General features: G+C 34.1%; 8 protein-coding genes, 5 non-coding genes and 1 pseudogene across 16 annotated transcripts in view; 7 read left to right on the forward strand and 7 right to left on the reverse strand.

Annotated features, from left to right (window-relative positions):
* Positions 1 to 397, forward strand: part of LOC133314677 (uncharacterized) — an 11,146-nt gene extending 10,749 nt beyond the window's left edge. The window contains exon 10 of the mRNA XM_061516187.1: positions 1 to 397. This exon is cut by the window's left edge and continues 306 nt beyond it. Within this exon, the coding sequence (XP_061372171.1) occupies positions 1 to 111 (111 nt within the window). The 3' untranslated portion in view covers positions 112 to 397.
* A 175-nt stretch (positions 398 to 572) lies between these two features.
* LOC133314703 (uncharacterized) lies at positions 573 to 3,073 on the reverse strand. Its single transcript, XM_061516224.1, has 4 exons — positions 2,360 to 3,073; positions 1,982 to 2,222; positions 1,128 to 1,207; positions 573 to 707 (listed from the first exon to the last, which is right to left on the reverse strand). Exons 1-4 carry the CDS (start codon positions 3,056 to 3,058, stop codon positions 636 to 638), a joined length of 1,092 nt encoding a protein of 363 aa, XP_061372208.1. The 5' UTR covers positions 3,059 to 3,073; the 3' UTR covers positions 573 to 635.
* An 11,493-nt stretch (positions 3,074 to 14,566) lies between these two features.
* LOC133314696 (cytochrome P450 711A1-like) lies at positions 14,567 to 22,047 on the forward strand. Its single transcript, XM_061516217.1, has 5 exons — positions 14,567 to 14,805; positions 20,008 to 20,160; positions 20,595 to 21,378; positions 21,489 to 21,584; positions 21,718 to 22,047. Exons 1-5 carry the CDS (start codon positions 14,567 to 14,569, stop codon positions 22,045 to 22,047), a joined length of 1,602 nt encoding a protein of 533 aa, XP_061372201.1.
* Positions 22,048 to 26,639: 4,592 nt separating this feature from the next.
* On the forward strand, positions 26,640 to 27,487 carry LOC133314688 (probable calcium-binding protein CML44). The gene has a single exon (XM_061516208.1). The coding sequence runs from the start codon at positions 26,743 to 26,745 to the stop codon at positions 27,238 to 27,240; it is 498 nt and encodes a 165-aa protein (XP_061372192.1). The 5' UTR covers positions 26,640 to 26,742; the 3' UTR covers positions 27,241 to 27,487.
* Positions 27,488 to 35,660: 8,173 nt separating this feature from the next.
* Positions 35,661 to 41,296, forward strand: LOC133314695 (alcohol dehydrogenase 1-like; annotated as a pseudogene).
* A 5,909-nt stretch (positions 41,297 to 47,205) lies between these two features.
* On the forward strand, positions 47,206 to 53,043 carry LOC133314682 (probable methyltransferase PMT10). 4 transcript variants are annotated; one of them, XR_009751989.1, is made up of 9 exons: positions 47,206 to 47,885; positions 48,291 to 48,440; positions 48,520 to 48,790; positions 49,743 to 49,853; positions 50,165 to 50,324; positions 51,401 to 51,658; positions 51,812 to 51,934; positions 52,226 to 52,353; positions 52,488 to 52,565. XR_009751989.1 is itself a non-coding variant. In XM_061516197.1 (9 exons), the coding sequence occupies exons 1-9, from the start codon at positions 47,238 to 47,240 to the stop codon at positions 52,844 to 52,846; spliced, it is 2,004 nt and encodes a 667-aa protein (XP_061372181.1). In that variant the 5' UTR covers positions 47,206 to 47,237; the 3' UTR covers positions 52,847 to 53,043. The 4 variants fall into 4 exon arrangements, 3 of the variants coding, with proteins under 3 accessions (XP_061372181.1, XP_061372182.1, XP_061372183.1); XM_061516197.1 differs by lacking the exon at positions 52,226 to 52,353 and adding an exon at positions 52,642 to 53,043; XM_061516198.1 differs by lacking the exon at positions 52,226 to 52,353 and adding an exon at positions 52,648 to 53,043.
* Positions 53,044 to 54,044: 1,001 nt separating this feature from the next.
* LOC133314709 (small nucleolar RNA snoR114) lies at positions 54,045 to 54,133 on the reverse strand. Its single transcript, XR_009751994.1, has one exon. It is a non-coding gene; the product is annotated as a small nucleolar RNA snoR114 (small nucleolar RNA).
* Positions 54,134 to 54,138: 5 nt separating this feature from the next.
* Positions 54,139 to 54,209, reverse strand: TRNAG-GCC (transfer RNA glycine (anticodon GCC)). The gene has a single exon. It is a non-coding gene; the product is annotated as a tRNA-Gly (tRNA).
* A 3,231-nt stretch (positions 54,210 to 57,440) lies between these two features.
* LOC133314708 (small nucleolar RNA snoR114) lies at positions 57,441 to 57,529 on the reverse strand. The gene has a single exon (XR_009751993.1). It is a non-coding gene; the product is annotated as a small nucleolar RNA snoR114 (small nucleolar RNA).
* A 5-nt stretch (positions 57,530 to 57,534) lies between these two features.
* Positions 57,535 to 57,605, reverse strand: TRNAG-GCC (transfer RNA glycine (anticodon GCC)). Its single transcript has one exon. It is a non-coding gene; the product is annotated as a tRNA-Gly (tRNA).
* Positions 57,606 to 60,170: 2,565 nt separating this feature from the next.
* On the reverse strand, positions 60,171 to 60,258 carry LOC133314706 (small nucleolar RNA snoR114). The gene has a single exon (XR_009751992.1). It is a non-coding gene; the product is annotated as a small nucleolar RNA snoR114 (small nucleolar RNA).
* A 2,655-nt stretch (positions 60,259 to 62,913) lies between these two features.
* Positions 62,914 to 73,259, forward strand: LOC133314678 (PHD finger protein EHD3). Its single transcript, XM_061516188.1, has 6 exons — positions 62,914 to 63,044; positions 63,407 to 64,008; positions 65,905 to 66,090; positions 66,180 to 66,512; positions 68,771 to 68,860; positions 72,033 to 73,259. Exons 2-6 carry the CDS (start codon positions 63,523 to 63,525, stop codon positions 72,948 to 72,950), a joined length of 2,013 nt encoding a protein of 670 aa, XP_061372172.1. The 5' UTR covers positions 62,914 to 63,044; positions 63,407 to 63,522; the 3' UTR covers positions 72,951 to 73,259.
* A 1,932-nt stretch (positions 73,260 to 75,191) lies between these two features.
* Positions 75,192 to 79,116, reverse strand: LOC133314690 (uncharacterized). Its single transcript, XM_061516210.1, has 5 exons — positions 78,863 to 79,116; positions 77,803 to 77,941; positions 77,001 to 77,032; positions 76,078 to 76,164; positions 75,192 to 75,659 (listed from the first exon to the last, which is right to left on the reverse strand). The coding sequence occupies exons 1-5, from the start codon at positions 79,076 to 79,078 to the stop codon at positions 75,525 to 75,527; spliced, it is 609 nt and encodes a 202-aa protein (XP_061372194.1). The 5' UTR covers positions 79,079 to 79,116; the 3' UTR covers positions 75,192 to 75,524.
* A 64,628-nt stretch (positions 79,117 to 143,744) lies between these two features.
* The window catches only part of LOC133314698 (gibberellin 20 oxidase 3-like), a 3,226-nt gene continuing 2,791 nt past the window's right edge, over positions 143,745 to 144,179 (forward strand). The window contains exon 1 of the mRNA XM_061516219.1: positions 143,745 to 144,179. This exon is cut by the window's right edge and continues 89 nt beyond it. Within this exon, the coding sequence (XP_061372203.1) occupies positions 143,745 to 144,179 (435 nt within the window).

Genomic DNA, 144,179 nt, shown 5'->3' on the forward strand with positions numbered 1-144,179 from the left:
CAAGCAACATTGTGTGACAATGATTCCTTGGATTCACAGTTGGATAATTGGGATGATCTTATTAAACCAGTTCTTATAATGAAAACAAAATTCACGCCGCAACAATCTTAGTCCACCAGCCTGCAAGCTTGGGCAAGTGACGAAGACTTTTTAGACAGTTATAAATTAGGTAAATTTAGGTGATGCAGTCTTTTTCTTTTCTTTTCTTTTTTCTTTTTTTTTTTCTCTTTTTCTACCTCATTGATTTTGAATGTTTATCGTCATTGTACACAAGTCATCTTCCCCCTCCCCTTTATTTTTATTTGTTCACCATTGTACAATAACATCTGATATATAGAGAAAAATTTACCTGCTCCCACAAGGGCAGTAGAGTTACTTAGAACCCAGCAATTTGGAATGCCGTCTTATCGTTGAGAGAAGTCAAAGTTCGGCCACGTAATTAACTTTCGAAAAAGAAGCGTAAGCCTCTTTTCCGTTTGCATTATCGTGCGTATGAGGGTATGCAAAGTAAGACTCGACATAATTATAAAATGAACTTCAATCTTGTCCATGAATTATCTGTACGCAAACTACATTGCCCATTCAAGTTTGTTATACTCTTGCTTCCAAATCTTAGATATAGCAAGATTCCAAATTTACATTTTTTGCAAAATCTCCAAACATGATTTGTCAAGCCAAGGCCGAAATATTCCATCGTGGGTCAAATTCTGCACAAATGGGAAGAGAAAGTACATCAAGAGCTGATAAGTTACTTTCAAAGGGAAATTTGTAGCAAAGGAAAGGAAGCAATGCTTCCGTATGCATCTGTGGAGCAAACATGATAAACAGGTATACTAAAAAAAATGGAAGAATTTGAGCAGCTGAATAATTCATTTTAAGAACTTCCTTTGCACACAGGATTAAAACAATTACAACCAGAAAGGACTCTAAAATTGAAACCATAAGAACCCATCACCTCCAGGTAAACATCACCAACTAAAGTAAGTTGGTTCACTCTCATCTCAATCACTCCAGTTGAAAAGCTAAATAATAGTTTATCGACGTACTGCTTCAAGAGGCAATAAATTGTTTGTACACAACAATGATCTAAAACAGGAAATTATTTGAACATGTATATATTGACTTACTTGCAACCAGAAAAGAAATCCACGCAAGAGAAACAAAACCCTATGTGGTTCCTTGAATTTGGCAATTGCTTTTCCTAAATCTGCACAGTTATGAAACAAATATTTGATAAAGAGAACTGGCATCAGATTAAGTATAGACAGGGTTATGCAAGAACAGGAATAGAAGCGCTTGAAAGTCCAAAAGTAGCAGAAGCAACCTAACAACTTGCACAAACAACAGATTTTCGGAAATACAATCAGCAAAATCTAACACCAAATATACCGACGATTACAAATCAGTACCAGTCAGTCACACGGTCAGTCACAGAATGAGTCCACTCTAAGGCTAAAAGGTATCATGGTATAATATAACTTGACCAACGACAAATTGAAGGTTCCTATACTGATATATAATGAACTCAATAATAATTAAATTCACTAGTTCATGAGAAAATAAAATTTATTCTTAAGTTCTAAATTACTCTCATCATTCATGTTGTTTTGGTAATTACACTTAACCTCCTCCAATATTAAAATTCCGGCTTTTAAAAGATACCCCTGTTTATATTTTCAGCAGACACAAACAACCATGTCTGTACAATGAAAATACACATATAACGGGGTAGCTGTAGATTTTAAGACAAGGGATGGAGAATATAACTTGCTCTTGAACTCACATAATTCAACTTAAGTTTTGGTTGGTCCATCCAGAATATCAAGTAAGAGTTGTTTAACACTACAGTCTACAGGTAATGAATGAATCACAACCACTGAATCTTGACTGCATAGTTAGGATTAAACTTCATGTTACCATTTTTATATATGAAAAAGGAATATGTGTAAAGTCAGAATGCTTGAGAAAATAGTGGACCTACCAGGGTACAACTGAAGATATGATTTGTTGACACCATCAGTGCAATATGATTTAACCACGCCCTGACGAGTTTCTACATGACGTTCTTTTTGCCTTTGTCGACGTACTTCATTCAGAATAACCACACATTCTTCTTGGTCATAAGGCCTTTCAAGATATTCCATTAGTCTTTTCCTAAACTGAGAATTATCATAAGCAGAGAATTTCCTGCTGTCTCTGGGGTTCATTTCACTTTCGAACCACTAAACACACCAAGATATATTATGAAGAAAAGTTAAAAAATAATTGTTTCAAAATTGCCTATTAATGTTCATTTGTGTGGACTTTATTGCACATTATGACTGATAAAGTTCCACTGGGTGAAGTTAAAAATACTTACCGATGAATCATATGTTTTTGAAGAAATGAATGGAGTGTTTTCACAAATTTGATCAGGTTCTAGAAGAATTAGATCTGGGTCAGAGGAATTACTACCACCTTCCATCTTGCATGTCGTTGTGATATTCCTGTCAGGCATATAAACCAAATCGCCATCAACAATCCTAGCAGAATTCAGGATTAGTTGGTAATCTTCATCAACGTCACACTCCAATTTGGGAGTATCAAATGCCTGATCAGAAACTTGTGAATTTTGCCTAACATTTGAACTCTTTCCTATTAATTCACTATCCATATAGACCAAACTATCATCATCTGTCCTACAAGAATTCAGGAATAATTGGTAGTCTTCATCCACATCATCAAACTGCACATCCCTGCGGCAATTGATATTGGGAACACTAGATACATCTTGATGTGGCCTTCTATTACAAGGTCCTCTTTCAGTCTCCAAACTTTGCTGAGATTCCATTGAGCCACCTGTCTGTTCTCTCATTGAATCACTCCTGGTATTTGCTAGATTTCGAGTCTTATCCTTCCGTGGCAAACCGTTTAACATCTTAGTGTCTACCTTGAGATCATTACACAATCTTTCTTCTTCTTCTTCTTCACCCTCATACCTTATATGAACAAGCTGGTTTTCCACAAAGCATGAGTAAACATAGGAATTCCCTTCTTCCCTCAAATTTTCCAAGAACATCTTATACTGAGGATCTGAATCATCATCAATGTCACTGTTGTTGCCAGTTTTGATGTCAACAGCAGGACCATCGACATTATTATCATTGGCAACATCAATATGAGAAAAATATGTATCCAAAAATATTTTGTAATCTTCATCTACTTCATCAATGGGCATATTTCCGCAACTCTTCAAAGCTGTCCTTGTAGTATTGGCACAGCGATTGTGCTTTAAACTGTCAATTAAAATGACCTCCCTTCTCTTCCATCGCCTTTCTGCTCTTCTTCTTTTAACCTCAGAATCAGGACCTTTCCAATTCTCTCTTATATGAGAATCACCAGGGTTAATCTTGATTGAAGCAAGCCTCATTTTCTCTTAGTGAGAACAATGTCCTTCTTCCTTTGAAACAGGAAGGCTCACTGTAAATACCAAAAAAACAAAAAAGAAAAAGAAAACAGTCCCTTTATTATGGCAGAAATTGACATAATGAGGAAAATGATTACTGTGGAAAATACTTATCTAGAAATTGTGGTTTGGGCTACTAATGGAAAACATTTTGTTTATTGCATTATTGGAAACAAAATGTAATCAAAACGACAGATACAGTAATAGCAACTTAATTAAATGCAACAATAGGCATTTAAGCTCACTTAAATACAATAACAATATGATGAACATTTTGGAAGCGGGGGTTTCTTAAATCAACAACCAGACTAACACAAATATAGTGTTCCAAAGCCAGAATAGATGAGATGCACAACTAAAAACATTCAGCAGTAACAATCATACCCATTCTGCACATTTTATCTTCAACATAAAGAACAAGGTAATAAGCTGCAAACAGTTGGATGAGTAGCATAACACATCAAACGAGGCAATCATGATAAAATGAACGAAAGAATCAACTAAATAGCACATCCCTGTGAGCCACCGTAATTGATGGCAAAATTGAGAATTTCTCCCCTAGACAAACTTGATATTCATTGAATATCAAAAAATCCCACTCAAGATAACCCAACCTGGAATGACCCAGATGGATGGTGTGTTCCAATTTACCCACATAAGAAGTCCCATTCCATCAGGCCAATTGAAAGTTCAATTTCCTATAAAAAAATCACCATATTCCAAAGACCCATCATCATAATTATAACACATGTGATTCCCATTACCCTGAAAAAAGACCCATTCCTTCATTCTTCAAAATCATGGTTTGTTTCCTATTCCTATCTTACCCACTGATAACTAGACCCAGTGCAGTGCTGCATGCACCCCTCCACTCTCACATTCCCCCTTCACATACGCTCCCACAAAAAATAAAGAAATTAATTAATAAACATTCGACCAATGAACGCAGATATTATAATAAAACATGACAACTATATATGAAATAATAACACTGTACAAGAATATTGTGAAGAAAATAAAATAAAAGCAAGAAGGGGTTACCTAGTGGAGAAAATTGGTAATGCGAATTCGAGAAAGAAAGAAAATGGAATAGGAGAGCGACCGTAACGGACAAGTTCAGAGTAGTGAACTGAAAGTGAAGACACAACAACACCACGGATAACTCTTTCTCTTTCTAACGGACATACGTTATGTTGCGCTGATATAATCTTTGATGGAATGCATCGTATTATTTAACATAACTACGGAGAGAAAATAAATATTGGAATAAATAATTATAAAATTATTATTATTGATTCAGTTAGGATTCTTTCACGTGAGATCGTCATGTTAAATAAATATATTCCCACTCTTTGAGATTTGTACGTGCATCAGAGTTAAATATTTATTAAATGTTGTTTTGATAATAAATATTTAACATTTTATCAAATATTACTGGTGATTTCTTATTTAATAAGAACCATTTAAAAATGTTAAAATATTAAAATAAGGTCACGATTATTTATGTAATTTATAATTTCAATTTTTTATCATTAATCTTATTATATTTAACAGTTTTAATTCTTAAATTATATGAGTCATTCAATATTAATGATAAAAAAATTAAAATAATATCTTATATTCTTTGATCGGAGGAATTCATGTTACCCTTACTTAATAACTAGTTATTTGCGAGCCATGTTCGTATACAAATCGAAAAGTGAGACTCACGGGTGCATGTTTTTTTTTGTGAATAGGGTAATTGCACAATATAAATTGCTTTTAGATTAATATTTCTCCGGCCTTCACTCCAAAGGGTTTCTAAGGCATTCAATTTTAAAATCTTCTTAATAAGTATATTAAAAAATTTAAATAACATTTAATATATTTTCTTAAATATTTATAATTACTTAAATATAAAATAAATAATTTAAAATTTATTACAATTTAGATTTTCTTGTGTTCTTTTCATCACGTTTCCTTTTATATTACAAATAAAAGACACAAAAACAATTTTAATTGATGTTACATAACTAGAGGTTTACTCTCAAATTTCATATAATATTCTTTTCTAAAGAGATTTCACACTCAAACTTCTTTTCAAACGATTCTCACAAGAGTCACTGAGCTAAGATAACTCTTCAAAACAGATTTACATTTCTTTATATAGGAGAGTGAAAAACTTGTCCTCTATCTAGAATATTCTCTATTACTAAGGTAGGTAGCATTTATGGAGATAGTTATTGAGACATTGAGTCATACACCAATAAATATGGTGTATGCTTAGCCATCAAACATTAATGGAGGAATACACCCAACAAGGAAGTGTTGTAAAACCCGGCCCGACTCGGCCGGGTCGACCCGAAACTTGGTGACTCGGCCATCAGACCGGTTCGAGTCAAGCATTGGACCGGTCATGCATTGGCCCGGTCAAAACCCGTACAAAATCGGTCAAACCCGGTGACCCGGTAACTCAGTGACCCAGTCGGGTCATCCATTTTTTTTTAAAAAAAAAACCAAAATTGTTTTTGTCAAAAAAAATGTAGAACTCATTTTAATTTTTTTTTTGTAATCTTATTTGCTATTATACTATTCTACAATAACATCAAATTTCAGCTTCCAATACTGAAGCAATTTGTGGAATAATAAATTAAGAGATTGTGACATATGTCATTTTTAATGTAGTTGAATTTGAAAAATATGAGTTCAATGTCATTGAGAGGTATGTTTAGGAGGATTTTGAGTTCCAATTTAAATTGACATAGTAATAACATGCTTTTTTATTTATTTATGCTTCATATTTTTTAGCTTATTTAATGAATCTTGTTTAATTCATTTTAGATATGAAGAATATAATTGAATTTATATGTTCATAATTATATATTTTTATAATCTATATATATCCTGGTCAACCGGTCCGACCGGTGACCCGATGACCCAGTACCCCGACCGGGTCGATGTCCGGGCCGGGTTTAATAACACTGCAACAAGGTATACTGATGTGACCCCTTTTTGTTTTTATATAAATTTTTATGTATTTTATTTTTAATGAAATGTTTTTAACATTAGGTCTCAATCATTATTTTCAAAATTTTGACCGAGCATTGAATTGGTCAACGTATTACTTCACGGTTTTTTGACCCAGTACCCCTAATTAAAATAAATATTATTATTATATCCTCATTTTTAAACTATTTAAAAAATCTGATATTTTTCTTAAACATAACACCCATATGTTTTTATTTGACCATTGACTAATTAATGTAATTGATTAACTTTTGTGGGAATGAAATAATTGATTACCAATTACTTGTAATCAATTAAAGGGGAGAACTCCTTGACCTCTATTTCACTTGCTGTCTCTTTTTTTTTCTCGCACACACTATTCTAATGAAACACACAATACAAATATATACATAGAAAACTACCGACTTTGATGGCCAGCATTTCTAAGAGGGAAGAAAACGCACATACGCCAAGATTTATCGCTTTTATGAACCAATAGAATGAGGGAAGAAAAAGAACTCTGACTTGGTCGTATAAACCCAGACGATAGCAACCTAGAGACTTGTTGCCCAATCTCAGCTTTCTGCAAATGTGCATAACGATAAGGACGAACATTAATTGGTTTTACTTCATTTACAAAATGAATAACGTGATCGATTCCACTAAAAGGAGGAAGACCTTGAGGCAGCCCAAAAATAGTTTGAAACTCACAAAGAATCTACCAAAGCTCTGGAGGAATATTCGATCTTATGGCTTCTAATTCAGATAGAAGTGCATCAGCTACAACATCTAAACCCTGCGAAGAAAGATGAAAAAAATTGCTCTCCCCATTAGACAGAGAGGTTTATGATGAGTGTCTATTACCTATTAGCGTAATTGATGAACCTTTCCAGATGAACTCCATAGTCAAAGCATTATAGTTGTGTGTCACATGACCTAACTCACCCAGCCACTGCATTTCTAGAATCACACCTTCAATCTTCAAGTTCAATACCCACAAATCGAAAACAAACACATGATCTTGGAGGTTGAGCGAAACACTAGGGTACTTATGCTCACAGATGAGGAACTCACCATTGCCCAAGAACACCCTCATGCGCTTGATACGAACTGGAGAAAGACCCAGCTTAGAAACAAGGTTAGAGTGCACGAAATTATGCGTGCTACCTGAGTCTACAAGGACTGGAACCACCTTAGAAGTCACCCGTGTAGTGAAACACAATGTTATTGGATTCATGTCTCCCAAAAGGGAGTGTAACGCCGCATCTTGCACCTCTTGAACCTTGGGATCGCATTCCATAATATTTCCTCAGTTGGATCCTCTTCATCAGACTCAGCTATTAGAACCAACATTTTCTCTTGCACCTATGACGAGATGCCCATTTCTCATTACAAGTATAATATAAACCCAACTTCATTTTCTATTGCACTTCCTCTGGGGACAATTTCTTGATTGGCAATGAGGAAGAAGCAATGGATACTTGTGAAGAAGGAGGATTTGTAACGCTACCGGATGAGAAGAGGGTGGCATGACCAACATTATTTGCCGCAGGGACTACCCCACTTGAAGAACCCTAGGAGAAGGAGAATCTTGTAGAGAACTTTCTAGTCGTTGATTAGAGTGAAACCTTCACTTTCGAATGGTGTTCTTCATAGGCATGAGCCAACTGCATCACGTATAACAAGGACATTGGGTAATGAAGTTGGTTGCACGACAGAGATCAGGTTGTAAATCCGAAATGAAAAAATTCATCAGCAACTCATCGCCCAATTCAGGAATCTGATTCATCAAGGTCTCAAATTACCTAACATAATCCCGCAAGGAACCAGTGACATTTGTATATGACGAAAATGAGAGCGCAAGGCATGTGCAAAATCTGTCCAAGAATGAATCTTACCACTTTTGTAGACCCACTGGTACCATTGAGTTACGTGAAGAGTGGGTAGCAGAGAACTCACAAAAATGGGCCTTCATGCAGTCACCAACTGTTTGACCTGGGACACCAACAAGGAAAGTTGTTGTTGAAGTTGTGAATAGGAATCATCCATGCGTTGCTGCAGCGCTGTTATCTATTGAATCTTCATAATGATGCAGTTTAGATAAAAGCATCAGTTATTAGGTGTTAACCTAATGATGAAGAAGAGGAGACAAAGAGAACAAAAAGCATGAAAGAGAAATGCAACTTTTGTATTATTTCATGCATAGTACTTTTTTTTTGTACAACTATTTACTCTTTTTTTTTTGTAATACACAACTATTTACTCTTTTATACAACATTACCCAATATCTCAATGACACATGACACATCCCACTATAGCTACTTACAACAGATTCAGCTCCCTTGTAGCAACTCATAACCACCCTAACGAAAATAATATTTCCTACCCTTCCTGTCATTGTTAATCATTCCTACAAAACATTAATTTATTTTTCAATATAATCCCTTAACCACATAAGCTTACGTTTGTCTCTAAACGGCATCTTCCTCTCCGTAACAGTGTTTGAGAACGGATAATCTACCTTTAATCGAACACTACTAAAAAAACATCAATTAGAGACGGAATAATTCCGTCACTAAGTGAATATTTTCGTCACTAAGTAGATTAGTGACGGAATTAGGGATGGACAAAAATCCATTACATTATGGCTCGTCACTAACAGGTGGAGACAGAATTATGAATCTGTCCCTAATAGAGACAAATTTTAGGACTAACAAATCCGTCTCTATCTGAGACGGAAAAAATTATGTCACTATTAGAGACAAAAATATTTCCCTCCCCGATAGTGATGGATAAATCTGTCCTATGATATTATTTTCTGTCACTAATTTATGCACGTGAACTATGTGTAATCCGTTCCTATTAGAGACGGAAGTTGTTAGGGACAGAAGTTGTTCGTCTCCATTAGTGATGAATTTTTCCCCTCTCTGTTAGTGACAAACAATTTTCTGTCTTTGTTAGTGATGGATAATTTTCATCTCTGTTAGTGACGAATATTTTTCCTTTCTATTTGCGATGGATATTTTTCCCTCTCTATTAGTGATGGATTGTTTCTGTCTCTGTTAGTGAGGGAAATTTTTTTTCTCTATTAGTAATATATTGTTTCTATCTCTATTAAGGACAATGTTTTCCATCCCAATTGGTGACATATATTTCTGTCTTTATTTTTCATCCCTAATAGTTGAATTATTTTTCAAAATCAATTACATTGAAAATTTAATTTTTACCGAAAACTAATATTAATTATAATCTAATATTCTTATAGGAAATCCAACTGACACAAAGTATAAAGTAGCCATACTAAATGAAAATAAAGATCAAATCAAATCCAACCATTGCAATACAATAAGTTTTTACGTGAATTCATAAAAAATAACAAAATGTATGAGATAACAAGCAATATTCACAAATGAAGATAAGAAAATGAAATATGCATACTATCAATTATCATCATGCAACTGAGCATCACTATAATCATCACTCTGTGCATCTAGTGCCGAAGCAGTAGTAGTGGAGGTGCGCACATCTCCTCCTAAACTAGCCATCAACATCGCCAGCTGCTCTTTCATAATTGCCATCTCTCGGTCTGTTTTTTCTTTCATAATTGCCATCTCTTTGTCTGTTTTCTTTTTCATAACAGTCTTTTGTTGTTGCGTGTTCTCATATTTATGCTTCAGCTACTCATTTTGGCTGGATAAGCTGGTGACCAAGTCTCTCATGTGATCATACTCATCTGTGGAGACTCCTGACAAGCTAGCAGAAATCTTTGTGGACTAATAATTCCACGCCTCTGCACCTAAACCATATATTCGACCTTTCTTGTTCATACCACCAACAGCCTGCAATAATAGCACTTCATCAGATTGACATGTGGATGCCTCTGCCCCAGCCTCCAATGCATTATCACGATCAGTCCTTCGTTTCAAAAAGTCCTCCTAAAATTACAAAAATTACATTAGTTATCACTTAAATTTGATTTAATGTCAAATAAATTTTTTTTCTCAAATATCACAAACTTACAGCATATCCCTTTGCCCTCTCATTAACCCATAAGCCATCTGATTTAACTAAGTGCATCTTCTTAAATACCTCCTAAGATAATACTCTGGATTTATAATAGGATCCATCCTCTACAATACAAAAGGTTATCCAAACATCCATAATGAAAATAAGAAACCATAGTTTTTAGTTGTACAATTTTTAATTCAAATTACTTACCAATCTCTTCTTAATTTCTGTTGCTGGGATAGAACCTCCAACATGTGCTGGTCCTTCGTATTTTGATCTATTTTGTTTGTTTTTCTGATACCTTCTTTGCCAACTTGCTAAGGCCCATTTCTCCTGCAGCTGTGGTAAAATATCTGATTTCATCCATGTCCCTCTCTCCGTACCTACCCGGACCTTGTGCAAATGATGTGACAATAAATATTATGCTTTGTGATGAAATGTCTTTTGCATAAGAACCTCATGCTGTGGAACACATTTATACATTTTCTGCATATACAGATCATATAACAATTAACAAGGTGATTGATTAATGAGTAGTGTATACTGATATAAAATAAATGTACATACAAAATTAAACAATTATCACATACCCTAAATTGTTTATACCAGTTGTCTCCCACTGCCTTGCGAACCTCTCCATATGACAACCAACTTGTATTAAAGTTACTTTTTACGATGTCAGTTATTTCTCGCACCACATATGAAGGGTCAAACTTGTGATCACAAACACAAACAATTAGAAACTTGTTTACAAAGAAGAACTTAATTAACTACACGAATACAAAAAGCATTCAACGCTTACGCCGTTCCCATGGGGCGTATCCATATCAACTCATCAGCAGGATCTTTGCTCCCCCACACGGGAAGCATCAATGCACCACTAGACGTTGTCGCAGTGAAAGAGTCAACACCAGGTGTAGGGATGGGTGGTGGGCTAGCTACCTATGTGTATCAATTCAAAAACAATTTATATGTCATTTATATAAGACAAATACTTAAAACATTTAAGTTCATGGAAAAACCTGATTTGCCTCATCTGTAGAGGCAGCAGCATGCTCTGGAGTCGGGGTAGAAAGCCTAAATGATGAAGGATTAGGCTGCGAGTGTGGAGTCGACTGCAGTGAAGGGGACTTAACTCTCATTCCCCCTCGAGCTATGCCCCTACGCCTATTAATACCTCTACTTGTATGTCTATTTTGCGACATCTACATACATGAAATAGTAAAAACCTGTGATTCTAATAATACAAAAAAGAATAGAGTTGAATACATACAATATTAATATATTATCTAACTAAATGCAATAGCAGTACAGTAAGACTTAAGAAATTCATAATGGAGATGGATAAATAGTCATCTCTATTAGAGATAGATTTAAAGACCAAAAAATTGTCATCTCTGTTAGAGACAGATCTAGAGACGAATTTGTGTCTGTTAGAGAAGGATTGAATTTCTGTCTCTAAATCTGTCAATAATGGAGACAGAAATATTTTCGTCCCTAATTCCCTTTCTATTTGCATAGGATTGTTATTTCATCACAAATTTCATTTCTATTCGAGATGGGTTTTTTTCCGTCTCTAAATTTTGTCTCTAATCCATGTTTTTTTAGTAGTGGAACGAGAGAAATAAATTGATCGAGATGCATGAAAACTATACCGATGGACCACAATCCCAAAAATAAATAAATAATACTTTTATCACAATATAACTTTCTAAATATAATCTAAATTACATGTCTCTCAAATAACTTATATACAACGATTACCAATATACTTGCTTTACGAACTATAATAATAGTAGTAGTAATAATAATGCAAAAACCGTTGACTTAAATAAATAACTCTTACTTACTCTGTTTGTTTTGCCACCCATATATTTATGGGGGTTGAAATTCTACTGTTGCAGGAAAATGCAACTCCTTCCAGCAGACAGCTATAGTGTAACATATTATGTTTTTTATTTTATTTTTTTAATTAAAATGGGCCCCACATCAAAAGTTTAACTATTGCAGGAGATTTGATTTTTCCTATCACACGATAACTATAATACTCTATATTTATATCAGGTAACCAAGTTCAACTTCAAATTAAAATTGTAACGTCAAATAATGGTAATCCGTTGACCATATAATGAGACAAAATAAGAAATTATGATAGGTGAGTTGTTCCGTCAAAATATTACCATTTATATATGTACTACAAACTATTATAAAAAAATAACGAAAAATCCATTGACTTAAAAAAAAAATTATGTTTGTACCCAAAAAAAAATTTATGATAGATTAGTTTTCCATTAAATAAATGATTCTTACTTACTCTATTTGTTTTTCCACTTATTTATGCCCGGTTAACGGAAGTCTGTTCAACATAAAATAATACGAAATAATAAATTAGGATTGGTACCACAAGCATATGCATGGATCAATTGAGTTTGAGTTTTGTAAATTGTTCCATCACGAGATTTTAGTAGGGTTTTTTTTAAGAGATTGGATGATATAATGTATAAAAACTCAATTTTTTGTATCCTATTTTAAATTTAGGGGATAAATCGCACACAATTAATTAAAGTCAAAGATTACTATTTCTCTTGAGAAATACTGAGATAATTTTATCTTCTGCACTAATATAAAAATGGATGATTAATCCACTTTTTTTTTCTATCCTCTCCCTCATAGGGTTCCACTCACATACATGTGTGATTGTGAGTGCAAGAGATAAATTTATTTTCATCTTGAAGGAGAAACATTAATTCGTTAAAGTTAAACAGTTTTTATTTTTCATTTCAGTATTTTTTTTAACAAACAATGTTTAATTTATGAACTACCTGAATCTGGGATCGAAGTTCACTCAGCCACATTAATTACTTGTATTTTACTTTACTTTTTATTATTCTAACAACAAATAGCCGTCATTTTTAAATATCCATAAAGGCTCAAATTTATATATAACGATTGTCTCTTGTTATAAAGATTGTCATTATAAGATTAATTAAATTACTCCACAAAGTCTTATAGCTTGTTTTATTTATTTTTAAATAGGTTTTTTATAATTTAAATGGATTCTTTTTATTTCTAAAAATTTAAAATTGGTTTCTATTGATGATGGCCATTAAATTTCGCTTGTAAAAAGTAAATGTTTACCATCATCTTCAAACCATTTTTCTTTTTTTTGGTAAATATCTTCAAACCATTTTAATTATGCTGTTACTAGTTTCAAAGACCAATATAACATTTTATAATTAGTATAAACCTAATTGAAATTTCAAATAAACTATAGAGATTTATTTTACATTTTATTATAAGTAAAGAGTTCTGAAAAAAAAGAAAAAAAATAAAGATTTATATGAAAATTTAATAAAATTTCATAGATCCACACTAAAGGTTGAAGTGAGGTGCCTTTCAACGATGAATTTGTGTGAATTATGATGTTTGACTCAGTTGTCATTATGATAAATGAAAAAAAAAAGTCTTTTCACTAATTAACAAGAGCTTGTTCCTCTTATTTAAAGAGAGTTGCCTTTATGATGGGTCTGATAATGACTAAACTAGACTAATCAAATAATTGTACTAAAAAAAAATATCACATGAAACTCACTAATTGTACTAAAAAAATAAATCATAACCTTATATTTTAATTGTTATGGATCTCTGACACGGCCAAGTAGCCAATCCTTACAAGCTTTTAAGCCTATGCCTTAATTACTCTCTTAGGTCAAGGCTAACACCCCCCACAATGACAACTCAACCTCCATTATAAATACAAGGTTTATGCCTCATGTAATAAATAAATAAAATCAACAAAGTCCGACACGATTGGTAGATAACTGACAGTAGTTCGATCTCTGGCCATGTGCATAAAAAAAACTTTATTGGAAGAGGCTGTATCCACAATCACGTGATCTCTCTACCGCAAGAGAATTAATCATTGACTTTCGACAAAGAATATACTTGGAATAATTTCCAAAAAAAAAGGACCGAAACAGGCTTATCTAATTTGCTGACGTGTTCAATCATATAACCCCGTAGCTCCTCCTCCTTCTCATCCTATCATTATAAAAGCCTCACTCCATGATGCATGGAACCAAACCTTCCATCTATACGTTTGCTATATATATTACAAGGAAAAATAAGATGGTTTTCATGGATTTGGAATGGTTGTTTCCAATTTTAAGTGTCCCTTTTGCTTCAGCAGTATTCACACTGGTGGCATTAATGGGAGGGTTATTGGGTTATTTGTATACGCCGTATTGGCGAGTAAGGAAGGTTCCAGGTCCACCATCTCTGCCCCTGCTAGGACACCTTCCTTTGCTGGCTAAGTATGGTCCTGATGTGTTCTCAATGCTCGCTAAGAAATATGGCCCAATCTACAGGTATCGTCCTGTCTTCTTCCATTTTACACAAATCTTTTTCAATTCAATCTATATAATTAATTAATATTCTTCTAAATACATGTAACGATTAGAAATTTTTATATGCGGCTGATATTAATTAATATTTTTGTATTTTTCAAAATAATTGGATTAATGAATATTTCAATTTAATCTATTATGATAAGTCTATTGTGATCATATTTAGTTGGATTTCTGATATTTGTTGTTATTGGGCTTAATTGGATGGTAGCGTAAGCTTTAATCTGATCCTAATTTTTCATGATGAGTGGATCCCATGGATACAAACTCTTTTCTAGGTAATTGGTTAAGTTCCCTTTCTAACTTATTTATATTGGGATTAAACCCCATGAGCCATCATGCTCTCATCGCTTTATAAGGCCACCAATTTTGGAAACTCTCATTGCTGAAGGCCGTCAATTTTGAAATAGGTCGTAGAGAGAAAAATCCTAATATGTAGTCCATTTTTCCTTCGGTTTTGTGATGATCAAAGATACACACTTCCTGACTTTGATTCCATATTAATTGAATATTTTATAATCATGTATATGATCCCGGTTTGATAAATCTTTCGTTACGTAGATCAATAAAAGCATCAAAATGATACCAATCTCTATTGGCACAATTATAGAACACAAGCAATCTCCTTAGGGACTAGCTGTGATGCACTCATATTTTTTTAACATTTTAGAGTCTTTTATCACATCTCTTATCTCTTAGGGAGGAAAATATATATTATCAACGGAGAATCGAACAATCGGCATATCATTTATTAAAGGAGAATATTATTCTCAAAGTGAAAGAATTTTTCTCTTATATACTAACGAATTAGAGAAGAGAGAATAGAGGAGAAAAAAATAAAGTGGACTCCACCTTTGATTTGCAAGTGCATGAGAGAAAAATTCTCTAGTGTAACATGAGAGTAATATTCTCCTTCATTAATTATGATAAAAAAATAATATATTTATACTACTCATATCTTTATAATTATTTTTACTCATATTTCAATTTTTTCCCTTTTAATAAGGGAATAAATATTTCCGTAACACTGAAAATATGCTACTTGATTAATTACGAGGATGACAAGCTAAAGCGCTAAAACCACTCCAATATTTCGTATCAACACCCATCTCCTTACTTGATTTAAGGATAAATTTTTCTTTGCTAATGTCATTTAATGCAACTATCAACTAATGAGTTGTTCCGCCAATTAATTTTTTCTTCTCATGAGATTTTATTTCATACTTTATAATTAAGAGATTAATCTTTATTTGAAGTATTAATATTATCCCTTCTACCAAGCTCTTTCATGAGGAATCGAACCTCGGATTGCAGTGGTCCCTTCTTTGATTCTGAACTAAAACTTTGTTTATCAGTTTGGGTTAATCATATTTTTATTGTTTGTATACTGACCCTAATTATCTCTTTCAGGCGAGTTGCCCTCCGAGTATCCCAACAAGTTTTACTTTTTGAGTCGACTACGAAACTAATTTCGAATCAGAACTTAATCGCAATTAAAGCTCTTCGCTCCTCCGAAAGTTATATTTTGTGGGAATCGAACTTGCTAATCATATTTTATTTATAGAAGCTATATAGCCAACTCAAACTTACTAATTAACTAATTTGCTAACTAAACTAACTACTACTTGTGACAATCATATTAGTAACCACAGTATTTTATTAATTTTCTTCTTTTCTTCCTCTTCGTTGATTGAGAAGAAAAAATATTATACTTTTGATGTGATTTAAAATTAGAATAAACGTTTATTTTAATCTTTTAACTATATTAATTATGTGCATCACATTAGTTTTTTTTTAAAGGTAACATCATATAATTCGTTCTTCGTTGACAATTATGTTATTAGTATTTCTTTTCATTAAAAACCAATTTGATAATATTGCTGACTAATGTGATATTTTACGTATAAAATAATGAAAATGTACGTTTAAATCTTGCATATAAAACATAAGAGAGGGTTATATTTACATCATATTTTCACTTACAACATCTTATAATCAAATTTTAATCGTTAATTCTCTATAATTTAACGGTTATAATTTATTAGGTAATATTTATTAATTAATTATTAATATTCAATAAATTATAACCGTCAAATTAACTGAAATTAATAGTTAAGATTTGATATAAATTGTTGTAAGCGAAAAGAGATTTTAAATATAAACCTTTCTCAAAATATAAATATTCAAAACCTTCAATCTCCTTTTTGGAAGATCTTCGGCCGAGTAATGAGGACAGCTAATCTTTGAACTGTGTGCTAGTTTTCAAACAAAAAGGGGATCAGCGCCAGCATCGCCATCCTTTCAGCCTTAGTTGAATATGATGAAATCCTCATTTTTTCAGTACACAAAATCCTCATTTTATTTAATATAAATACTAATTATACCTTCTATTCTAAGCTCTTAGTTAATTTTCTCTTATGAAAAAGAACGTAACACACTATATTTTCACACCCAAGTCTGTGCTCAGGAGTTGAGTACATGATATGGTTGTCACTTGTCATCACAAAGTGTGTTTCACGTATGTTTGAATCCATGCAAGTAAAGTTTGCTTAAATAAAATACATAGTGTGAAGTTAGTAGTCACGCTTTATAATTCTAGCTATTAACATAATTAATTAATGTTAAGACTAAAGATAGAAGTTAAAAAATAACTATCACAGATACACACTTATTGACACATGAATTAATTTTTTTAATATTATAAAAATGACACGGATACGATTAATATATACAAATAATATAAAAATTTAAATTAAAATAAGCATATTAATATTCCATAACTCACTAATTGTGAATATAATAAATATTATTCTTTATTTTTATTTTTTGGTGTGGTATTCTTTATCTAATTGTTATAGTTTTTTGTTTATAGATTGTATAAATATTTTAAAAAGAATTTAAAACTATAAGTAAAAGTTCCCAAAAATATATAATATAATAGATATCCGATATCCGATATCCAAACCATTTTAAAATATGAGTAATATATCTCTTATGTGATAGCAGATCAATGTTTTTTCCACAGACACAAAAAGCAATGGGCTCCACCTGTGTTTAATTTTCTCTTTCTATTATCTGTGCGCCATACTTGTGAAATATGTCTGTAGCAGAAGATTTATAAGTTTAGCAGAAGAATTATAAATCCCTTAAAATATTATCATAACCACCCAGCAATAGTACCCATCCCAAATCTTACAGTTCATTCACTTCTCATGTTTACAAAAGCAGTATATCCATATGTTTGATAACTTTTTTGGGGTTTGTGCTGCATATAAAAAATGTTAAATTAATTTATCGTCACTTATATATATATATATATATATATATATATATATATATATATATATATATTGCATAATAATCTATTATCTTTTTTAATAAAATAATAATCCAATAATGATAATTATTTCTTAATATGAAATTTTTTTTTAAGGTATTATTATTTCTCATATTGTAGGAAATAATTTATCTATAGTTTTATCTCCTACATAGCTCATTTTTTTTTCAATTTTTTTCACATGAAACCACATGAGCCCATACATTTTTATGTGTGTGTAGGCGATAAAATTATATTCTACAACATAAGAAATATTAATAATTTCTTTTAATTGTATATTAACGCATTAAATAAGTGCTCGTGAATTAAAATTAAATTCAAAGATAATTGCCTTTAATTCTCCTCTAGATTCATCTGGCATTCAAGTTTTCTTTAGGTACCAAGAAAAAACACCGTTGTAATCTATGAAACATCGACACTTCAAAGATACTCCGACACTCCAACACGTATTGCAGAGACTCAAAAAATGATTAAAATATTGTGTTGCGTTGCATTTTTAGTACCAACTATTAGACTCATTAGATTATCATTATCATTTTATTGCGTTTAATATACATAATTAGGATATCTTATGTTTTTTTTGTAAAATTGATTGGTATTATAAGTCTAGCTTCACTTTTTTGTTAAATTATTGAATATTAAATATAATATACACTACATAAATTAAAAATGTTATTTAATATCAAAACGTATCTTAACGTGTCAAAATTTAATATTTTTTAGAATTAACTTGTCAGAGTGTCGTGTCGTATCGTATCTCGTGTTCCGTGTCCGTGTCAGTGTCGGTGTAACATCGGTTGTAATTCCCATTTTTTTTCCCATGAACTTCATTAAAATAATGTTATACTATTGAAAAGAATTAGCCATGTCTGGACCACCCTAACTGGCCCTGTCCTAAGGCCCATTTAATGATTATTATTTTACTTCGGTGGGAATTTTAGACTCATATCTCTCACTTATTCATCTCAACACGTCAAAATGCACTTGGAAGTATTACTGTTGGAAAAAAAAACACCAAAATATCACGTTAACAGTAAATTTTGCTAAAATGTCACGTGGCATATTTCGCTACACTGTGTAGCGAAATATATGTGTAAATAATTCGCTACACGGTGTAGCGAAATATGCCACGTCAGAACCAAAAATGTCACGTGTCACACACGGAGAATTTTGCTACACAGTGTAGTGAAATTCTCCCTGTCTAACACGTGGTATTTTTGGTTCTGTGCATTCTGATGTTGCATATTTCGCTATACCGTGTAGCGAATTATTTGCACACATATTTCGCTACACAGTGTAACGAAATATGCCACGTAGTATTTTGACAAAATTTACTGTTAGTGTGACATTTTGGTTTTTTTTTGCCAACAGTGACAAAATGATCACTGTTCCCTTAGTACACACACAATAGTGAATTCACTAGGCAAAACAATCATAAATCTTTCTCTTAAATAGGAAATATTTTTTTACTTACAAATACTCTTTTTTAGTAATTGAAGAGACATTTTGCATTCTTTCCCCAAATTCTATATCACTATCCCCTTTCTCAACCTTCAATGAGATACTCATAGTGACTCTCCTCCATAAAATTTCCGTCTATTCCATTGTATCTAATTAAGAACACTTTTAGTAGTACTCCACCCTATCAACGAAATAGATCTAAGCTCTTCAAAAAAGTTCAAGCCATAATCTTTTTAAGAATATGATTAGATTTAATGGAGCAAGTCTTCATGCAAAAAGTTGTAAAAAAAAAAATCTTTATCGTGTAGCATTTTCATTTTCACTATCACTGTTTATTAATGGTATTCCTATCGTTTACTCAGCAGATTTCACATGGGAAGACAACCCCTAGTAATTGTAGCAGATGCTGAGCTTTGTAAAGAGGTTGGAATAAAAAAATTTAAACACTTTCGAAACAGAAGCATTCCATCACCTGTTTCTGCTTCCTCTATTCATCAAAAGGGTATTTTCAACAGCAGGTACGCAAATTGCAATATTTTGATTTTTTTCTTTTTTTTCTTTTGTAAAGCAAGATATAAAGAAAACTTAGCACACAAAGAACTGAACATATTGCAATATTTTTGTAAAGAATGAATTCAACTTAAAAAGGTTAAGCTCTTACGTGAAAGTTTCTTTAATGATTTATATTATTATGACTTCTTATAAGAGAGCTCATTGGGCTTGAAAGATGAATAATACATCAGGCTCAGCCTATCTGTGTTAAGAAATTCTACAAGAGAAAGTGGGGATGGAGAAGATCGAACTCGTGACCTTGCGGTCACTGAAGCTCTGATATATATATATATTAAGAATCAATTTAACCCAAAAGCTTAAGTTGTTAAGTGAAAGCCTCTTTAATGGTTTATATTATATTCTGACAATTTTGATTGTTTTTGCAACTTTTGGGATGCAGGGATTCACAATGGTCTACCATGCGGAACGCCATATTGTCAGTGTACCAACCATCACACTTATCCAGATTAGTCCCACAAATGCAGTCAATTATAGAATCTGCAACCCAAAATGTTGACTCTCATAATAAGGAAGACAACAATTTTTCTGATATATTCCTCAGACTTGCAACTGATGTGATAGGAGAGGCAGCTTTTGGTGTTAACTTTGGCCTCTCTAGGCCTCATTCATTCTGTGATTCAATGAAAAGTGTTAATAACAAAGATTTGGGGGATGTAGGTGGTGTTAGTGATGAATTATCAGATTTCATCAATCAACACATCTACTCTACAACACAACTTAAGATGGATTTATCTGGTTCCTTTTCCATGATACTTGGTCTAATTCTCCCAATACTTCAGAAACCATTCAGGCAGATTTTGAAGAGAATACCAGGCACCATGGACTGGAAAATGGAACACACTGATAAGAAATTGAGTGGCCTTCTTGATGGCATTGTGGGAAAGAGAATGAAAGATAGGAACCTAAGTACTTCAAAGGATTTCTTGTCACTCATACTAAATGCTAAAAATGTCTTCACACCTGATTACATTAGTGCTGTGACTTATGAACACTTACTTGCTGGGTCAGCAACCACAGCCTTTACATTGTCTTCCATTCTGTATCTGGTAGCCTCCCATCCCCAAGTTGAGACAAAATTGCTTCAAGAAATTGATGGGTTAGGTCCACGAAATCAGACACCCACTTCTCATGACCTTAATCACAAATTTCCTTATCTTGATCAGGTTAGTACCTTCTTGAACTTGAACTTGAACTTCTTGAAATTTTAGTTAGTCAAAATTTGAAGAATTTGCAAGCGCCAAAAGCAAATATATAATATAATCTATATATGCAGGTGATCAAGGAGGCAATGAGGCTTTACACTGTTTCCCCCTTAGTTGCAAGAGAAACATCAGATGAAGTAGAGATTGGAGGTTATCTTCTTCCAAAGGTAACTTACATAGATATACATCTGCATGAAACATGCACAATTGCATGATATACAGGGATTTCTTTTTTGGGTATATTAAATCTTCATAAAGGAGAGCTTTTGTTTTGTGTTGTTTTGTGTATTGTGTAAGCAGGGAACATGGGTATGGTTAGCACTTGGAGTCCTAGCAAAAGATCAAAGAAACTTTGCAGAGCCAGAAAAATTCAAACCAGAGAGGTTTGACCCCGAATGTGAAGAAATGAAACGAAGGCATCCTTATGCATTTATACCATTTGGAATTGGACCTCGGTCTTGCGTTGGTGATAAATTTGCCCTACAAGAGATGAAGCTCTCTCTTATTCATCTATACCAGAAATATGTGTTTCGGCATTCACCTAATATGGAAAAACCAGTGGAAATCGAATATGGGATAGTCCTCAACTTCAAGAACGATATCAAGCTCAGAGCAATAAAAAGGACATAGTGGAATTGCTAAGTAAACCGTTTAGGTTGAAGCCATAGTCTACTCTAGAAGATGAATAATAAATATATAGTTTATTAAAGTGTGCTAGATCCAAGAGTGAAATAGTGTCATAATACATATTAAAGTAAGTTTTTTTTTTTGTTTTTTTTAATGAATATAATAAGGGCATACGTTTTGCTGTTGTATTTGAAGGAATTTATTTCAGTATGTTCTGGCTCAAGATTTAAGTCCTCTGGCTCACTATTTCGAATCGCATCGTCACTCCACCTTTGCTAGTGGGTCTAGCTATCTTTGAGCTCTTGATGATAATTGTTATTGCGCTCCCACCCTATTTATGTTTCTTCTAGTTATAGTATTTTGGATTGGTATCTCTCTGTGTAGTACCTTATTTAATTTACCACTCAGATTGCAATAATATTGCTTTATGCTCTGTTATTTTGATTTGATGCTATTTAATTTGTATATCTGGTGGGGGGTTCTGATAGTTGTGGACTACACTCTATTCTTTTGTTTCTGTCCAAGACTAATTATGGCACCAAGGAAGGAAAATCCTTGAATTTGAATAACTTTAAGCTATAAGCCTATAATCAAAGAGGAAAGCTATAAACCACCTATAGTTAGCGCTCTCAGTGCTGCTGAATTCATTTTGTTTCAAGACAAGGATGCAAATATGAAGTTTAAAATTAGAGGGTAATATGGTCGCTATGTGCAGGTCCAAAAAAAAGGTTAGTGTGACTTTATAATTATTAAAAGAATAATATAAATAATATATCTTTACCTACTTTAAATTTTTTTTTAGTTGAATTGATTTTTTATCATGATATTTCAAAGTTGCTTTTACATAAAGCTAATCACATGAATTATCAGACCTATAACCTTCGAGTCACAAGTACGGGAGAACATACTATCAAGCACGTTGATCAACTGGTAACGGATTATTCCAGCTTAATTAATGGTCTTGATTCGAGTCCGTAGAAATGCAATTGTGTTAAAATTTGATAGGGAGAGATTTGCCTCCTATATAATTCTACCCAGCTCAAATTGGACTAATCAATCAATTGATGAACTCTCACATTGGTTAAAAATATGCTAAACGAGGACCATATAAGTGAAAGGGTTCATAAATTTAATGCCTTAAAAATTTTGGTTGAGACGTGATATCCTGATCCCTTATAATATAGAGTTTGTAGCTTGGCCATTTTGACGGGCACCCCTCGTGACCCAACAAAATGATGCTTTTCAAAAGCTAAGAATTATTTATAGGAAGAATAGTGAGTTTGGAATACTTTGCCATTTACAATACTTGTGATCACGAATCAATTTTCTTCTGTGTCGCAATTCGTAACTATGACGAGTTTATGTAATAGCCCTGAGTTAGAGCATTGGCAGCTGTGTTAGTTTGGAGCCTAATGCTTGGAATCTTAAAACTGTTGAATACCGAACCTTGTTCCGCTACTTTATTTAAGTTGTTCTGCTCAAGCAAGCCAGACAAAATGTTCGTAGTTTGTTGTCTATCTTCTTTGTATGTTATGCTACGAAGGAAAGAGATTGAACTTGGGCTACATTATTTTCAATAGGATGAAAAAACTGCTTAGGAAAGCCAAAGGTCATTTGCCATATGGTATGGTAATCACAAAGATTCTTCAAGCCATTGATATTGCAATTCCTTCTAACGTGGCAATTCAAGAATTACATCCTCGAAGCAATTATTGTAACGAATAGATGAAGTACATGAAGTTTAAAACTTAAAAAGCTTTATATTTTTGTTATGCATATATAATGCAATCTCTTCTATTCATTTTTGTGGTGCGTTATGTTCTTAATTTTGGACTGTATATTGCATTTAACCTTTTAATGCCGAAGGGGGAGAAAGGACATGTTTACAAGTCTCTTTTAAGGAAGCATAAGTTAAGGGGGAGCATTCCTTACTAATTTTATTTTTTTAAGATGTTGAATTACAGTATTATCTGCTGCCAACTCTGACAAACTATGTTATTGTCATGTTCATTTTTGTTTCTCGTGTCATCATCAAAATGGGAGAGAATGTTGGGTTATGATAGATTTGATTTTAAGTATGTGGTTTATTTTGTTGAGTTTAATAAGTGCTTTGATTCTTTTCCTTTATGCATATTCTTTCCGTTATACTTTGGTCATACTCTATTCTTTCTCTTTGCTATTACACTTCGACTTGCTATTCATCTATTCAGAGAGTCTTGAAATCATTGGACTTTATACATAAGAGCAACCAAAACCTTAGGTGTTTAGTATCTGTTCTAATTAATTAGAAGGAAAAGGGTATCGGTAGCATTCAAGGTATTTCTTACAACCTAGTGTACTCTATTTTGAGTTAAGATAGAGGGAGGTTTTGTGGTGTTCATTGGAAAAAAGAGTCACTAATTTGGGTTGAGATAGAGAAAGGTTCTTTGGGATCGATTGCTTGGGATTAAATGCAGGACAGTCACCATGACCCAAGGTAAATTCTTTATTCTCTCATTTCCTATTTTTCTACGAATTTGGATTTCAATTGCTCGTAGGTTCAATTTTATACTTTTTTTCTGGTTGAGCCCACGAAATAAATTCACTCCACGTCTCTGAAACACGGATACGCAATTTTTGGAGAAAAATGCGTGTGCGACACGTGTCCGACACGGACACACGTTCGGACACGTGTTCGACACGCGATCAACGTATGTGGACACGTTTTGACATTTTTTTATAAAAAAGAAATAAAATTACAATTAAAAAAAATAAAAAATATTTAATAAAAAGAAAAAATCTGTAACCCTATGTTATTAGAACCGGACCGATCATTGATCCGGTCTAGATACCGGGTCACTGGGTCAATGGTTCAACCGGTGGGTCACTGGTTGAACCGCATGAACCGGATATATATATATATATATAAATTTATATTTTATACTTAATTATATAATAAATATATTAAATGGTGCCATCTACACAATAACTTGATGTAGTTTAGTGGTATTGGCTATGTTGTTTATCCTTAATGCAAGGGGTTCGAACCCCATTACATAATAAATATATTAAATGATATAAATTATTCAACAAGTGATAATGGTGTTGTGGTAGGAAACGGCTCTCCTCACTCCAAGGTAGTGGCTTCGAATCCCACTTCTTTCAAAAAAAGATTTTTTAACTAATTTTGAAAAACCGATTTGAAGGGAAATCGGTACGTGGTTTATGACCGGTCACTGGGTCAATGCCGAGTCGATTACTTAAGCGGTCCAATGTTATAACCGGACCAGTTGATGGGCCGGTTTCCCGGTCAACCGGCCGGTTTTAATAACATTGAACCCTATCCTTTCTTGTTCGTTGACGGCTTGACGTTCTTCGATTCTCAAATCTCTCGGTAAGTCTGTTCTTGAAAGGTAATCAAAACTTCAGAGTGTAAACCAACCTTCACTTCCACCACCTTACAACACACAACAACAAACCTTGATTAGAGTCACATAGCTGAAAACAAAAAGGATCAAATAGATTGTGAGTTTGTGATCTACTCTTACATTTGTCATTCCGCTTCACTATATATATGTGTGTGGAAAAGCAGGACAGGATTCAAAATCTGAGGGAAAAATTGGTACCAAAAGTTTCTGTTTTCACAAACCTTTTAACAGGTGAGGAGCATTTAGAAGAAAAAGGGTACTATGGTTTTAACTTTGTATGTCTTGGACAGAGCATATGACATAGAACAACCTTTTATATAAATAAGCAACGCTGCACCAGTGAAGAAGGAATTGAAAAGGTACTTGGAAAAGTGCCATGAAGTTTGTTCATCTGTAGAATTAGTGGACAACATCTTATCCATTGATAAACGATTTTTGGTGTTACTCCCTTGTTTGCTAGTCCTTGTGTAGGTTGCTGCCAAAAAGAATGAAAAAGAGATACCAGGTTTCCAATTTTTAAGTTAAAATATTTAATTAGTATATGAGTTATTTTGAGTTTTTTTTGTAAACATGAATTATTATAAGTTGTTATATGTATTAAATGATAATAATATTATATATATTAAAAATATTATTTAATATCAAAACGTGTCTCAACGTGTCAAAATTTAACATTTTTTAGAATATCTATCGTGTCGTATTCTATTTCCGTGCATCATTGCTCCACGCAGCACCTCCTATCTCAAGAATATCATATCAGATTCTCAGTCTCTAATATAGCCCCTAACACGTGTTAATCTTGGTAAGTCCAGAAGAGGGCACCGCAAAAGCACTGAACTCGCATTTGATTGCAGAGACCAAATTTTGTTGAAACTTGAAAGTGACCTAGGAAAAAATATCCATACATACATCCAAAACGGCACTATAAGTATACCCAATACGAAAAGTATTTAACATATATTTAATATTTAACATAAAAGATATTAAAGACCATACATACAATTGATAGAAAATATATCATAGACTAGAAACTTCGAGACTCAATATTCCATAGTCTCTTTCAAAGCAAAGTCTTTGAAACTTCTTGCAAATTACCTTAAGAGACTTGGATCATTCTCATCCACATCCTTAATATCACGAGTCACAACCTATTTTCGTACGCTAATTTCTATGTATATAAACCCTTCATGTCTACAATATATGAGCATATAACTGTTGACAGCTTTAGTGAAGAAACAACATCAAAAGAAGAGTAGAGACCGAGAAGTTTATCATATTCATATACCCTTTTATGCTCTTTTCCAATATGTGTCCTCTAACCCTCAATGACTTGCAGAGGATTTTTGAGAAGCTGGATATGAACAGCGATGGGTTTTTGAGCCTTGAAGAGCTGAACAAGCTGCTAGAGAAGACAGGCTTTAAGTTTAGCTTAGAGGAGCTAGAATCTCTAGTGGGAAAGAAGAGCCTCAACTTCAGTGAGTTCTTGTTCTTCTATGACTCCATGTTGAAGCAGAACAGTGAGGAGGAGAAAGGGGTTGATGGAGACAATGATGATGATGAGATTGAAGATGTAGAGAGTGACCTTGTGAAGGCTTTCAAGGTGTTTGATTTGGATGGGGATGGATTCATTACCAGCCAAGAGCTGGAGTGTGTATTGAAGAGGCTTGGCATGTGGGATGAACGGAGTTGCAAGGATTGCAGAACCATGATTTATTCCTATGATACTAATTTGGATGGCAAGCTTGATTTCCAGGAATTCAAGAACATGATGCTGCTTACAACTTCATGATTCGTTTAATTTTGTGCATGATCAGCTTCGACCTGGCCTTGCATTTTGTATGTATTTGTGTTGTGTGTTTGTGTATGTTATATGTCAGCAGCAATCAATCACTGCTATGGAATATTCAAGTCTATTGTTGCTGTTGCTGGTAATGCAAAGTTGTCTATGCTATAATCAGTGTTTTGTAAATACTTATGTTCTGATTAAGATGAAAACTGAAACAGAGAATAAGACGGTCTCAGCAGTTCTTGCATATAATTCTGCTAAAAGTCAATTATAATGCAGATAGTCATATGTTCGAGAGATAACATCTTAGAAAAATATAAAATTATTAACGTGCATCGTTTTAAAGCTTAAGCTATTAGTTAAGATGGTTTCTTCACAAGGATGATAATTACGGGTTACAGTTCAATTCTTATCATTTTTTACTTTTTAATGGAATTAAGAGATATAATATAGGGGTTTGCATTTATCATGTCACATGATAATCACAAATTTTTTTACACATACAACATTTTGTGGAGCTTATATTTTTTGAAATAAAATAAAAATAAAAATTTAAGACACGAAAAATGAATCTTTATAACATGACAAGTTTAATTTTTCTACAACATAACTTTTATAAAACTCTATAATATATTAGAGAAATATAAAATCATTAATGAATCTTCATTTACAAACTTAAACTTTTGGGTTGAATTTGTTGTTTTATATGGTATCAAAATCAAAATTTAAATTAGCCTTATAGTTGGTTCAAAGAGTTAAAATTTGTAGAAATATCAAGAGGAATTAAGTTACTTCAAAGAGATAATTATGGTTGGATTAAATAAAAAAATAAAAAAAAATCAACCTGACTAAGTGGTTAGGCTTGATGCATCACATCACCTACTGATCCTTTTTATGTATTGGCATTACGTTTCTGTAGTTGATGTAGAAAGTAAGCCTCTGCTACAGAGACAAAATCCTAAATCCACTAATTTAAAAAATAAAAAAATAGCACCATGTTGACGTGAGAGCAATTGCAGAAATCATTTCTGCATTTGATACAGAAATGGTTTTCTCTTTAATTATGTATATTACTTTCTAAAGAAAATGGTTAACGGGGGAAAAAAATGTATAGTCCTTGCTATATTTATTTCCTGAAGTAGTGAACAGAAGTGACCTAGTCATCGAAAATATCCATTGTCCAGCATCACTTGGTAGAAAAATCTAATGTTGCATTCAACTAGTTGTCAAAGAAACTCACAAAAAGATTATTTTACAAGTCATAACGCGCGAATGACAATGCAATCAAATCAATAATTGAAGGTTATATTGACTTGGCTAATTGAATATATTTCTAAACCCATGGGCGGTGTGGACCTTGGCACATATGTCATGGTCACGCACTCACACAGACACTCTAGACCGTGGGCCGTGTGTATTGTGGCAAATATGTCATTGTCAACACTCTATCACACACACACACTAAACCCTAGGGCGGTGTATCTTGATAAATATGTGAAGGTGACACGTACACATACACAATATTAGATATTATATCTGTGAGAAGAGCTAATATTTGATATATAATTATAACATGGTCTGAATTGATTTTATTTTAAATTAATTGTAATTATCCATATAAGAGTTGATAATCAAGATTAGTTTTTATACACTTATAAGTAGGGGTGTTCGTGGTCTGGATTTGATCGGTTTTAGAAGTAAAAATCATCTTATCCAATACCTTTGGTTTGATCATTTAATCATCCATTCAGTTTGGATTTTTTTCCAAATCTGATCCGATCCAATCCAAATTTTTTTTGGTTTGGATTGGATCGGTTTTTGGTTTTTTGAAAATCTTAAAATTTGTTTCATGATTATTATGCAAATAACATCTTTTGTATATATTGGCTTGTAATTTTATTTTTTTTGAAATACAAAAGTATCATTAAAAGATAATATAATTTATTTTTTGGGCAATGAGATATGAAGCTCTACACAGATTAAATTTTGTTGATGAGAAGTGATTAGATTTTTTCTTGGGTGTAATTGATGGGTTAACAAGTGTTGGGTTTAGAAATTTTTGGGTTATGATTGGGGTAAAAGCCAAGTAGGTAAAGAAAAATTAATATATTGGATCAGTTTGGATTGAATCGGTTTTCATCAACTCATCCGAAAATCAATCCAATCCAATTAAAATTTGCGGGTTTTTTTTCGGTTTTCGGTTTATTCGGTTATTGGTTTTTCGGTTTGGTCACCGCGGTTTGAATCGGTTGATGAACACCCCTACTTATAAGTCTAGTCTTATACGCTTCATGACATATTGTAGACTTTTATTGAAGACTTCCATTGTTTCGCTTTTTCTACCGTCAATGTAGATAACTTATCTATATTGAGTTCAAAATGATGTCGTTTTAAGATAAAAATCAATGTATTTTTGTAATTATAATTTATTTCAGGGTTATAATAGTCTTTCTCATTATAATTTTTTTAATTTTTTAATCTAAAACGACGTCGTTTTAGGAGCGAATGTAGATAACTTATCTACATTCAGTTTAGAAACATTAAAGTCTTCTTTTAAATAGTGAAATTATACATATATAGTGTAAAATCTACTTTTATTTAATTATAATGTAAAAAATGGAATCTTATGGTTAGGAGTTAGGACTTAGAACCATATGCCACTCACAAAGGTTGGTTGTGTCTAGAGGAAATCTATTCTTTATTTGACATCATATACTTGAACGACCTCAACGGAATGGAGCCCACACGAAAATATCGAAAGTTATAATCAACTTTGTGTGTTTTAGGGATAAATTATTCTATCTACCATTTTTTTTGCCTACCTTTGTCTACCACCCTTCAATACCGTTAGATCAGAATTTCAATAAGAGAGAGAAATAAAAAATATAATTAGGATTCTGATCTAACGATGTTGAAAGTGGTAGGCAAAAGTAAACAGAAAGAATGGTAAGTAAAATAACCTATCCCTATTTTTTATGAGCCACTGGTTAAAAATTCACTCATTTTCTTTGAGTCTTATTATAAGAAATAGTTCTTGAAGGTGAAGGAAATTTTTCTTCTATCTCCCATACGGTTTGTTGCAACGGAAAAGCAAACAGAAGGAAATTAACATTGAAATTGAAAATGGGCTGGTTTCGCGCACACACTTATGGGCCTCACCCCTTGCATCTCCGCTTCTGGACTTGGGCTCTAATATCTATCTAGTGGCTAATACAAGAAGCATCAATGAAGTAGGCTTCGGGTACCATTTCCAATTTCCATATAAATATTAGAGATATGTTATTTGTACTCATTGATTATTGGGTTCCCTTTTTGTCATTTGACATGACAAGAGCACTTTCCTACACACACAAATCAAGTGTGGGTCTCATGCTTAAAAAAAAAAATCAAACCAAAATCAGGATACGACGCCGTATCTTTGTTGCAGGAATGATTCTTATATTTCCCTTGATTATTTGGCTCCTCCTTATCACTGGTTTTCTTGAGAATTGGGCACGTGAAAGTTGACTTAGAATATAATAGAGGTTGTAGCGGTCCTCTTTGTGGAAAATTAAGGAGATCATGGATAATGAAGCCAAAGGCAGGTGCATTTGCACATTGCAGTGATAATCACGCATGCAATATTAGGTATAATGAAAATGAAGAGAGTCAAGGTTAAGTGCTACTTACTAACTACTAGAGTCAGTGGTTCGATTACCCATCACCGACTAGCTTGTTGCCGGCAAGACGGTGACAAACTCGTGATGACATTAAGACAACTATGGAGGAAGTTTGCACAAAAATAAAAAAATCATGAGCAAATGAGTTTTTTTATTTTTTATTTTCACCTAACGAGGGTCAAATGTATAGTTTATTGGTAAAACTTTTGTTTGATACATTACCTCTTGTATTTTCTTTTCTCTATAAGAAAATCATTTTGTATGTTCTGACATGTACACTTCTTTCGTATCGATATCTGTATAATAATTATATAAGCAAAACAAGATGCAAAAATTAAAAAATATTCAAAGATGTGATATGATTTTTAAAAGTGAACTAGAATTTTGTATAATTTATCGATTTTGTGAGTAATATTCAATAAGTGTTCCTTTTACGGAACAAATACTCCCCAATGTATATATGCAATGTCAATCAAGCGTTTTTTGGATATGCATAATTTTTTTCTTTTTTTGGTAGACTAATTTTTTCTTTGATTTGATATTAAAGTTGAATTATCAAACATTTTATTAGTTTTTAGTTATATTTAAAGGTTTTAACAAGCATTTTTAAAATAGTAGTTAACTAAAAATAATTATCAAACAAAAAGTGCAAAATTAATATTTTTTAAAGGAAAAAAAGTTTCCGATGCTACTTTAGATAACTTTATCTAATGTTCATCGAAACAACGTCTTTTTGGAGTTGAAAAATTAAAAAAATTAGAATGATAAAGACTATTATAACCCTGAAATAAATTAAAATTACGAAAATACCATGATTTCCGTCCCAAAACGACTTCGTTTTGATGAACATTAGATAAAGTTATCTAAAGTAACATCGAAAAAAACAAACCATATTTTAAAAACAAAAAATATTAGTTTTAACATAATTAAAAGATTTAATATAATATACTAAATATTCCTTAAAAATACACCTTAAAAGAATCCAGATTTAATAATCTTTCAAATATTGATCATAAAATCAATGTAAATACTTAACTATCAAACCCATCGCAGCATAGCAATCCCTCCGTCAAATACGTACACAATTTTGTCTCATTTGCGATTGCGAGTAATGGCTCTTAAAGTGCATTTTCCAAAAATATAAAAGAAAAAAGTGTGGCTAAAATTATCTGGCTCACAATTTCACAAAGGCACCAAATGAGCAAGGGATTTCTGTGGACATAGCTATATTAAATAATATTAATTCTCAATTAATGGACTTGTCAAGGCTATATTCAAGACAATTACATCATGGTTACACCACCTTATTTGTTTAGGAAATAAAAGATACAGAAAGTGGCGGTTAAGAATAGATGAATAACTTATCTGCAGTAAATCCCATACGACGTCGTTTTGGGATGAAAATTATTATATTTTTGTAATTTTAATTTATTTCAAGATATTTATAATCTTTATAATTATAATTTTTAAATTTTTCAATATCAAAACAACGTTATTTTAATTATAAATACAGATAATTTATTTGCAATACCTTATCATTTTGTGCTCTTCACGCTATAAAGTAGAACCAAACAAACCACCTGAAGGCCGAGCTGTTCAATAAAACCAGTTTAGCAACACCTACAAATTAAAGTATTAAACCATGAGATGCAAGTGTTTGGTTCGGTCCGATGCCTAATGATCATAAAGGCTTTGTTCTGGACTTACCTGTTGGGCTCAATTAAAAGGCTTTAAAGTGGGTCAAATGTAAATGCTCCCTCTTCATGTCATATTCGTTTCTCTCCATATACACGCTTCTCACAGACTACAAAGGATTGACAAATTACCTACATATCACTTGCCATTTATTTTACGGGGGAAACGGCAGAAATCATTCCTATTTCACTTACATAAATTTTTCTCTTCTCTCTCTTATTTTTATATCAATGATAGAGGGAATAATTTTTGTGCAGAAATTATTTTCCGTTATTTTATATAGCCAATCATGCTCCTGCCTTTCACCTCTTGAATTTTAATCCTAACATAAGACTTGAAACTTGAAGATTTTACGTTTGATCTCTAGTTCATATTACTACTTACACTAAATCATTGACATATATATCATTTCCAGTGGGTGATGAACCCAAAAAAATTTATAATAGGGAATGGAAATAAAATTTAAAATTATAAATATTATTAAGACTAATAGAATATACTAACTATTATAAATATTTTTGAGGGAAAGGATTAATTAATAGTACTAATATCTTATTATTATTAAAAAATTTATTTTATACATAAAATAAAATAAAAAATTAAAATTTAGGAAGGGATGGTCGTAAATATTGGGCTGCAATGGAAAACTGATCTATACTCCATCTCTCAAGCAAATTAATTAGGCTCCAACAGAAAAGCCATATAACATGCATGGACACTTGAAACAAGAGTAAACAAAACAAAAAACCACTTGAAGGCCATCCTGTTTGCTCAAACCTGTTAAGCAACACCTGGAGACCACGAAATGCAAGGTTACAACACGATATGGACACTAGAAATGCCATTACACCATGCATATATGGACACTAGAAAGTACAAACAAACCCCACTTGAAGGCTATGCTCTTTGCCAAAGCCATTTAGACAACACCCGCAAACAATGCAATAAGGATATGTCGCAAAGTCTATTAAGTCTTTGTTAGAGAATATAATGAACGGAGGCTCTCATCCAACAGTAAATTTTTAAGTTGAATTGATTTTTTACATGGTATAAAAGTCTTGGTGTCACACGTTCGATCCTCTCACAACCCCACTTTCTCTTGTAGAATTTCTTAGCACGCATGTGCCCAATGAGTTCTTGTATAAAGAAACATGTTACAGAATAATATAAACCATTAAATAGACTCTCACCCAACAGCTTAAGGTTGAATTGATTCTTTACGATCTTAAAGCTCTCCTGGAAAAACATTAAAAGTTACGCATATGGACACTAGAAAATTAATAGAATCTAACAAACCACTAAAAGGACATGCTCTTCGTGAAAAAACCAGTTTAGCAAACCTTGAGACCATCCAAAGATACATCAAGACAAAGAATGTGATCCCCGTTTCTATATTCCAGAGGTAGTAAAACAGTGGAAAACCACTTGTGATAATTGGATATTTGGACGAGAAGAATATATAACTAATAGTTTGATTTGGAAATGGAATGATAGATAATTGATAGAAATCGTTGGATTGTTTGTAATTGATAGTTAAAATAATTGGCATAGTTTGGTTGATTGAAATTAAGAGAATAGTTTGTAACTAATTTATCGGCAAAACGATCGTACTATTGTGAATTATTAAATATATCTCCTAGCGAAGACATATTTGGAAAGTTTGTCCATTGTAGAGTAGTCAAAGACGTCGCGTTGACTGATGAGTTCAGTGTCGTTACCAACAGTGACAGGTCTGCATGCCACCTAGGCTGAGTGGCCCAATCGCGTAAACACCATTGACGTCTCCTACACCCGTCAGCTTTGGTGACGAGTTTGCTTGCCAGCATGGCTCATTTCACAATCATTCCTATCACCTAGTGTGACGGGTTACACCATGCTAAGTGACACGTTCCATCGAACACCAATTCCGCCATGAACTGTGACGCATCTGGGCTAAAATAGTGCTGACCCATACCACTCTCGCCATAATCATTGACGGCACATGGTTGTCGGTGCCCCACGAGCAAGGTGTGGGGTAGTGTTCAGTAACAAGTATATACACGCTGTAATCTCGTTACTGACACTTACAAGAATACCTGTGTGGGTGACTAAACGGAGAGGTGGGAAGGAGAACGATTTGCTCCGATGGGAGACAAAATTAGCCGCAAATGTATGGTATGGTGTGGGGTGCTCTGGCGTTGGGTGACTGCAGAGTGCATACCGACCGGAGAAACAACGTTGGCCACGCAAAAAATGTCCTTGACACAACCGGAGAGCTAAGAAATGAAGACAACAGAGGATAAGGGAAAGTGGGAAGGCGAGGAAGAAGGAGACACAAGTCAGAAATGAGAAGGAGAAGTAATGTGAATGTAACGGATCTATTACGACCCGTCAACAAGGGTCACGGGACTGCCAAAAGCTGACGGGTTCAGGGGGTTTTGAACGCGTCACACTAGGTGACGGGAATGACTGTGATCTGAGCCACGATGGCATGCAAACTCGTCACCAAAGCTGACAGGTGTAGAGACGTCAACATGTATGGCAGGAAGCTTCTAAACTCGTCAATGATGTTGACGCGACTGGGCCACTCACCCTAGGTGGCATGCAGGCCCGTCACTGTTGGTAACGGCACTGAACTCATCAGTCAACGTGACGACGTCTTTGATTGCTCTACAATGGGCAAACTTTCCAAATGTGTCTTCGTTAAGAGATACATTTAATAATTCATAGTAGTACGGTCGTTTTGCCCTAATTTATCTCTCTCTTCACCACACTTTAATACAATGCATCCATGGCTATTTATTAGCTTTTCTTTAATATTTTTTTAATTTACATTTTAAATTTTACCTAAAGTAAAAATATCACTACAGCATACGGATTCATCTTAGTTTCCAACAAAAAGATAACCATACTTCACAATTCTTACCCCTTTTGATGATTTTCTTGGCCAACTTTTGTTCGCTCGTGTAATGCGCATTACTTTCAACAGTGGTTTTTCTCGTACATGCATTCCAACTTTTCCACTATAAATAGTGTGTAGGCGAAATCAACTCATCAGTTATCCCTGGTTCATCTTTGTCCTTTGTAGCCATGTCTAGCACAACTGGTCAGGTCATCAAGTGCAGAGGTTAGCCATGCATGATTCCCCATCACTATTTTCTTAAATGTGCTTGCTACAAACTTTTGGAATGTGTCATTTTCTTGAAAAACATATAGCATATCAGATTCGAAGTTCATGATATATATATATATATATATATATATATATATATATATATATATATATATATATATATATCTTTCTTTCTTATGTTACCGATTGTGCCTTGTGTTAATTATAAATTATAAATTGCCTTAATTGTTTGGTGTAAAATGCAGCTGTGGTGGCATGGGAAGCAGGGAAGCCACTAGTGATAGAAGAAGTAGAGGTAGCACCACCCCAGAATGGTGAAGTGCGTTTGAAGATCCTCTACAACTCCCTTTGCCGTACTGATGTTTACAGGTGGGATTGCAAGGTAACAAACATGTTTATTTTATTTTTTTCTTTTTCCAATTAGCATGTTTACTGTTTCTATCAAAACCCAAGATATTATAAGAAAAAAAAATTGTAAATTAAAATTTGTATCCTATTTTTACATTTTGACAACTTTAGAAAGAAAATATAAAAAAGAGGGTGTGTGACTCCTGAGGCCTAACATTCGTTCCTTGTCGGTTTTCAATTTCAGGCCCAAAATCCACTGTTTCCTCGGATCTTGGGTCACGAGGCCGCAGGGTATGTTACTTTTGTAGAAAATTATTTTTAATTTATTTGCTTGTGATTTCGTGATCAAGTGCTTGGACATTATTTAATTGTGGTGATGTTAATGAATTAAGATTGTTGAGAGCATAGGTGAGGGTGTGACTCAGCTGAAACCAGGTGACCATCCCCTCCCAGTGTTCACTGGGGAGTGTGGTGAATGCGCACATTGCAAGTCAAATGAGAGCAACTTGTGTGAGCTACTCAGGATCAACACTGATAGGGGAGTTATGCTCAATGATGGCCAAACAAGATTTTCCAAAAATGGACACCCCCATATACCACTTCGTTGGAACTTCTACATTTAGTGAATACACAGTTGTCCATGCTGGATGTGTTGCAAAAATCTGTTAGAAATCAAATTTAACTTTGTAACTTTCCACTGCTAGAAGACTGCACTCTGTCATTTGATAATATCAAGTTGATCATTGCACCGCCAAAAACAGTGACCGAAGCTTTGAGCCAAACATGAAGTCGGTGCTTATAAATTGTAGCTGTAGTTTTAATATTAAAAAATTATGTTTTTGTTGAAAAAGACAAAGTCGGCAATTGTAACTTAAGGCAAGGCGACATTTAAATCGGTTAAGTACGTATATATATATACTTCAATGTAATCAACAATATGTATTAGAAAGAAAGAAAAGAGAAGGAAGATAGAAAGAAAGAAAGTGCTAAAGCACTAAGGAAAAGAAACAGAGTGACCGAGCGTGTGTTGTATTTTTCCTTTATCCAAAATTCAAATACAAAGAGATTTCTTCATCTATTATTCTTTTATCGATGATTTCTGTAGAAAAGCTTGGGTATATATTCTTAAAGAAAAATCAGAAGCTCTTGAAAAGTTCAAAGAATTCAAAGCAATGACAGAAAAGCAAAGTGGTCAGTATCTGAAGACACTCAGAACAGATAGAGGGGGTGAATACACTTCCAAATTATTTGAAGAATTTTGTAGGCAACATGGAATAATTCATCAATTGACAGCAGCCTACACACCACAACAGAATGGTATAGCAGAAAGAAAGAATCGTACAATTCTTGATATGACAAGGAGCATGCTCAAAGAAAAGCATCTGCCAAGAACACTCTGGGTTGAAGCTGTCCAATGTGCTGCCTATCTATTGAATCGATGTCCAACAAAAGTGTCAAGTTCAAAACACCAAATGAAGCATGGAGTGGTAGAAAGCCAGAGGTAAGCTATCTAAGAATTTTTGGTTGCATTGCATATGCCCATATTCTAGATCAGAAGAGAAAGAAGTTAGATGATAAAGGAGAAAAGTGTATCTTTACTAGCTACGAGCATAGGAGTAAAGCTTACAGACTATACAATCCCCTGACAAAAAAAAGGTAATCATCTCAAGAGATGTGGAGTTTGACGAAACAGATTACTGGAAATGGAATGATGAAGAAAAAAGAGAAGGCTTATTCTTTAAAGATGATGATAACTCAACAGAGCAAACAGTTGAAGCAGGCAATGATCAGACACCTCCACCAAGTCCTAACCCAACAACTCCTGCATCTACACCATCAACCTCAGGAAGCAGTAGCAGTAGCAACAATTCAGGGGGAGCAGCAGCAAAGATGAGAAGCTTAAGTGATATCTATGATGCTACAGATCCGGTACAAACTACCCTTGATTGCTCATTATTTTGTTTAATAGCTGAATGTGATCCAGTGACATATGAGGAAGCTGTAGAAGATGAAAAGTGGAAAAAAGCCATGAATGATGAAATTGCTGCAATCAAAAGAAATGACACGTGGGAGCTTACAACTATGCCTAAGAAACATAAGCCCATCGGAGTAAAGTGGGTGTACAAGACAAAGACTAATCAAGAGGGAAAAGTGGAGAAATACAAGGCAAGATTGGTAGCTAAAGGCTACAAGCAGAAATATGGAATAGATTATGATGAGGTGTTTGCACCAGTTGCAAGGATTGATACCATCAGACTTCTTACAGCAGTTGCAGCACAAAAGCAATGGAAGATATACCAGATGGATGTGAAATCAGTCTTCCTCAATGGTTACCTAGAAGAAGAAGTCTATATTGAGCAACCACCAGGTTATGTTAAAAAAGGAGAAGAAGATAAAGTTTATCTGCTGAAAAAGGCGCTATATGGATTGGAGCAAGCTCCAAGAGCATGGAACACAAGGATAGATGAATACTTTCATAAGAATGGATTTGTGAAGAGTTCGTATGAACATGCTTTGTACACGAAGAAAAATGAAGATGGGGATATGATGATCGTGTGTCTTTATGTGGATGATATAATCTTCACAGGGAATAATCCAGGTATGTTTGTTGAATTTAAGAAAGCTATGACTACAGAATTTGAAATGACAGATATTGGAGAAATGTCCTATTTTCTTGGAGTTGAAGTAAAACAAACAGAAAAAGGAATTTATATGCTACAAAAGAAGTATGCAGAAGAAATACTGAGTAGGTTTAGAATGAAAGATTGCAAGCCATTTCAACACCAATAGAAACAGGAACAAAGTTGAAAGCTGACTCAGATAGAGAACCAGTAAACCCAACACTACTCAAAAGCCTGGTCGGAAGCTTGAGGTATTTGACTTTCACTCGACCAGATATCATGTTTGCAGTTGGTCTAATTAGCAGATATATGGAGAATCCAAAGCAGGATCATTTCAGTGCAGCAAAGAGAATTTTAAGATATATCAAAGGAGTCATGGATTATTCTATACACATTCCCAAGATTCAAGGTTAATTGGCTATGCAGATAGTGATTATAGTGGAGATGTAGATAATCGAAAAAGCACTTCAGGATATGCTTTTCATATTGGCTCAACAATATTTTCATGGTCATCAAAGAAACAACAGACAGTTGCTCTATCATCATGCGAAGCTGAATACATAGCCGCAGCAGCGTGCACGTGTCAAGCGATTTGGTTAGAGAATATTTTGAATGAATTTCATTATGAGCAAGAAGGTCCAATTACTATATACGTACAGAATAGGTCTGCTATATCACTTGCAAAGAATCCAGTCTCCCACAGCCGAAGCAAGCATATTGACACGAAATATCATTTTATTCGGGAGCAAGTTAAAAACAAAGTTGTGGAATTAGTCTACTGCAGAACTGAAGAACAATTGGCAGATATTTTTACGAAGCCATTGAAAATCGATGTGTTCAACAAACTCAAACATATGATTGGTATGCAAAGTCAAATTTGAGGGGGAGTGATAGAAATCAAATTTAACTTTGTAACTTTCCACCGCTAGAAGACTGCACCATATGTGGCTGTCATTTGATAATATCAAGTTGATCTTTGCACCGCCAAAAATAGTGACCGAAGCTTTGAGCCAAACATGAAGTCAGTGCTTATAAATTGTAGCTGTAGTTTTAATATTAAAAAATTATGTTTTTGTTGAAAAAGACAAAGTCGGCAATTGTAACTTAAGGCAAGGCAGAATTTAAATCGGTTAAGTAAGTATATATATATACTTCAATGTAATCAACAATATGTATTAGAAAGAAAGAAAAGAGAAGGAAGATAGAAAGAGGGAAAGTGCTGAAGCACTAAGGAAAAGAAACAGAGTGACCGTGCGTGTGTTGTATTTTTCCTTTATCCAAAATTCAAATACAAAGAGATTTCTTCATCTATTATTCTTTTATTTTCTCTAAATTTCCAACAAAATCAACCATGCTGCCCCACTTGACAATGTTTGTGTTCTCAATTGCGGAATTTGCACAGGTTTGTAATAAGATCAACCCTTTAATGACATAATGCTTGGAAAATATATATATATATATATACATAAATCAATTTTGTTCATATGCATATGTAGGTTTTGGTGCTACTGTTAACGTTGCAAAACCAAAGCCAAATTCTTCTGTTGCTATCTTTGGATTAGGAGCTGTTGGTCTTGCTGTATGTTATCCCTTTTTGCTTCTTCCTGAAATAAAATAATAAAATAGCTACTGCACTTACTTTGTAATCTGAATCTTAGGCCGCTGAATGAGCAAGGCTTTCTGGTGCATCAAGAATCATTGGGGTTGATTTAGTTTCCAGCAGATTTGAACAAGGTATATTTCATATTATTGTTCATATTTTAAAGATTCAACAGCTAATTATTATTTATGTTGTTATTTATTACTGATGAAATTTTCTATTTTATTATTTGTCAGCCAAAAAATTTGGGGTCACTGACTGTGTGAACCCGAAAGATCATAACAAACCTGTACAACAGGCTAGTTCAAACTTCGCATACAATTTAGTTAGTGAAGTTTAATTTCCTTATGTGCACAAATAGTTCCATTTTGTAGATTTAATTTAATACCATGAACTAATGCTCTATATTACTATATATGTTGCTATGAAATGTGCAATTTGATTGGTGGAAAGGTCATTGTTGAAATGACTAATGGAGGAGTAGATCATGCTGTTGAATGTACTGGGAACATCCAAGCCTCTATCGCAGCATTTGAATGTGTTCACGATGTATTTTCCTATAACCATAGAAGTGCTATTTTTGTTACTAGATTAGTATGCGCAATCTTAATTATTATTAAATTTGAACTTCAAATGCTTATTTCTTAGGGTTGGGGTGTTGCTGTACTAGTTGGTGTGCCAACGAAGGATGCTGAATTCAGAACAAATCCAATGAATTTCTTGGAAGGGAGAACTCTTAAGGGTACCTTCTATGGCAACTACAAGCCCCGCACTGATATTCCTTCTGTTGTGGAGAAGTACATGAACAAGGTGATGATCACAGAGATCTTATAAATAAATGTGTAAGAGTGCTCTCCTGTTTCATTTTTTGGTATATAAAGGGTGACACTGTTTTTTAATAATGCAGGAGCTTGAACTGGAGAAATTTATCACTCACTCTGTCCCATTCTCGGAGATTAATAAAGCATTTGAATACATGCTGAAATGGGAGGGCATAAGGTGCCTCATCCGCATGGAAGAGTAAAACTATATAGTGTTTGTATGTAATGTGAAAAACAACAAATTTGGCATGTAATTCAGTTATTGGATTCGTGCTATGTGAGTGTTAAGAAATAATGGGGGTGACTTTCTTAGGTTGTGTCTTTTAAGACACTATCACTATGTTGTTCTTGTAACTTCTTGTCGTTCTTGGTATCTTCTCTTGCCTTCTGTCTTGCAGAATATAATTGCATTGGGTTATGTTCATTTCCATGCTTTTGTAGTTAAGCGTCTGTTTGGTGTGATGTATAAGGCATGATAATATAAGCTTATATTATACGTTATGACATTTTCAGTTGTTTGGTGTGACTATCGTATAGTATAAGCTTATACAGCATAATCCCTTAATACATCAAAATGATGTATAACTTAATCCGGCCTAAGGGTAGGGGATAAGGCCTGATAAGAGATTGTTGTATTAACATCCTTGACCAATGTAATTCTCAAAAATTAATATATTATTTTAATATTAATCTATTAAAACAAAAATTAATTTTTCAATATACTAATTTTTAAAATATTGAATATTTTTATTTTTATAAAAATTAATTTATGTTTTGGACACACTAATCAATAAAATTTTATAAAAATTAATATCATATGACATTTTTTGAAGAATTATATAAATTCTTTATTAAAGGATATTTTTATTAAAAATATTTATTTTTATCATATATAGGGATTCACGTTGTTATTCTCTTTAAAACTGAATATCATACTCTCTTTTTAAACTCATAAATTGAGCAATGAAAATTATAAACTGAATAATACAAATCTGTAACATATGAACTAAAGTTTTAATATGGAAATAATAATAATATAGTATTCCTTTTCAAGAGAAGTAAGATTTTTAACTAAAAAAGTACCAATATAAGCCCTAACATTATATGATTTGAAGTTTTTTCTCAAACAAATCATGTTGACAATTGATAATTAGAGAAATGAAAGTATTTTTTTAATAATTTCGTAAGCCAGACTAGGTCGGTTATATTTTAAATACAAGATTAAATTCAGGATTTTAATTTTTTTTAAAAAAATACCTCATCCTAAAAAAAGTTCAGCATTTAAAAATCTCAAAAAAAATTAATAATCAATACAAGCATAATATGTAAAGGACTTTTGGCAGAGAATAAATTTGTTTGTTATTGGGAATCATGATTTCAGGAATATAATGGAAAATTGAATTTCCTCGAAATATTACCAAAAAGTTATTTGATAAGCCAAAATATTTTCAGTATTGTTGGCTCAAATTTTCTGATTCTATGTTTAGTTAATTGTTAATTATTTTTGGGAATATGAACTGATTTTACAATACTTTGAGAATTTTTGAAAGAAATTTATGATATGCCACAAAAAGGGAAGAGAGGAACCAAGTAAAGGTGTCATGAAATGGAAGAGAGGAACCTACGATTCTGTGAAATAGAAAAAGTATCATGACTAGAGCTTTAAGAAGATAGGGTATTTTAGTCATGAAAAGATTAAAGTAGGGTTATTTATGTCTTACAAATTATGTAAAATTTTCTCATCAGGTGGGAATCCAAAAATACCACTTACTTGGTGGTATTATTTCATGGGATTCTTATTCATAATTTTAATTCCCAATATCTTATTTTTCCAATAAAATTTTAAGGATTCTTGTACCAAATATGGATAAATAGGATTCCCAAAGTGAATTTCACGAGAATCTAAAATTTATCCCCTAACGACCCTTAATTATGTTATGTTGGTATGGTAGGACACAAACCAGTACAACACTATTTTTTTTTTTTCAACAACAGGGAAATAAAAGAACTAATACAAAGTACAAAGCTAGGGCTACATGTACCCATCACGTCCCTCATGAGAAGGTCCCTGCACTCCTTAGGAGGCGTATAATATATATATGTATATCCCAATTTGTTAACTCACTCCCTAGAGAGGCTAGGGCATTAGCTACCATGTTCCCCTCGCGAAGAGTATGACAAATCTTTGTCATCCAGGGTCCTTTAAGTAGCCTTTGGATTTCGTGAACAAGAGGGGCAAGAGGATGCTTATTATCAAATTGACATGTAACGTGGTGATTGCCACTTGAGAGTCGCCTTCAATCCAGATACTTCTCACCCCCCAGGTTCCAAGCGACTTGAATCTCATTAAGTAGACCGCATACCTCCGCCCTCAACGACAAACCACTACCCAAGTTCTTGCAAAATTCTGCGACCCACCTTCCACTAGCATCCTAGATAACCCCTCCGCAACCAGACCTTACACCCCCCCCCCCCCCCCACATACATTACTAGACCTGTCTACGTTGAGCTTTACCTAGCATTCAGGGGGGAATTCCCAACGAACCAATCTCACTTTCTTAGCACTATTCTGCAGACCTTGAGTTTCATGCATCGAATTAGCATTCTTAAAATTTGTCACGTAAACCTTCACTTTTTGAGTCACCATTCTTAGTTAGCTTATTTTCAAAAACTAACTCGTTTCTAGCTTTCCAAATAAACCAGCACATGGTGCCAAAGATTTAACTCCAATCCCAACGCACCAAAAACTCTTAGACTGGAGGTTTGAAACCAGCCATTCCTGAAGGTCCAATAAAGAAAGAATGGGGGAATTATCAGCAAGAAACATCCTCCAAATGCATTTGCTCCGATCACAGTCCCTCAGACAATGAAGAATATCCTCTGGATGATATTTTATCTCGGACATAGAGCACAAGATGACATATGCCTATGAAGGCTTTGAACATTCGTAATGCCTAGGGTCTTCCATAGGAAAAACTGAATGTGTCTAGGACCTAGCCAACTCCGAGGAACAAAGACGGTTCTATTAGCTTGCAACAGGAAGTTGTCTTCCACTAGGTAATAAGCCAAACTCACAGAGAAAAGACCATTACTCGTATTGGCCTAAGTCACCACATCTTCACCACTTAGACTTGACGGAGGCATGATGTTAGCTATTTTGGCGTAAAAAAGATCTGATGCAAATTGCTTGATCAAGGCCCAGTTCCACCCTTCATATCTATCCACAATCCAATTGTTAACCTCCTCTGAAATTATGGTCGACACTCTCCTATCAATAGTTTTATTGCTCAGAAGCCATCTAACAGCCCAGAATTTGGTGTTTGCACCATTCTCCAACTGGATCCTTGATCCACTAATGACCTTTAGCCACACTCGAGTAATGCCCTTCCACAAATTTGGGGACAGTCTCACTGAGTAAGTGTAGGCAGAAGATCATTTCCCACAACATATTTGTTTCTTAGCACTTGCGCCCACAAGCTTTGTTTGTCCGTTAGTAGCCCATGGCCAATTTTCATTAACAAGGCTTGATTTATTTCTCTCATCCTTCTTAAACCTAACCCACCCTTCTCTTTCAGCTGACACACCTTGGACCAGTTCAGACCATGTAACTTATGTTTATCATTCTTGGATCCCCATAAGAAGTCGCAAGATTTCTTCTCAATATCCTCGCACATTTTAACAAGATCCAGGTACACGTTTGCATGGTGTAAGTGGGAACCGAGGAAAGCACCAAATGGGTTAAGGTAGCTCTTCCAACTAATGAAAGTGAAGCCCTATTGCAATTCGATAACTTGGAGTCCGTCTTCTTCAAAATAAAACTGAAAGTGCTTCCTCTCACCCTTTCATGCATTAAAGGTATACAAGATATTTTTCCAGATCAAAAGTGATGGAAAAATTCATGGCCCTAGCAATCTCCACAGCCATAGTATGGTTAACATTCTTGGAGAAGAACACTTTGGACTTCTCGTTGCTGACCTTTTGCCCTGAAGCTTGGCAGAAGCAAGAGAGAATACCATCGATCAGCTTGGCTTGCTCCATTAAAGCCTCGCCGAAAAAAAGAAGGTCATCCGCAAAAAAACAAGTGACTTATTCTGGGCCTATTCCTCCTCAACCTCACTAATTTTCATTGGTTACTATTGGTAGCTTGAAGAATTAAATGGGATAATCTCTCAATGCACAACACAAACAAATAAGGGATAAGGGATCCCCTTGTCTGATACCACGAGTGGGAATGAAGTCACTAGTGGTGGCACCATCCTAAAGTACATTGAGAGAGGCGGAGGAGACACCTTCCATGATCAATTTGATGGCAACTGTAGGAAAACCAGCTTCAAGTAAAGTTTGTTGGAGGAAACTCTAGTTGACCCTATTGTAGGCCTTCTCAAGATTAACCTTAATTTATATCCACCTTGTCCTACCCTTCTTAAATATCATAGAGTGCATAATCTCTTGAGCAATGATAATATTATCAGTGTTATGCCTATCTCTGATAAAGCTGCACTGATTAGGAATGATGAGGTTATTCAGATCAGGTCTTAGGCGATTAGCTGTGATATTAGTGATAGCTTTGAATACAACATTGCAAAGGCTTATTGGGTGAATCTTCGTAATGGAATCTGGATGATCAACTTTTGGAATGAGGCAGATGAGAAAGTTGTTTAAACTTCTAATCTGATACGGGTCAACAAAAACATTCTTGATGACATTACAAACCAAGGTGCCCACGGTCTGCCACTAGGATTGGAAGAAAATGGCTTGCAATCCATCGAGGCCTGGGGCTTTGTACGGGTTCATCCTACGGAAGACTTCCTCAATTTCCAGATAGAGGGAACATTATGAAGAAGCTGAAAAGATGGGCTGGTGATCTTAGGGAAGCACTCAGTTCGCGGGAATGGCCGAAGGCCAGCACCTTCATTTTTGTAAACCTTCTCGAAGAATTGAATAACCATTTCCTTTAACGGTTCAAGTTCCCCGACCCAATGGCCCTCTTCGTTCACGAGAGCTAAAATTTTGTTTTGACACAAGCGAGACTTGGTGGCAGCATGATAGAACTTGGTGTTCCTATCCCCATATCTTGAGTGTTCCTAAACAACACTGAATTTAAGTAGTTAAACGATTCTACGCCCACATAATTGTCATAGTCCCTCACCCATCTTATTTTAAAAAAGTTTATTTTATATTAAAATATATCACGAATCACAATCAACATTTTATTAAATGAAAAAATCTTTATTCTTTAAAAGGATAATCATTTTAGTTAAAATTAATATATTTTATTTAAAATTTAAATTAAAAAAATCACATTTTTTCTCTTATAATTTTTATTATATATCTTTTTTTCTCATTTAAGATGACACAATTTTATATATTTTAAAAGAATAAATATTAATCCTTTTTATTAAAACAATTTATTTTCTTTTTTAAAAATTGTTCCAAACCCCCATAAGTGCATCTCAACGTGAAATTAAAAAAAAAAACCAATCCTATATTTTTTTTAAAAAAAATTCTAGAACCTAGATGATATTCGAAAATAGATTCTCTCGTATTAAAATTTCACACGATGTTATCATGTAAAATTTTGTATGTATCTCTTTATTCGTTAATAATAATTATATCCTATTTATTTAATGTTCGGAAACAGAAAATAGATATAAAAATCTCATATGACGAAATGATATAAAATTTTAATAGGAAAGAATTAATTCCGGTGACGTTCAGGATTGACGAAGAAAGCAAATAATCATGTTAATCATGAAACAATGTATCCCAATAATCATGAGCAAGAAATTGCTGTTCCCAGTTTTGCAACTCAAGTTCTTGGGAAGTGGGACAACATTTTGCTTTTCTCAGTTTCGGAAAAAAATTAGAAAAATGGTACCAGACCTCACTCTCACTCTATAGTTGTCCTTGTCCCCATCGCGTGCACACAACACAAGACAACACATATTTATAACCTCGTTCTCGTAACATTTCTGTTTCTTTCTAGTGTTGATGTCGTGACTTGGACGCTCATTCAATAATCCTCGCCTCTCTTTTAAGCAAGATCCACTCCTCTCTGTCTTGTCTCTCTCTCTCTCTCTCTCTCTCTCTCTCATCCTTTTACAAAATCTCCAATACTTCCTCTCTCATCACTCATCAGTCGCCATGATGAAGTTGTCCCTGTCGACCCCATGGTCCATAGATGTTCTCAAAACCTCTTCCTTTGTTAAAATCACCGCTCTAACACTCTTCTCCCTCACCCTCCTCCTCTTCTTCTTCACTCGTTACTCACCAACCACCATTTCTCCCCTCATCTTCTTCTCTTCATCCTCTTCCAATGCCTCCTCCGCCGTGGACCAACCTCATTCTCCTTCTCCTCCTCCTCCTACTCCTACTCTTCCTCCTCCTCCTTCTCCGCCACCGGGAGTTAAGGTTTTCCGTCTGCCTCCATTGCCGCCTGTGGAGTATTTGGGCGTGGTGGATGGAAACGGAGTCATGACGGAAGATTTCAAAATCGGGGACTTGGATCCTGGTTTCGTTGAGGGCTTGTTGAATTCGAGCGTTTCGCTTGTGGCGGATGAGGGTGGTGTTGTGAGAGCTGCGAAGGTTGAGAGGTACAAGATGTGTGATGTGAAAATGGTTGATTATATACCTTGTTTGGACAATGCGGAAGCGATTGAGAAGTTGAATTCGAGCTTGAGAGGGGAAAAGTACGAGCGGCATTGCCCTGAAGAAGGGAAGGGTTTGAATTGCTTGGTGGCTGCACCAAAGGGATACAAGAGACCCATCCTTTGGCCTAAGAGCAGAGACGAGGTACTTTTCGGGTTCGGACTCTGTAAGTTTTATCGTTCTGTTTATATGATAGTTAATGATGTTTGATTGTGAAAGGTTGTTATTTTTTTATTTATTTTTTGATGTTTTGTTATGTGGTGGTGAATCTGAGAAGGGGTTTAATTGTATAGATGATGAAAATTGTGCTACTGGTTGTTTTAGTTACTAGTAAAATAAAAACACTAGAATTTATTATTTGTTCTGAACCTTCATCATTATGATAATCTAGAGAAGAAATTTCTTCATCTCGAGTGTTAAGCATTTCAAGTCATATCTTGATTAAATTAGCATATATCCGTGATTTCTAAGTTGCATCATGTGACACTTTTCAATTGGTTCAGATTGGGAAGAAAAGGCTCGTTAACTCATATACAAATAAAATGACAGGTTTGGTTCAGTAATGTACCCCATACACGTCTGGTTGAAGATAAAGGTGGCCAAAATTGGATATCAATAAAGAAGGATAAATTTGTTTTTCCTGGTGGTGGAACACAATTTATACATGGTGCAGATAAATACCTGGATCAGATTTCGGCGGTTAGTAATTTATTCAATTTCGTTCTGATAATTTTGTTGCTAAGAAACTGAGAGCACTTTTGAAATTTTGAATGTGCAGATGGTTCCTGATATTGCATTTGGTTACAACACCAGAGTTGCTTTAGACATTGGCTGTGGAGTGGCAAGTTTTGGTGCGTTTTTGATGCAACGTAATGTTACAACTCTTTCAATAGCTCCAAAAGATGTTCACGAAAATCAGATTCAGTTTGCTCTTGAGCGTGGTGTGCCTGCCATGGTAGCAGTATTTGCTACACACCGTTTGTTGTTCCCAAGCCAGGCATTTGATCTGATCCATTGTTCAAGATGCAGAATTAATTGGACTCGTGATGGTACTTCCTTTCTCTGTTTAAACCTTTTATCCCTGATTTCAAGCATCTGAAAGGAAATTATAGTTAATTGTCTACAATGAAGGATCTCTGGAGGGATGAGGAGTGGCCTTCGTCCGCCCAGCTTTTCTATATTTTTTTTAAAGTATATGTAGTTTTAATTTCATGTGAAAAACAAAATGGACCCTAGTGTACCTATTATTTTTTCCTGGTTCATGTAGTGACTTATGACCAAAACAATTTAAATGAGTAATTGAGCTACCTATGGAATGGGCTGATAGAGTAAAATATATACTAGGCTAAATATGTAAAGAAGCAAAACTCAAAAGATGTTACATGTGGTTCTCTTGTCATCTTTTCCTTTCTATAAAGAAAAACCAACTTTGAATACTTGATGATTTGCTTTGAATGTTGGAGGCTATAATTTGAAAACCAAATAGAAGTTATAATTTTTTTCTAAAACTATCTTGAGTCTTGACTTTTTTATAATTTTGTTCTCCTCATTAGTTGATTCCTAGACCCATTACCATGAGTTGCTGTGCTATATGATATGACAACGGACATGAACCAACTCTCCTAAAGGCTTAAACTATTAGATGAAGATAAATGAATGCTTTATATTATATATCTAACACATTCCCTCACGCAAAAGTTCTTTGGGAAGCAAGGATCAAACTGCAGATCATATGGTTTTAGAGGTTCTGAAACCATGTTGAAATTATAGGGATGTAGGGATAATTTTGTTATTTCCTTATATTTTTTTATAATTTGTTTCCTTATTTTACGAGTCCCGAATTTAAACAACATTGTTTTTTTAAATTTCAGACTTTCTCTGGATTTCTTCACGCTTTGAAACAATGAATTCAAGAAAAGATGGCAAAAATACAATCATAACTATGCTTAAAGGCTTTAGTTCTTTGCACTGATATCCTGTTTTTCTATGGCTTTAATGGAGATGGAATTTTGCTTCTTGAGGCCAACAGGCTTCTGAGGGCAGGTGGCTACTTTGTCTGGGCAGCACAGCCTGTTTACAAACATGAAGAGAGCCTTCAAGAACAATGGAAAGGTAGCTCATAATTTCTGTGTTAACCAAAACAGTAGTAAAGGATGTAAATATCTACGTTTTTTTAGCTTTTCCGGCTATCATGGCATGGACCCCAAAAGGGAAAAAGTGCCCCCCTCCCCCTTGTGATTGCATAATACATCTTTCAATGGGTTGATAGATACTGCATTGTCAGGGTCTACTGTTTTCTCCCTTCATTCTCTTTCTGTTATTTGACTCCAACATCATATTTTTTTGGTATCAAATGCCTAGATCATGATTTATTGAGATATTTAGCTCTAAACATCATGATCTTTGGACTTATTACTTAACAGAAATGGAGGACCTGACTGTTAGCATTTGTTGGGAGCTTGTAAGGAAGGAGGGTTACATTGCTGTATGGCAGAAACCTATGAACAATAGCTGCTACCTTAGTCGTGACATTGCTGTGCATCCTCCATTATGTGAGTCCAATGATGATCCGGATGATGTTTGGTATGACACCTTTCATATTGTTCAATTTACCTATGTTACATAGCTTTCATTTGTCGACTGCATAATTACTTGAACCAGAATGCATAATAGTATGATAAAACTGGTCCAGAGATTAAAGAAATAATGAAGGAAAAATATAGGAATTTTCTTGACATGGTCTAACCTTCCTCTGGACCAATGGAGAACCCAAGGTCAAGAAGAGAAAGAAAGATGACAAAATTGATGTTCCTTAGGTATTTGAGAGCCTCATCTCTCCCACTCAGTCAATTTGTCACCACTCAATACCCTCTCCTTTCCTTATATTCTACTATTTCGTTAGAGGAATATTCTCCTGTATCAGGTAACTTTAACTACTATATCTAACAATATCAATTACTATCAGGTAACTCTATCTATATCTGACAATATCAATTAATATCAGGTGACTCTATCTACTATATCTAACAATATCAATTAATGTCAGGTAACTCTATCTAATATATCAAACAATATCAATTAACTCTAACTACTATTACAAACAGGGCCTGGCCCAACTAGATCATTGGACCCCTCCGTATTTCTTATCACAGTTACCTTCCTGATTGGGGGCCTGCTACTAACAGAGTCAAAGGTGTTAAAGATTGATTGTCATCCCCAAAAAGTTTCCTATAAGTTTCAGTTTATAAATTGTTGTAATTTTGGCCTTCTATATCGATGCATAATATAGTAGTTTGGGAATTTTATGTACTGCCCATTGATGCGTGCATTTCGTCACTAATACATGCTTTTTCTTCCTTTCAAATTTGTCATTTTTATAAAAGGCTAGCATTCTATTCTTTTCAAAAAATAAAATAAAATTGAACACTGGTTAATTTAATTTTTAACAAAAACACATAAAGATGACAGCTGGCTAGAAAGAATCTACACCGGAAGAGCTAGAACCTTCTTGAAGAATTAACAACCAACATGTAGACGTGCTGCACAAAATTTGATGGTCTAGAACATCTTGAGTGATTAACTTGACAAACCTTTTTTGTTTAGAATTATATTAAGTAAACAAATATCAGAATTAGTGATAACCATGAAACTTTTTGCAGGTATGCCAGTCTTAAGGCATGCATCACTCCGTTACCTAGTGGTGGATATGGAGCAAATGTCACTAAGTGGCCTTCACGCCTTCATCAACCACCATCCAGGCTTCAAAGCATCAAACTAGATGCCATTATATCCAGAGAGGATCTCTTTAAGGCTGAATCAAAATATTGGAATGAAATAATAGATAGTTATGTTCGAGTTTACCGTTGGAAGGAGTACAACATGAGAAATGTAATGGACATGAGGGCAGGATTTGGAGGGTATGGGAGTATGTTACTTCTTGCTTTCTTTTTCTGTTTTTGATTCCATTTGTCAGTTATCAGGTTTCTGTAAAGGGATTGTTTAACCTTGCAGTTATCTGTGTTTATTATGACTTATGAGTTATGAGGTGACTTTCATTTTGATAAGGACAGGTTTGCTGCAGCTCTGCATGATTTTGGTATTGACTGTTGGGTTATAAATGTTGTTCCTATTAGTGGATTCAATACCTTGCCTGTTCTATATGATCGAGGGCTGATAGGAGTTATGCATGATTGGTAAGAGAAATATGCTTATGTTTTTGTTAAGTTGTTTTTATTCTTATTTGATGTGATTGGTGATTTCATACTTAAGTTGTCATTATAATAGCGTTATTATGTTAGCTAACCGTTTTAGCATGTCAAATTCAGAGGGCATTATTGGTTTCTGGTATAAGAATAATGATCAAGTTCCACAAAATGAGTTCTGGAATATTATATTCAAAAACACATTTGGAAAATGATTGAAACACTATTGACCTATATTTACTATTCATTTATATTTTTCTATGCTATTATTAAAATTAACAGATTCTGGCATTGATGTCATCTGATAAATGTTCTCTGCAAACATACATGCTATGTTTCAAGGCTTTGGAACATAATAAGCATATATTAGCAAAACGAGATTGTAACTAGAAGAGATTAAACGTCCGAAGGTAGAGGTTAATTTATTTATTTAATTTCCTTTTGAAACTAGATGCCAAATATTTCATGTGTTCCATTTTGTTTTTTCCTGATGCTTGAAATAAGGAATTTATGCTGATGCTTGAAATTTTTTGTACCTTGACAGGTGCGAACCGTTTGATACATACCCAAGAACATATGATATGCTGCATGCAGCAGGTCTCTTCTCTGTTGAAAAAAAGAGGTGGGTCATAATTATGTACTTATTTCTCTATAAGCATTTGCTGTTATTGGTGTTTTGATAAATTATTTGGTCTCAGGCGAAGGTGTAATATCTCAACCATAATGCTTGAGATGGATCGGATGCTAAGACCAGGTGGGCGTGTCTATATACGTGACGCCATACATGTTATTAGTGAACTTGAAGAAGTTGCAACTGCAATGGGATGGGTGAATTCTGTGCATGATGTAGGAGAGGGTCCTTATGCAAGCTGGAAGATACTAAGATGTGAGAAGCGCTTTTGAATTGCTCAATTGTAATAGTAACTCAACTAAGAGAACCATATATTGGCTTATGCAACCGGAACATGGTTGTCTACCTAAAATCTTATTCAGTGCCAGAAAAATGTGGCTATTACTAACCCTTGCATTCTTGTTCAAAAGCCGATTCTATACTTCATAACATTTTTTCTTGTAAACAATTTTTTTATTTCTTTATTTATACTCGTGTGATGTAAGCTTAAGATAGCAATTGTTAAAGCTGTTTATTATTGTAACAAGAAAGCTTCACCTCTTATTATTGAAATCGGTTATGTTGGCTGTTGGGACAAGATGGCTGAATGTTCAAAACCATCAGCAGATACTTTTAAATAATGAGTTGTTTGGACAACTATTAAAATGCCACAATATTCACACAAAAATTATCTGTGCGAATTTTTTTTCAAAATATCACATCACCTAACTCGCTACAATATCTGGCAAGTTAGGTGTGGACATGTGGCAGCAAGTTTATAGTTACATAAGTCGTTGCACAGTGCAGCGAGATTACGTGGCAGACAGCGTGTCAAACTCGCTATGCTACATAGCATGTTACATGTCAGTTTTTATGACACGTTGCTATACATGCTGTGTTACATAGCATATAATGTGTAAGTAGCTCTGCAGTCTAGTATTCTTAGTCTAATAAATTTACCACTCTCAAAAATAATTAACTAATAGTTCTAAAAGAATTTGAATTAATAAAAGTAAATTAAACTAAAAGTAATTAACAAACATAAATTTAATTTAATTCATTAACACTCCTAAATTAAATTAAATTACTTAACAGTTAACATAAACTAAATTAAATGAAATTAATTAACACTCCTAAAAATAATTAATTAATAGTTCTAAAATAATTTAAATAATATAAACTAAATTAATTAATAGACATAAATTAAATTAAATTCATTAACACTCCTAAATTAAATTAAATTAAATTACTTAATATTTCAAAAAAAATTAACTTAACATAAAAAAATTAAGTGAAATTAATTAACACTCCTAGAAATAATTAATTAACAGTTCTAAAATAATTTAAATTAATATAGACAAAATTAAATTAAATCAATTAACAACGTATGTGACCTTATGTGACGAGATACACTGTATATAACAACGTATTCGATATGGAATTTAACAGAGAATGATTTCAGTAGAAGGTACAGAAAAAAATAAAAAAATAAAGCTCAGATGCGCCACCCTTTCGTCCGAAGATTCAGACGCTGGTGATAGACCCATCCATCACAGTTGGCACAAATCTCCTCACTGCTTTATTGTGCACCAGCCGGGAATCGAACCCGGGTCTGTACCGTGGCAGGGTACTATTCTACCACTAGACCACTGGTGCTTTGATGACTTTGTAGAGACATAAACTTAAATAATAATTCAAAATATCTAATCTAATATCTCAGTTACGTTTTTTCCTTTTTTGGGCACATTTTAAAAATTAGTTATAAAAAATTAAATTTTAAAAGTACATCCAAAAAGTCACACAATAAAAAAAATTTATAGATAACAAATAAGATTACTCTTTAGCAATTAAGATGTTCTACATCCTATGTTACGAGCAAAAAGAAAATATTAGAGGCTAAACATTAGTCTACCAAAAAAAAAGAGGCTAAACATTAAAACTCAATTTTATTTGTACACCAATATAGCTTGATTTGTTTCTTGTTTTTCCATTAACCTACATTCAAAAGATAAATTATCAAATTATTTGCCTATGTTAGCCGTGACTTAAGGTTTCATTTTTCCTCTTTGGTAGAAGGTATATAATTTCACTTTAAATTTTTAATGAGGTTGATGTTCTTTCTTGACCTTGTATGAAAATATGTAATTCCATAATGTGAGATTGTACTTAAACTTTTATAGAGTAGGCTTAACGGTGGTATCTGCATGTAGTTCCTCAATATGTTGTGATAAATGCAAAATACTTTGACGTACAAGTCAATAAGAAATATATATATATATATATATATATATATATATATATATATATATATATATAACGCGTATGGAAGATCGATTATTTTTATTATATGATGAATGAGAGTAAAGGCACTTCTCAAATATAACGGCTAACAGAGCCCAACAGGGATCTAGTTGTATTTGTTTATTAACTTGTTAAATAATTATATAATTACATATTTACCTCACTCATCCACTTTTATTTATTAATTTGAGATTATTTAAAAAAAATTATTTAAACAATAAAATTAATAGATTATTTATATTAAGATGTTGTTGTTGGTATGGAAATTTGAGGTTTCTAGTATAGTCAAAGAAACCAAAATCTAGAAGCGAAGGGGAATTACCAAAATAAGACAAATGAACATAAGCATAACAAATACTAGTGAAATCATTTTTTATTATATTTTAATGCAATGTGCAGCTGCAGCAGTGTATATGCATATGAGTATCCAATTCAACCCAAAAGCTTAAACTATTGGGTGAGACTACATTAATGATTTTATATATCTTATCACGCCCCCTCACACGAGAGTCCATTGGACTTGAAGGGTGGACAATGCACAGGCCCACCTACCTGTGCGAACAAAGAAATTCCACTTGAAAGAAAGTGGAGGGCAGCGAGGATCGAACCCAGGACATGAGACTACATTAATGATTTTATATATCTCAACATGATTGATTGTTTTTATATTAATCAACATCATATTTGAGGTTACATTCTTTCATGACTTTTTCTTATTGTAATTCAATTTTATTCAAATAAATATTTTATTCTCTGTTTTTAAAATAAAATCCAGCCTATACTAACAAACAAAAATTGTGGACTTGGATTAACAATTTTTTCTCCATCAATTCAACTCCACCGACAGCTCCCATAGATGATCCTTTTCATTTTTTAGTAAAGTCAAAACAATAAAAAAAAAAATTAATATTTAGGTTGCACCTATACAAAGAATATTAGAGTATAAATACTTGTAATGCATTGAATTCTCTAAAGGCCCACGCCCAATTATGGGTTTTAGGCATTGAACCTTAAAAAAAACTATTAATGAAAAAAAGAGAGAGAAAAAATTTAAGCGGCGAAAGAAAGAAAGACGGTTGTATTTCAAAATTTTAATCTCCTTTTGAAAGATGATATATGAGTATGCATTTTAGTTTTACCTGTGTGGGTTCACAATAAGAATTCGAAGTCAATAACAGAACACATAGTACCACTTGCCTTATTGCTACTTTCAATCTCTGTTGAAAAAAAGAGGTGTGTCATAATTATGTACTTAGTTCTCTATAGGCATTTGCTGTTATTGGTGTTTTGATAAATTATTTGGTCTCAGGCAAAGGTGTAATATCTCAACCATAATGCTTGAGATGGATCGGATGCTAAGACCATGTGGGCGTGTCTATATACGTGACGACATACATGTTATTAGTGAACTTGAAGAAATTGCAACTGCAATGGGATGGGTGAATTCTGTGCATGATGTAGGAGAGGGTCCTTATGCAAGCTGGAAGATACTAAGATGTGAGAAGCGCTTCTGAATTGCTCAATTCCAATAGTAACTAAACAAAAAGAACCATATATTGGATCATGCAACCAGAACATGGTTGTCTACCTGAAATCTCATTTAGTACTTGAAAAATGTGACTATTGGTAATTCTTCTCTCTGAATGAAAGAAGTGCCTAGCCAATAGTTAGTAGGTCAATCTATGATCGAGTACTTTCTTCGGGCATCTATGGATTAAATAACCTGAAGTAACATATCACTCAACACAACTATAACAACATAACAGTTAGAGAGAAAGAGATTAGGTCATATCTATTAGTTTTATCTCCTATTTATAAGATTTTACTTATGGGTATATGAGTTTTGAACCTCTTACCATAAGTCTAATTGTTTTCTTGCATAACTGTCATGTGATTGTTCTTTGTTGGGCTTTTAAATATATGAACTTTATATAGGTCCATGACAATAATCCTTGCATTGTTCTTAAAAAGTCGATTCTATACTTTCATAACAATTTTTCTTGTAAACAATTTTTTTAATATATATTATTGTGATGTAAGATTAAGTTAGCAATTGTTAAAGCTGTTTATTATTGTAACAAGAAAGCTTCACCTCTTATTATTGAAATCAGTTATGTTGTAAAATGATTGCTGAATGTTCAAAACCATAAGCAGATACTTTTAAATAATGAGCTGTTTTAACTTTCATGGTGTGTCAAAACCCACAATATCATTAATGTTTTTGCTCGGAAAAGAGGTATTTCTGAGCCTGGTAATACGATTTGGTAGTTCTTGCTTCTATAATCCTCCAATTTTTCAACAAATTGTTATTTTCAGGACACTGTCACTTGTTACATGCCTCCAATATTTACACCCTTTAAGCAACCTACGCATGGCTTCGAGTCAATGACAATATATGGATCGGTTGAGCACAGAAAAAAAGGGGTATGTGACGAGATACCCTTGATATAACAACGTATTAAATGTGGAATTCGATGAAATAGAGAGTAAAGTAACACACAATGATTTGAATTGGTGAAATTTCTTGAATATACAATAACAATTTAAATACAAGGATGACTACAGATAAAAATAAAATAAAAAATAAAGCTCAGATGCGCCACCCTTTCGTCCGAAGAATCAGACGCTGGTGATAGACCCATCCATCACAGTTGGCACAAATCTCCTCACCGCTTTAATGTGCACCAGCCGGGAATCGAACCCGGGTCTGTACCGTGGCAGGGTACTATTCTACCACTAGACCACTGGTGCTTTGATGTCTGTATGAAGAAATACATTTTAGTAATAATTAACAATTTCTAATCTCTAATTTCATTAACGTTTGTTCTTAAATAAAAATAAAAATTTCGGGGCACATTTTAAAATTTACTGCTATGAGAAATAATCTAATTCTAAAAGCACATCCAAAAAGTAACAAAAAAAAATAAAAAATAAAAAAATTTACTTCTTATCTTAAATATTACAACCATATCTATCTACTAGACTAAAATGCTAGCTAAAATAAAAATCTTAGAGGATAAACATTAAAAAAAAGAAATTTGTAAAGGAATTATCAAAGTCCATAGTTTTGCCATTATAGTTTCATTTGTTTCTTATTTTCAGTTTTAAAACTTGGACAGGTCATCAATTCGGTCGAAGTATTAGGTTACTGGATCATTGGTTCAACCGAGTTTAACTGGATATAATGTTCACATATTAAAAAAATATAAATATGTTACTTATAATTATATGAAGTAAGTGAATGGTAATAAATGTTAAAAGTGGAAAAAAATGGTATCTCTATATGCAACACATAGTGACAATATTATATTTTTTATCTTAACAACTTGCATAATTTTTTATTTTTTAATCAAATCCTCATAAAGGTGACTGGAATGCATGAAACTAAAAGAATAATATTAACTAAATGCATAAAAATAAAAGAATATATTAACTAAATTATGTAAAATTAGCGTATTTTATTATCTCTCATGAATCCAACCCCTTCAGGGAGGTATAAGAAATTTGTGAATCAATATTAAAAGTGGATCTCGCGAATCAATAGCCATAACAAGCTGGTAAAAAAGTGGGACAGAATAACATCATCATCTTTAAGATTTTATGCACTTTGAGACGATACAGAGCAAATGTCAGATAAAAAATAATTGCACTATGGATATTTCTTTATAAATATAAAAGCATAGCCGATGAAAACAACAATACCGATTATCCAAATGCTTTCGTAAAATATAGGCATTTTTCAATTACATAATATATTAATAGGAAGAAAAGAACAAATGCACATTTAGGGAGGGCTAAAAAGTTGGCTACTATACATAGTCCCAAGTCCCAACCATAGCTTTGTTTCTTTTTTATTTTTTCAAGTTGAAAAATCAAATTATTTTTGCGATCTTCCTTCAGTTTTCGACTTAATAATGCATGTCCAGCTTCTTAAGACTTCCCCCCTTCTTTTGTTTGAATAAGAAGCAAAACTTTAAAAAAATGGGTCATTTTTCTAAAAAAAAAAGCCAACTAGGTTTCGTTTAACCCACCGAGTCATCGAGACTCGATTAGGTCAACCGGTATAAACCGAGCCAAGTGCATGACCAGTCCAAACAGCCACCCAAATCGATTTCCTCACCGGGTCACCGAGACCCGAGTCAATCCGAGTTTTAAAACACTGCTTATTTCCCATTAAATTTATCAAATCGTTTGTTCATATTAGCCATGACTTGGGTTCCATTCTGAATTTTTCCCCTTTGGAAAATGGTATAAATCCAATTTAAATTTTCAATGAAGTTGGTGGTCTTTCATGACCATCTATGAAAACATATATTCCCTTATTCTAGACTTTTATATATGAAAAAAAAATTCCTTTTACTGCAGAAATATTTTCCTGTCACATTCACATAAAAGTAGGGGTATTCATCAACCGATTCAAACGTCGGTGACCGAACTGAAAAACCAAAAATTAAAAAATTGAAAACAAAAAAAAAAATCACAAAAATTAATTGGGTTGGTGAAAACTGATCCAATTCAAACCGATCCAATGATTCCCCAACTTTACATCTACCTACTTGGGTCTTTCCCCGATCATAGCCCAAAAACCATATAACAAAATTATAAATCCAAGACTCATTAACTCATTATGTTGGATAAAGTGGATTGTGTTTGATCTATGTTATGGTTTTTTTTGTAAGTTACATAAAATATTTTTATTACATAGGTTATTATTGTACAACAACTCCTCTATAGGATGAAAATTTGGATTACTTTGTATATTAAGCAACCATATTATAAATTTTTTATTGGAAGCAAAAGATCATCATTTAACTTTTTGTTGTATAATACTTCTAGATTGCACAATAATCATCATACAAACTTTAAAAAGCCAATACATATAAAGATAAAGATATGTCATTGTACAACAATCATCATACAAATCTTAGGCTTTTCAAAAAACTGAAATCTAATCCAATTCAAATCGAATAAAATTGGATAGGATTGAATTTGGAAAAAAATTCAAACCGAATAGATGATTATATGATTAAACTGAAGGGATTGGATCATATATGTGACGAGACACACTTGATATAACAACGTATTCATTGTGAAAATCGATGAAATAGAGAGAAAAGTAACACCGAATGATCTGAATTATTGATGTATATGTTTCATGAACTAGAAAAATTAAAACGATTTCGTATTGCGCTGAAATAACTGCCGAAATAAGTAGGTCCCACTTAAATTATGAGTCACTAACATGAGAAATTTTTTTTCCTTTAAAATATGAAAATATTTTCCCTTTATAAATACAAGGAAATATGTAAAAAAGTAAAGCTCAGATGCGCCACATTTCGTCTGAAGAATCAGACGCTGGTGATAGACCCATCCATCACAGTTGGCACAGGTCTCCTCACTGCTCTATTTGCATCAGCCTAGATTTGAACCCGGGTCTGTACGGTGGCAGAGTACTATTGTACCACTAGACCACTAATGCTTTGATGCTTTAACGACATAAATTTTATAATAATTCTCAATATCTAATCTAATATCTCAGTCACTTTTTTTTCGTTTTTTTTAAAAATTTGGGGCACTTTAATGTTATAAAATTTAATTTTAGAAGCACATCCAAAAAAAGTACTTAATAAAAAAAGGTCAGAGATAAAAAAACAAGATTACTCCTTAGCAATTATGTTGTTTTATTACCTCCTATGCTACGAGATTAAAATGCTAGCCAAAATGAAAATCATAAAGGCTAAACTTTAAAGTGTTATGCTTTGGTTATGTTGCACAAGATTGGGTTTGCTTCCAACATACCCATCAAAATATGTGATTTTTTTTTTTTTTTAGAAAAGTATGTGGCCCCATATTTGGTGTTTCTATGGCATGATAGAACCACTTTACTACAATATTATTCATATAAATTCCAACATTAAAACTCAATATTATTTGTACACCGATATAGCTTGATTTGTTCCTTGTTTTTCCATTAATCTAGAGCCAAAAGGTAAATTATCAAATCATTCACCATGTTAGCCATAACTTGGGTTTCATGGTATATAATCTCATTTTAAATTTTTAATGAGGTTGGTGGTCTTCCTTAACTTTGTATGAAAACATCGTGAAGTGGTGCTTGAACTTTCATGGAATAGGTCTAATAGTGGTGCCCAAGTAATTCCTAAGTATGCTCTAGTGAATGCAAGAAACTTTGACATTCAAATCAATAAGAGTTGTATGTATAATGTGTAAGGTAAGAATGATACTTTTATTACATGATGATGAGAGTAAAGACCCTTCTTAAGTATGACGGCTACCAAATAATATATTCAAAAATAATCAAAGCCCTAAATCAGCAAAAAGATATAAAATCTATATCTTTTTAATTTAATCTCATGTTCTACCATGTCTTGATCATTGCCTTTAGTGAGTCAAATCAGGACTAACATTTATCCCATGCATCGATTAGTAGTTAGAGTACCTAGAAAAAAAATCAACTAAAATGTAAATTTGATGGTGTTATCAACACAATCATGTAAATAAGATGATAAAATTTGCAATCATTTTATATGAATTTGTAGGGCACTAGCAAAATCAACATTGGCTAATGCCTCACTCTTCAACTTGGTCAACAATACATCAATTTTATTGGGGGTAGTCTTTTATCCTTACTCCTTAGTGAGATTGGCATGTGAACCTTCAAATGCTGCTGATACTTAATTCAAAAGTTTTATTAATATTATGACAATTAGGGATGATAATTTTAAATACGACACACAGACACGATACAAACACGACACATCATTTTTGTGTTTGAGTCAACCTATTTTTGTGTTCGTATCGATTAAAAAGTTACAGCTCAAATCATGTTATGTTCGTGTACTAACTCGTTTAAATTAAATAATTATATAACTACATATCTACCTCACTCATCCATTTTTATCTATTAATTTGAGGTTGTTTAAATAATTTTCATTTAAAAATAAAATTAATAGTTTATTTATATCATATTCATATTAAGATGTTTGTGTTGGTATGGAATTTGTGTGAGTGCAAATACAAAGACAAATAACAATAGACCTGTGGTTTTCTAGCATATTCAAAGAAACCAAAATCTAGAACTGAAAGGGAATTACCATAACAAAGACAAGTGACCATAAGCACAACAAATACTAGTGAAATTATTTTTTATTATATGATTATATCACTAATTGTTTTTATATTAAACAACACAATATTTGAGGTTCCATTCTTCGATAATATTTTCTTACTATAATCCAACTTTATTCAAATCAATTTTTTTGTTCTTTGTATTTAAAATAAAATTCAATCTATAATAACAAAATAACCAACTTGGATTAACAATTTTTTTCCTCCATCAATACAACTCCACCGAAAGCCTTCATAGATGATCATTTCCATTTTTGAGTAAAAGTCAAAACAATAAAAAAACAAAAATTATATTTAGTTTGCACCTATATAAAGAATATTAGAGTATAGTATAAATACTTGTAAAGTTGTAATGCATTGAGTTCCTAAGGGGGCGTTTGGTTCAGGAAATTTCTTTAGAATAGTAGAAAAATGAGATAGATAGAGAAATGATTGGAAAGATAGATAAAGTGAGATAGGTAGAAAAATGTAAAAAAAAGTTGTTTGGTGGGGAAAAATTTTATTAAGAAAATTAGGTAACTTTATGAAATCAACAGTGCATTAAAGCCAGATAATCAGTTTTCTGAAAAATCCACCTTCAAATTGGGTTTCTAAACAATGCAGATATCTATGTTTCTCATAAATCCAGACAAATTGGATAAATGAGTTTTTGGTGAAAAACGTTAAAACAAACATGGTATTTCTAAAAATTATACTTGAGAAAGATAGATATCCGCTGAAAAAGCTCCCAACCAAACACCACCTAAAGCCCACGCCCAATTATGGGCCTTATACATTGAACCTTAAAAAAAAAAAATTAATGAAAAAAAGTTAATGAAAAAAAAGAAGAAAAATTAACCGGCGAAAGAAAGAAAGACGGTTGTATTTCAAATATGTTTTAAAAAAAGCTCCAAGGATAAGAGTTAAAAGACACAAGATAGAAGCTGCTGCTTCTGCTACCGCTGCAGGTAGCCAATAAGTTCACCAAACTCACCGCAACTTCGTTTCGTTTCGTTTCTCTTTGGATTTCAATTTCTTACCATTCCTCCAATCTCCGTAACTGTAAGCCCTTCTTCTTTCTCCTCCACAACTTCAATTTTTTTTTCTCTCGTTATTTATGTTTCATTTCTCAGAAACTAACCTCTTACAGGGTTAAAAAAAAAAATGGGGGTGGTTATTTTTTTTTTGTGTGCGTTTCTACCAATTTTTTTTTGCCTCCGACGCATCTTGGTGCTTCTCTTGTGTTGGTTGACTTGAGTTTTCTATTTTAAGAGTCGTAAACTACATGCACCTTTTGTGCTCCGAGTTGCAATTTTTTTTGTGTCGTTTTATTGGTTTTGTTTGGTTCTTGCGGGAAACTGAGTGGAATGTGTATCTGTTTTAAGTTGTGGTGTTTTAATGACTTTGCTATTTTGATTTTTCAGCGTTTTTTTGCTTTGTCAAAGTTGTGAACTGTGAATCTTCGAAAAAATTTGGATCTGTTTTGGTGTGAAACCCTAATTTTCTGCTGCGAGGGTTTGAGAAGTGAGGTTCTGTTTTGATGGAAGCTGAGGATGGAACTAGTAATGCTGATAAGGCTGAACGAGCCGAACCGGATTTGTGTTTGAAGAATGAAGCTGTAAATAATGGGGTGACTATTGAAGGTGGGAATGGTGTTGCTGAAGGTGAAGAAGTTCGGGGCTTGAATGATGAAGCTGTAAATAATGGAGTGGCAATTGCTGATGGGAATGGTGTTTCTCAAGGTGGAGAAGTTCGGTGCTTGAAGAATGGAACTATAGTCAATGGAGTGTCTATTGCAGATGGGTTTGGTGTTGCTCAAGGTGGAGAGGTTCGGTGCTTGAAGAATGGAACCATAGTTAATGGAGTGTCAATTGCAGATGGGTTTGGTGTTCCTGAAGGGGACTGTGGTGGAATTGAATGTCTTAGAACTTATAAGAGGCGTAAGCATGTAAAGTCGAGTTCAGAAAGTAAAGTTCAGGAACACAGCAGAGAATATGTGGAAGCTGCAAGTCACCTATCAGACCAGGTTTCCTCTATTCCTTTCGCATCATGTGTTGCATGTGTGACTGTGCTGGTTCTCTAGTGTTACTTGTCAATTTGCACACACACTCGCAGACACCCCACATTTATTTCAAATTAGTTAGGATTGTCAATGAACCCAAAAACAAAAACAAAAAAAAGTGATCAATCAGCTTGTAAGATAGCATGTGCCTTTAACTTGTAGTTATGGAATGATTTCCAAAAGTGCTGATGTCAAGGCATATGCTTGTTTTATATGGATTGCAATTGCAATTGTAATTGTTTATAGTTGTTTGTCATATAGAGGAAATATTGTTGACTGTGGAGATATATTATGCTTCATGGGTTATTTGTGACTGTTTTCACTCTTTGTATTTGTTTGGATGGAGTGGTATGATAAATTCCTTCAGCTAGTTCCTAAGACATTTCTTCTAACCTAAGATATAAGGTTTTGGGTTTTTTGGTTTCTTACAGTGGCTTCTAAATCCATGTTAGCAAGTTTTTGTAAGAGATCTATTAAGCTGAGTGATGCATAAAAAGACACATAAAGCAAAATGCTACTGTTTTAGCTGAAGAAAAATAAAATGCTGTTAATGTTTTTTTTTTGTGAAGCTCTTAATTTGCGTATGCTTTATGGATATGGAGTTACTCATATATTTTTTTTTTTCTTTTGAATATGAATTTAATAAGTATACTAAATAACTGTAAGAACAAACTAATTAACCCTGAGCTGCATTTGATTCACATGTTGATAACTTTAGGTTAATGCCAGTTTAATTTGTGAGTTTAAGGATTAAAATGATGAGGACATCTACACATGAAAGAATCTGGAGCATTTTCTTTTTGTTAATATTGTGCTCAAGAGCAATATTGATGTTGTTGATCACATTTTTTTTTCAATCTTGTTTCTATCATTGGTTCATCTACCACCAACCCCAATTATTTGCTTGGGTTAAAGGTGCTGTTGATGTTGTTGATTGTGCTCAAGAGCAAGAGGACGAGTCTGGAGCAGTGGTAAAACTGCTCCTTGGTGACCGAGAGGTCACAAGCTCAAATTCAGGAAATATACTCTTTGCAAAAATACAAGGGTAAGGTTGCGTATATGAATTTGCCTCACCCCTACCCTTGCAAGTTGGAGTTTCATAGGGAGTGGTTTTTTTACTGCGCTTAAGAGATTAGGCATCTGTGCCCTTTAAGTTAAAATTATTACGTGCAAAATGTATTTAAGTTGCAATTTAGGAGAAGTATACTTCAGAGCTCAAACACTAGGGAAAGGATGTACTTAAAATCTTAAATGTATTGATCAAGGGCATGGATTAAACTTTGATGGCAAGAGAGGATTAATTTGTGTTTGGCATTGCTTCTGTCTATTGCGAAGATCAGATTATCTTATATCTACACTGTTGAATGAAGATTTATCATTCAAGGTTAAGGAGAAAATGATACCATTTGTATGTTTTAAGATGTTTAATTTGACGGCTGGGTTGATAAAACAATTAGGTGTTTATTTTTACTAGCAGAACCTTGAAATTTATGTCCAGCATCATTTTATTCTATTCATTTATTTTGAAGGAAAAGAAGAGGGGGGGGGGGGGGGCATTGAAGGGGGTTGCAATTGTTTTCCTTTCTAATCTTACATTATTAATCATGTCTTTTATTTCATGTAAGTAGTCCAGAGGGTGGGTTTCAATTTTCTCCGCCCATTACTTTGCTTGACTTTCATTATTTGTGCTACTAGACACTAGTATTTGTATTTGACTGATGGGAAGTGATAAGATTTGGCTGTTATTTAGATTTGTGTAGAGATGATTCTGACCTTGGCCCCTAGATGACTTCAAGCTCACTAAATACTCTTTCTTGGTTTTTTTATACAGCTGTATTTGAAATTTTCTTATGATTGCAGGCTGTGAAGAAACCATGTGATTTAGCTGTAGGTAATACTTCAAAAGATTATTCACATGGACATTGGGGAAATGTTGTGCTAAAGCATTTATATCATTCATCAAGCAATGACAATGGTGGCATAGAGAGGTGCATTAGTGAAGCACCCATGAATCGTCCTAAAACTAGTTGTGACAATATAGTTATGGTTGGTCCTACAGCTAGAACTACATATATCCTCCTGCTTACAATAACTTTTGTTTCTCCCATCTTATGTTTCATCTTATTTTTCTGCAGGAAACTTCTAAAATTGACAAAGATGGTCAAGAATGCTCTTCAAAATTTGAGTGGTTGTCTCATAGATTACGGAGTGAAGCTAATGGGCATGCAAATGTCATGCATAATGGATTTTCTAGTGACTCACATTGTCACGGTGTGACTGAGAGGTGTCAGCATGTGTTCTGTAATATCTTAGCCTCTGAAAAGTTCAGTTCATTATGTAAAGTGCTACTTGAAAATTTCCCAGGAATGAAACCTGAAAGTCTATTTGACTTTAGTGTCATAAACTCAAGGATGAAAGAACACGCTTATGAACAATCACCTACACTTTTCTTGTCAGATTTTCAGCAGGTAGTTTTTAATAGCCTCTCTACATCAGAACAATTTTAACATGCTATATAATTTTTCTTGAGAAAGTTTGAAAATTTTAGATGAATGAATGTGTTTTACCCTGAGTATCTGATGTTGGTTTGCAGTAAGTGATGTTTTTGCATTCTTTGTTTTGGTTTGCTCTTTTCTTTTTTGTGGTGAAAATATTGCTCTTATTTTTAGAATAGTAGTTAATGAAAATTCAATCAGAGTGAATATTTTATGCATCAAATGTTTAAGTTAGACTGGCTCTTATGTTCCTCAAAGAGATCCTTTCTTTAAGTGAACAGAGGTTTATATGTCCACTTAAATAACTTATTTTTTAAAGCAAAATCCCTATGTAACCAGAGAAAGTGTTCCCAGGTTGTTTGCAGTTTTAAAGAATGTCTTCTTTAAAAGAGTTACAGTCTCAGGCTGTTGGCTTTAAATTTTGAAGATTGGGTTGTTTATAATCTGTATTATCTACAGTACAAAACAGCAGGTTGTTGGGTGGGCTGTGTATGCAGTGCATGTGCATATTTGGTCAAAAAACCGATTTTTGCTTCTGTTTGATTCTTTGAACTTTGCATTGCTTTCATATATCTTTTTCCATAATTTCTTGTCTCCTGTTTGAGTTGGATGATGAATTGTTTGTGCTTGTACTTGTGTGGAGTTGGTCAAAGGACGTGGTATCTTCTCTTGTTTTACAGTTTGCCCTATGCAGTCTGTTGATCTATCTTTTCTTGTGCATCTGTTTTATGTTCATTAATATGTGAACTCAGTATCTATTGTTGTTCCCTCCAAATCTTACCACTACTAGACTTGCTTCTACTTTGGTCTTAAATTTCACTCTTGGTTTTCCTTATGTTCTTGGATCTTATACATGAATTAGTGAAATGTGTACTGATCTAGGCACTTAAAATAACTTCAGTAAATGTTTTCTTGTCATGATAACCGTGTTGAGAATTCAATTTTGTAATACTTTTTATCTACTGCAATAAATAAGCACTTATGAAGCATTTTGATCTTGTTTGGATGAGCTTAAGACAGCTTTTGAAACCCATGGAACCTATTTTGGGCTAATTTTCGTAAGCTAAAAATTGAAGCCTATAAAAATAAGCCTTTGCTAAAGCTTAAAACAGCTTAGACTGTTTCTGTTTTCATAATAATTTTTGACAAAATTATTCTTGATAAATTATCTAAATTATAGTCTTATGTAAGCACTTGTTGACATGTCCATTCAAACTTTATTTAGTTTATTTTTAGACCTCACTAGTGGAGCTTATTAAATAAGCTTTACTTGAATAAGTGGTTATTTGAGCTATTAGTCCGAATAGGGCCCTGGTTATATTGTGTTCATTGTTAATGGTGAATAATTCCTGAACTAGTGCAATTATGAAGCCTGTCGCCTTTCTCTTTCCACTAATAGTTATCGTGTGAAGAAAAATATAGTTGTCCTTTTTAATCTTCCCCTGACAATTTGGTCCTAATTTTTGTTTCTCCATGTGATATTTTTAAAATAATGTTATCTTATGGAATCTTATTTCCTCCTTTTTTGAGCTGTGGCTAAATCTAAAAGAATAGTTCCACAAGTCTTTATGTTCAGGATTTGGCATTTTCCATTGGGTAACCATAGAATATAGTGACTGTTGACTATTTGATGTATGGGAATGCTTTTGAAAACGCACAAGAAACCAGTGGTGTCAAGAAAGTTAATTCTCCCCGATTGAGGATTTTAATTGCAGGACCAATTTGAGTATTCAGTCAGTTGCTGGAGGAAATGGTAATATATTAAAAAGTTGAAAACTTGAGGAAGCCTAAATATTTTTGTCATAATCTTGATCCATAGAGTTCCGAACTGACCTGAATTTATGCCATGGGTGAGGATAGCCTTTTCTTTTGGATTCATATAGTCTTGGATTGCTTTTGTCTAGTTGGATTCATATAGTCTTGGATTGAGCTTTGATGCTACTTTGGTATCTATGCTTTGTTATGTTTATTAAATGGTTTTGGGCATCTTATATTCTTATGTTTAGTTCTTTTAACCATTTCTCCACAATTTTGTTATTTACATAAACTGTTGAGTTGAAATTGACGAGTTCGTGTCTCACTTCAATGAGAAAATGTAACTGGTTCACAAGTGTATCATTTAAGGATAATTTTTAGATTATCCTTGTTAATTTCTAGGCTCTGAGCAGATGACAGGAGAATTTAATTTCTGGTTCTTATTTGATATGACTTAGCCTTATTGATAATTTTAGGTTTGGAGAAAGCTTCAAGATACTGGAAATGAGATTGTTGCTATTGCTAAGAGCCTCTCCAACATGTCAAAAGCTTCCTACTGTGAGCAGGTGAAGAAAACCCTTATAATTTTTTCCCCAAATGCTTAAGTTCTGTACTTTTTCCTTTGCTTTTGAATTTTATATTGTCTTCCTTTCTATGCATTACGTTTTTGCTTGTCTTTTGTAAAGTGGAAACCATAATTTCTCCTTACCTTAGGTGGGAGTTTTAGCACATGGCTCATTCGAAGATGAAAAGCTAGTGGTAGGAGAATCAAATCTTTATTGTAATATTTCATGTGCTGGTGATGCATATATCAAGATCAAGTTTAACAAATCTGAAGTTTAGACAAATTTCTTGAGCATCAGAGTTAGAGCTGCTTCAATCTACATAATCTGATAAAATTTTGTCTGGATTTTAAGTCCTCCCATACCTCTGCCTCTATTGTATACAATATGTATCAGAAACAACATTGCTTTTATCATAGTATCATAAGTTACAGTTTTGGTTTTGCAAGATACACACCTGTGTGTTTCAGATATACATCCATTTGCCTTAGAAATATAAAGCCATTAATGTAGCCTCATCCAACAGCTTAAGCTTTTGGATTGAATTGGTTCTTTACATAGTATTAGAGCTTCAGTGACTAAGTGGTTACGAGTTCTATCCTCATCCACCCTTATTCAGTTAATAAATAATTATGTATTGTGGAATTTCGTAACACAGGTAGGTTGAGCCTGATGCATCATCCATCTTTCAAGCCCAATGGGCTCTCGTGTAAGGGGACATGTTAGAGAAATATAAAGCCATTAATGCAGCTTCTCCTAACAGCTTAAGCTTTTGGGTTGAATTGGTTCTTTACCGCCTTGATACTTTTGAAAAAAGAATAGTTAATGTTTCAATTTTGCAAAAAGAAGCATACCCCAAATAGTCTTTTAGCTCAAGTGGCATCAAGTCTCTTTGGGGTTGGGGACTACTTGATGCTGGGTTCAATCCCACTGAGGCTGCTTTGCCTTAACTTTTGCCTGTTCTCCCTCCCTGCACTGGATCGTTGACCTTATTTATAGCCATTAAAAAAGGGGGGCAAAATTTCCAATCGATTTGTCCTTTAGACCATCTAGCTACTCTGGCAGATACCAATGCCATCATGTGACAGTGACACATGGCGTTGAGTATTAATCAGCTCTGACCAAAAGCATAAGATCTGAGAACAAAATTGATTCTTTTGTTTTTCCTTAATTTTGTTTGAGCTATATCTTAGATTAGAGAATTCCCCATCTCTAGCACTCAGCTTTATTGCATTATTCTGCTTGATCAAAGACCAAAAAATTTCTTCTCTTTCTTCTTGTCTTTGCATGTTTTTCTCTTAAAAGACTGTAAAAATGCATGAAGAATGTGGTTGTGGTTTTGTATGAGCAGAGTTAATCACCTATCTGTCCCATGTGTAACCCATCAAATGTGACTTGGCTATTTCTTATGTTAAATGCATGTTGCATATTATTTTATCTTTATAATTTTATGTTGTGCAAGAATGAAAAATTATTTGTTGTAACAGTCCTGCATCCACTAAAACATAATATTTCCAGTAATTATTGTAAACCATAGATTAGAAGATATTTTAGACAAGTAATTATTTTGCTAATCTATATATTAGAATGAAACTATATACTGCAATTAAATTTAAAAATTATATTCTGTCCTTCATTCAAGTTTAATCCTCATGTACATAGTTATCAATTGCACGCTATAGTGCTGGTATAGTAACATAGTGTCCCCTGCCCGTGGTTCTGAACCTGTAGCTTCACGCTTTTGTACTGCAAGCAGAATCGTGAGGAATAGCGGCTTTTGCCCTGCTACTAGAAGGCAGGTTAAAAGTTCTTTACCCCCATCTTTGCAGTGTTCCAATTGCAAATTTCAGGGACAAAATTAAAATTCCCCTTTTAACTTAATTGTGAAAATATTGTATTGGACTGATTTTCAAGTAGGGGAGATTACAATATATACAATGTACCCTGAATGAATAAATAAGGATATTACTTTATTATAGGGATTAACCCTGATTGACATAATAAACAAAACAGATCCTATTTGATCCCCAATATATGTTTCCTAAAATACAATGTCTCTAACATGCGCCTTCACTCAAGAGCCCTTTGGGTATGGAGCCTGGATAATGCACAGGTTCACCTATTTTGTACTGAAATTCAACTTTTTTTAAGAAGAATGGGGAAGGTAAGGATAGAACTCTAGACCGCTTGGTGAAAATATGGTATTGGACTGATTTTACCAAAAGAGGAGGTTACAATATACAAGATACTCTAAATGAAGAAATAAGGAAACTACTTAATTATAGGGATTAACCTTTGATTAACATATTAAACAAAATGGATCTTATTTGATCCCCGAGATATTTTCCCTAAAATACAATGATATTATATCTGTAACACCGATATATGTTCCGTGCATCTTACTATTGCGAAATATTATCGAAACCTTGAGCTTGGAGATGCCACTCTCTTTCTCTCTCGTATGTTCTGTCAACTCCACTGGTTGCTGGCGGTGTTCTATCCACTTCTCTGTCCTGGTTCTGCAAGTCCTGTCCTGCTCTTTCTGGCCATTCCCAGCAGTTGTCCTGCCATTCCCAGTGTTTTCCAGCCAATCCCTGGTGTTTTCCGGCTCTCTGCACTCTGCCTTTATTCAGTTCTGACTTTGTATGTTCTGCCTATCTTCAGTTTGCACTCTAAAACCTTTTTTTGTGTGTTTTGCCTCTGTTCTAGCTCTGTTCAGTTTGCACTTCAGTCATGGCATCATCCTGTCAGACTTCACTGTAGCAGCTATCCTGTTATCCGATATTCTGCTATAGTGATTTTGGGGTTGGCCGCTAAGTGATGCTATCTGAGATTGATAACTATGCATGTATTGGGAGTTATTTTTTTCCTATCCTTAAACATTATTTTCTGATTGAGAAAGAAATATTGAAGAGAGTAATTAATTTTTCCTTGGGCATGTAAGTATTTGCTGGAGTCAGGTAGGCGAGAGACTTTTAAGACCCTTCTATGTCTGAAAGTCCTGTCTGTTATCTTTCTAGGTTATGCAAGCTTTCACTATCCATGATGCACAGTATCTGTTTACTCTGGAAAAGCTCTGTCCTTTTATCTTGTTGAATCTGTACCAAATGCATTTTATTTGATGAGATTTATTAACTGGTCTTGAAAATTGTTTTCATGTTGTCATGTCAAACAGTTCTGTAACATGGAATCCGAGTCTCACATGAAACCAGAGCGAACAGAAGAATGTGGTACATATAAAATTTGCACTTGCAGGCATTGTGGAGACAAAGCAGATGGGAAAGACTGTTTGGTTTGTGATTCATGCGAGGAGATGTACCATGTGTCCTGTATTGAGCCTGCTGTGAAAGAAATACCCCACAAAAGCTGGTTCTGTGTCAATTGTACTGCTAGGGGAATTGGATCTCCTCATGAGAATTGTGTGGTGTGTGAAAGGTTGAATATACCAAAGACCCTGAACAACATTGTTGGTGAGGAAAGCATCCCTACAAATGAGGAAACACTAAATGAAGTGGAAGAGAATCCTAATTGTACTTATGATGGGATTCAAGTTTCCATAGGTGAGAAAAACTTCCCTGACTGCAAAATTTGTGGAATGGAGGTAGATGGTGAAAAAATAAAAATATGTGGTCACTCTTTTTGCCCCAGCAAATACTACCATGTAAGGTGTTTGTCAAGTAAGCAGATTAAGTCATATGGTCGCTGTTGGTATTGCCCTTCTTGTTTATGCCGAGTTTGCCTCACTGATCGAGATGATGATAAGATTGTTCTCTGTGATGGCTGTGATCATGCATACCATATCTATTGCATGATACCTCCAAGAACTTCTGTTCCAAAAGGTCAATGGTTTTGTAGTAAATGTGATGCAGGGATCCAAGTAATACGCCGGGCAAAAAAGGCATATGAGAGCAACAAGTTGAGAGCTGATGAAAATGTTTCAAAGCCAAATGATAATACTGATAAGAACTGGGAGAATAAACGTGGACAGGAATTGGACAAAGTTGGAGGAATGGACATGCTTTTAACTGCAGCCAATACTCTGAATTTTGAAGAGAACTTAGCTGCAGTCCAGATTGACTCACAGAGAACTTGAGTTTTCTTGAGGGCATACGTGTTAACTTCTAATACCAAATATTTCATATTTCCTGCATTTGGTTTGGATGACTGATTTTGTTAGGTTGTAAAACTATGGTAGATTTTGCTGACTCTTGGATACATAACATTGGAAAGATAGGAATATAGAGCCAAAGAGGAAAAAAAATCAACAGAAACTGTGGTAAGTGCAGTCTGCAAGATTAAGCAGGTCAGATACTATTGTAATAGATGTGGTTGATATGAAATTTAATTGGCTACTTTGCATGTTCCATGTAGAGTATATTATCTTGTATTGTCATATTTTAAACCGATGTTTCTTAGATTTGTATAATCAATGTCTGTCTAATTGATAATCAAAAGGAATGATTTTTCCCCTTGTTTAGGATTCATTGTTTCATTCCAATTTCTTACAAGCCCTGTTTGTCTTGCACTTTATCAAGTTGGTAGATCATTTGCTATTTCAATTATTTTACCTTTCCTATGGTAGATTTTTTTGATGTTTTTAAAAAAACTAATCATTACTTTAATTATAAGTGTGATCTTGATCCGCTGTGTATAAAACTACCAAGGGAGTCTGTAGCTTGGCTGCATTGCGTAATGGATGCACCAGTGATAACGACCCGTGTGACTTAATTAAGTTTGTTTTTGTAATTTTTTTATCCGTATTAAAATAAAGAGGAAAAATGGAAAATAGTGGATTTGTAAATTTAAAAACTCTAACTTGTGATGAATTAAATATTGAAAACCGACGAATCCATGCAAATATACTAATATAAAGACCATTGAACGCACACAAGTCCGTTGCGAAATGTTATGGAGGTTTCTACTTCTCATGTTCAGGATTTGTAGGAAAATATTTCCAGTATTATGAATGTATACATTCAGTACATTCTTTATTAAACATGAAAAAAAAAATAATACATTTACATTATTCTTATCTTTATGATTATTGTTTTTCATATCCTTATTTTTTCCCCTTTTGGTAAGGATGTATCTACTTCCGTTGTACCGAATATTTGTTCGATTTGTAGTCCTTTCCTTTCTTTGGTCTTTGACTCTTTTATTTTATTTTATTTTATTTTATTTTACCAAAAATAGCACTTGGTGACATTAACTTTTAAGTCTCAGCGTAGAGCATCTCAACTCCTTTTTCCCATATATGCACTAAGCATTTTCACTCTATCACTCTCAATCTTCCTCCAATATACATAACCACCCATGAAACACATTATCCATTCTCTAAGTTATATCACTCTAACATCAAAGGGATATCAGTACCACTTTTATACATTCATCATTCACGCAACATCACTTCCTCAAAAAAATCTTAAAATACTCCTATAATACTGAAGACTTAGTACATCATTTACAAAAATTGGAAAAAAGTAATACAATATTCTACTCACCCGTTTATGGTTAATGCCACCTAAGTTTCACTTCCTTCCCTATATAGCCATATAGGGTCATTTCTCCCTATCAGTATCACTATCACTATCAATCTACAGATGATACGCACACCCTTTGCTCAGGGCCATTCACTACCAAACTCTGGTCCATTCCATACTATTAAGTTATTGCCTTCGTCATGTAGATTAACATCCTAGCTTCCATCAATTAGGCTAGATATCTCATAATCGAACACGCGCACAAGCACACACAATTGGGTGGGCTTGCTGTGCTGAGGGCTAGGCTTGTGTCTACTATTAGGTTTTGCTCTTATACAAAAAACCCATCAGGGTTTTTATGCATGCGAATAGCCTAAGAAGCCTAGGGTTAGGACTTTCTTGATACCCATATAAATAATCCTATTTTAGTCATGACTCATCATGTGTGTGACAGTCAAATCAGAAAACTGAAGCCCTAAAGCGCCTACACACTCCTCCCTTCCCTTTGCTTGGGAATAATCCGGAAGATAGGTCTTTCTGCAAGGAAATTTCACTCTGTTGCAAAGGAGAATCCACATATATAGTTGCAAGGATAACAAGCAGATAATGATAATGACACAAACACATTCACGCACAATCTGGATTCACCCTTTTAGTAGACAATTGGGTTAATTTGTGGTTATGGACCAAGTTAGGCAGCCCATATCATGTCCCATCTATTAAATTAAACCTGTTAATCACATGAACTTCTTCCACTTTCAGGAATAGTCCATTTAATTTTCGTAATCACTATTCTCCTACACAAGATGAAAAATCTTAAAAAAAATTGCTTCAGGTCACGGGTTCAAATTTGAAAAATAGTCTCTTTGAAGAAAAAATATAAGAATAAGACTCCATATAATTGTCCCTCACCTCTACTCTCCCAAAGTCAGGAAGTCTTGGACATTGAGATTTCACATTTTTAGTATTCTCAGCACAAGGTCATTCTACATTTATTACCTAATCGATCTGCAACAACCTAATCAACACATAAACATAACTATCACGCCACCTGTACATCACAATGAACCTTTTGAACAATCAGTTGCTGACAATATACAACTTAAAATCTCCTATCTTAACAGAAACTGAGATAATCAAATAAGACATAGGAATATTTGGATAACTTTCTCCACTGTTGTATACCTTCATGAGCGTTCATCCTTATCACCTACCGCATAACGATTTTGAGTGGCACTCAAGCCTGATGAGTGAAGTTGCTTTCTCTTCTTTACAAGATTTAATGCAGTTTTCCTATCATCTCGAGTTTCCTCATAATCAGGCTGCCAAAACAATAAACTTTGTTAAGTATCAAACTGAAGATGGATCAAAAGATGCATCTTTGGTGGTTCAGCTTAAGCATAAAAAGAAAAATTGCATACGCCAGTGGCAAGAGCAACATACTACAAAAAACCCACAGGCCCAAAATAAAATCTAGCGGACGTTCTCAGTTCTGCTAATTAAAATATAGAAGTCCTGACCAGCCAGTGAATAAATTATTCCAAACACAATCTCCAAAGTGCTTGTTTAACTGCATGTTTGATTTGTAAAATTATTCAACACTTTATTTATCCAATTATATTGGAATGTCAATTATAACCAGCCAATCTTCTAGTCCTTGATTCCTAAATATACATATCAATGCTGCTTAGAAAATTTGAGCCTCGTCAAACCCAAATAACAAGCATCGTGAAGACTAACCTTGAGAGCTAAAGCTCTGTCAAAGCTTTCAATAGCATTATCTGGCTCACCAAAATTCAGCTGTGCTCTGCCAAGTGTGACCCATGCCTGGAAGGATCAAGATTGAAATAAATGCATCAATTTGGAGACTTTAAAATGAAGTAGCATTGCTCTAGTAGGTATGACCATTGGTAATCCATAATTAAACTATCGCATAATTAAACTATGTCCTACACATACGTTTCACCAAAAATTTGGTATCAAACTATAAGCACAGTGACTGTATACCAAATCTAACATGGACAAAAAATAGAAGCAAACCCAGCATCAAAGAGGTTCATGCTGAATCAACCAAGCATTTTCAGGTTGACGTGAAGTTAGAGAATTCTATCTTAAACACGAGAAATATATAACAAGGTTCTGAATCTGGCAACTTGGGTCTGCAATGCTAATTCCTTTCCAGCAGTAGGTTGGCCTTATCACTTTTAAGCATACACATCAGAAGAACAGATATGAACCAGGTCTAAATGAAAATGAGTTTGAATATCAAATATGTATTCATACTCTAAGAAGTAATAGTTTATTTTTGGATATACTGAACAAAACAAGGCAAGAAGCCAATATTGCTTCAAATTGCAATCTGGAGGAAAATTTGGAGATCAAAATAAGGAAGCCCAATTATATGCATGAAATAGATCACATAGACACAGAAGGTCAATGTTTCTCTATTAAGTTGATAAATTTCTGAAGAGAATCTTTTAAATGCCACTCATCCATTATTAAACTATGATTATATATTTGCTTAGGCATAATTACTAATTGAAACTACTCAACAAAAATTGGAGCAGAAAAATGATACATAGAATTATCATCAATAGGAATGAATAATGCCAAAAATATAATGTTAAATTTTACAAGGCATATGCAAATAATGGAGATCAGACCTCAGCCCAGGATGGTTCCAATTCAGTAGCTCCTGCCCAGTAGAGAACATAAATTATCAAATTTCAAGCACTGAAGTGACTGAACGACTAAGAATTGAAATTCTATAATAAAAATCACCAGCAAATCCCCAAACACAAATAAATTTATAAATTAGCCCAGAACAGATCCACTTCATTGCCAAAATTAAATTCATTACAAATTGCTGAATATAAAATTCATATGGGAAAGATGAACTTTTTGAATTTGTCATTGAAAACAAGGGATTAGATAATACATATCACAGTTGTCAATCCCGTATAGTGGCACGAAGAAACTAACCCCAAAAATGTTATAGGGTACTAATAAGAACTGGACCAGAAAATAGTGGAAAATAGAGACAAAGAGGTGAACTTTTATTGAATATCACTCTTCCAAATTCTGAATCAAGGTGATTGCAGAATCAAGAGGGAAGATGGAAATGAATGAATATAGAGAATTAACTCTCCCAGCCCCAGGAAATACGAGAGTCCTGGCTCTCCCTCCCAAACTCTTTTCCCGAAACCAAAACTGATTTCTATTACTTCCCATCCTATTATTTATATCCTGTTATTTCTCTCTCTAACTAACTGTTACTATCTTGCCGTTCGGGGTCTGCTAAGTGCTGACAGTAATATAAAGACTATTGCTACTATCGCAGTGCAATTTCTTTATTAAGTATTCTAATTTCAAATTTCACCTCAAGAAACAGTTCATTTGGTAGTTTAAAATTTATAGTACACATTAAATAAACAAGATTAAGAAGAATATAGCGCGTGCACATACGAGTTGCAGCCTTTAAAGCATTCCAAGCATCTCCAATTTCTAGCAAAACTTGTGCCTTTTGTTCATGCAAAACTGGAACATCAGGTGCCAATGTAAGAGCAGTTTCCCATTTACCCAGCGCTTCCCGGTACTTCCCATCCTGCAAGAAAGAATATGGTATAAACTATGAAAAACAAGCACTGATATGAACATGCGACACAAAATGAACACGGACAAGGGGACACACCTAAAATGATTTTTATTACATCTCTAACAGATTTACGATATATCTAACAGTCTCATTTGTCAGTGTCATCCCAAATTACAAAATTGCAAGTAAAGTGCAAAAGAAACTGCCACCACCGCTATGTCCATACAGCTGAATAACATATAATGTCACATTACAACTTGGTGAAAGAAGACTCATCACCAATGATTTGATTATGACCTGAATTTATACTTTAAACAAATCATTATTATTGATAGACTAACACTGTTTTGATGTAGCTTATATTTGCATAGCCTGAGAAAGAACTAGGATAAATGGTAAGTTTGGAGATGAAAAAAGAGAAAAAAAAAAAAAACTTAAATGGGCGAAGAGTGTGGTTCAATTTCGAATCCATCATCATTGATTGTACCATAAAAATTCAAAGGAACATAAAAGGGAGGTTTATGGCAAGGTTTTCATACTCCAAGTCTCTAACTCTTGATTACAATAAAAGCATCTGAAGTCAGCCATATAATATAAACTTTCCATGCTCAACTTTCAGGTGAAGAAGTACTGCAAAGTGGACTAATTTTTTTTTTTTTTTTGGATAACACAAAGTGGACTAATTTTGATTCCTCCCATGATCCCAATATTGGTTTTCATATTAATTCCATTTTTGCCACTACCATTCAGGCAAGAAGAAAAGAACATAAACTTTTCTGCTAATTACAAATTGGGTGACCCTTGATTCATTAAATTGATTAATGTTTACAAAAAAAAAAAAAAAAGCAATTTCATTTACACAGCTTTCATAATTATATGTCTCCTTAGCTTTAGTACATAATCAAAAAAGGACCAAAAAAAAAAAAATACCACAGCAAGGTTGTCTCCTTGAGCTTGAAACTCCTTAGCGAGTTGTCTTGCTTTCTCCAAGTCAGAGTGTTGGGACTGTTCAGGATTGGGAGCATGTAATCCATCACCATCTTCTTCAGCATCGTTGTTCTTTTGTGGAAAGGGTTGGTCCTCAATGAAGTATGACAACGCTGGCAAACAAAGCTTCTTCTTCTTGTTCTTCCATGTCACTTTCATTTCCACCGCTTCTTCTCTCTTCAACCATACTCTTTCACTTCTCTCTTACATCCTTCTCTGCTCTTCCCAGTTTGGGCCTCTTCATGTTTGTCCGGAGATCGCGCCCTTGATTTGGCCCAATAGTCCAAATTACTCTAAACTGACCCAGTAAAATAATTAATGAAAAAACAATTATTTTTTTATTAAAACTTTTGTTTTGAGAATAAAATAAATTAAGCTAAACACGCATTATATTTGTGTTTGATGAATACTGAATGACACTACAAATAGAACAATACAATAAAAATTCTTGAGTCATAAAGTTAAGTTTTTTGTTTTTAATTATTTAATTGAATAATGTACAAGTACTCGATAGAATAACCTAAAACTCTTTATAATACTCTTTGTATTGTCTTTGTTTAAGGTGTAATAGAATTGGAAAAATAAAACAACACGATTTTTTTTATCATAGACAAAATTTTATAACTTAATTTAATAGATAAAAAATCAGAGTTTCATACATTCCGCCAAACTACTTTTTATCAAATACTTATATTATTTGTTTACCAAAAAAAAAACATAAGATTTTAAAATCGAAAAAAATATTATTATTTTGTGTTATACTATCCTTTTTTTTTTAAGGAATCAAACAAACTCGATATACTTATATTATTTTTAATGGTCAAAATATTAGATTTTTTTTTTTGTAAAATATTTTACTATTTTTTTAAATTAAGGAATAATCTTTATTACGTTATCACAATCTTTCACATAAGTACTTAAATAAGTATTTAACATGTATAAAGTTGTAAGAATCGCATCAAATAATAATGTTTTGAGAATATAAAATATGACACGATAAACTGCGTTTACTTAAAATTTCTCCTTAATCATAAGCCGCTCAATGCTAGAACTAATGTCATACCTGCTTTGTCTTGAAATTCGACTAAAACGTATCGTGGTGTTTTAGGGTCTGTTTGGAGCACCTCATAAAGAAAATAGGATAAAATAATTTATTATATCCTACTTTTATCTCTTGTTTGGTGGGTTAATAGGATATGATTAGCTTATCCTATTGTCTCATCTTATCCAATCCAATACATGATTTCTTATTCTATGGGGGGAGTTGAGTTAGGATTCAACATGATATGATACTAATATTAGATATCCAATATATCATCACGCTATCCTATATATCTTCACGCTATCCAATATATTTGTATTTATTGCATTATATTTTATTTTTCCTTTCTCCTTCTTCATAATCTTATCAGATTGTTAATCAGGTGCTCATCAAACACAGGACATGATGTAGGCTTATCAGTCTCATATCATATCCTACTCTTATCAGTCTCATATCATATCCTATCATGTCCAAGAACCCTTAATTTATTGTCCTATGTATCCTACTTTTGTTTTGGTAATATTGTCCCATCTTACTTTAATTTGTTATGTAAAAGTTCACTGAATTATTAAAATCTCAAATCCCAATAAGAAAGTGTTATCAACCGGACAAAGGCGTACAATGTAACAGGTCCAAAAAATTCCTTCCTATAATAATAGATCAAGAATGGGGTTCATTATTTTTAAGAGTCCAGAATTCTATTAAAATAAATTATTTATAAATAAAAAGTTAAGCTAATAAGATATATGTATTCTAATTCTCTGTCTTTTAACTGTTATTGTATATATACCCAACATTTGCTATGCTTTCAATATTATTGTGCATAATAATCCACCCACCTTCAAAGACATATTCTCTATAAATATCTTAGAGAGGATACATAAATCCTATAGAATTTTTATTTTTTTTTGTACTTCAAAGGGGCAAAGGCCCAAAAAAACATTTACAAGATAGGAGCTTCAGAGTCCAACATAGGACCCAGCTCATCAGGTGCTACAGGCAACGAAATAAAGTTCTCCCTAGAGGAGAAAGCCAAGTTGGCTAATCTATCAGCACAAGCATTTTCATCTCTACCAATATGTTGAAAAACAACTTGCCAATTGTTGTTACACCAGGAATTATGAGGATGGGTTGTCAGGCTTGCTGCATAGGGGATCATGAACATCACTATTTCGCTACCTCCATAAAAACCAAATGGTGGTAACAAATATGTCCCTCCAGTCAAGAAGTTGGTAGTGGAGCCATCCCCTAAGAAGATTTTTACGCAGCCAATCTTTTAAAGGGAGTGTAGTAAAGTCCGAGGGTATCTTGCCAGCAAACCAGCTATTCCATAAGGGAATAGCTTTGCAGCAATCACGAAGTACATGAGTGATGTTTTCCACTTTGTTGTTACAGGCATGGCATAAAGAGGAGCCTCCCCATTTGGAAGTGTGGTCATGAGTGAAAATGCGACCATGGAAAACCATCCACACAAAAACACGTATTCTCTCAGGTCCTCTCCATTTCCAAATCAAGTTCCTCAAGGGATCAAGAGTTAAAGTATCAAATTTCATCTTTCTATAGTAGGCTACTTTGACCATATTCTTGTTGTTTGCATTGGAACTCCACGTCAAGTAGTCCTCACCTCTATCAACCGCCAGGGGAAGAGTAGCATGAATAGCTTGAACAGCCTCCATATTAACATACCTCTGTATAACTTCATAATTCCATCTTCTAGATTTGTGCTCCACCATATCAGCAACCTTAGAGTCTAAGTTCCAGATGTCAGCAGAAGGTAACATGTAATCAATAAGCATATTTTCTAGATTAGTCTATCTATCTTGCAAAAAGAGGATATCCTTACCATTCCCAACATTCCAGTGGAGGCTATCAAGGAAATCCTTCCAGATTCTGCCCACTCCTTTCCAAAGGTTTGAATCATACTGCTTAGTAATGAGGTGTCTTATAGTATCAGCTTTCCTCTCATATTTTTCGGTTAAGACTTGAACCCAAAGAGCTTCCTTACTATTGATAATCCTCCACGCAATTTTATGCATAAACGCTTCATTATGGATCTTTAGATTATGGATACCCAGACCCCCTGCACTTTTGGGTTTACACAAATTATCCCAAGCTATAAGGTGCACTTTCTTCTTCTCTCTTGTATCTCCCCAGATGAAGGAGCGTTGAATTTGTTCAATTTCATTGCAAATAGAGAGAAGGAGACTTCCATGTTGTATATGGCACCCAGGTATGGAGCTTAATACTGAGTTAGCCAGAGTCACACGACCTGCAAAGGAGAGAAGGTGGCTCTTCCAGCTTTAAAGTCGGGCTTATACACGATTGATAACATTGGAAAAATTTCTTCTTTTCCCTTGTTGCGACTCGGCAAGTGCATCGGTCATTAAGTAATAAAAGTGTACCGGAGTACGAGATTGTTCCCACGAGGATTGGGTTTTCAAACACTAGTTTGTTAATCGCGATTTAGTTGGACAATCAAGATTGAAATTAAGAGAATTGGAATTGAAAACAATTAATAACATGCAAATTAAAATTGAGAATTTAAAAAGCAATTGGAAAGATGATTGTTTTAAAGATTAAAAACAAGCGTAGTTAGGGTTTCGACTTCCCCCAATATCCTCTTTATGCAATGAATTAAATTGTCAAGAATCCGTTCTTAAAATAATGCCAATCAATTCTTTCTAAGTTAATTAGGGCTCAATTCCTTGTTACCCTAAATCTATGTGATCTTATAAGAACCCTAGTTCTCCGGTTATTCCCCAAGAAAACATGCATTAAGATCAAGAATTCAAAGATTGCACAATTATCCTATGTCTATCCTTAGATCACAAGGATTGTGATAAATTTACCATGTCAGGGTTAATGCTCCAACATTCCTATTGTCATACAATTTTCCTAAATCAATCTATAAGGAGCAAACTCATAGAAAGCATTAGAGACAGATAAATTTATTCAATTATCAAAAGAAAAGAATTCAGAGACAATTTAATTCAAAGCATACGATTTAATTGGGTTCCATCTACCCCTAAGTACATAAAAGTCTAGCCTAGCATACTGAATTAAAAAGCAATAGAAAAGAAAATATTTTTCCAAGCCTCCATTGGTGTGATGTACTCTTGGTTCCCCAGTGCTCCAACTCTCTGCAACAGGATTCCTCCTTTGGGTCTCTGTGTAATTCCTTGGTGTGTCTGTGAATGAGTGTGTTTCCTTGACAAATCCAAGTCTGATTCCAATAACCAATTTTAGACATGTAAGCTCAGGCCTTCATGAGCTGGGCCAAAGGTCTCTGGTTCATTTATGACCCCTAACTTTAGCGATAACCATTTCACTAATAAACCCATAAAAGGAGCTCGTAGGTTTTGAAAGTAATTAATTAGTTTTAAAACCTCCACCCATTCAATATTTTATTTGAGAATTTTCATAAGCTTTGCCAAATGTAAAATTCATTGTTTAATTTCGAATTTTTCTTTAATAACTTAGTATTGTCGAGTGATGGACGATATAATACTTTATTATAATTTTGAAATTATTAAGACACAATAGAATTCAATCATGCTTATCTCGTAGGGTCATACATGATTATTTTATTGATAGGCTCACAATGCGCCTAAAGGTTAAATTAATTTCTTAATTTAAATCTCCTACCATAATTATATAAGTCCAATATAATAAAATCTAATCATACTTATTCGGTGGGGCATCACATGATTATTTTATTAATGGTCCTATAGTGCGCTTGAAGGTTAAATTAATTTCTTAATATAAATCTCCTCCCATTCGACACAAGCAATTTTTCAATTTCCCAGAATTGTTCAATTTAGAGTAACCATTGTTTAATTTCCAAATTTATGCTTAGCATCCAAGCATTACCGACGATGGGTTGTACAATACTTTACTAAATTTTTGAAATCATTAAGGTCCTAAAATTCGGTCATGATAGGTAGCTTGTGCTTTACATATGACCATTTTAGTAGACCATAATTTACTTGCAAAATAAACAGTTCTTTTAGGAAATTTTTAATTATTTATCTAGATTTAAATTATCCTAAAAATTGACTTAATTATTAATCTAGATATAGGAGTCATAATAATTGTCATTTATGAAGATAATTTGAAATCAAAATAATTACCATAACGATTATTAAATTATTACATTTATTATGCATATATTTTGAAAATCAGAATTAATGTCATAATGATCATTAATCCAACCTATCAAATATAATAACCATTACATTTAAATTTTGAAATATAAATTAATTACCATAATGACTATTAATCTAGTCATACAAACATAACAGTCATCATGCTCATGTAATTAACAAGTTATGCAACAATATGGCACCACCTACTCTATATTATGGGTGTTCATCAACCGAGTCAAACCGCGGTGACCGAACCGAAAAATCAATAACCGAAAACCGAAAATCGAAAAATATTGCAAAATTTAATTGGATTGAATCAGTTTTTGGTTTGGTCGGTGAAAACCGATCTAATCTAAACCAATCCAATGATTCTCTAATCTTACCCTCCACATACTTGGGCCTATTCCTCAAACATAGCTCAAAAATCATATAGCAAAATTTTAAACCCAAAATCCATTAACCCATCAGTTTCTAAACGCAGGAGAAAATATAATTCTAATTAAATATAAAATTCTAGATAAATAATAATTGCATGGAAAATCGTAATCGAATATGAAATTTAGGGTCCTAATCAAATATAATATCTTAATAATATGTTTTTCCATTCTGAGTTGTGCTTGATCTATGTAATGCTTTTTTTTGGGGTTAAATACATCATATATTTTTATTGCATGGATTATTGAATTTTTTTTGCTAGAGGTAAAACAATGTTGTCAATTTCATCATGTTGTTAATGTTTTTTTGTCCTTGATCTATGTTATGCTTTTGATCTATGTTACTCCGTATCTCAGGCAACCACATTGTAAAATTTTTGTTGGAGGTAAAAGATTATAATTCAACTTTTTGTTGTACTATATTGAAAATTAGATTATCGGTTACTAATGCTTCTAGATTGCACAATAATCATCATACAAACTTTACAAAGCCAATACTTACAAATAATATGTTATTTGCACAATAATCATCATACAAATTTTAGACATTTCAAAAAATCGAAAACCGATACAATCCAAATCGAATAAAATTGAATTGGATCAAATTTGAAAATAATCCAAATCGGATAGATGATTACATAATCAAACTGAAGGGATTGGATCGAATGATTTTTGCTTCCAAAACTAATCCAATCCAGACTGTGAACACCCCTACTCTATATGGCATGTTATCACATCAAGCATGTTATCAATCATACAATTCATCCATTCATAAAAATAAAATAATTATAAAATGAACTTTAAACCGTGGTTTCCTAGAGTAAAATAAAATAAAATTACAAGCCACTATTTGATGGCGAAAATATTCTCTGACTTGCACTATTATTTTCCTCCTTCTTTCTGGGTCCATAAGGTTTTGGTTCAAGCCTTTTGACAACCATGAGCTTAAAGGCCTAAAATACCCAAAACTGGCAAGAAAACCTAACATCTTTCTTGGAAACCCTAACCATTACGACTGTTGCGCCTTCGTATGACATCCGATTGATACAAAATTTACAGGCACGACCATCTTGATGAGATGAATCCACGACCATCAGAATCGCCCCAAACAGAGCTCCATGCACCCTATCTTCCGCAGAGAGTGAAGCCCACTCGCAGAGACTTCCAGTGGAGAGTGATGGAGAGTCCGACCTCCGTTTTGCGTGATTCAATTGTTGTTTGACTCAATTTTTCGTTCTAAATCTTTCTACGGTCTCAAATTTTCAATTGAAAGTCATATTCATCACAAACAAGTGCAAAATAGTCGTGAATGTCTTCTTTTTGCATCTTCTTGGTCTTCTTTCATTACAATTTTGTAATACAACCAAAATATATTAAAAATTGAAATAAAAAATCAAGGAGAAAACCTAATCATAAATGATTAGCCTCCTTGTTACAACCCAAGAAAATACAACCAAATCTCTACCATGGATTAAAGCCTAAAAACGAAATAAAAGCATCAATTTTTATAAAAAAGAATTATAAGGATACACATACCAATATATAATAACGAATATACAACCCTAGGTGCTATATTTTACTATGCTAATTAATTACATAAATAATAATAAATCAAAAAACTAGATCCACCTTCAAACACGGAATGCGGGATACCAATTGTTGGTCACTTTGCAATTACCACTCGGGAGCACACGTCCTCTCTAATATGGCCATTAACCCTTCATCTCCCTTCTACGGGAATCATTATAACAAGGAAAAAATGTGTATCATTTTAAAGGATATAAAGTTATGTCATTTTAAGGAAGAAAAAAAATAGATAAAAGGAGGAGAGAGTTGACAAAAAATATAAAGATGTAGATTCTACTTCTTTATGAGAATAAAATTATGACATATCTTATGTTATTTAAAAAGATAAATATTTTTCTCTTATAACAATACATGAAAGATTGATAAAAAAAAAAAGACACGGAGATAGAACACCAAGTCTTTGTGGTAGGACAACATATGCTCCCTCAGTCACGCGCATTGAGTAAACCATTCTTGGCCACTTTGGTAATTACAGTGATCCAGAGCACAAAGTCATGTGCAATATGTGACCATTTTCTACTTCATCAACTTTCCAAAAATTACCAGCGCATCACACGAGAGAGAGAGGAATCTTTGAAGTAGGACCTACTTGGCTCAATCATGCCCATGTCAGGAAATCATCATTAAATCAATATTCTTTGCAGTATAACCATTTTCTACTTCATCAACTTTCCAACAATTACCATCGCATCACACGATAGAGAGAGAGCAAAATCTTTGAAGTAGGACCTACTTTGCTCAATCATGCCCATATCAGGAAATCATCATTAAATCAATATTCTTGGAGGAGAAAATAAAGAGTATGTTTGAATGTGTTTTTAGTTTTTTAGTTTTTAAAAATTGTTTTGAGGATAAATTTTGAAAATTGATTTTGAGAGTAAATAATAATAAAATTTGTTTGAATATAGTTAATTTTAAAGTTATAAAGAAGTTGTAGTTATTTACAAAAATATTATTAATGAATTCTCATATTTATAAGATTGTCATCGCAAAATAATTTAAAATAAAAATAAAAATTGATTTAATTACGAAAATGTTATTAATAAATCTCCATATTTATAAGAATGCCGCCACAAAAACAAGAAAACAACTTTGGAAAACATCCTGCTATTATTTTGCTTTTTCAGTTTTTAAAACAAATAAACAGACACTGTTCTCAAAACAACAAATAGCATGAAAACATTCTTTTCAAACAAGATTTTTTGTTTTATTGTTTTTAAGATTTAAAAGCTGTTCTGGAGAACATAAATCAATAAGAGCGTTTAGTTTTTTTCTCTTTCTCCATGAAGGAGAATCGTGACCATTCAATACCATATTTTATGCTGCACATGTTCTTCCATCTTTCTTATAAATTAGTTGATACGAACAAATTTAAGATTCTCATGTATGAACATGTCTAACCATAGTTATAACTCATCAATCATTTATTGATTTTTTATTTGGATCCTCCTCGTCTTTCTTGTCAATCAGAAGCATACAGTAATTTTTTCTTCGTCTTCTGTATTTGAATAATTCTTTTTAGGTAATCATGTTCTATTATAAGTACCTAAATGAGTAATTAACATGTATAAAGTTGCAAGAATCGTATAAAATAATAATGATGAGAATATAAAATATGACATGATAAACTACGCTTACTATATCTACCAAAAATAAAATAAAATTACGCTTACTTAAAATTTCTCCTTGTCCTATCCTACTTTAATTTAATATGTTAAAGGTCAATGAATTATTAAAATCTTAAATTCCAATAAGAGAGGATATAATTTGATGAAACAAGTAACTGAAATCTTAAAGCATCCTTCTCTCAAACGGGTGTAAATGTAATACCATAAAAAGGTCGGTGGAGAGAAGGATGCTTTAACTTATTCTTGTCTTTGTCCCTTCTCATTGTATTGTGGTACGTATGCTTATTTCCAAAGTTGAAACTACCCCGAAAATGTAATGACACATTAATGTGAATTGTTGAAATTAAAGTTTTCTGCAATGAGCACGTCAACTTCAAGCAATCTAGCTAACTTTTGAACATCCATCAACACTAAAGTTGAAAGTTTGAAGAGTTTATTCCTTCCTTTTTCTTCTATATCCTCGTGCTAGCTTCTAAGATTCTCATCCTTTTTATAAAGTCTAATAACTAACACCATCAGTAATCAATCTTGCATCCGCCTAAATCTTCCCCATCTTTATTGTCATAAAGCAAAATATCCAAAAGAGAAATTCAACTGAAAGGCAAATAGGCCCTTTATCTCAATGACTCTTCTAGGAAAAAACAATGTATCTTTAAGGGAAAAGTGTTTATCCTTTTAAATGACACAACTTATATCCTTTTATTCTCATAAAGAGGTGAAACCCACACCTTTTATATTTTTTTGTCCACTCTCTCTCCTCCTTTATCTATCTCTTTCTCTCACTTGACACAACTTTACATCCTTTAAAATGATACCCACTTTTCTCTATCTTTAATAATGTAATGTATTTTCAAAAATCATTTATTTCTTTGAAATATTATGTCTTAATTTATAACGATGTATCTTTAAATTTTTTTGACCGTGTTCAATGTTTCTTGATAAATATTATATCTTAGATATGTTTTACACCTAACATTTATAGTTTAGGGTTTACAGAAAAAGAAAAATAATAATTTACAGAGTTAAATTTATTATTATTATTATTATTATTAAAAAACATGTTGGGAAAGTCATGACCAACTTTCCAAATTCCAATATATATATATGTATAACTTAGACTACTTCGGGAAACATAGCCTACCGAGAGAAACAAAAATAGATTGCGAGACCAAGTTGGATGAAAACCATGGTGGCCTTGGGTGGGGAAGAGCACCAGAAGGTGGTGAAGATGCATACCAAGTCAGAGACACAGGTTAATGACCTGCGCAACTGCAAGACCAATGCAACTGTCATTCCAGCTCCCAGAAAATTGGTGAAGAGAATGATGTTCGATACCATGGTCGATTTTCTCACTCGTTTGTTTTCCTTTCCTTCTCTGAAGGAAAACAAGGTCCGTCACATGTTGAATTAGTTGATAAAATGCATCGAATTATATATGTAATTACTGTGAATGAAGGTTATTTGGCTTGCTTTTGTAGTTACTATAATACTGAATTTCAGAAGCCTCTAGCTCTTGCGCTTTTGATTCTCCATTTATAATTATTCAGTGTTATATATGCAGCCTTATTTTCAATGCTGATGATGGCTTTTAGTGCTTAGCATTCAGTGTTGGGTCTTAGCGTAAGTATTACAATATTGGGTATTAACATTTTCAATATGTATATTGGGAGAGTTTAATAATATTTGTAAAGAATCACGTAAATCAAATTGTGGTAGCTCAGTTGGCGCATGAGAACTGAGCAGGTAGGAAGGTGGAAGTGAGAACATATGTTCGATCCTCCCCAGTACCACATTTGGAAGGGGGTTTAAAGTTTTAATCCTGGACCCCTATCGAATCGGACTAGTCACGAAACAATGAACCGATTAAAATATTTCAAAAATAAAATAAAATCACATCAACTATATATGACTAGAGATAACGCGTTTATTTCACTGTTGGATGGGGACATGGCTATTAACTACGAATTTGGCCTCTCTATAGTGGCCCTTCTGGAATCCCTTTCTCAAGTACTGTTTGCGAAAAGGGTTGCTTCGTCGTTCTTCGATATAATTTGTAGTAAAAAAAGTTGTTACCTCACTATATTTACATACCGCGTACTTTAATCAAAATAGACCTAGATTTACTAGTCAAACAGAGGAACACCGAACCACCGATGGCGATCTATACCTATGTCAAAAAATTTGAGTTCGATTCCAAGCCTTTCAACGTCAGAAGGTGCAATCTTGGGTCCTCGGGTTTCAAAGCAAGGGTACATCATATGATTTCCTTTTAACAGTCAGGACTTGATTTCGTTCCTTTGTTTTTTTGGGTTTTATCAGAGTACGTTGTAAGAAAAGTGATTGTGTAATGTCATAGAGATTCGTTTTACGTGTTTTAATTTTTTATTTTTATTTTTGCTTTAAAAAATGTGAGCCCCACGAAATGTTGTGTGTAGAAAACTTTTTTGTGTCATATTAAAGGACAAAACGAAAACCCTTGTTTTTTATTAGCGATTATGACTAACATTAATTTCAAGGTATTTGTCATTCTTAGAGGCTTGCATATCATGTCCATTTCTCCTTGTTGATTTTTTTTTTTTTCAAACACACATTCTATTATATAAAACTTGGGTTTAATTATTATTTCTCATATTATAAGAGATAAATTTATCTTCTTCTCATATGGATCCATATGAGCCCACACACTTTTACGTGTCTGTAGGAGATAAATTTATTTTCTATAACATGAAAAATACTATACCCAAAAAACTTAAAGAAGAAAATTATCAAAATCTTTTGTTCATCGCGATTCTTTTTGAAAATGAGTTTTCAACCTAAAGGGTTTGCGTTCATATACTTAGGGACTAAGTTTGTGTTAAATAAAATTGAAAATATTAGCACTAATAACTTAATAATAAATATTAGTGAGAAAAAGTCAAGCTCTAAATTTATAGTAGATGGAAAAATCATTCATTCTTTTGTGGTAAACATCTTTCATTTTAAGAGTCAAGTACTTTGAATTTTAAAAGCAAGAGATGTGCTTGATCAATCCTAATAAACTAACATTTTAGCCAACTTCCATTGACATTGAGTAGAGCCATTAATTGCGCATAAAATTCATTTCAATATATTTTTTTTTTCTAAATTATACTTACTAGTTTAGTATTATTATTTTTCTTCAAATGCTAAAGAAAAAAATATCAAAAAGTCTTTTTGAATTTTAAAATATAATTTATTTTTTTCTCTTATCATTTAATAGTTTTTTGTTCAAGCAATAAAAAATGTTAGGAAAATTTGTTAGCAAATGTAACGATTCTTTTTTTACTATAATTTGCCTTTAAAATTCAACATACATCTTATACCAATATTGCTTATAAAAGCAATTTTATATAAATATAAATTTAAAAAATTAGAAGGGAAAATATTTTTTCTTTTAAAAGACATAATTTTGTGTAGTGAAAATATTACACTGTTTTGTTATAATACTGTTTTACTATAATATCCAACCAATTATTTTTTTATTTATCAAAATTTACTTTTCAATTGATTAAATATTAGCTTTAATGTTTCTACAGTGAATACAGATAAATTATCTACATTGACTCCCAAAACGACGTCATTTTTGGGTTAAAAGATAAAAATTATAATAATAAAATATTATTACAACCCTAAAATAAATTATATTTACAAAAATACCTTGATTTCCTCCCCAAAATGGCGTCATTTTGGGCTCAATATAGATAACTTATCTACATTGATTGCAGAAAAAATGAACCCTTAAATATTACATTGAAACGCTCTTTTCGATTCATCAATCACTTGACTCGTCTGTTTCTAACCAGATAGGATCTTATGAGCAGTATAGCTCTCCCACGAGACCGCGTTATAATAATTCATTACCAATTGATTCACTAGGTGGTTACAATGACACATATCTTTTCCAATATTAATATGCATTACTAGTGACATTAAGGGTGTACATGACAATCATTCTGTTCTCTGGCACTATTTCTGAAAAGAAACAATTCTTTTCTATTTCTGTGCCTTGGAACAATTTCTGAGAAAAAATGTGTTTGATAACATGTTTTATTTTTATTCCGAGAATGAGAATTGTGTTTGATAACACAACAAATAATAGAATAAAAATTCTTTCCTATTAAGCATAATTTTTTTCGGATCATCACTTTTCCTTTTATATGGTGTGGTGGCGGCGGCGGCGGTAGTGGTGGTTGTAGTAGTGGCGTTGTGGTGGTGGTGATGGTAGCGATGAAGTCATGGTGGTGGTGGAGGAGGTGATTACATGGTGGTGGACTGGTGGTGGCGACAATAGTGGTAATGGTGGTGAAGGGATAGTAGTGGCGGCGACGACGGCGGTAATGGTGACAATGGCAGTGGTGGTAATGGTGTGGTGGTGGTGACGATAGTAGCTGCGGCGATGGTGGTGGTGATTCTAGTGATAATTGTGGTGGTGATGGTGACGGTGACAGTGACATAAAGGGGGTGGTGGTGATAGCAGTGGCCACAACGATTGTGTCGATGGTGGTGATGGTAACGACATGGTGGTGGTGGCAGTGGCGATGATGTAGTGGTGGTGGTGGTGCCAATGGCATGATAATGGTAGTGGTGGCAGCGGCAGTGGTGGTAATGGTGGCATAGATGCAGCGACGGCAATAACGGAGGTGGTGGGTGTAAGAACCCGCACCGTTAATTAAGGAAATTAATCAGTTAATTATGAGTTTAATGAGATAATTCCATAATTGACCCTAATAATTATTATGAGGCTCTAATAATTATAGTAAGTGAGTAATAATGCTGAAAGTCGCTTTTCTGACGAAAAGTGCAGATACCGATTCTGCTAGTCGGTATAAGTGCGTACCGGCAAGGTATCCCAGAAAATTATAATAAGTGCATGAATATTCCTAGAATAATATATAGGACTTGTAAAACGAGTTTCAAGTTAAAATAATGAGAACTGGTGCTAGAACTGATACTGGCTATGGAAAAGCGCGTACCGGAAAGGTGCTCCGAAAAAATATAAGAAAAATATGATAATTCTTGTAAAATTGAGTAGGTTAAGAATACTGAGTTTGGAATTAAAATGCAAAGCGTAGCAATTAAAGTTAATATTGTGTGTTTATTGCTTAAGTGACTATATATAGAGGGTTGCACACAACCCTAGGCTGATCCTCCAGCCTTGTATACGTGAGTTGGCTGCTGCCACCTTCCCCTCTCTTGGTCATTTTCGTTTTTATTTAGAAACCTCCAAAGACATCACCTTTCTTCATGATTTCTTCATCTAAACACCTTGGTTGAGTCTTGGGGTGAATGTTAAGCCTTCTTTTCTGAGTTGAGTGAGCTGCCTTGTGAGGTTAAGGTGCTGAGTCTTCTGAGTTGAAGGAGGCTCCAAGAAGCTTCCTTTGTGAGGAAAGGGCCAAGCTTTGGTAGCATTTTCGTGTGCAGTGGAAGTCTGAACCTTGGGAGTGTCAAGTGAGCTCCAAGAGCCTTTTGTTCTGAGTTTGAAGCTTGGGTATGTTGTACCAACCTTTAATCATGAGTTTAATGCTTAAAAATGGAACCTTGATGCATGTAATGAGCTAAGTTGACAACTTAAGGGTGGGTAAGGTTAAACACACCTAGAAATGCATGTTTAGGCTTCTGTAATTGGTAAAAATGGAACCTTGGAAGGATATCTTCGCGAAATGCAGAAACTGCATTCTGTCGCAAAATATTTGAATATTTGATCGTGAAATATCCGGATATGGATATCTGGATATTGATATCCAGATATGGATATCTGGATATTGATATCTAGATATGGGGATATGGATATCCGGATATTGATATCCGGATATTGCCAGTGAGATATCCGGATATTGATATCCGGATATGCCCCCGACATATATCCGGATATTCTGGGTTTGCGAGGAACAATAGCTTACTATTCATCCTGAACTGATGTTTGGGGGTTTGTGGACCCTAGATTGAGGAAGTTGAACTTCTATATTAATTGGACTAAGTCAGAATCAAGTGATTAAGGGCTTATGGCTTTGTGTGAAGCCTCAAGACGTAAAACATATAAGAAAGGCGTTGTCTTTATGATGTATGCTTGTTGTGCATGTTTATTGATTTATTATTGGTCCATATCAGATTGTGATTCTGCTGTGTTTGGACTTTGAGGATTGGTTGGACTCTTGGCTTGGAGTGTTAGCTTACAAGGTAAGCTTTCGTGTCCTCGGTTTAGCCATTGTGTAGTTCCACCGTGCCCCATGGGGGAATGGTTATATGTATGATGTGTTACATGCTTTGATATATTTGGAATGCTGTTGAGCTTTATGTGTAATGGCTTTTAATATGCATGTGTTGTTCCATCTTGACGGTAAGCCTGAGTATGTGGCGTCATACAAAATGGTGATCCGGGGTGGATGCAAGTGGCGTCTTGCACTATGTGTGGGTATTTGGCGTATATAAATCCTGTATTTCTCTGGCCAGTAGTATAGTATTGACACACATGACATGATTATCTGCTGCATTGCACTGTTTTAGAAATGATATTGAGGAACTGCTTTTGAACTTATATTGCACATGTAAGTGAGCTTGGGGTGGAAGATCCTTGAGGACCCCTTGTCTTACTGAGATTTCTTATTTAGAGATCTAACCCCACGTTTGGGGCACTTATTTCAGGTTCAGGTAATTTGGGGGCTGATGTCTCTGGCGGCAGAAGGCCAGAGCTTAGTTGATGATATTGCTGTTATTTATGCTGACATGTTGGATGCTGGTTATATCTGCTGATTTGATGTATTAGCTTACTTTTATTATGTTGCTGTTGTTGAGACGATGTGGGCTTTGTTGCCTTATTTGTGTGAGCATGGGGATTGTCCATGTCACTGATGTTAGTACTTATAGTTGGAGTTGTATAAACTGCGAGTTGGACCGGTCTACGTGTTGTAGTTCCGTGTCTAGAGACATACTTATATTATTTATGTTATGAGGTATTTCAGTTAGTTGTCTTTTGCAATCTACATACATGCAATATTTTATTAATCGATTCAATAAGCAAGCTGGTAATGATAATGACATCATAATTGAAAAGAAAAAGATATTCCACATTTTTAATTAAGCGCAGCTTAATACGATAGTATGATAACATTACCGGATATATACGGGTGTTACACTGGGGATGGTGGTGGCTGCGACGATGGTAATAATGATGACATGGTGGTGGCTGTGGCGGTGGTAGTGACATGATAATGGTAGTGGTTGCGACGGTGGTGGTGGTGGTGGTGACAGTAGTGTTTGCAACGATGGTGATGACATGGTGGCGGTGGTGGCGGTAATAGTGGTGGCGTGGAGGTGGTGGTGCTGATGGCAGTGGCTACGATGATGGTGGTGGTGGTGGTTGATGGTGGTAGTGATAATGGTGGTGACGGTGATGGTGGTGGTGGTACAACGATGGTAGCGGTGGTCGTGTCAGGATGGAGGTGGCAGTGGTGATGATGGTAGTGGTCGAGAGTAAATGAGAGAGATAAGTGTTTCTCATTTTGTGCCCAGGAATAAAAAAACAGAAATTTTTTGATTCTTTTTTCTGTTCCCCAGCACAAAAATTAAACCGGTTCATCCCGGGAACAAAACAATAAACCGATTTTACCAAATAAGTTTTCTATCCATTTCTGTTCTCGGGAGCAGAAATTAAAAAAAGAAATTGATTCCGGGAAGGTTGTCATGCACACCCTAAAATACTTACGGAGACCATTTTATTAAAATTCACCTTTAAAAAGCTAACACATTCTCTTGGGCGGGCTGTTAACACATATTTAATTAGAGGTGTAAGGAAGTATAATATGCTACTGCATAGGATGTAAATGAGTTAGATCGGCCTACGGCCTGACCTATATTAGGTCAGGCTTGGCCTATTATAAAATAGTCAAATAGAACAAGTCTAGGCTTTTAAAAAAACTTATTTAGAAAACAGGCCATAGATTCTTTTTTGTACATGTCGGACTTATAAACCTACAGGCCAGTCTATATTATATTATTTATTTTTAAAAAAGATAATTGTTTTAATAATTTTAAATAATAAAGTAATATTATATTAGTTTTATTTAATTATTGAATTTTTAATAGGTTTAAACAGGCTAATAAACCTAGGCCAAGACTTTTATTTTTAAAATATATGCCAGACCAAATTTGTAATTTGGGGCATACACAGGCTAGTAGGCCAGACCAGACATAAGATTTTTAAAATAGACCAGGCTTATTTAAGAAAAAGCCTAACCTAATCTATTTACACCTTAAACTTTAGGATTAATATGTGAGAAAAAAAAAAAGCTACTCAAGCTTTGAGTACATGTATTTAAACGAGGCAAATTTAATGTTTAAACTCGACTTGTTTGCCTCATTTATTATTTGATTACTTTTTTTTCTCTACTGTCAAATGTTAATATTTTTAAGTACATTAATTTAGTATTGATATATACTTTTATGCTAAAAAATAAGTAAAAGAAAATGAAAGTTTTTTTTGATTCATTGTACCATTATCAAGAAATCTTTAGTGACCTTACATATATAGTTTTTATTTCATTATTAACTATGATGATTTCTGCGTACATGCACACTGCTACAAATTTTCCAATTACCAATGGCCAAAACTTTCGATATAATAAATTGTGCCTATATATACTGCCTCCTTCTATCAATTTTTTTTTTAATCTATATATTAATAAATTAGGAGTTTTTTCTTTTAATTATCGATTGTGATTTAAAAAAATTAAAAAATATTTTTCTCCCATAAAAAAAAAATTCTTAGTCATTGATTAGCTTAATTTTGATTTGTGTAATTAGTTCTCTTTATTTATTTTTTCTATTTAAGTAAAATTAACAAGTTCTGCCTAACTTTGCATCTTCTATTAGTGGGAAAATGCACATGACTATATGAGTAAGATTTACCTTGTGTTCTGGTCGGCTTAATTGGCTAGCCTAATATAGCAGGTCCAATGTCAAAGAACTAAGCCACCTCAGCTCTACTTGCGCCAACGCTGCTACCCTTACTGGTACGCAATAGCTCCCCCAACATTAGATACTAGAATGTCTTAATTGGGATATTTTCACATTCCTTTTAATTTGTCTTTACAGAGAACCAAAGTGTCTCCCCCCTCCCCCTTATGCTTTTCCCACATAGCAACTGTTGTTAGCACTGCAGCAGTTGCAAAGTGCCTTGTCCCAGCAAGGCCAGACTGATATGATTCTTCCCTATGGTAGTTGACTTGACTCATCTCCCCATACAGATAGGGCTCAGCCTTGGCTAACTATAAATACCTCCCTCTTTCTCCTTTTTTTTGAGGGGAGCGGGGATCAAGTCACTAATTTATGAGCTATTACTATGTCACTTTAGAGAGCCATTACAACTACCTAACATCACCCCTCATTGTTACAGATAACACCTAGGACCTCCATGCATAGCCTTAGTCTGTACCATTGCTTCCAGGTACACCCCTACAGTGATCGCAACGCCCTTCTGAGTTACATATTTGGGCTCTCTTGCCGGTTCACCATGTTAACAAAAAATTAAATTTTTTTTTATTTCAAAAATGGATCATAAAATAATTTTTAGGATTGTTATTGATTCGAAAAATTGATTTAGATAACTAACAGGAATGTAGCAAGAGTGTTGTGGTTTTTTTTTTTTTTTTTTTGATAACAAGAGTGTTGTGGTTTTAGTTTTCCGCATTCTATGTGCATAATGATCTCCCTATTTTTGCTTGGTTTTTATAGATTATTTTCTTGGTTTGACAATTTTTTAACTGAAATAAAATTAATAACAACTCCTTATTATTATTTTCGGTGACTAGTCTATCGCGATTTTGGTGGTGACACTCATTGTGAAACATTTTGGTCATAGTGGCAAAATATACTGCAGAAAATGGAATGTGTGCATTGTCTTGTGAAAATTAAAAAATAAGGTTAATGTGCAAGAGTTGTTGGTGTTGTGGCTTCCCAATTAAATCTTAGAATTTGACCTGGCTTAAAAAATAATGAATTTGATTCTCGAGAGTCCCAATTTGAATCAGAAATTGAATTAGTTGAATCCATTTGGACTTCCTACACTTTTTGGTATCTAATTTTTTTTTTTTATGAAACATAATCATCTTCCATCATCAAAGGCAATTAGTACATGATCCCCGGTGCCGCCATACCATGTTCATAAATGCTAGATGATGCCTTATGAAGCAAGTAATGAGTATGAATCTCCTTTAGGGATGTTTGGTACAAGAGATATTTTTTTTTTACAGGAACAAAAATTTGTCGGGAACAGAGTGAGAAATATTTATTGTCGTAAGTTAAGAAAATGTGTTTAGTAAGCTAAATTTTTTTCAAAAAAATTGAGTTAAATTTACTGATGATACGTGTGATTGATAGTAAAAAAATGATAGAAATATTAACAAAGTTACGAAACTACCCATCAATTTGAATATACAATTGAAGTTGTTCTGAATCTGATAAAAGGCACAAAAATAAGGGTGTTTTGGTCAACAAAAATTGTTATCAATTTCCCTCAGCTTAGGTAGTTTTATTTACCATGTTTTGAATAGTAAAGTTTCGGTCGGTAACCACTCTTTTAAGTTTTAACTCTTCCTCTACCAAACATGGCTAACCTTTTCTCCCTACCCCACTTTGACGGACAAATTTCTTTTTGCATCGTGACAAACACCCCCTAGTTACTTTCTAATCCATGGGTGCTTCTCCATTTGCCTTATGCCCTCCAATTCCATTTTCACTTCCTTTATGGTAGGCCTTTCTTTCGTCAATGTCTGCAAGTCTGTTGTGGTCCTTGACACAATAGGCCCATCACAGCCAATCCTAAATCCATCTCCAAGCCCCAAGCGAACCAATTCAACGACTAGCAGCTCAATTGAATATCAGGCCTTTTGACCCTAGTAGTTCCTTTTCTAAAAAGTATGACCAGAATAATTCGTAGATCAAATATTTTGCCTAAATAATGTATAACGACGCGTCGTTGTAAGTGACGTTTTAAGACATGACAGTATTAATACCGCATCCTTTACAACTTTCTGGCACCACAATCATTGGCCATGGAACATGATACCCTCAGAACCGCGTCCCTTGCAAAATCATATGCAAAGGACGCGGTAGTCCAGTCCATCTATCACGTGTCAGGAGGCCCCCTCGCCAAGTGAACGTGTCAGCTGTTTGTCTACATCGTGTTTAAGGTTAGCCTATTTAAGGTTTTACTATTCAAGTAATCTTTAATTTTGTAATCTGATATAATTGTATTCAAATCATATTAGGGTTTGTGACATGATTATTATTATTAAATCATATTTTATAATCTGGTCCACCATGTGTTGTACTTACAATCTGGTGTAATCTGGTATAAATATAAATACATTTTCTAAGGCACCTCATCTAAGATAATAGTATATCATATTTAACCTTTGTTATGCAAGTTTAATTAAATAACAATATATATAATATTTAACAAGTTTTATAAAACAATTAATACAATAATAATAACATTTTATGTAATTGAATATAAAACAGTCATAATAATAAATAATACTACCTTATAAAAATTAAATAGGCTAACCTAAGATTTTAGACAAAAAATATAGGACCTTTAAAGACCCTACAAATTTAATTATGCGTAAAATATATGGTTAATAACCATAACATATTAACAATAATAGTATAATATAATATTTTTAACAAATTTAATAATATAAATATAGCATATTTAACAACTTTAATAGAATCATTTCACCAATAATAATAACATTTTATGCAACTAAATATAAAATAGTCATAATAATAAATAATAGCAAATTATAAAAAATAAATAGGCTAACCTAAGAATTTTAGACAACAAAAATATAGGACCTTTATAGACCCTAAAAATTTACTTATGCATAAAATATAAGGCCAATAACCATAACATATTAATAATAATAATATAATATTTTTAACAAATTTAATAATATAAATATAGCATATATTTAACAACTTTAATAGAATAATTAGTAAAATAATAATAAAATTTTATGCAATTAAATATAAAACAGTAATAATAAAATTAATAGAAAATTATAAAAACTACGGGGAAAGTTATATTTACAACCTATTTTTGTTTACAACTTTTTACAACCATATCTTAACCGTTGATTTTCGTCAATCAACGGTTAAAATTTTCGCAAATTAAATTTATTAACTAATTATTCATTCACAATAAATGACAATCGTTGATTGGCAGAAATCAACGCTTAAGATATGGTTGTAAGAGTTTGTAAACTATTTAGGTTGTAAATATAACCCCTCTCAAAAACTAAATATACTAACCTAATATTTTTAGCCAAAAAAAAAGGGACCTATAAAGAACATAAAATACAATTATATTTAACAAATTTTATAAAATAATTCATACAATAATAATATGATTTTAACACATGGTGGACCAGATTATAAAATATGATTTAATAATAATAATCATGTCACAAACCCTAATATGATTTGAATACAATTATACCAGATTACAAAATTAAAGATTACTTGAATAATAAAACCCTAAATAGGCTAACCTTAAAAACGATAGACGCGTTCTCTTGGCATAGGGGGTGATATGAGGTGTCCTCCTGACACGTGATAGATGGACTACCGCGTCCTTTGCACATGATTTTGCAAGGGACGCGGCTCTGAGAGTATCATGTTCCATGGCCAATGATTGTGGTGCCAGAAAGCTGTAAAGGACGCGGTATTAATACTGTCATGTCTTAAACGTCACTTACAACGACGTGTCACTATACATTATTTAGGGAAAACATTTGATCTACGAATTATTCTGGTCATACTTTTTAGAAAAGGAACTACTAGGGTCAAAAGGCCTGAATATCAAGCACTATCATCAGAATATTCTAGATTATGTTAAAAGTTTGTCAGGACAAATTTTTAACTTTCCTGCACAAATAAACAAATGTGGGATCCATCAATTTTTAAAAAAGAAAAAAAGAAAAAGAAAAAAGACTGATGGAACTATTGCTATTTGTGCAAGAAAGTGCACAAAGTTAAAAGTTTATCCTGTAACGTACAAACTTTTAACCTTTCTTTTAAGGGAAAAATGTGTGTCATTTTAAAAAATATAAAGATGTATCATTTTAAGAGAGAGAAAGAGATAGATAAAGGAAGAGAGAGAGTTGAAGACCTCTTAAGCATAATATAATACATATTTTGATGATGACAAAGGATTTACAAAAAGTCTCAAATTGAAGATGGAGTTTGAAGATACAAGTGGTTAGATATTTTTAAATATTTTGTTACACACAATATTATATCATATAGTATCTTCCTAAGCTCCAATGCATATCATTGCATTTCATGCATTTAATTTCATATTAAATAATAATGATTAGTTTTGTTTGTTATGGTTAAGATTTGAAATTTAAAACAATTCAACTAAATCGATTAGATATTTAATATAACTAGTATAATAACTATTGAAAATATAGAAAAGTAAAGCTATCAGGTCGTTGGTTTCAAAATAAAAAAAACTTACGTGGGTTCTTTCAAAACAAATATAATAGTAATAAAAATTGAAAAAAGAAAGAAAAAGAAAGCTATCAGGTTTTGATTTGAAAAAGCTTCATGTGGCTTTCAAATAAAAAAAAAGCTTTATATAAAATAAACCATAATCAAATAAGCTAGACTACTTTTCACAGATCAAAAAAAGAAAAAAGCTGAATCATAAAGAAAAGTTCTCGTACTCTTTCTCCCTGCAATCTTCACAAAAGTTAATAGCGCTCATCTCTTCGCAAATTGTAATCGGTTGAAACGCGCTCACTGTGTCTTCGCAAAATGTGTTCTTTCTCGGTTCTTTCTTGCTGCAAACTGAATCAAACTTTGGGGCTTTTGGTACATCTCTTCTCAATGAAAATTTCCAGATTCTTTAACTGAGATATTTGAGACTTTTTACGGTATACTTAAGAAACTCAAATTCTTTGTCAATCTTTGATTTAAAGCATTTAATCTGAAATTTCCAGATCTATTATTTCATATGCTTTAGGGATTTTGAGTTGTTTAATCTGAATATTAAATTCTTGAGTTGTTCATTGGTATAAAGATTTACTGTTAAAATTTTGAATCTGATTTTTGTATTTTCATTGTGATATTTTTGTTTAAATCAGATTTCTTGGTACTCACTGATTAGAAAATTAATTGTGTAATATCCAAGCTCCTTGGTGCATTAATTTTAGAGATTTTGATACATATGTCATTGGTTTAATTTTCTGAATATGGCATAAATTTGTGGAGCTTAGTTTGATATTACCGTGATATATTTGGTGTGATAGGACACTGTATTTTTGGATTATTTCACTTGTTACAGTTCTGAAAAATTCTGTATTGGTTGTTAAAGTGGAGTAGTTGTGTGCTGTAAATCTGTCCTAGGTGTGTAGGTGCAACCGTGTGGGTTGGCAACCTTGTGCTTGGCTTGAGAGTGTGTCTCAAGGCCTGGAGCCTCAAGAATCCACTAGGAAGAGTGGAGGTCTTGTGTGAGAGGAGTTGGTGAACTCCGTAGGTTCGGCTTGAGAGTATTCTCAGAGCTTGGAGTAGTGTAGGCACTAGGAAGATTTTTGATATTTTGTTTGATTGCTTGTGTGACGCGTGTTTGTAAAACAGGTACACTTGTGATAAATAAAATATGACAAAAAGAACTGCCCAAACAAATGCTTGTTTTGAGTGTGGAAAGGAATGTCACTTTCAAAAGGACTGCCCAAACAAAAAGAAGAAATATGACAACGGTAAGTTCAAGAAAGGCAAGAGCAAAAAGAAGAGAGCTTACATGACATTTTCAGATGACACTTCAAGTACCACAAGCTCCTCATCAAGTGAACAAACTAACCTTTGCTTAATGACACAAATTGAAAAAGATCAAATTGAGGTACATTCTAGCCATTCTTCTAGTTCTATGTGGGATTCCGATTCGGTACGTGATTCTAATTCAATGTGTAGTTCTAGTTCCTCTTGTGATACCTCTTCTATGGTTGGTCCATCATATGATGATTTGTTGTATGCTTATACGTGTTTGCAAGTTGAAAATGAAAAATTAATCTCTAAGGTTAAGAAAATTAAAAATGAGAAAAATTGCTTGCAAGACAAAGTTGATAGTTTGACCACCATTGTAAATGATCTAATGAAAGACAATGAGGATCTTAAAAGTGAAAATCTTTTCATGAATTGTGTCTTGTTGGATCATGTGATGATGTGAACCCCCATTCCACTATTTCATGTACTAAATTTGTTGAATTATCTAATGAATTGGATAGGTTGAAAATAATGGTTGATAGAATGACTAGTGGGAGAGACAACTTGAATGTCCTCCTTGGTAGACAAAGGGTTGAGATTACTAAACATGGACTTGGTTTTCAAAAACCTCCTTTTGCTCAACCAAGAAAGACAAACCAATATTCCCTAGGTTCATGTCTAAACTACCATTTAAGAAATGTACATATTGTTGCATGAGTGATCATCTTGTATATCAATTCAATATTAAGAAATATGGCCTAAAAGGAACTAATCTTAAGTGGGTTCCTAAGAGGACTATAAATGTGAGCAACATTGCTTCAACATCTTATGGACCTCAACCTAACACATCTAGCATGTTCTTTAGCCCCAAGGTTAAGAACATGATATATGTTCCTAAGAAAACTTAGTGAGCATGTATGCATCATGTGCCATGGACTGTTTTATTTGATAAATCTTTTTGCACATGATGTCTAGTTGTTGTTTGGTGTTTAATATTACATGCATAGACTGTTTTTGACGTATCTTATGCTATACATGTTCAATATAAATGTTCTATATGTGGATAGAAAGCTTACTTCATGCACTACATGCCTATATACTTGAAAAATTCTCTGTTTTACTCTTATATTCAATTCTGTCCAAATAGGACAGCAAGCTCTTTTGCAACATCTTCCTTTATAAAATGTCAATTAGCAATTTTTGATGAAATATAAAATTGTTGTGTAAATTGGATTACATGTTTTATATGATAAATGCTTGATCTTGCTAATGTGTCTAGAAAGGCAAGTGTGGAAGATTATGTTGTAGGTGTTTGAGAGAAATTGGAAATGAATGAAAAGATGAAGATCACATCAAAGATGCTAGCAAATTGAAGGACCTCTTAGATAAGCCCAAAAATTGCAAAGAATCAATATTTGGTACAAGACATGGGTAATCTTTGGTTATATGATATGCATGTTATATGCCTTATCCATCTTTAATCCTTATTATATGCTATAATTGATTTTGATGATGTCAAAGGGGGAGAAAATATAAGAGCCTGTTTGGATCCTCTTATTTTTAAGCTAGAAGCTACGTATAAGCTAAAGCTAAAAAAAAGAGCTTAAAAAAAGAAGCTAAAAGCTGTTTGGTAATTGCATAAAAAATTCAGCTTAAAAATTACTTAAAAACACATGTTTCAAGAAAATTATTTCTCTCTCTATCTTTATAACTCTTCATTTTAAAAAAAACACAGAATTCAAGAAAAACAGATAAGAGCTTAAAAAAAAGCTCCTCCTAGGAGCTTTTAGTTTTCAGCTTTTTTCTTCATTATAAAAAAGAGCTTTTCATTATAAGAGCTTTTCTCAAAACCTGTTTGGCCTAGCTTATGCTTATAAGTAGCTTATAGCTTAAAAAAGAGAGGATCCAAATAGGCACTAAATATCATCAAATTGAACTTTTGAGCTTATGCATATCTTGAGGGGGAGTTTTGAGAAATTTTGAGAACATATGTATGCCTTACTTTTGATTAGCATAATAATTCTTAGTATGCATATGTTTAAGGGGAGTATGTGATTACATGATTTTAATATCTTATGCTACTAACTTTTACTTGTTTCAATTTGAGTTTAAATTTCCATCATCAAAAAGGAGGAGATTGAAGACCTCTTAAGCATAATGAAATACATATTTTTGATGATGACAAAGGGTTTACAAAAAGTCTCAAATTGAAGATGGAGTTTGAAGATACAAGTGGTTAGGTATTTTTAGATATTTTGTTACACACAATATTATATCATATAGTATCTTCCTAAGCTCCAATGCATATCATTGCATTTCATGCATTTAATTTCATATTAAAAAATAATGATTAGTTTTGTTTGTTATGGTTAAGATTTGAAATTAAAACAATTAGACTAAATCAATTAGATATTTAATATAACTAGAATAATAACTATTGAAAATATAGAAAAGTAAAGCTATCACGTCGTTGGTTTCAAAATAAAAAAAACTTACGTGGGTTCTTTTAAAACAAATATAATAGTAATAAAAATTGAAAAAAAGAAAGAAAAAGAAAGCTATCAGGTTTTGATTTGAAAAAGCTTCACGTGGCTTTCAAATAAAAAAAAGCTTTATATAAAATAAACCATAATCAAATAAGCTAGACAACTTTTCACAGATCAAAAAAAGAAAAAAGCTGAATCATAAAGAGAAGTTCTCGTACTCTTTCTCCCTGCAATCTTCACAAAAGTTAATAGCGCTCATCTCTTCGCAAATTGTAATCGGTTGAAGCGCGCTCACTGTGTCTTCGCAAAATGTGTTCTTTCTCGGTTCTTTCTTGCTGTAAACTGAATCAAACTTTGGGGCTTTTGGTACATCTCTTCTCAATGAAAATTTCCAGATTCTTTAACTGAGATATTTGGGACTTTTTACGGTATACTTAAGAAACTCAAATTCTTTGTGAATCTTTGATTTAAAGCATTTAATCTGAAATTTTCAGATCTATTATTTCATATGCTTTAGGGGTCGTTTGGTTGAGGAGAATTTTTTTGAATATTAGGGAAATATAATTGATAGGGAAATGGTTAGAAACTGAGTTTGGTAAGAAAATGTAAAAAAAGTTGTTTGGTTGAGTAAAATTTTACCAGGAAAATTAAGTGAAATTCGTGAAGAGTGTGTTTGGTTGAATATAAAATAATGATGGGAAACTATTCTGAATTTATGAAACTATCCTTTTAAACGTTGCCCTTGAACATTGATGAATTTGTCAGTTGAGATCCACAAACAGGACTCAAAAAATTTCATTCCTGAACATTGATTACCTGACCAGCCATCCACGCTCATCTGGCTTTCTTGACTCCGTCTCCACTTTTGTGCCTATTTGGGCGTACTTTGGTCATGTGTGAGGGAGGGGTATTACGGTCACCAATTATTACCACTTTTGTCAATTTTGCAACTTATCCGATTTTTACACATAATACCACCATCCAAAAAGTATTCTGTAACAGTAAATTTCCAAGAAATCACGTGTAATTCAACTTAGATAGGAAACAACGATAGCTGGATAAATTTTGAAAATTCGGGGAACCAAACGTGGTTTAATCAGATTGCAGACAACACTTCCCCAGGATTATTTACCAAAATCCTGAAACAAACACCCCCTTAGGGATTTTGAGTTGTTTAATCTGAATATTAAATTCTTGAGTTGTTCATTGGTATAAAGATTTACTGTTAAAATTTTGAATCTGATTTTTGTATTTTCATTGTGATATTTTTGTTTAAATCAGATTTCTTGGTACTCGCTGATTAGAAAATTAATTGTGTAATATCCAAGCTCCTTGGTGCATTAATTTTAGAGATTTTGATACATATGTCATTGGTTTAATTTTCTGAATATGGCATAAATTTGTGGAGCTTAGTTTGAGATTACCGTGATATATTTGGTGTGATAGGACACTGTATTTTTGGATTATTTCACTTGTTACAGTTCTGAAAAATTATTTATTGGTTGTTAAAGTGGAGTAGTGTTGTGCTGTAAATCTGTCCTAGGTGTGTAGGTGCAACCGTGTGGGTTGGCAACCTTGTGCTTGGCTTGAGAGTGTGTCTTAAGGCCCGGAGCCTCAAGAATCCACTAGGAAGAGTGGAGGTCTTGTGAGAGAGGAGTTGGTGATCTCCGTAGGTTCGGCTTGAGAGTATTCTCAGAGCTTGGAGCAGTGTAGGCACTAGGAAAGTTTTTGATATTTTGTTTGATTGCTTGTGTGACGCGTGTTTGTAAAACAGGCACACTTGTGATAAATAAAATATTTGCAGCTACTTCAGTCTGGACGTAGCACCCTACTTAGGCTTAGTGGGTGTGAACCAGGATATATCGTGTGTCTCTTGTCTCTCTGATTTAATTTTTGAATATTTTGTTTAGAGACTGACAGTTACACTGATTCTGATTTGAAAGTGTTGTAGCACCTTATAGGTTCTGATATAATTGTTGTAGCACTTGAAGTTTTTCTGTATTTGGAAATTAATATTTTTCTGTTTTGTTTAAGAAAATTACATTGCTGCGTTTATATTCTATAAATTGCTAAGGTACGCATTTTGTTACTACATTGTTCTTAGCATTGTGAAAAATTATTTTGGGCATATAGGGACTGAAGTAAAATTGTGTAATTGTTTACTGAATTCAAAAAGTTTTTGAAAAAGTTTAGAACACCTATTCACTCCCTCTAGGTGTTCCGTAAGCGTCCTGTGTAAGAAGTCACTTGCCCAACAAGAGTTGAAAAAATAAATAAAAGTGTGAGTCTCATCTCTTTGTGAGAATGAAATAATATAAGTTCTGTCATTTAAAAGGATAAACATTTTTCTCTTCCTTTAATGTTGCATTTCGGTTTTCATTTTCTTTGAAGTTGTATTTCAATTTATATTTTCTTTAGATACTAACATGTATCCCAAGTTCTTTTAGTTTCGAGTTTGAGTCTTTTAACTTTTCTCTGCAGCTATAACTGTCGGAATCAAATCCATTATTACTTAATCTCAGTAATCAATATTTGACTTTTATAATCTCTTGGACTGCGCTCACTTGCTCAAGAATTATTATTATTATTATTTTTATACATGAGAAAAGAAAAAATGATTACAAGTAACTGTATTATCTTCCCATTCCCTTCAAAGTCCGCAACAGAAATAACTGAATTGTCAAACCTAACTGAAGTAAAATTGTTTTAGTTTATTAAAATTTTGAAGTTACTAGTAATGGAATTATACCATTTTAAATGTGTGTTGGGGCCGTGGGGCTGTTCTTTAGGAATTATCACCTCTTATTTTAAAATAAAAGAAACACAATTAATGTACCAAAAAATAAATAAAAAACAAACAAACAACATGATGAATATGAATTAATTTATTTTATGTTTACCAATCTTGTTTCAACATTTGTCTTTCTATCTTTTGGTAACTGCAGAGCAATGAAATATTGGATAAAATAAGAAGCAGAACTAACCAACCAGAGTACAAAAGTGAAAACAGTGGTATATATATATATAATCACTTACTTAAAAATCATACATTTTTTTCCCTAATGAATTAATGAGTGGTTGTGATCAAATAACATGATCACGTGATCACTTTTTCATATGAGAGGATCCAAATCTTCAAAAATTAAATCATTAACAAAGAACGTTATATAAAGGACATAGATAAATTAATGTTTATATAGCGGAATATATTATCTCTGCAACCATTGGTTCATTGGTATGGATTTCCTTCATAACCTTCATGAATCGAGAGAGAAATTAAACTAACAAAACAATGAAAAATTGGTCAAGGATATTAATGAATTAATTCTATCTTAATTTAATTATTTTAACGCTACTAAAATTCAAATTCAGCACCTAACTTAGTTAAAATTTAAATCTTTGATATTTTACCCCTTTATGCAAACTAAGAAACATAGGGTATGTTTGACTGTGCTTTAATTTTTTTTATTTTAAGAACTGTTTTTTAAATAATTATCAGGAACTGTTTTTTAGAATTAACAAAAGAAAAATATCTGTTTGATAATACTATTTCTAAAAAAATGTTTTTAGAGTAAAAAAAATAGAAAATTTGCTTGATTGCTAAATATTTTCTATTTTTCTTCTTAAATTCATTTAATTATTTCTTGTTAAATTTTTATAAGAATAACATGTTATTTAATTTTATATTTTCATATGCATTATATGTATATCTTCTTTATAATATTAAAAAAAAATTATTTTTATTTTTATATTTAAATTAAGAGGAAAATATTTGTCATTTTAAAAATACAAGTTTGTGTAATTTTAATTGAAAATTTTGGTAATTTTTCACCTTCTTCCGCATCCAAGATACTCTCAGTTTATGGATGAAAGAGATCACAAAAAATCACTAAATATGTAACAAAATATAATAATTTCATTTAAAAAGATACAAATTGAAGTCTTTTAAAATGATAAATATTTTTTTTTCTTAAATTAATTTAGGTATTTTTTTCCTTCATAAATCTAAATATTTTTTTATCTTATTTCTTAACATCTCTTAATTTAGGTGTATTTTTTTATTTATTTCTTAACATCTCTTAATTTGATTTAAGAATAAAAATTATTTAATTCTCGGAAAATTGCACAAAGCAGTACCTATCCTATACCATTATCATTTATGATAATTTTCCCCGTTCCTAAAAATCAAATAATTAACGAAATTCCTTTAAAAAATAGAAAATCAGAAAACATTGTCAGGCGAATCCAAGGGAAGCCTGTGACGGGAGACCACCACCAATGAGCTAAGTTACTCCAAGTCCACCAAGTGGGTCCGACACCACATCTCAACCCAAAACCTTAAGGCATTGGGTTCATGGGTCCTTCCACTTATATACTCTTCACTTAGCCCATTACCAACCAATGTAGGACTTAGCACACTTGAATATCTCAATAATTTAAATCATCGTGTCAATCTCTCTACTCTTATCTCTTTTTTTGTTTTCTCGATTTGTGTGATTGTCGATTTCCAACATTTGGTATCAAGAGCTTTGGTTCTACGACCAGGGTTCCTGTGACAGACTGGGGTTTGCGATTTGGGTTTTTTCTGTGCATAGAGAAAACTGCGAAATTGATCTGGAGAGGATGTCGACGGGCCAATCACGAATCGAGGTTGAAAAGTTCGGAGGAAAAGGGTTCAAGTTATGGAAGTTGAAGACGGAGGCTCTGCTCGTTGACAGGGACGTGTGGTACGTGATCGAAGATGATAAGCCATCGGTACCAACGAAACTTGTCGGTGATGAAAAGTCAAGTGAAGGCGAGTCGAAGGAGTTGAAGGCGTGGACCAGAGACGATCGAAAGGCGCGAAGCCTGATCTGGTTATGCCTGGCAGATAACATTCTGGTGAACGTAACTTCTGAGAATACCGCAAAGGATCTCTGGACGAAGCTGGGAGGTCTCTATCAGAGCAAGTCACTCATGAACAAGCTGTTCCTGCGAAGGAGGCTGTACAATCTGCGGATGAGCAAAGGTGATTCTTTCTCTGCTCATTTAAATGAATTTAATACTATTTGTGCACAACTTTCGTCTATATACATTAACTTGGATGGGGAAGACAAAGCTTGCACCTTGTTGTGTTCACTGCCCAACTCTTGGGAGCACATCATTGTGTCAATTGGTACTGGTGTTAATAAACTGTCGTTTGAGACGGTTGTTGCTGCCTTATTGTCTGAGGAGATGAGAAGGGTAGGTTCTGAAGGTACCAACAATGAGGCTCTGGTTGCTAGAGGGAGGAGTGGTGACAGATCAAAGTCTGGTCACAGAGGAAGATCGAGGGGACGGTCAAAGTCCCGTGATAAATCTGATAAATCTGAAATGAGGTGCTGGAGGTGCAAACAGGTTGGACATCTGAGAAGGAATTGCAGAAGTAAAAGCGTTGGTCCTGAGAAGCGGGATGATTCACAACCTTCTGCTTCAGGTACAAAGAAGGATGATGATGATAGTACAGGGGACCTGTACATGGCGTTTGACAGTCATAGTGATTGTAATGACTGGATTATTGACACTGGAGCATCATTTCATATGACACCTTATAGGGAATGGTTCTGCACCTATGAATCATATTCTGGCGGTACAGTTAGAATGGGAGGTGACACGACTCATGCAATTGTGGGGCGTGGGAAGGTAAAGCTGAAGATGAGTGACGGGACAGTCAAGAATCTGCCGGGTGTGAAGCATATTCCGGGGCTTACCAGAAATTTGATCTCCATTGGTAGTATGGCAGATGCTGGTATTAATTTTAGCAGTGACAAGTATTCTTGCAAGCTGACTCGAGGAGCTTTGGTTATTACAAGAGGAGAGCGTCATGGTAAATTGTGAAAATTGTTGGGTAGCACAGTATTCAGTGGTGAAAGCTATGTTTCAAAACAGGCGGAGGAGGACACTGCTATATTGTGGCATAGGAGGCTGGGGCATATTGGAGGAAAAGGTCTGTAGACTCTGACATCAAAGAAGCTGGTGAATGGAATTCCGAGCTGCTCTATGGGGTTTGGATTTTGCGAGCATTGCCTGCAAGGGAAGAAAAATCGAGTATCTTTTGATTCCATAGGAGGAAGAGCTGAGGGGATTCTGGACCTGATACACAGCGACGTGTTTGGCCCCACACCTGTAGCATCACATGGAAAATAAAGGTATTATGTTTCTTTTACTGATGATTTTTCATTTTGATTGAAAGATCAAGGTGCTGAGAACTGACAATGGAGGGGAGTTCTGTTCATCAAAATTTGACCAGTTTTGTGCTAGCAATGGAATTGTAAGGCAGAAGACTACGCCTTACTCACCTCAACAGAATGGGGTGGCAGAGAGGTTGAATCGATCTCTCATGTAGAAAGCACGGAGTATGCTGAGCGGTGCAGGCTTGGCAGCTGAATTTTGGGCAGAGGCAGTGGCTACTGTTTGTTATTTGAAGAACAGGTCTCCTACATCGGCCTTGAAGGAGAAGACTCCGTATGAAGCACTGTTTGGAAAAAGGCCAGATGTATCTCATGTTAGAGTGTTTGGCTGTGAAGCATATATGCACGTACCCAAGGAGAAAAAAAGCAAGCTTGACAATAACTCTGAAAAGTGTATCTTTATTGGGTACAAGGATGACGTCAAAGGTTATAAGTTGTGGAATACGGATACTAGAAGTGTAACTTACAGTAGAGACGTTGTATCAGGGAATGTAAGTTGAATCAAATTTTTCCTGAAGCTCCTGAAAAGTCACAGACAGTGGAGTTGGATGTGGGTTTGAATGAGGATACAGTAAACTCACAGGTTGAATTGGAAAATTTGAATTCTGATATTGCTGAATATAACGAGGTAGAGGATGAATTTTCTAAAACCGAGGCTGAGGTTGAAGCACCAGTGCTGAGGAGATCCACGAAGGAAAGAAGACCATCTGAGAGGTATACACCTGAAAATTATATCCTATGTGCTAGTGATGATGTTTGTGCATTTAGTATTACAGGTGATGATCCGAGCACCGTAAGGAAAACTAGGAACTCAGAGGATGCCAAACAGTGGAAGGAAGCTATGAAAGAAGAGATGAAATCTCTGATGAAAAATCAAACTTGGAGTTTGGTGAATCTACCTGCAGACCGAAAAGTAATTGGTTGCAAGTGGGTGTTCAAGAAGAAAGTTGGTGCCAATGGGGAGATTGAGCTCTACAAGGCTCGACTGGTTGCATAAGGATATTCACAGATAGAAGGGGTTGATTAAGGTGAGGTATTTTCACCTGTTGCAAAGTTAAATTTCATAAGACTGGTTTTGTTTGTAGCAGCTGCATATGACCTAGAGGTGGAGCAGCTGGATTTGAAGACGGCTTTCCTTCATGGTGATTTAGAGGAGGTTATTTTCATGAAGCAACCAGAGGGGTTCATTGCAAGAGGCAAAGAAGAGCTAGTCTGCAAGCTGAATAAATCTCTGTATGGCCTGAAGCAGTCCCCGAGGATGTGGTACATGAAGTTCGACACTTATGCGGTGAAGCTTGGCTTTGATCGCTGTGATGCTGATCACTATGTTTATGTGAAAAGGTTAGAAGGTGACTTTGTTATTCTAACTTTGTATGTTGACGACATGTTACTCGTTAAAAACAGTTTGAAGATGATCAACACTGTTAAAGGACTGCTAGCAAAGCAGTTTGAAATGAAAGATCTAGGCGCTGCAAATGTGATCTTGGGTATGCAGATTAAGAGGGAGCATGACAAAGGAAGATTATGGTTAAGTCAGCGGAAGTATATAGAAGATGTTCTGAAGAAACTTAAGATGACTGACTGCAAGCCTGTGTTGACTCCCATGTCTACTGGTTCTAAGTTATCGGCTGACCAGTGTCCCAAGACTGAAGAAGAAAAAGAGGAGATGGCGTCAGTTCCTTATGCTAGTGCAGTTGGGAGTCTGATGTATGGCATGATTTGTACTCGACCTGATATTGCTCAAGCAGTGAGAGTATTGAGCAGATATATGTCCAAGCCAGGAAATGAGCATTGGACGGCTGTGAAGCGTGTGTTCCGCTATCTTCATGGTACGTCTGACCTTGGGTTATGCTATGAAGGCGTGAAGGGTTCAAGGGGACAGACATTGTTAGAAGGTCTACAAGTGGACATGTTGTTTCATCATTCGGCAGAACTATCAGTTGGATGAGTAAGAGGCAGAGCACTGTTGCTTTATCTACTACAAAGGCTGAGTACATGGCCTTGACACATGCTGTTAAGGAAGCTATTTGGTTACAGAGGTTGTGCAAAGAGCTTGGCTTTGCACAAGGAGAGATGATCGTTGGGTGTGACAGTCAGAGCGCCATTTTCTTGGCTAAGAACCCAGGTTTCCATGCGAGGACCAAGCATATCGACATACAGTACCACTTCATCAGAGAGAAGAATGAAGACAAGGTTGTATTGCTGGAGAAGGTTGACACAAAGGTCAACAATGCTGATTTTCTGACCAAGGTAGTGACTTCAGAGAAGTTTGAATGGTGTATAGTTGCATTGAGATTGAAGAAACATGCAAAACATTCACCAAGTGGGAGAATGTTGGGTATGGCTCATACTTCGCATGCTGATGAGGGCCCTAATTATCGGGGTCAGCAGAAAGGCAACTGAGGTTCCGCTCATGACCACAAGGGGTCCCGTAGAGGCTAGATACTATTGTGGGCCTCTGTTTTATTGTAATTTTCTTAGCAGTTTGGGCTTGGGCCTATGAATAGCTGCTGTTAGGGTTTTCTAATCCTATTTATATTTTTCTTGAAAACCGAGTGATTTGTAACAAGTGGCGGTGAGGAGAATATAGTACAGACAAGCTGGACGTAGTCTTAATTGGGTGAACCAGGGTAAATCGTTGTGTCAATCTCTCTACTCTTATCTCTTTTTCTGTTTTCTCGATTTTGTGTGATTGTCGATTTCCAACAAACACCAACTCTTAATTAAATAAGTAAAATGCAAATAATCCATAGCTTTGTTGGCTTAGTTGATCATTTCCTGCTCTAACTATTTCCCTAATTGAAAAACTCCCCCTCTTGGAGAAGGAGAAGATGCTTGCAGAAACATCCTAATTCAGACTTAGATGATGAGTAATTACTCTAGCTAGAACGGTCCCATACAAACGAAAACGATTATGATCTAGATGAACAATTAAAGCTGGGCTCATATTTTTTCTTTCTTTCTCTTCTTCTCACATGAACCTAGGTATTATATATTTTTATGTATGTATAGAAAATAAATTTATCTCCTATAAATGAGAAATATTAAACCTTATCCAATAACCATGCTTGAGATCTTTCACAATTGTGGTTGTATAGCGTTACCAGATGCAAGTGGGACTATTAAATTAAGGCACGTCTCTTGACGTAAGGTCTATACATGTACACTCAGTAATACCTGTTTCAATTAATCATTCTTGGTCACTTTGCAATTACCACTGGGGGAGCACACGTCCTCTCGAACATGAACATTAGCCCTTTATCTTCCTTTTATGGGAATCATTATGTTATAATAATATGTTATAATAATGAGATTAATATTTTCATGTTATAGGAGATCATTTTATTTTTTATATACGCATAAATATATTTTTCTTCTCTTTTCTTTTCTTCACATAGCTTTACATAAACTCCACACAAATTTATGTGTATATAAAAAATAAAATTATCTTATATAATATGAGAAATATTAATCGGTCTGCATGAAAGGTTGATAAAAAATACAAAGAAAGAGAGAGAACACCAAGTCTTTGTGGTAGGACCAACAACATGCTCACTCAGTCACGCGCACTGAATAAACAATAACTTTGGTAATTACAGCGATCCGGAGCACACGTCCTTTGCATTATAACCATTTTCTACTTCATCAACTTTCAACAATTACCATTACATTACACGCGAGAGAGAGAGAGAGAGAGAGAGAGAGAGAGCACAAAATCTTTGAAGTAGGATCTACTTGACTCAATCATGCCCTTGTCAATTAGGGATATTCCTTCAATATTGCTGATAACAGCGATTGAAATACAAAAAGTGATAACGTATATCGCGGACAGTATCAAATAATAATGATTTGAGAATATAAAATATGACACGATAAACTGCGCTTACTTAAAATTTCTCCTTAATCATAATCCGCTCAATGCTAGAATTAATGTGATACCTGCTTTGTCTTGAATTTCGACTAAAATGTATCGTGGTTTTCTAATTTATTGTCCTTTGTATCCTTCTTCTTCTTTTTTGTGTGGTGATATTGTCCTATCCTACTTTAATTTGTTATGTAAAAGGTCAATGAATTATTAAAATCTTAAATCCCAATAAGAGAGGATAGAATTTGATGAAAGAAGAAAGTGAAATCTCAAAGCATCGTTCTCTCAAACGGGGTAAATATTATGTAATTATCAGAAATCAAGAATCATGGAGATGGGAACAGAGAAAATAGGGAAGCTCATCATGTAAATACAAAGAATGATCTATTGAATGAATGAATAATTATCTGTATGTGTACATCGCTTATATACAACAGATAATAGTTAGTTCAGAGTTAGTTCAGAGTTAGTTCAACTATCTAACTGAATCAGAAGAGGTGATGTGGCACTTTCCCTTAGCTGTGTCACTTGCTTGTTGCTCCACATCATGACCTTTTCTTTCTGTGCTGTCAACGCTCCCTTTCTCCACGTTATCAGCAGCAGTATTAGTATCCAATACCCCCCCACAAGCTGGACGCAGCACATCACGAAGACCAAGCTTGCTAACAATAAGATGAAACGGTTGGGAAGGAAGAGGCTTAGTGAAGATGTCGGCCAACTGAGATGAAGAACGAACAGGAAGCAAATGGAGAATGCCATCATTGATTCTTTCACGTGTGATGTGACAATCGATCTCGATGTGTTTGGATCTCTCATGGAAAGCTGGATTCTTTGCAAGGTAGATGGCTGAGACATTGTCACAAAACACAGAGGCTGGTTTGGAGCAAGTTACACGAAGATCAGTGAGCAAATAAGTCAACCATTGGATTTCACATGACATAAAAGCCAAAGCACGATACTCTGCTTCAGTGGAAGAACGGGAGACAGTTGTTTGTTTCTTCGAACGCCATGACACAAGTGAATTGCCCAGAAACACACAAAGACCGGTGACTGATCTTCTTGTATCTGGACAGCAAGCCCAGTCACTGTCAGTAAAACCTGAGAGCTGCAATGTATTGTTTGAAGAGAAGAACAGACCTTGGGCTGGAGAAGCCTTGAGGTACCGAAGTATACGATGTGCAGCATTCATGTGGGATGATGTAGGGGCAGATACGAACTGACTGAGTTGATGAACCGCAAAGGAAAGATCAGGCCTTGTGGTTGTTAGGTATAAGAGTCTCCCAACTAAACGTCTATAAGGCTGAGCATCATGTAAAATCTCAGAAGAATCTTTAGCTCGACATAGTCTATTAGAAGAGTCCATGGGAGTGGAACTCGGTTTACAGCTTAACATCCCACTATCAGATAGAATTTCTAAGGCATATTTTCGTTGATTAATAATTATACCTTCTGTTGAGCGTGCAACTTCTAAGCCAAGGAAGAACCGAAGATTACCCAGGTCCTTGATTCTGAAATTGGAATCCAGAAAAGCCTTGACTCTATTTATTTCATTCAAGTCATCACCAGAAAGAACTATGTCATCTACGTAAACTAGCAAAGCCGTGAAGGATGAAGATGTGTGCTTAACAAAAAGGGAATGATCTGCAATAGATTGGTGATAACCAATGGAGAGTAAAGCAGAAGAAAGCTTCGAGTACCATTGACGGCTTGCTTGCTTGAGCCCATAGAGGGATTTTTGGAGTTTGCAGACTTTGGGTGGCTTATGTTGGGGAAATCCCTCTGGCAGAGCCATATAGACCTCTTCATTGAGGTCCCCATGCAGGAATGCATTATTTACATCGAGTTGAAAGAGATGCCATCCACGAGAAGCAGCTATATTGATAAGAGTTCTCACGGTTGTCATTTTAGCAACTGGAGAAAATGTGTCAAGATAGTCAACCCCTTCCATTTGTGTATATCCCTTGGCAACTAACCTTGCCTTATACCTTTCGATCATCCCATCAGCCTTAAGTTTGATTTTATACACCCATTTGCACCCAATAATGTGTTTGTCAGAGGGACGATCAACTAGGATCCAGGTGTTGTTTTGCTCCAAGGCAAACAGTTCAGCCTTTATAGCTTCATTCCAGCAATCATATTGTGAAGCTTGTTGATAAGTTTGAGGTTCTGTGAGACATATGGAATTGCAACAAAATCGGGTAAAGCCAGGAGAGCAATTGGAGTAGGATAAAACACTGGATAAAGGGAAGTGTGTGTTTTTGCTTGGTATAAGAGTGGATGCTCGAGAAGAAAAATAACAATGGTAATCCTTAAGATAGGTTGGTTGGTTTCTGACACGTTCGGATTGTCTGGTGGGAACTGTATGGTTAGGTTCAAGTGTATGTTGGATAGAGGTAGGATCAAGTTCTATAAAGGTAGGATCAGGTTGATTGAGATTCTGGGTAATGACAGGATTTATAGGTTCAGTGTTTATGAGTTGATGGCTATTTTGTGTGGTATACTGGTTAAGGGCAGTAGGTGAGTCATGTGTACATTGGTTAAAAGGATGGTCAATGTGTTGCCTAATGGTTTGAGGAATGTCATATATGGGAAAAACTATATTATGCAGACCAAGATCAGATGCAGCAGCTTTGTCTTTAAAAGGAAAATGAGTCTCATAGAATACAGTGTGACGAGATACAAAGATCTCATGTGAAGTAACATCATAAAGAACATACCCCTTTATGCCTTCTTGATAGCCAATGAAAATGGCCTTTCTTGCTTTGGATGAGAACTTTCCTCGATGATTAGACAATGTAGTAGCAAAACACAGGCACCCAAATACCCGTAGGTGAGTAAGATTTGGTGACTTGTTGTACAAAAATGAGTATGGAGACTTATGACCAAGTAGAGGTGTAGACAGACGATTTATCAAGTGGACTGCATGTATAATGGCAAAGTTCCAGAACTTTGATGGTAATTGTGATTGAAAAACTAAGGCTCGAGCAACATTCAACAAGTGTTGATGCTTACGCTCCACTCTCCCATTTTGTTGAGGAGTTTCAACACAACTCCTCTGATGAATAATGCCTTTCAATTGATAAAATTCGTCCATAAGAAATTCAGCTCCATTGTCACTGCGCAGTACCTTTAACTTGGTCTCAAATTGGGTTTCTACATATGCAATGAAATTTTGCAAACGTGGGCGTACTTCTCCTTTATTTTTCATCAAAATTACCCATACAAAGCGACTAAAGTCATCCACAACAGTAAGAAAAAATCTGTGTCCATTAATAGAAGGGATAGCATATGGTCCCCATATATCTACATGGATCATATCAAAGACTTTATTGCTTTGGAAACTACTGCTAGAAAAGGGTAACTTGCGTTGCCTTGAGTAATGACATATGTCACAAGGCCTTACATCTTCACAAGAAATGAAAGAAAAATCTTTAGACATTTGTTTACAAGTATCATATGACAAGTGGCCCAAACGAAAATGCCAAAGTCTGGCATCACTTAACTCCTTAGTTACATGAACAGAAGCTTTATTGAAAGAAACAGTGTTCTTGAAAGAATCAATACTCTTCGTACTGTCTTGTAAGCATTCCAAGATATAGAGTCCCTCCCTCTTATCAGCTATACCAATCATCTTCTTGGTATTGGCTTGCTGTATAAAGCATGAAGACTCATAGAAAGTCAGATAACAAGGAATAGATGCTACAATCCTTGAGACAGATATTAGATTGACCTTAAATCCAGGAACATAAAGAACATCTAGTAGCTGCAATGAACTAGATAAAAATATGGTTCCTGATATATTAGTCATTACATGAACTCCATTGGGCAACATAATGGATATTGGTGATATCTTTTGAACTGAATTGAAAAGATGTAACTTTGAACAGATGTGATCCGTGGCTCCTGTATCAATGATCCATCGGATTTTACCTGAAGGGTTATCAGCAGGCAGAGAACTTGCATTTGAGGCCAAAGAGGTGACTAAATTGGCAGAGTGAGCATTTTGTTCTTGTGAATTGGGTTCTTGTAGTAAGTTCAGCAACTTTTGATATTGATCATGAGATAAAGACACTCCTATCTTTGACTCATCATTAAAGGCAGTAGTAAAACTTCCTCCATCAGAATGAGCAGAAGCAAAGTTTCCTTGATCAGAATCTTGCTGGACAAAATTGGCTGCACTATATTGCCTTCCACCATTGTCAGCATTGCGTGATCTTCCAGCATTCTTGTAACCAGGTGGAAACCCATGGAGTTGATAACAGGTTTCAATTGTGTGGTGAGGTTTACCACAGTGAGTACACATCTTGGTTCCACGCCCTTGGCTTCCCAAATTCGGTCGTGGCTTTCCTTTATTATCTGTAAAGATTCTTTTACCATAATTCGTGCTATTAGTAAGAACACGAGACAGAGAAGACTCACCTTGCAATTTTGTTTCGAATTGCCTTTCTTGTTGAACTACCAAAGAAAAGGCTCGACTAACATGAGGGAGTGGATCAATCATCATCAGCTGAGATCTGACATGAGCAAATTGCTCATTCAATCCCTTCAAGAAACGCACTGTTTGATCTTGATCTTTATGAGTTCGTACTAACTCAATGAGACCACAGTTACAAGAAATAGCACATCGACATATAGGTAAGGGACGAAGATTATCAAGCTCATCCCAAAGAGTCTTCAACTCAGTGAAGTAATCTGTCACATTCATCTCTCCTTGATGGAGCTTATACAAATCTTCTTGAATCTCAGAAAGTCTGAAGATGTCAGATTGGCTAAAACGATTTTTCAGATCCGTCCACACATCTGAAGCACAATTCATCCATAGGATTGACTTCTTAATTGAACTGCTTATTGATCTATGGATCCAAGCAAGAACAATAGTGTTGCATCTTTGCCAAGCAACATAAAGAGGATCTTCAATGGTGAGCGGAGCAATGGTTCCATCAACAAATCCAAGCTTATTCTTGGATAACAGTGCCATGCTCATAGCCCTTGCCCAAGTATGATAATTCTTTCCACTCAAAGGTGGATTCACAAGAACGAGAGAGGGATTCTCGTTTGGATGCAAGAAAAACGGGTGACCTGGATTGGTCAAGTAATCAGGAACAGGATCTGCCATTGCAGATAAAGAAAAGAGAAAAAAAAAAGATCGAAGAATTCTGCAGCGGAAAAATGGCGGATACCAGAGCTTAAAGCTTTGATACCATATCAGAAATCAAGAATCATGGAGATGGGAACAGAGAAAATAGGGAAGCTCATCATGTAAATACAAAGAATGATCTATTGAATGAATGAATAATTATCTGTATGTGTACATCGCTTATATACAACAGATAATAGTTAGTTCAGAGTTAGTTTAACTATCTAACTATCTAACTGAATCAAAAGAGGTGACGTGGCACTTTCCCTTAGCTGTGTCACTTGCTTGTTGCTCCACATCATGACCTTTTCTTTCTGTGCTGTCAACGCTCCTTTTCTCCACGTTATCAGCAGCAGTATTAGTATCCAATAGTAATACCACAAAAAAGGTCGCTGGAGAGAACGATGCTTTAACTTATGCCTGTCTCGTCCCTTATCATTGTATTGTAGTATGCTTATTTCCAAAGTTGAAACTACCCCGAAAATGTAACGACAGATTAATGTGAATATTGTGGAAATTAAAGTTTTCTTCAATGAGGACGTCAATTCTAGCAATCTAATTCTACATATTTGCTGTCGAACATCCATCAATTCAAATGTTGAAAGTTTGCAGAGTTTATTCCCTTTTCTTCTAAGATTCTAATCTGATTTTCAATGTGAACACGTTAAACGTACCATCCTTTTTAGAGATAAAGTTTAACCAACACCATCATGAGTATCAATCTTGCATCGGCCTGAATCTTCCTTGAATTCAACAGAAAGGTATAAGACGAAGTTATTCTATTTTAAGCATGTTCACACGCACATACATATACTGTAAAAATAAAAAAACACGTAAATTTGGTTCGGCCATTAGATTTACGTTTACACTGATGATATCTCTCCACTTCTCAATGATAATCAAGGAAGGGATTCCCTTCAATATAATTAGTAAGTGATACAATAATTAGACCAAATTATTTTGCACACAGTCAAAGATATCAAGTGATTTATTACCCTCTTTATGAGGTATATTTGACACATAATTGTAATCAATCAAATACCCTAATTTATATTCACTAGTTTCTCCAATATATACCTAGTCGAATTTCAGCTGTTTTTTTTTTTTTTTGGCTGTATCACTTTAGTTAAAATCAGAGTTAAAAAGATAAGAATGAAAACTAAAATTAAATGTATGTCTCTTATGAATATAGTATCAAATATTATGCTAGACAGTTTAATGTCTCCATTGTGATTATGCATAAATGAAGGTCATATCCGCTAAAAAAAGTTTTTATCTCCATGACTATTCTAGAGAAACCTGGCAGAAAAATAATATGTAATGTATTTTCATATTGTAATATGGGAAGGTTATACTTATTATTTTTTTTTCCTTACTATTAAATCTTAACCGTTGATTTTTGTCAATCTAACGGTTATAATTTATTGAGTCACACTTATTAATTAATTATTAATTTTCAATAAATTATAATCGTTAGATTGACAGAAATCAACAGTTAAGATTTAGTAGTAAGAAAAAAGTAATAATTATAACAATTCCTTTGTAATATTATGTCTTAATTTATAACGATGTATCTTAAATTTTTTTAACCGTGTTCAATACTTCAATGTTTCTTGATAAATATTATATCTTAAATATGTTTTACGCCTAACGTTTATAATTTAGGGTTTCCAATAATAGTAATAATAATTTAAAGAGTTAAATTTATATTTAATATTTAGAAAAAAAACATGTTAGGAAAGTCATTATCTACTTTTCAATATATATATGGGTTGAGTGAGTGTACAGTGTGACTGGATATAAAATTTGGTCCAATGCATTAAGTTCTTTTGCGAGAACACAGTTATAGTAAATATTATAACTGTTTTTTCGGGAGAACACCATTACAATATTTAGTGCACTATGTTCTCGCGGTAGAACTTAGTGCACTGGACGGTCCAACCACTTAATTTTTTTTTTCTATATATATATATATATATATATATATATATATATATATAATATTTCTACATCGGGAAACATTGCCTACAGAGAGAAACAAAAACAGAGAGAAAGAGAAACAAAAACAGAGAGGGAGAGACTACTGAGGTGGATATAGCAACGAAGCTGAATTCAGGTGGCAAACCATGGTGGCCTTGGGTGGGGAAGAGCACCAGAAGGTGGTGAAGATGCATACCAAGTCAGAGACACAGGTTAATGACCTGCGCAACCTCAAGATCAATGCAACTGTCATTCCAGCTAGGAGAAAATTGGTGAAGAGAATGATGTTCGATACCATGGTCGATTTTCTCGCTCGTTTTTTTTCCTTTCCACCTCTGAAGGAAAACAAGGTCCGTGATATGGACCACAGTTGAATTAGTTGGGAAAATGCGTCGATCGAATTATATATGCAAATACTATGAATGGAGGTGTCTCTGTTATTTGGCTTGCTTTTCACTTACTATAATACTGAATTTCAGAAGACTCAAGCTACTGTGCTCTTCGTTATGCCATTTATGGATTTGGATCTTCTCATATGAAAAAGTAATCACGTGATCATGTTATTTGATTACAATGGTTCGTTTAAAAATGTTATATTTTTTTTTTATCTTTTATCTTATATTAATAAGTGATTCTGATCAAATAACATGACCACTCTTACTTATGAAAAGATCCAAATCCACATATTTAGTGTTATATATGCATTCATTCTCGCATCCTTAGTTTTAATGTCGATGATGGTATCTCTTAGTGCTTAGCATCAACGAAACACAGATTCCGATACAACCTTTCCAATACATTTCTTATACAGAACGTCAATACCTTACTTTAAAAACCCTACTATTTCGATATGTTTTGATACCTCATAATATTAAATAATATTTTTAATATAAATAGTGTATTTTACATTAACAAAATATATAATAAAAGGAAAATCATAAAGACAAATAAATTATTTAATTGTACTGTAGTCCAATGAAATAAATTATTGTTTAAATTAAGAAATTAGATAATTATATAATTAATATAATGATGATTAAATAATATAAAGACTCACTTATAAATTTTGAAAAAAGTTTTAAACTCAACTTTTTATCCGTATTTAAACTCTATTTCACTTAGATAATAAATTGGTATATCGAATTTATAGAATAATATATAAAAAAGTTTAAATAAAGACATTATGTAAGCGTTTAAAGATTTGATTTGAACGATTAATTCTATAATCAGGTGACATTAAAATAATTAATAGTAGTACAAAGTGCTCAGATTCAGAATCACAATTTTTTTTTTAAAAAAAATTTGGGAAACCTTGAGCAAAGATTCGCAAGAGTAGAGGGCAAATTAATTGAAACCAAATCCAATTGAAAACTCAACAACGAAATTGAAACACAATGGAGTAAAGGAGATCGAGATGATGGCAACGCAGTGAAATTGAAAAAATGAGAGATGAAAGAGTAGAGACCTTCAAAGCACATCAATTTTCAGTGGTAACAGTCAAAGGAGACAAAGATTGAAGGTTAATTTCATCGACAATAAGAAATTGAACAAATCAGAGATAGAGGAGAAGGAAATGAGAGACTCACCATTGGGGTCGATGATGAGCTTCTTGAGGAAAGAAAGAAGACAAGGTTAAGTTCATCGACAATGAGAAATTAAACAAAGGAGAGAGAGAGAGAGGAGAAGGAAATGAAATGAAAGACTCACCATTGCTGCATCATCTTCCTAAACGTTGACAACCATAGTGGTGCGCATTTTTTTTAGTGATAAAGTTGTAGCTGTCGTTAAATAATTTTTATAAAATATTCAAAATTATAAAAATATTACATAAATGCTTTGGAGTCAAATAAAGATACAATGTGACTATCTCTAAAAATGCCACAATCTGTCTATTATTTTGGAGGTTTTAATGACCTTCAATAAATAACCTCCACAAATATCACATTTTTTTTAGTGACGTAAGAGCAGTTTCCCATTTACCCAGCGCTTCCCGGTACTTCCCATCCTGCAAGAAAGAATATGGTATAAACTATGAAAAACAAGCACTGACATGAACATGTGACACAAAATGGACACGGACAGGGGACACACCTAAAATGATTTTTATTACATCTCTTAACAGATTTACGATATATCTAACAGTCTCATCTGTCAGTGTCATACCAAATTACAAAATTGCAAGTAAAGTGCAAAAGAAACTGCCACCACCGCTATGTTCATACAGCTGAATAACATATAAGGTCACATTACAACTTGCTGAAAGAAGACTCATCACCAATGATTTGATTATGACGTGAATTTATACTTCAAACAAATCATTATTACTGATAGACTAACACTGTTTTGATGTAGCTTATATTTGCATAGCCTGGTAAGTTTGGAGATGAAAAAAGAGAAAAAAAAAACTTAAAATGGGCGAAGTGTGGTTCAATTTCGAATCCATCATCATTGATTGTACCATAAAAATTCAAAGGAACATAAAAGGGAGGTTTGTGGCAAGGTTTTCATACTCCAAGTCTCCAACTCTTGATTGCAATAAAAGCATCTGAAGTCAGCCATATACTATAAACTTTCCATGCTCAACTTTCAGGTGAAGAAGTACTGCAAAGTGGATTAATTTTGATTCCTCCCATGATCCCAATGTTGGCTTTCATATTAATTCCATTTTTGCCACTACCATTCAGGCAAGAAGAAAAGAACATAAACTTTTCTGCTAATTATAAATCGGGTGACCCTTGACTCATTAAATTGATTAATGTTTACAAAAAAAAAAAAAAAACAATTTCATTTACACAGCTTTAACAATTCTATGTCTCCTTATCTTTAGTACATAAAAAAAGGACCAAATAAAAAAAAAAAACCATAACAAGACATAACATAACATACCACAGCAAGGTTGTCTCCTTGAGCTTGAAACTTCTTAGCGAGTTGTCTTGCTTTCTCCAAGTCGGAGTGTTGGGACTGTTCAGGATTGGGAGCACGTAATCCATCACCATCTTATTCAGCATCGTCGTTCGTTTGTGGAAAGGGTTGGTCCTCAATGAAGTATGACAACGCTGGCAAACAAAGCTTCTTCTCTTGTTCTTCCATGTCACTTTCATTTCCACCGCTTCTTCTCTTTTCAACCATACTCTCCCACTTCTCTATTAGGTAGTGTTTGGTTAGGGAGAAATTTTATAATAGTAGGGAAATGTAAATACTATGGATCTGCAGGGAAAGTGAGTTAGATAGGAAAGTTTAAAAAAGTTGTTTGATTGGACAAAATTTTACCAGAAAAATTAAATGAAATTTCTGAATGTGTGTTTGGTTGAAGATAAAATATTGATGGGAAAACTTAACGAAATTACAAAAATATCCTTATAAAAACATGGTTTTATTACAACCTTTCTCAAGGCAATAAATGTGTCTCTGTCTTCCATTTTTGCTGCCGTCTTTGTCTATCTCCATCGTTGCCTCCGACTCTCGTTCCAAGTTTTTGCTATTATAATAGAAGAGGAGGCCGGAAGGCCTCAACCAAAGCCTTATCAATGTTCTTTGAGACAATCCCAAGAACATCTTTAAGTAGATGAAATGTTAGCCCAACTTCACGAAGGTGACCATCAATGGCTCCTTCACTATGTGGAGCAATTGTTTGTGCAGTCCAAACTAACTCAAACAAAGGTTTCTCAATTTCAGGAATTTGGATCAGAACCAACAATATAGCAGATGCTCCATCCCCAAACAAAGCTTGACCAACGAGGTTGTCAAGGTGAGTGTCAACAGTGTGGTTAAGAAGGAGGGGTAAAGTTGTCTTCCTATTCATCCCATTTTTCACTTACCCGCTTTTTCACAATAATACCACCTTCGCAGCCGGCTTCATCAACAATGTTTATTGCTGACTTTTACTTGTTTTCATGGAATGCTAGGGAACCCTCATTGACGGGCAATACACATGAAATACCTGAACCAAACATGGAGAACGATGATGCCCACATCCACTTCGCTAGGAAAATCTTGAGTTGTCCCCAACCAAACAATACCTTGGGGAGTTTTCAAAATTTTCCCAACAAAGTGTATGTGGGTTTGCCATTTGTCCATGTTTGGTTGAAGGATTCATGAGATTTACCCATCAAACACCATTGTCTAGCAATTGAGAAATGCATGTAAAAAAGGTAATAATGCACTTTTCATGAAGTCCTCTTCCAACATGGTATTTTGTATGAAAAGTGGATAAATGAAAAAAAGGAGATGGAAACAATGACAAGTTTATCCCTTTTCTTAACCACATGTGAGCAAAATATCTACCCCTTTTCGTAATTTCCATTCTTTTTCCCATCCAAATTTTATTTTCAACCAAACATATATAAGAATATTTAACCCAATTTTTCCAGTAATATTTTGCAGTATCAAACAACTTTTTTTCAACTTTCCTACCAAACTTACTTTCCAACCTTTTTCCTTGTAATTACATTTCCCTAGTAAAAAAAAATTTCTCCTGAACCAAACACTGCCTTACATTCTTCTCCACTCTTCCCAGTTTGGGCCTTCATGTTTGTCCGTAGATCGCTCTTGATTTGGCCCAATAAGCCAAAATACTCTAAATAAACTGACCCAGTAAAATAATTAATGAAAAAACAATTATTTTTTATTAAAACTTTTGTTTTGAGAATAAAATAAATTAAGCTAAACACGCATTATATATTTGTGTTTGATGAATACTGAATGACACTACAGTACAAATAGAACAATACGGTAAAAAATTTTGAGTCATAAAATTATTTATTATGTTGTTAATTATTTAATTAAATAATGTACAAGTATAGAATAAGCTATACTTCTTTATAATGGTTTGTTTGACCCTTTTATCCTTCATTAATTAATTAATAACTATTTTGCTCTTTATTCAAAATTATCTACCAATATGCCCCTCTTTAATCGATTAACTTGAAGATTTAATCGATTAAATGGTCAAAACTGAAAAAAAAAATGGTTGACTTGAAGATTTAATCGATTAAATCTTCAAGTTAATCGATTAAATCTCCCAATAGGCAACAAAGGTCAAATATTCTCCATAAACAAAAGCAGATTCCATGCAACAAAGGTCAAATCTTCAAGTTAAACGATTCTTGGAAACTGGATTGATTTACATGAACAGGCCTGACTCCATTTCTACCTCTCACATGAAAACCTTGCTTATTACATGAAAAACGGCGCGAAGTGATCCTATTGTCAACCTCGGAACGATGACAGCGATCAAGGCAAACAACGAACCCTTCCCGTCTTGCATATTCATCATAAAAATACTTAGCAGAATCTTCAATCAATTTTCCGTGTTTTGGAGGTTATTTGAATTTTGAATTTAATGTAATAGGAGTTGATTGTGATTTGTATTTAATAGGAGCTAATTGCGTTTTGTATTTAATAGGAGTTGATTGCGTTTTGTATTTAATAGGACGCAATCAGCTCCTATTAAATACAAATCGCAATCAACTCTTATTACAATAAATTTAAAATTTAAAATTCAAATAACCTCCAATACCGTGTTTGTCTCATTCAATCAATGCTTTCATGCTCATTTGGGATATTTAATCGATTAAACATAAGTTTTAATCGATTAAATCAATTAAAGAGATATTTAATCGATTAAGAGAGATATTTAGTCGATTAAATCTTCAAGTCAACCATTTTTACCATTTTTGACCATTGAAGATTTAATCGATTAAAGAGGGACAGATTGGTAGATAATTTTGGATAAAGGGAAAAAATGATTATTGATTAATTAATGAAGGACAAAAGGGTCAAAAAGCCTCTTTATAATACTCTTTGTATTGTTTTTGTTTGAGGTGTAATAGAATTGGAAAAATAAAACAACACGATTTTTTTTTTATCATAGACAAAATTTTATAACTTAATTTAATAAATAAAAAATCAGAGTTTTATACATTCCGCCGAACTACTTTTTTTTATTTATTTATCAAATTCTTATATTATTTTAAAAAATCGAACAAATATTATTATTTTGTTATACTATCCGTTATTTTTTTAAGGAATCAAACAAACTCGATATACTTATATTATTTTTAATGACCAAAATATTAGAACTTTTTTGTTAAATACTTTTACTATTTTTTAAAAAAATTAAGGAATTGTTTTTATTACTTTATCCAATAACGATGATTAAGATCTTTCACAATTGTGGTTGTAACTTGTATAGGCTATAGCATTACATTACTTGCTAGTTGCAAGGAGGACGAGTAAATTAAGGCAAGTCTTTTGTCGTATGGTCTATACACTCACTCATACCTGTTTTAAATAATAATCATTCTTGGTCACTTTTCAATTACCAGTCGGGAGCACACGTCCTCTCTAATATGACCATTTTCCCTTCATCTCCCTTCTATGGGAATCATTATATCAATACATGAAAGGATTGATAAAAAACAGACACAAGGAGAGAGCACACAAAGTCTTTGTGGTAGGACCAACAACATGATCACCCAGTCACGCTTATTGAGTAAATCATTCTTGGCCACTTTGGTAATTACAGTGATCCATGCATAGTACAAAGTCATGTGCAATAGGACCATTTTCTCTCTTTCATCAACTTTCCAACAATTACCATTGCATTGCATTGCAGGAGAGAAAGACAGAGTGCGCGCATAATCTTTGAAGTAGGACCTACTTGGCTCAATCATGCTCATATGTCAATTAGGGAAATTCCTTAAATCAATATTCTTGGAGGAAGAAAGTGTTATGGAAGACATAGATTTGAACCCATGTATAAAGCAGAGGAGGTAGATGATCAGAATTATCACTGTGTAATTAAAAATATTAAAAACAGACTTACTTGTCAGTGGCAGAATGATGAAACAGACAGAATGAAAGGATGAATATATGCAGTATCAGAGGAATTAAATCCGAGCCCACAGAACGTGTCTCCTTAAGACAATTTGCCCCCTCACTGATGCCTAAGGTTGATGGACACTTGTCTCCCAAGATAGAACAGATTTCGTCTGAAGAATGGTGGCACTACCAATCAACAGCCCGAACGAACACAACAATATGCCAGAGGAAGTCACACCGGAGGATGAACAACAGTATGCAAAACCGGAAGAAGAAAAATTCCGGCAGAGTTTAAGTGCAGAAAAAACTGGATAAATTTCTGAAGGTGTCAGTGTCTATTGGATAAATTTCTGAAGGTGTCAGTGTCTATTTATAGACACTGACCGGTCACGATGAACAGTCGCCGGCGACAAGTGGCAGAATGATGAAACAGACAGAATGAAAGGATGAATATATGCAGTATCAGAGGAATTAAATCCGAGCCCACAGAACGTGTCTCCTTAAGACAATTTGCCCCCTCACTGATGCCTAAGGTTGATGGACACTTGTCTCCCAGGATAGAACGGATTTCGTCTGAAGAATGGTGGCACTACCAATCAACAGCCCGAACGAACACAACAATATGCCAGAGGAAGTCACACCGGAGGATGAACAACAGTATGCAAAACCGGAAGAAGAAAAATTCCGGCAGAGTTTAAGTGCAGAAAAAACTGGATAGATTTCTGAAGGTGTCAGTGTCTATTTATAGACACTGACCGGTCACGATGAACAGTCGCCGGCGGCGAACCGCCGTATCTGATGGCGGCGAACGGTGACTGGTTCACGAAGGGAAAGAACCGGTTCGGTTCAATACTGCTCAAAAAATCGGCGGGTAGAAACGTTTTTGGACACTATGAACCGAACCGAACCGAACCGGCCGGACGGCGGCGCGCGGTGAACCAATGCTCACCTAGCTCCTCCCCCTACATAAAACATGTAGTGACCCAAGGGCCAATCTAAGAGAGGGAAGTGGGGGCTTATATACTCTCCCATTTCCTACTAATTGTCCAATGTGGGACTTGTTGAAACCCACACACCTCTTCATCTTCCCTTTTTCTCTTTTCTTTATTAACCCACTTCTTATTTATAACCAATGGATCATTATACATTAATTCATTCATTAATTCCAACAGAAAGAAGTTTTCTTCTCTTTCTCCCTCAAGGAGAATTAATCCTGACCATTCGGTACCATATTTTAGGTTGCACCTGTTCTTCCATCTTTCTTATTAGTTGATGCGGTTTTAATTTAAGATTTTCATGTATGAACATGTCTAAGCATACTTTTATGGATGGTCTCTATCAAAATTACAACTCATCAATCATCTATTGATTTTTTATTTGGATCCTCTTTGTCTTTCTTGTCAATAAGAAGCATACAGTAATTTTTTCTTCGTCTTTCATTTTGGTGAAACATCAAACCTATTGTCATCACTATACTTGAATAATTTTTAGGTAATCAAGTTCTATTATATATTACCTAAATGAGTATTTAACATGTATAAATTGTAAGAATCGTATGAAATAATAATGATGTGAATATAAAATATGACATGATAAACTGCGCTTACTTAAAATTTCTCCTTGATCATAGAATTAAGGAGGCGTTTGGTTGAGGAGAAATTTTATGAATAATAGGGAAATGTGATACATACGGAAATAGTTAGAAAGTGAGACAGGTAGGAAAATGTAAAAAAAGTTGTTTGGTTGAAAAAAATTCTAATGGAAAAATTAGGTAACTTTAATGAAATCTATATTTGGTTGTAGGTAAAATATAGATGGAAAACAAGTTGGTTTTACGAAAATAACCCTGTATTTAAAATTTTTTGACGGTGGCAAACAGGGTTGTCAAACCAAGAAAACTTTTTATTTTTTTTTGGTTCTTTGCTTTATCCTGGCACTCAACAGACAAAAGAATGCACAATCTTCGCATGCAAAATAGTGCTCTCAAGAATACAGTGCCATTTTAGTTTTGTTTTGTGTTTTCAATATCTTTCCTGGTCACTGTACAATTGTTCATATAGCATATTGTTCCCCCGTCATCAGCTTATATCACATAACGACCAAAACACATCATGCTCTATTACATCCTGGGTCATTGATCTTTTCACTTCACACAAAGCATCTGAAATAAATACCAGCTTCACACCCTCCTTCCATGCTCAGTTATCACTGTTTTTGGACCCAACATTACGAATTGGTCGGTTACCCATACACGATTTGGAGAAATTCTTGTGTAAAACATGGTACACATTCAATTTGCACATTAAACTAATTTAAATAAATAAAAAAAGGAGTAATTACTTTGTGATAAATACTTATGGTTAGAGCTATGTAAGCTTACTTGCGGTTTAGTTTGTTAATAACTTTAACACGTTTGATAGTTTGTTAATAACTTTAACACGTTTGATAAATGATTAAGCTTGATCTTTACATGTTTGATTTATTAGGTCCTAATGTATATAATTATTATTTAAGAATGATACTAGTAGTATAATACTTTTTTTTTTGGTAAACAAGTAGTATAATATATATAATACTTTATTATATATATATATGTTAATATAATTGTTTAACTAAATATATGTAAAAAAATTATTTAATTGAGTTATAAATTCAAACTTAAATCATGAAAATTTAAAAACTCAATTAATAAAGTTTTGATATTGGCTTAACTAATTCTTTTGTTTTCTCAATGTGTGGGTGAGAGTGATGAACCTGTGATTCTTATCTCTGTAATTGGGTTTATCCCTATTTTCTGTGGAAAAAAAAATGCCTAGTTCCTATCAAATCCCCCTCATACTTTTCAATTTTATAAACTAGGAATTAGTTGTAACTTATATTTTTTTATACTTGTGCCTCAAATTTAGAATCCTGGCCTTCCCACCTAAGGCATTGAATGTTACAAAGTAAGTTTGGACAACAACACTTGTAGATCCATAAAATAAAGGGACAATGATTTATGTTGGTTAATCGTACATTTGAAACTGCATGATGGGAATTAGTTTTCTTCTCCATATCTTGTATTTTTTTAATTTATGTCTGAAATTTAAATTCATGGTCCACCTACCTAAGGTGTTGAATGTTACAAAAAAGTTTGGTCAACAATGCTTGTAGATCCCAACAATGCTTGAAGAGGATTTTGCAAATAGATGTTTTGGTGGATAAGCTTTCGGTATTGGCTATAGCAGGTAAATATGTTTATGTTTTCATCCTTAAACTTTTATGCTTAAATTTTTTGTAATTATGATAGCTTTTGTTATTATATGTTAGATGTCATTATCTGGAATGACTACCATAGCACTTCATAGGATTTGACTCAAACCATGGTTACTGCTATGTTCAGCCATAAATAGAGACACAAATTGATAAGTTACTGAAGGCACTAATTTTCTTATTGCTGAAAATATATATATATATTCATGTTCAGCCATGTTTATTCTATGTTTATATCAGTTTATAAGAATGACGGAACAGAGAGACAGCCAGTCACTCAAGGAGAGGATCCTGGTGGGGTTAGCCATAAAGGCCGGGTATACGGTTTAAGTACACGGATAAGAGCATATAAGCAATCTCAGTTCTTCAGCTTTTGAACAAGTACACATGGGCATATAAGCAATCAACATGAAAAATATATTCCTATAAATAAATGTGTGTTTGACGAGTATGTTCTCAAAAGCAACACTTGTAGTAGTTTCTAACATCGTATTCTTTTTATTTCAGGTAGGCAAATTAACACCAAGCATTTAAATGCAACGTTATATTCAGGTACCCACCCACTTACATTGTAACAGACATGAATTACAATTACAATCAGGTAGGCATAATTAGGGGTGTTCGCGGTCTCGATTGGATCGGTTTTGGAAGCAAAACTCATCTGATCCATTCCCTTCGGTTTGATCATGTAACCATCCATTCGGTTTAGATTTTTTTTCAAATCCGATCCGATCCAATCCTATTTTTTTCGGTTTGGATTGGATCGATTTTCGGTTTTTTGAATATCCTAAAATTAGTTTTATGATTATTGTGCAAATAACATCTTTTGTATACATTGGCTTTGTAAAAAAAAAAAAATTTGAAAAAAAAAATATCAGTAAACAATACTATAGTTGATGAGACGTGACTAAGTTTTTTCTTGGATTTAGTTGATGAGTTAATGAGTCTTGAATTTAGAAATTTTTGAGCTCTGATTGGGAAAATATCAAGTAGGTAGAGGATAATTAATATATTGGATCGGTTTGGATTGAATCGGTTTTCATCAACCCATCCGAAAATCGATCCAATCCAATTAAAACTTGCGGTTTATTTTTCGATTTTCGATTTTTCGATTTTCGATTTATTCGGTTATTGATTTTTCGGTTCGATTTTCGCGGTTTGAATCGTTTGGATCGGTTGATGAACACTCCTAGGCATAATAATCCGGTACAGTTACAGTTGCACAATTTAATACCAAAATTAATTAAATGTGTATATGTGGAAAAAATACTTTTTGACATAAGAAATATAATTTACAATTATAAGGCTACGTAACTTATAAAAGTTACGTTAGTTATATATATATATAACTTACGTAACTTATATATAAAACTTACGTATATATATATATATATATATATATATATATATATATATATATATATATATATATATATATATATATATATATTAAGATTTTTTATATTTTGTAAATTTTTTAATTTTACAATTTTATCTTTGATTCTTTACATTGTAAATCTAATATATATATATATTACAAATGAATTATTGTTGGCCTCTTTTCCTTCTTTTTCCCCTCTCTGTTTCTTATGTTCATTTTTGGTTGTATTTAAATGCATGTTGGGGAATATTAGAGTACTTGATAAATTTTGTATTTGTAACCACAAGCTTATATCTACAATTTTTATCTGTAGACCATTAATATGACCTTTGCAGCAGTAAATTGTTAACTTGAAGAAGCCATTGGAAAATGAGTAAGTATTTTTGGTTGGTTGTATAACTTCAAATTATATATTATGTTAGATTTGTTGTGCTTTTCCAATTATTTGTGTTTTAAATATTTTACATGCCTACAGGTACAGTTGCACAACAAGAGGAAAGGGCTGCACAACAATAGAAGAGGGCTCCACAGCAACAGAAAAGGGCTGCAAAACATGATTTTTGTATCTTGTTTGGATGTATATGACATGGACATGGACATAGACTTTTTTCATTAGTATATAACAGGGACTTTTGTACACATAATTATATTAAGATCAATATGAATTTGATATATTATTTACTTTCTTTATATTTGTTAATCTGGTGCAAAAGATAAATAAGTATTAATTTTGTAGAGCAAAATTAAATTAAAATTTGACAAAAAAGCAATTTCGTTGAAAATTAAGGCAATAGTTTTTGACAGAATTTAATTCATTTTTTGTAAAAAATGATTACAAAAATTTTTGACAAAATTTTATTCATTTTCTGTCGAAAAATTTCGACGGAATTTGTTTTTCGTCGAAAACTAATACAAGATTTTTCGACGGAATTTCATTTATTTTCTGTCAAAAAATTTCGACGGAATCCATTTTCCGTCGAAAACCATTTCAACAATTTTCGACGGAATTTCATTGATTTTTCGTCGAAATTTTTTTACGGAATCAGTTTTTCGTCGAAAACCATTACAACAATTTTCGACGAAATTTCATTCATTTTTCGTCGAAAATTTTTGACGGAATTATTTTTCCGTCGAAACTTCCCACAGAAATTATTCCGTCGAAATTTCCGTCGAAATTTTTCGACGGAATCTGTAATTCCATAGAAAAAATTGTTACCCACGAAGATATATTCGACGGCTTCATTTCCGTCGAAAACATCATTTTCGACAGAATTTTAACCATTTTCGACAGAACTTTTCCGTCGAAAAAAAACATTTTCTAGTAGTGAATTGACGAATCTAGAAGAACAATTACAATTCTATTAGAAATATTAATGCATGACGATTGTTCAAAAATATCAAATCACGGAACCCAGAATCATTGTTAACTTTAAAAATTACCCGAACTTGAAAATCCCTATTGGAAGAAATTTCTTTTGTGGACCGACAACTCAGATGAAAAATTTGTCAACGTGTAAATTTTTTTTCCCCCAATCAGGTTGTGTACACGTAATTTGCTAGTTAGCACCGAAAATGACTTCTAAAGCAGAATGATAGGCAATCCACTAAAATGCGTGACAATGGCATCCAGACATGCCTGAATAATTCCAAACATTCGCATTTCAAAGCTCGTATCTTTGTATTCAAACAAAAACAAAAAACAAAAACCCTAAAAACGGGATGGACAACAACAATTTGCGGGAGACAAGTGCCTGCAAAATGGAATGGTTAGTCGTGCTACCATTCTATGTGTCCATTTTTCAATAAAAGTTAGATTCCCTTACAGGATGCGCAAAATGCTTTGCCCTTTTCTGATCCACAAGAAAAGTTATAACAAAAAATGAAATAGTTGCAATGCAAAAATTTCCACTGTGTACAACTTTTATAAACTTCAATTTCTAAAGTCGTAGTCCTGTGGGCTTATAAAATGCCAAATGCAGTTGACTTGCTATAATATATATATTATAGAATGTTTCTGTGGAGGCACTAACTATAGTTGGATCTAATATATATATGTAGCACGTGATCATCGGAGAATTTATAATTGAGTAAACTCGTTTACGAAATATTTAGCAGCGGATACATTACTTTTTGAGAATATAAAAATCTTAATATCTTATTATGTTTCTTAAAAACCGTAAATGTTCGTTATATTAATTGTTTTTAAGAACTAATATTTCAAATGCTTTAAAATTAATATGAGTGACATCTATAATTTAAAAAATCGAAGAATAACTTTTACACATTTTAGAGAATCAAGATTTCAACGTTATTCACACAAATATATTTAAAGTTTTATTCGTTCATAATTTTTATATGCTCAACAAATAATATTGCACCTGCCGGCCTGCGCTTGTTACCACCTCTCTCCCTCTTATACCAATTGTCGGGCGGGCCGTTGCGATATTCATTATTTTATTTTATAATTTCATGTTAATTTTTTTTTTAAGTACAGATATCAACCGCAGAGGATATATATATGCCCTTATGACCCATAATTAATAATTAATTATCAAATTGTCCTTCATTCAAAACTATTTCGAAAATTTACCCTCCCCAACAAACATAACACCAATCTGCCCCTGTTTGACCGTTGACCACGAAGCCTACCCGGGTACACCCTTACCTACCCGGGTAATTTTTGAAAATTTTTATCTACCCGGGTATGTAGGGGTGTACCCAGATAGAGTTCTTGAATCTGGCCAAATGGTTGAATTATTTACCCGGGTATGGAGGAGTGTACCCGGGTAAACATCGACGGTAGGGTTTTAAAATACCCCAGCAGCCCCATTTTGAAAACCCACAAAAGGGGTACCCGAGTAGAGCTGCTGGAGGTGTGTCTTCTTGAGCGATTTCAGGCATAATCTTGCACCAATTCGTCTTGTCTCTGATCATCATTCGCGGACCTTGCAACTTCTCTGCCTTCTACCGATTGAAATCGATCAAAGGTGCATTCTTTTTCAGTTTTTTCAATTATGTTCTGATTCATTGTATTTTCGTTTATATCATTTGATTCTGTCCGAATTATTTTATCAATTTGTATGTCATACGCTTACCCTAACCCTAACCCTAACATGTATCTAATTTCTGATTTTGGTTATTTTTTTAGTTTAATAGAGTGACACAATGACCTCTAGACGCGTTTCAAAGCTGCCAGTGACCCATTCCGAGAGAAGAACCAAGAGTCGTCACGATGGGTCGTCATCCTCTCAGCCCCAGGCTGCTTCGAGTCAGGCTCCGGACTTGATGTTCGGATATTTGTTTGAGGATGACATACTTGCACACGAGAAGTTCGTGAAGTTTTTCATGACCCGGAAGATCTGCGAACCGAAATCACTGGATTCGGCATTCTTCAACCTAGAGCGTTTTGACATTGTGCCGCTTCTTGAGGAGACACATTTACTTCACCTGGCGGAGATGCGGTGCCCATACTCGGAGGTTATGGTAAGAGCCTTCTACCAGAACCTTGGCTACTCGCAAGGCGAGCTGACTTCCCGTGTCTGCGGGATTGATATCATCATGACTGCTCCTATCTGGACAGAGCTACTGAGGTTCGATTTTGATGGTGTCACAGGAGCAGCACTATATGATGGAGACAGTCATCATATATTTGGTGATTATAACCGGGAGACCATTGTTACAGAGACTAGGAGGGAAGACGCTGAGCCCGGTCATTTTGCTCATTATCCTGTGAGCAACTTGTCAGTTTCTGCTCGCATTCTTGATTATGTGGTGACACATATTATTTTCCAGCGCCTGCATAATCACTCAAAGATGCTGGAAGGGGACTTTGTCATCCTGTGGGCTCTCCTTCACAGTCAGCAGGTGAACTGGAGGCATTACATATGCATACTGATGTGGAAGACAGCCAAGTCAAAGAAGGCTGAATTGCCTTTTGCATTTCTGGTGCAGAAGATTCTGCATAGATTTGGAGTGCCTATGGCAACAGAGACCTTGAAGACCACCAGAGGCTGGAATGCTATATTTGGTGAGAGGCTCCTGAAGCAGTGTGGGATCCTACCGAACAGAGCGGGTATCTGGACGTGGAAGAAGGCACCAGAACCACCTGAGATCCCAGTCCACCACGATGCTGAGATGGAGGATGCACCTGCAGGTGATGTGTTGGTCTTTATGAGTTTATGCATTTTTGTGTTGTTTATTTTTTAATGTGGTATTTATAAGATGTGCTTTTCATGGTTTATGATGTAGGCCTTGATGATGATGACGATGATGATGGCGTTGCTGAGGTTGATGTCAGACCGACACGTCCCACCCGCAGTCGGCGACCACCAGCTCCTCCTGAGGGTGGATGGACACTTGATCATGTCATATATATGATCTGACTACTGACTTTAGAGGATATAGACAGAGCACGAGCAAGTGGAGGAACCAGATGGACACAAGGGTTGCACGGTTGGACACAAGGGTTTCACGCTTGGAGGGTTTAATTGGCGAGGGTGCCCATACTCAGGAGGAGGAGGAGGATGATGACAATGGGGATGACACGCAATCGGATGATGAGAATGGGGAGGACACGCCATCGGATTAGTGTGTCCATAGGGTTTCATATCATTGATTTAGTTTGATGTAATGTAGTCATTTTGGTACATTTAGGAACTTTACCTATATTGCATGGATCTTTTTGTACTGGATGTTCAAAATTTGAATGAATGAAATTTTCGTTTTGCGCATGTTCAGACTTGTTGGTTCTATGCATTGGTATGGGACCTTGCATTAATATTGTCATAATTAATTTGGAAAACAATTCAACCCAAAGTACTTTAATATTGATGTTCAACATTGATTGGCGCACATCTTGATTACTGCATCCTATTTCTACGAAATCAATCCACCCCCAAGTCATACTGTATGTAGGTATTACACAAGAATTCAAAAAATGCAAAAAAAAAGGCCAAAACAGCATCTGCAACTGGTCTACCCGGGTACCACGAACTGGTCTACCCGGGTAGGATGTACTCGGGTATATCATTACGAGTTACCCGGGTAGACCAGTTGCAGATGCAGCAGCAGGTGCTGTTCAATCCATTTTTTTTGCATCTTGGTAATTGATGTGTAATACAATAACCTTAACTGACTCGGGGAAGGGGTAAATGGGTATGGTAGACATTCGGATTGCACAATACGGAACGAGTGACTCGCTAAACTTAACAGATACATTTCAACAATACATTTCAACAACACAAAAATACAGTTCAACAATACATTTCAACAACACAATACATAAATAATACAAGATAAAGTTTAGGGTACAAGGAAACAAAACAATACGTAAAGTGATTGTCATTACAAAATAAAGTACTACACAAAAACAATACGTAATCATGCTTGTCTTAGTCTCAATGGACATGTACGAATGTTATGTCCAACTTGCTTGCAATGCTTACATCTGCTCTGACTGCTCGAGGGTTGAGACTCAACCCAATCCATCTCATTCTGAATCCTTGAAGACTTTGGTTTTCTTTTTGCACGTACCAACTGAGCATCCGGAATTACAGTAGGCCCAACAACGGATGGAATCAACAATTCATTGCCAATAGGAAACCAGTGTGCAGCATATACTTTAGCAATGGTTGGAATTTTGAAAACATGATCCACATAATCATAATGGTTTAACTTGGCTACCTTGCAAACTGCTAATACATGACTGCAGGGATAGCTCCTTGCTGTAAACCTACCACACTGACATGTACGATTGATTAAGTCCACTCTCATGGTGTCACCGACCTCGTGTGTAGATTGATTGTAGGCATCCTCAACCTCAAACAATAACAGCTCACTATCATATATCCTCACACGATAAGTGCCGGCCAATTCATCATTTTTTTGCAAAGCTGCCTCAACCTTCTTTGAAATTATCCAACCTTGTGAGATATCTTTTTCAATCCCTTCACGTCTCTTGACGAAATACTCAACGAATCTACTGAATGTCATCTTGACCAATGCAGTTATAGGCACATTTCGTGCTCCACGAAGCACCTTATTCACACACTCAGATAGGTTAGTTGTCATATGACCAGACCTACGTCCTGTCTCATCATACGACCTGCACCATTGCTCTTTCGGAATCGCATCCAACCCTGAAGCAACTTCAGGATTGTTCTCGATAAATTCCTTGTATCTAATGTCGAAATTTATCTTTGAACATGTGTACCCTGCAAAAAACCATGACATATGCAATTGGTTAGTGAATTTCATCAACGTTTTCTTCAAATGGTTGAAAATGTGAGTAATTATACCGTAAATTACCTAATTTCATCAACGTTTTCTTCAATTCCACATTCCTAAAACGGGTATTGAAGTTGCTTCCGATGTGACGTAGACAAAATACATGATAAGCATATGGAGGCTGCCACCCTCCGTGATCTTTCACCGCCCTTATGATGCTTCGATGACGATCGGATATTAGACAAATACCATGCCTATGTGTGACATGAAAACGTAAAAGGCTAAGAAACCAGGACCAATCATCCAACCTCTCACCTGGAGGAACAACAGCAAAGGCAATAGGGAGCAGAAATCCATCTCCATCCTGAGATGTTGCAATCAAGAGAGTACCTCTGTACTTCCCATACAGATGAGTGCCGTCAATTTGAATTATAGGCTTGCAGTGTTTGAATGCTTCAATGCATTGGTGAAATGTCCAAAAAACCCTTTGAAATACGGCCCTGTCTATATAAACCCGACGTTCATCAAAACATTGATTTGTATCAAGCTTGAACACAGAACCCACATTCACCTCCGCCATATACTTCAGCCAATTTGGCAAGAATCCGTACGATTTCTCCCAGTCACCAAACAACTTAACGATGGCCTTCATTTTTGCCTTCCAGGCCTTCCTGTACGTTATGTTGTATCCATATGTTCCCTGTATCCTCTCATGTATCAGAGCTGGTCTTGTGGATGGATCTTCCTTTAACATATCTGGAAAAAAAAAATAACTTTACCATATTCTCAATTAATCTGAATCATTAAATACACAGTAGAATACATACTCATTATAGCCGCACAAATGACATTTGAATCCAACTGTTTATGATCCTGTGATAGGCCTTGATTTAGGCATGTGTGACCTTGACCCCATTTACGCACCACCCAATTAGCTCCCTTCTTCGGCTTAATTGCCCTCATATACCAGGGACAACCGTCAGCATGGTTTTTACACTTCATAACAAATCTTGACTCGTCGTTTTTTTCAACTATGGCTGTCCTGCGCCCCTTCATACAATGTATCTTCACAGCATGTTGCAATTCTGGTTTGGACCCAAATTCTTGTTGCACAAATAACGGATCTCCTAATTTCCAACCTCCGTGCAAGTCATCATCGCCATATAGGATCTCCAACTCGTCATTAGGGTGCGCCCAGTTAATGAATGAATAATGTTGGCTTTCATTCCAGAATGGCTCCACCTCAGTCCCTGCATCTAAAGATCAACTGTCATTTGTCTGAATGAATACCACCACAAATAATAAATTGTCTAAAGCAAATGTTCAAATTTAATAACTTACCACTACTGACTGGGTCGACATGAAGTGGTGACAAGGCTGGGGTACCCAGACTTACGGCGCTCATGTCAGCCTCAAAATTACCCTCCACGTCAGTGTCTGACGAATCACCTTCTGGAATAGCACTTTCAGGTTCTCCCTCATCTTCGCTGTCGACATAGTCCTCGTCTTCATCCTCTTCATCCTCATCCAATCCTACCTGAGGAGGTGCAGAAGATCGTACAACTGTATCTTCTTGACCGGTACAGTGTGCAGTAGTGGTTGTATGCACCGGTAAAGATGAAGATTGACCAGCATCAACTTCAACATATATCTCAATATATCTTAATACTTTCCATTCAACAAACGCATCTGTTACGAACTCCACATCTTCTTCATCATTTATATTGTTTCCAATGTAGTATATTGTATCCATATCCACTACAGTCTCTAACCTGGCTATCATGCGGTGGATGGAATTGATGCCTTCTGACCCCATTTTTTGAAGAATTCTCTCCTTCAGTTCATTGCATGTAGTGCCCACTTTGATTTTCATCGTTTTTGTTTTTCCTTCAAATCGGACACCGTTCAGACCTTCAAAATTCCTCCCATTGTAGTAAATAACTATAGGAACCATGTTTGGACTTGAACTCATCTTTCACACAAAAATTAGATCTAGGTTTTGGGTTTGGAGGTTGGTTCAGATTTTTGAGCACAAAATGGGAGTGTGGAGATGTAATCTCAATGTCCCACCAAGATTCAGCTTTCTGAAATGATGAGATGAAATATGTGTGATGTTTCGGATTAGAGAGGGTAAGAGAGAGAGAGATTTGGGGTTTCAAAAACCCTATACCTCGCTGGGGTTTCTGGACGCGATTTACCCGGGTACACTCCTCCATACCCGGGTAAATAATTCAACCATTTTCCCAGATTCAAGAACTCTACCCAGGTACACCCCTACATACCCGGGTAGATAAAAAATTTCAAAATTTACCCGGGTAGGTAAGGGTGTACCCGGGTAGGCTTTGTGGTCAACGGTCAAACAGGGGCAGATTGGTGTTATGTTTGTTGGGGAGGGTAAATTTTCGAAATAGTTTTGAATGAAGGACAATTTGGTAATTAATTATTAATTAAGGGTCATAAGGGTCAAAAAGCCATATATATATATATATATACGGGAGGTTATATTTACAAATTTTTTGTTTACAAATTTTTTGTATACATAATGTAATTTGTAAAAAAAAATTTGTAAACGAATCCTTCACTATATATATATATATAATATGAAAGTTATGATTTATTAAAAATTAGTAATTAATTAATAATTATGATCTAATAAATTATAACAGTTAGATTTATAGAAATCAATATTTAAAATTTGGTGTCAAACTTTGAAATTTGACACCAAATTCTAGCTGTTGATTTCTGTCAATTAATTTTTATCATTTATTAGAAATTAATAATTAATTAATAAATCTAATTTCCAATAAATGATAACCGTTGAATGGTAGAAATCAACAATTAGGATTTGATACCAAATTTCAAAACTTGACACCGATGTTAAATGATCATGCTCCATATATATATATATATATATATATATATATATATATATATATATATATTGTGCGTATATTAATGTAAACTTTGACAAAAATTCAGCATATGTATAATTTTATGAATAATACAAAGTATTGAGAAAAAGTACATAAAGTATTATTATTTTCATTCTAATGATAGTTTGTAGTTATTTTTTTTTTACCGGCAAGTTTTTGTTTTGTGTTTATTATATGAAAGATATAAGTACCTGAATAAGAGAGTAAATAGGTTATATGCAGTAGATTATCAAGCTTCTACATGTCAGCCGGGTTGTTTCTTTAAAATATGAATTGGTATTAATTGAAACACACAAGTTGTTAAAAATAATGATAGTGTGTCTTTTTCTCTGACTGTGATGCTAAGGTTCTCCTCTCATCGTCTTTGTAATTTTAAAGGTACATTGAGGCTTTAGCAGCCGGGTAGAAAATGGAAATAAAAAATTAATAGATGAGTTTTCAATGCTATTTGACTAATGTAACTAATCCCATTTCACCCCCTTTTTCTGCTGGGATGCTAAATAATTAAAGTCTTCGGTCCAAATTGGGTATAAAGAGTCGAACAAGTCTCCCAAACACGTAGAAAAAAACGCGTGCGCAATGCACACCCGAAATTCCGCACCGCATGCCCAAGAACATACAATTATACAGTAATTTATTTTATTTTATTTTGAATCTAGAAAATCTCGTTTCTGTACAATTATGCAAGAATAAGGTTCCATACAATTATATAGGATATTTTTTTATTTTAAATCTGATTTCATTCCTTAGGTTTTCTTGTTTGTCTTTTTTTGGCATACAATTCCAATATTCCATGCCTCATCTCTATAAATACATGTCATTCCTTGTCCTATACACTCTATCCCCACCAACTCTTCTTGTGTGTTAAGTTCATTCCTTAATCAAATTATAGCTATAATTTTACATCAACGTGCCATGGACTCAAGTCACTGCTTGGTATCTGCACTGAATCATCAAGATGTTCAAAGTCGTTTCTTTGACCCATCTTGGCTTCAGAAGCAGCCCCACGTTCCCACGAACTTCGTTTGGCCAAAAGAGTGCTTAGAGGACGCAAATGAAGAGCTTCAAGCCCCATTAGTGGACCTTCATGGTTTCCTCAAAGGTGACCATGAGGCCACACAACATGCTGCTAAACTCATACGCAAAGCTTGCTTGACACATGGATTCTTCCAAGTTATCAACCATGGAGTTAATCCTCTCCTCATTGGTGAAGCATATGATCAAATGGACGCGTTTTTTAAGCTCCCAATTCAAAGTAAGCTAAGTGTTCGTAAGAAACCAGGTTCCATGTGGGGTTATTCAGGTGCTCATGCTGAACGGTTCTCCTCCAAATTGCCATGGAAGGAGACC

The sequence above is a fragment of the Gastrolobium bilobum genome, unplaced genomic scaffold, assembly GCF_033153095.1.
Source record: "Gastrolobium bilobum isolate Gb01-03AN ecotype WA unplaced genomic scaffold, APGP_CSIRO_Gbil_v1 utg7360, whole genome shotgun sequence".
NCBI classification, from domain to species: Eukaryota; Viridiplantae; Streptophyta; class Magnoliopsida; order Fabales; family Fabaceae; genus Gastrolobium; species Gastrolobium bilobum.

What these genes read in the sequence shown, in the direction of transcription:
- LOC133314703 (XM_061516224.1), bottom strand. Translation starts at nt 3,058, where the DNA reads ATGTTCTTGGAAAATTTGAGGGAAGAAGGGAATTCCTATGTTTACTCA. An exon ending in ATATCTTCAGTTGTACCCTG is followed by an intron (nt 1,208 to 1,981) that starts GTAGGTCCACTA and finishes ATAACTGTGCAG; the next exon opens with ATTTAGGAAAAGCAATTGCC. An exon ending in GATTTCTTTTCTGGTTGCAA is followed by an intron (nt 708 to 1,127) that starts GTAAGTCAATAT and finishes CCATTTGTGCAG; the next exon opens with AATTTGACCCACGATGGAAT.
- LOC133314696 (XM_061516217.1), top strand. Translation starts at nt 14,567, where the DNA reads ATGGTTTTCATGGATTTGGAATGGTTGTTTCCAATTTTAAGTGTCCCT. An exon ending in AATTTCCTTATCTTGATCAG is followed by an intron (nt 21,379 to 21,488) that starts GTTAGTACCTTC and finishes CTATATATGCAG; the next exon opens with GTGATCAAGGAGGCAATGAG. An exon ending in GAGGTTATCTTCTTCCAAAG is followed by an intron (nt 21,585 to 21,717) that starts GTAACTTACATA and finishes TTGTGTAAGCAG; the next exon opens with GGAACATGGGTATGGTTAGC.
- LOC133314688 (XM_061516208.1), top strand. Translation starts at nt 26,743, where the DNA reads ATGCTCTTTTCCAATATGTGTCCTCTAACCCTCAATGACTTGCAGAGG.
- LOC133314682 (XM_061516197.1), top strand. Translation starts at nt 47,238, where the DNA reads ATGATGAAGTTGTCCCTGTCGACCCCATGGTCCATAGATGTTCTCAAA. An exon ending in ATGAGGGCAGGATTTGGAGG is followed by an intron (nt 51,659 to 51,811) that starts GTATGGGAGTAT and finishes TGATAAGGACAG; the next exon opens with GTTTGCTGCAGCTCTGCATG. An exon ending in TTCTCTGTTGAAAAAAAGAG is followed by an intron (nt 52,566 to 52,641) that starts GTGGGTCATAAT and finishes ATTTGGTCTCAG; the next exon opens with GCGAAGGTGTAATATCTCAA.
- LOC133314678 (XM_061516188.1), top strand. Translation starts at nt 63,523, where the DNA reads ATGGAAGCTGAGGATGGAACTAGTAATGCTGATAAGGCTGAACGAGCC. An exon ending in CAAGTCACCTATCAGACCAG is followed by an intron (nt 64,009 to 65,904) that starts GTTTCCTCTATT and finishes TTATGATTGCAG; the next exon opens with GCTGTGAAGAAACCATGTGA. An exon ending in TCTTGTCAGATTTTCAGCAG is followed by an intron (nt 66,513 to 68,770) that starts GTAGTTTTTAAT and finishes TGATAATTTTAG; the next exon opens with GTTTGGAGAAAGCTTCAAGA.
- LOC133314690 (XM_061516210.1), bottom strand. Translation starts at nt 79,078, where the DNA reads ATGAAAGTGACATGGAAGAACAAGAAGAAGAAGCTTTGTTTGCCAGCG. An exon ending in AAGGAGACAACCTTGCTGTG is followed by an intron (nt 77,942 to 78,862) that starts GTATTTTTTTTT and finishes TCTTTCTTGCAG; the next exon opens with GATGGGAAGTACCGGGAAGC. An exon ending in ACAGAGCTTTAGCTCTCAAG is followed by an intron (nt 75,660 to 76,077) that starts GTTAGTCTTCAC and finishes TTGTTTTGGCAG; the next exon opens with CCTGATTATGAGGAAACTCG.